Genomic DNA, 144,179 nt, shown 5'->3' on the forward strand with positions numbered 1-144,179 from the left:
GCAGCACACAAACCCCAGGTGTGGGCGAGTATTGACGATCGGGAGGGGCAGAGACGGGAGAGGACGCAGCGGTACCATACCTGCTGGGCTCCCACTGTACCAGCCTGAGGCGATGCCCCCGCCAACGAGGGTGGGGAATTCTCTCGGCAACTCGCTTTGCACAAACTACTTCCAAAGCTGTTTTAAATCATTTACCTGCTTCCTTATCCCAACTGCCCGCGTATTTTTCATCCCGTTCCCATCCCTACAGGCGATCTCCCCAATTCAGTAAATCCAATTTGTCATCACTCAGATATGTTTTCAGGCTCCGAACAACCATTTTTTATACAAACCAAATGGGATTACCTTCCATCAATTGTTGAACTGCAATCAGGACCTGTTCATAAACAATGTAAATATATTTACTCTCCTCCTTTACAGGACCAGGGAGTGTACAAGCAGCCAAGGAAGTGGAGTCGGAGGCAGCCCTTCCCCATGCTTTATGGGACTATTCATGAGTATGGATTGCTACGTCCCTTTAATTTGACCTTGGCTGGAGGGAGCCTTATTTTCCTAGGGATTTAGGTGAGCTCCCAGATGGTATGAATCAGGATCAATCTTCGTTTCCAGTTAAAAAATCACCCTCACATGCATTCCTGCCATTCGTCCTCCGAGCCCCTCATTCGGGCTCCCTCGCTAAAAATAAATGCCCATCCTTTGTGGAACTGGTTGGCTAATTCCCTGGGTCCTAGAAGGTACTTGCTGGGGACATGCAACAACCCCCCCCCCCCCGCCGCTCAAATTTCCTAAGTCATCTTGCATCATCCCTGAATGTTTCCGGGTGGCTCTAGCCGTTTCCGAGCTCTCCCCAGTGTGCGCGGTCTGCTTTTCTTGTGAAACGGAAGCAGGGCTCTATTTTAGGGGGTTTAGGTGGACCGTGGGCTTGATTTCCCTCGTCTACGACTTGAGCGTTTCGTGGTTCTGGTTCATGGAGTGTCCCCTATTGATCAAGCGTGGTCCTCGGCACTAGGGATCCGTTCATGAACTAACGCACCTGATTCCTACCCTCGGGGTCCCTGCGTTCTAGTGGATCGAGACACACAGAGGGAGTAAATCTGAAAAAGGGGGTGAAGCATGTGGTTTGTGGGAAGGCGGTAGGCGCGAATGGGAGCCGGAAGTAAAAAGAGAGGATGGGTCCCTTGCCGGGTTCCTGACTCGGCACGGGGAATCTTCAGGCTCGACGTCTAGTTTGGCAGAGGGCATTGCATCGGGGACCCTGCCTGCTCTGCTCCTGTCCCAGCCTGTCCATCTCCTGCACGCCTTCACCTGGGCTCCAGGCGTGGCTTTCTCTGCCCCTGCGCCCTCCCCATGCCCCTCACTGCCCTGGCAACCCTGGCTCTTCCCCTTTTGTTCTCTGATCTCTGAACCCCCCCGGGAGGTCCCCTTCCTGATGGTCCTTTGATCGATGGCCTCTTGGATTTTAGACTCTCTTTTGCCCAACAAGCGGAAAGTCTTCAGGTACGTCCTGAATAAGCCCGACGGCAAAGTGCCGCTGTCCTTCTCTTACCAGAAAAACCCATCTTCCCTGAAGCAGGAGAGGGGAAACTGGAATACAACATTAGGAACATGGAAAAGGATTGGTTTTAGAAAGAATATTAACAAAGGCATCATAGCAAATCATACAGAAAAAAAGAAAAAAAATCTATTTTTATGGAAGTCAGAAATTTGAACAGGTTTTGTTAGTACTGTTCTTTAGTGGGGTTAAGGACCCCCATTTTGCTCAGCATAGCCATGCCTTAATTTATAGATTTCTGTACACAGAAAATTACAGCAACACTTGCCATTTTGCAAAGAAAGATGCGTTTTCCTCAGGAGCCCATCAGCATTTTGCAATTTCTTATTTAAGATGTGTTGCTAGATTTCCGCAGACACTTTAAAGCCGGATTGGAAAGTGCATTTGGACGGGGAATTCATTCCATCCGCCCGGTCTTTCTGGGCCCCTCTCTGGGTGCAGCTCAGTTTCCTCTGCTCTTCCAGCCCCCGTTGCTGCCTCCCCACAATCCTTCGCCGGCCCACCCCTCCTGCCTGTCTTTATGCCCCATGAATCCCGGGCATCCTGCCATCCCATTACAGCCTCCTTCCGCAGCCCCCCCCTCCCCTGACCTCTCAGGCAGCTCCTGGCACCCCTCCAGGACCCCCTACCTTTGGCTGTTAGAGTTTCGGAGCACAGCAGCTGTGACCGGCTTCTCTGCTGGGCCCTGACACTGGGCTGAAGGAAGCCTCGAATGCTCCAGCTTGCGCCGCCCTGGGGACCCCCGGTGCGCGTGCAGGCTCTGTGAGCTCTCGGGCCAGAGCCCGGGCTCCGGCGCCCAGCTGCCCCCACCCGGAGGGAGCTGTCCTGGATGCAGACGCGGGAAGCCTGCCTCCGTGCCCCCCTCAGTAAAGTCACCCCTGCTCCCGAAGACCGAGGTCCCAGCACGTGGTGCTGAAGGTTAAGTGGCTCGCAGGTCGTTTTTTCCCCTCGGATGGACTTTTCCAAGTTGTAACCTTCGAGGCGTGCTGTAGCCGAGGGTGCTGGGATGTGTGCTGGCCAAGGCCAGACCCTTGTCCTTGCTCCTGGAGGAGGGGCGGTGAAAGAGGGGCGGGTGGGGAAACGCCCTCGCTCCAGCTCCGTTTGAAAACAAAAGAGCCTAAATCAAACGATTGTCTACCCACTGGAATAAGCCGGGGATCAGGGGAGGTGGGGGGACCGTGAAAAAAAATGAGGCGTGTTCAAAGCACGTTGAGCTGGAAGGTGGCAGGAATAGCCCCGGAACCTGGTGGGCTCTGGAGGCCTCTGCTGGAGGAGGGCCCACTGCCCCGACAGCCCCGAATTAGACCCACAGGGCCCTCTCGCTGCTGCAGACAGAACATAGTCAGGGGGCTTCAAACTTATTTCTGGTTTCAACTCTGTAATTCTTCTCCTTTCACTTATTATTATTATTTTTTAAATAAAGCCAAGGAGGAGTGGGCTCTGAGCAACACGATCGCCCTGAGGTCGGAAGCAGGAGACAGGGGATCTTTGTCTCCATTCCCTGCAGCCCGAGGACGGATGCTGATGCCAGAAGGCGACAACAATGCGGTCCTTCTCCTGCCTCATTTGCATTTCAGCCTGTCTGCATCCTGACCTGTGTAGAGGAATGCAGCCTCCTGCAGGAAATGCACGATCAGAAACTCAGACATGCACCATGCCGTCAGGGAACAGATGCCCTGACGGCTCCCTCCATCCAACGTTCAAAGTTTCCAGCTATGGTCCCCCCAAAAAACCTTCTGAGCCTCTGCCCCTCATCTCCGCCTGGTTGTGTTTCTTTCTCTTGCTCTTTTATTTATTTATTTGCTTTTTAGGGCTGCACCCACAGCGTATAGAAGTTCCCAGGCTAGGGGTTGAATCAAAGAAAGCTGCAGCTGCTGGCCTACATCACAGTCACAGCATCCCCTGATCTGAGCCAGGTCTGCGACCTATACCACAGCTCACGGCAACGCCAGATCCTGGACCCACTGAGTGAGGCCAGGGATGGAACCTGCGAGCTGCAGAAGTACCGATCATTCTGATTTGCGACAACTTACTCCTGAACTTCAATGTTTAAGAACTAATGCTTGACTAGAGATATCTTGCAGAAATGCTTGCAAGATTTTTTCCCCTTATTTTGATTGCTTTTCTTGTCAAATTATCCTGTTGCTTTAAATATTATTTTAGCTATGTTTTATCATTTTCTCCTTTGGGGGCATCCTCATTGTTTTGGCGCTGTTTCTCCCTTTGAGAATATAATGTCTGCAATGCAGGGAAAACAGGCCACCTTCTCCAGAAATTCAAGGGACATAAAACCTCAGAAATGAATGAGCATCCTGATACCATGGTACCCGGATCCCAGCTATCCTCATGATTGGAGATAAAAGTTAAAATCGATGTTTGGAAGGAACTTTCTAAGGGCCTGTTAGCGCTCTTGGTTTCCAGGCAGATAGCTGCCACCGACCAGGAAACAGTCAGCTGGTCCAGGCGGGGTGAGCCCAGGCCAGGCCATCGTCTTCCAGGTGGACCATGCCTGTCCCCAGAAGTGATGACAATGCTTCCCAAAGAGGGGGTGGATGTGACAAACGCCTGGCTTGGCCACACTTGGAGACAGAGAAAAAAGTCGCTCTTTACATCTTACTTAAGGTGACCCCAGAGCGCCTGGGCTGGTAAAACACTACCTCAAATTAAAAACCACACGATGAAGTGACTGGGTGGAGACGGTGGCAGTCCAGGCCAGGTAGGGGGGCCCAGGGCCCTCCTCTGCGCCTCTTTTCCCGGGAATCCTCCTCCTTCATTTTATCCCCCGTGGGAACGGTTGGGTCTTGAACCCTTTGTGAAATCTTCAAACACGTAATAAGAATTAATCACCATTAGTTCTCTATTTTAACAGCTGTCTGCTACCTCCGTAGCCTCTGCAGCTGCCGACACCCCCCCTCTGCTGACATCATAATCCCATTACAGCTGGAAACTCACACACATAAAATGCAGATTTAGGCTGATTTCGAAACAACTTATACTTGTTAATTGCGCCAATCTATAGCACCAGCATAAAATTGCAGCTTTCACTTGGCAGTGCTGCTCCTCCTTGCCAGAGGCAGGAGCCCCTGTGTCGTCTTTCTCGGGTTAAGAGTGGACCCCCACGCACAGCCGTACCCGGGAGCTTTCAAGGCACTGACACACTTGTGGACCAAATTCATCCAGAAGTGGCATCTGTCCATCTGCTCCTTGCTCATCTCTCTCCCCAGATGGACTTGCTAGCGGCTGATCAAACGTCTTGAAACCAGACGAGCCTGGAGAGGCAGGAGGGTCCCCGCAGCAGCCACGGTTTGGGCGCTCCTGTTTCCACCAGGAAATCTGAGCCCCTTTCCTGACCTGCCGAGTCAAGAGGGAAAGACCTTGATGCTTGGTTCGGTTTGTGCCCGTTTCCAACACGGCACTGGCTTGACTGATTTCCTCTCGAGCCTTTGCATTTCTGCCTTGTTTTCACATCTGTCTGTGAATGGCCAGCACCTGGACACATGAATTTCTTCAGCCGGCAACGGTGCAGGCTATGAAATCTAATGAAAAATGATGGTGTAACGAATTCGCGGGTGTGAACGCACGCCTACCTGCGGTGTGTGCGGTGTGTGCGTGAGCGTAGGGATGGGTGGTACCTGACTGACCCTGGTTTGGAGATATTGAGGGATGGGGGCGCGGTGATTAAAGCCGGTATAGAGCTTTGTTTTCTCTTCCAGCAACTTGAAATGCAACTCGATGCAGGAAGCCCAGGAGCGGGAGTTCCAAATCTACCATGTTTATCAAAGTAAGCGACTTATCAGGCACGAGGGTGTCTGAGGTCCTCTGCCGGGGCGTTCCAGCAGGAACCGGGACTCACTTACATTTTAAATCACAAAGAAGAGCCCTATTTGTATTTTGAAATGGTTCCGGGTGAATTGGTGTTTAGGCTAAAAGCTTCTTTTCTTCCCCCACGTCTTTAATCCGGTGACTTTTGTAGCCCCACCTGCTGTTCATTAGTGGAAGTGTAAAGGATTCTGAAAAGCCTGCCATTCTTCTTCTCCCTTTATTCCAGCAGCGTTTCGGATTTATTCGGCAGAGATTCACACCCAGAGAAACCAGGGGCTGTGCTTTCTGATGACTAAACTAGAGGCAAATATGATGGGAGAGCTGCTTTTAGGAAGGAGGAACTCAGAGGCGCCCAGGCTGCCAAACATTCGTTATCACTCAACACAAATGTGAGGCCTCCTAGGTTTCAGGCTACGGCTCCATCGGCAGGCAATTCGTTTTCCCAGAGGCCGTGACATAAGAGTGGATTCCCGAGTCTGCAAAGACTTCCTTGTTCTGGGTTCATCTTAGAGGTCCTTCGGATAGAGAAACCATGCTTGTCCCCGCCCCTCGCCGCCCCCCACGATCGTGGGCTTCGGCAGGCTTGCTCTTACAGAGGGTACCAGGCTCTCGGTTGAGTATTTGGACTCTCCCCAGGGTGGGGAGCTCTGCAGGTGAACCCCAGAAAACCTCCTCGGACTCCCCTCCTTTGGCACCCTCCAAGACCACCTGCCGTGGTCACGCAGGAGTTCTTCCAAGAGTGTGATGGATGGACAGGCCGGTCATGCCTCTGATTAAAGAACGCAGTGCGCCCGTTTGGCCAACGACGGAGGCAGGGTTATTCCGCATGGACGGTCAAGGGCCTCCTGCTCCGGCAACGCTGAAAGGGACCTTAGTGGAGATGGACATCCTTTGGACGGCCTTCCTCCCGACTCACCTCGTTCTGTTCTCCCGCTGGGCTGCACTTCACCAAGCAGATGACTTTCCCTGGACATCATAGAGCCTCGTGATTTTGTGCTCTTGTGGCAGAGCTGTGATTCTGCTTTCTAAAATCAGCTGGGGTGTGATAGCAGTTCCTGAGCTGGAAGGCAGCTGATCTAGCCCATGCTACATGCATAAACATTGGGTCTCCCTCATGAAGAGAAAACCCAGCACTCAATTTGCTCTTTTCTTGTCCAATAACCGCTGTTATCATAAGGACTAATGCCATTTCAGAGAAAATCTTAGCTGGAACTCTGCCTGCCCTGAGTCTCATGTCTTAAAAGGATTCTCTTTTTTTTAAAAAAATTTTTTTTTAAATTAAACTATCATTGTTTTGCAATGTTGTGCCAATTTCTGCTGTACAGTAATATGACCCAGTCATACATATATGCACATTCTTTTTCTCATATTATCCTCCATTGTGTTCTTTCCCAAGAGATTGGATAGAGTTCCCTGTGCTGGACAGTTAGGGTCTCTTTGCTGATCCATTCTTTTTTTTTTTTTGGTCTGTTTTGCCATTTCTTGGGCTGCTTCCCACGGCATATGGAGGTTCCCAGGCTAGGGGTCCAATCGGAGCTGTAGCCACCAGCCTACACCACAGCCACAGCAACGCGGGATCTGAGCCACATCTGCGACCTACGGATCCTTAACCCACTGAGCAAGGCCAGCGATCGAAGCTGCAACCTCATGGTTCCTTGTTGGATTTGTTAACCACTGCGCCACGACGGGAGCGCCTCATTGCTTCTCCATTCTGAAGGTCAGAGTTTGCATCTACTCACCCCAAACGCCCAGTCCATCCCCCACCCCTCCCCCACCCCTTGGCAACCACGCATCTGTTCTCCATGTTGGTGCGTCTGTTTGGGTTCTGCCGATAGGTTCATCTGTGCCATCTTCTTAAAGCCGTTCTCTTCATGCTTACAACGGGGGGATATTTTGGAGAAGGACTCCAAGAGCAGGAATGCCTACAGCTCTGGGAGGAATTAGTTCGTCATTTCTGTGTCAACTGATTGCTCAAGAACGATAAACCGAGCCTTCAAACACAGACACAAATGTATGTTTATGAAGGCTTCTGGATCTGCCCTAAATGAACCACTGTGTAACAGCCAACCCTTACTGCACTGTTTGAACAGTTATGAAACCTAATAATGACTTTGTTTTCTTTTCTTAATTAAATGTCACCTTACGTATCCAGATCGGCATTCCATTTGAAAGTCGGGTTTGTTTCTGAGTTGGGGGCAAGAGGAGCTTCTCCCTTGTCTTGTCCAGGGTGGGGTGAACAGCGACAGTGCAGGTGTGTGGGTGTTGGCACCGGGGCTGCGAGCCCTCCCTTTGGCCGGAGCCCAGGGTGAGTCTGGACAAAGAGTCGCCGTGGTGGCTGGGTTGTGGCTTTATCCTGCATCTCTGCAGCTTCCTTGAGATTGCAGAAGCTTTGGGGTAATTGGATCCTTGGAATTCATACACCTGGACCATTTGCCGTGGTTTGTATTTTGTTCGTGTCTGTCACATTTCCCAGGTCCCTCCCGGTCCTGTGTTCCTAACCCTGCCGCGTGTTCTTTCAACCAGTTGGTAAACACGCAGTCCCTCCGGCTCCTGCACAAATGCCAGTGCATGGATTGGCCATTAAGAGAGCCTGTTATGGGAGCTGTCACCGGTCCTTCCGGGGAGGAAACACATCCCCAGTATGTTGTCCCCTGCTCCCCTACCCTAGAGCTGGGACTCTCCTGTGCCTCAGAAGCGGGTCTTCTGAGTTTAGTGGGTATGCTGGAGCCTCACCCATCGTGTTCACTGACTCGCCTTTCAGTCTCCATTAAGCGATTTCATTGCACACGAAAGCAAACAGGAATCCTTTGTGGGTCCACAAAAAGAAGCGGGCACACTTTGGGACTGTCACACTTTGGTAACTGGAGCGGCCTCAAAGGCGAGGCCAGGCAGGTGGTGAGCAGGTCCTGTCTGCCCGGAACTGCTCTGTTAGTGGGTCTGTGAGCTGGGGACCCACGCCTGCCGGGCCCATCACGAGGGGAGACAGACAACTCAGCAGCCCTCTGTGACACGTGGACAGTCCGGCCCTGCAGGGACCCTGCCTGACCACGAACTCGACACTAAAGTTTCCAGAAAACAGTTGTCTGGCTCCCAGGATAAGCTGTAGTTTCCAGGAAGAGGAATGAAGTCAGATAGACGGGAAGACAGATGAACCTCACAGCTGGCTTTGGGGACGGGGATGGTGGAAAAGATTGGGAGAGGGGAGGAAAGAAAGAGGGGAGGAAAAAGGAAGAAAGAACGTGGGAGCCAGGGGGGGCAAATGAGCGAAAAGAACTCCCTGGAGCTAAAGGAATTATTGTATATACAATGTAGCATAATTTATATATGGATATTGTATATATTATATATGCTAAATGTACATTTTCAGTAATAATCACTGTTTCTGAGGCTTGTGATCCTGCCTTAATTAAATTTGCAGTGGGGTTCATAGGAACAAACTGGGGTGAACTGGACGTGCCTTCCATTGTCTGAACGACACAGCCCTCAAGGGTGAGGGTGTCTAAACACACTTGATGCCAAGAGGGCAACCACAGATATTTCCTAATACCCAACCGCCTCTGTGTCGGGCAGCCAGGCAGTCAGTCTCACAAGTGCGGTCAGCACTCTTCCAGGCGAAGGCCTGCGTACCTGGACCCCCATCCTTTGAGGCTACTTAGCAACAGACGCTCGCCCCAGGCCTCTGATGGGCTCTTGGTTTTGCCTCTGCTGAGCATCCTCTCAAGGAAGAGGTGCCTTGGGTAAGTCCCTGGAATTCTCTGATCGTCAGTGTTTCCACCTGCAAATGACACCGTAAAAAAGGCCCAGTAAGCAGAATCCGTTTGGCCGGCCGTTACCATGTCCTGATGCTTTGCTCTTAAATATGGCCCAGCTTTAGTCATATGCAGTTTTTCACGTAGTTTTAATTGCTCTTATTTTTGTCTAGAACAAAATTAAGAAGACTTAAAATCATAGGCCATTCTTAATAATTTCCAAACAAGCTGAAGCTCTGTACGATTCTAGAAAAGTCCCAGATTATTAAAATGAGTTTAAGGATTTATTCTAAGAGATTGCTTCAAGAACATATAAATAAATGCATGAATTCATTTTGGCATGATGTTTTTCATGAAACAATGAATGTAATTAAAATATCCCTTGCCAGGGGTTCCCCTTGTAGCTCAGCGGTAATGAACCTGGCTAGTATCCATGAGGATGAGGGTTTGACCCTTGGCCCCCGCTCAGTGGGTGAAGCATCCAACATGGCCTCGAGCTGTGGTGTAGGTTGCAGACGTGGCTGGGACCCTGCACGGCTGTGGTTGTGGTGCAGGCCAGCAGCTGCAGCTCCGATGTGACCCCTAGTCTGGGACCTTCTGTATACCACAGGTGCAGCCCTAAAAAAAGCAAGAAAAAAGCATCCCTGGCCAAAAAGTTAGTTAAGATTTTGATGTTCTCCAACAAAGTAGGAAGAATCACTAGCAAAGCTGAAAATCTCTAACATAGCAAGAGACAAGGCATCTGTTTACAGTAAGAGAAATCTATAGTATGAGCTGTAATTCATGCTTTTCAGACAATATATTGCCAATCCTCAGAAACATCTTGATGCTGAAACTCTCAGCAGGCGCTATCAGAAGCGCAGACTCGGTTTCCACTGGCTGGTTTGGGAACCCATGGTACCTGGATGGTTGAATGCCGTAAAGCTGGATTCCAGCCTCATGATGCCTCACACACGTGGCTTTTTGTAATTTTCTTTTTCTTTTCTTAAAACCTGAGAGAGCCTCCTTGTCTGCTGCTTGCCTCTCTTACACGCCTCCTGTCTTAGTAAATCTATTTCTTGCCTATCAAAAAAATAAATAAATAAATAAACCCTGAGATGTAATTGACATAGAACATGACGTAAGTTTAAGGTGGACAATGTGCTGATTAATGCATTTACATATTGCCATCCACGGGGTTACCACCTTAACATCAGGACCACTTTTACCACCTCACGTAATTATATCTTTTGGGGTGGGTGTGTGTGGGGGTGTGAGACCATTTAAAAGCCAGTCTCTCAACACCTTTGAAGTAGATATAACAGCATTGCTGACTTTAATCACTAGTCTGTGCATTCGATCTCTGCACAGACTGTTCATCGTCTAACTCTGCAGTTTTATTTTGGCATGACTTTCTAGTACTTTGTGCAGAATGAAGCGTTTTATATCAGGAAAGCTCCGAGAAAACAGCATCTATCAAAGCTTGGATTCCAGATGACCCTGAGGCTTCTCAGACACAGGGAAACTTCATCCTTAATATCCTTTCACTCGCCAGGCATGTCAACCTACCCAGGTCATGGGCTGGCATAGGGCCAGGAGCTGGCATCTCTAAAGCGTGCAAGGAAACCCTCATGGAGCTGCTAGTTGGAATTGTCTTCACCTGAATACTAAGGAAAGACGAACAACGAGCGCTTTTTTACAACCCCCCCCCCATTCCTTCTAAAAGTACGGTAGAGACGCAATTGATAATAAAGTTACAGTAAAGCACCGAAACCGCGTGCCGTGATCAAGGATTCCGTCTCTCCCTGTCACACCTGCTCTGCCTTCTCGTTAAGCGATTCCAATAAGAATTGGAAGCTGCTGTAAATACCGTGTATGGGAAGGAATGTATCAGTGAGTAAAATTCAAAGCAAATTCAGAATAACCACCCTGTACCCACCTCACTAGCAAACAGACGGGTCTTAGGGAGTCTGCATAGAGGTTGGCTGAAGGTCTGACCTTGCCTTCTTCATGCTCGTGTTAGTTTCTGGAACAAACGAAAATGCAGATGCTCTCAGGGCTCAGCAGAGTTTATGGGCATGTCAGGTTTCATCTTTTGTTCTTGAGGTTAATTTTAAAAAGGAACTGCTAAGACTCTATCAGCCCCAAGGGCAGACAAATTTCGGGTCATGAGTATTTGGCAGGTTTCAGCCACTGTGTCTAGTCTATGGGTGCCCGTGAACATGCATCAGACATTTGTCACTAAACATCCCAGACCCCCGGGGCTCCTAGGAGTCTTTCCAGAGTAGGTATGAAACCTGGCTTGGCTGCCCTCTTTGGTAGGGAGTGTGCACTCAAGACTTTTTGGATTTTGTCTTATTTGCGGGCCATGCCCCTCTTTTCTTGTTTACTGAGTTGAAAGGGACCATCGTTTGGGACTCAGAAACTCGGAGATCTGAGCGGAAGTCTGTGAGTGCACCACACAGATAGCCAGCATGCTGATGTGTTTATTATTGGGAACTTAAAATAGTAGCGCCAGCCAGAGTTGCTGCCATCTTTTGGAAGTTGCACATCAGAGAAAAACCGGATGACGACAGACTGATTTTCTAATTCAGCAGTGACGTTTCACATTTCTGTGTCAACCAGATACCCTTTTGGGGGGCTGGGGGGGTCTTCTTTTGCCTTTCTTCAAACTGGGGCGTTTATGAATTTCTGCCATCAGTTCTCGTCCCAGGACACATAACCACAGCCTCTTCCTGATGGTCTCATTACAGCAAATGAAATACTTCCTGAGCAGACACACTTCTGCCCACGCGGCTGTGTATCAGTATATCTCTCCGTATGTGGACACACCTGGTTACACACACACATATATATATATGTGCACACGTACGTAAATAAATCAATAATACATGTGTGTACATTACACTTGAAGAGCCCATGGAAAGTCTACTTTCTCTTTAATATTTTTGAAGACTGCTTTATGATTCTGTTGACCTGCTATTAGTGAAAGCTTAGATTTCAGCAAAGGTAATTAAATTATAAAATGACTGCTACCATCATCAAACTACTCATAAAATAAGAAATGAAAAAAAAAAAAAAACCCTGAAATAAAAATCTTGCAGGCTTCTCTTCTGGTAATATTACTCCCTGATGTTAATTACATTTAAATGGGCGAGTACTATTTTGGTATCATTCCTACGCCTCCGAAAGTACTTTCCAGTTTATCATACCTGTCAACCCCGGTGCATCACAGGCTAATACTTTATTAAGAAAAAAATCATTAGGGAGCCGCTGATCCCATTTAAGTACATTGGGCAGAATGTAAGACTAATTAAAAAGCATATTTTTACATTATTAATTTCTGAGTTTCACACTTAATGAATGTGAAATGACAGGGCTACTCTTTTTACATTCAGGCACTCTGGGCTTCCCAGTCGGGGGAATTAAATTCTGGGGATTTTTGCAAAGATGTTGCTTGAGAGATATGTTTTCAAGGAAAGCTAAGCTTTTTAGCTCTGCCTTTTCCTGGGAAATTATACTAAAGCACATAACAGCCACTTAAAAAGAGTAGTTAAATAGATGTTATTTTTTTTCATCCCACTGCTATAAAAGTATTTTAGATGAGGTATAAAATATGGTTTTTAAATGATATTATGATTTGCAAACACTAAAAAATAATTGCAGTGCAGTTGAGAGAGAGAAAACATCTAATCTTTATTGTGTAAGACAATGTGATAAAATATTTTACAGCCAAAAGCTCATTTTGCATCTGGAAAATTGTGTAAACTGATGGGGAAAATCTCATTAGAACTAAAGGTTATTTTTTTAATATTCTCAGAACAAAGCAACACATTACCACGGCGTTTTTCTTTCTTTTTTCCTATTTATTAAATCAGACAGTCATACAAGGGCCTCACAGTCGATATAAATAAAGGCATAAAATGACAAGCCTATCCATGTAGACGGACAAAGATGAATTATGTCAGGATGCAAAGGATCCACGTTAAGAACAACGGTGGGTGTTCTGTGAGCTTGTTAGCTGTATTCAGTTGCAGGAATACGTTACTGAGTATTAGGTGTTACATTACTTAAAACTCCGCTGCCTGAGCGTCTGCACACACAGCCCATTTTTATAGGGCTGTGCAGGGAGGAGGAGAGGGGAAAAAAATCCTTTCTTTTTTCCTTTCTTTTTCCAATGTGCTTACAATTACCTCTCTGTATTTTTATTGTCTTTTTACAAACCACAAAACTCACACTGGAGGCAAAGCTTAACTGCTGAGGCTTTCCTCATGTAAATATTAGGAAATTACATTTGTACAAACTACGGGGCTTTGTAAATGGGGGCTGGAGAGCCTCCAACACAAATTAATCAGGATAAAGTTGCTCTGTGTTGAACATGACCAGAGTTTATTTTCTTAAAGTATTAATTTGTCAACAGCTTTCCTGCTCCGGCTTGGCTCGTTTGGAGGGCAGAGAAGGAAGACACGCTTGCAGTGTTCCCTGCGTTTTCACCTTGTGCTCGTAGGAACCGACTGCAGTTAATCAAAACAAGAGCGGGCTTAATTTTTCAGTATCCATTTTCATACAAACGTCTGATAGCCCAAGACAGAGATGTGAAGACATGCACAGAGGCTTCCAAAAGGCGTGTTTTCGGGGAGGAAAAAAAAAAGAAACCACTTTGGTTTGGTGCTGACTAATTGGCATTATGGCGTGCGTTGTTAAGGATTTCCAAGAGAAAGGCTTTCCGTCGTCATGTCTGATTTTCTGTTCCTCGTAAAATCCAGGCTGGGGGCCTCCGGATCTCAGGCACAGGAGACTCACACGAACCTCCGCACGCCTTCTCGGTCCTGAAGACACTGCAGTATTTTTAATTATATCTCGATTTTCTTAAAATATGTGTTCCCTGTTATGTTTCTGGGGGAAGCGCGTGTAATGACCTCTATTTTTCAGAGTTGCCAAAACAAATTAAGGGAAAGGTTCGGCTCTCCCCCTGCCAAATGTCTTAATGCTTTTCCATGAAAGCAAATCTTATTGGTAATGTATATTGGATCTGAAGTAAATAATGCATCCTGTCAGAGGCAAATGCTCTCCTGCAACAGTTATCAATTTGGCCTTTGATAAAAATAGATCGTATGAAAGGATCGTGGCATTTAAAGAACACACACACCTGGCAGGGTGTCCTTACAAACAGTCTGTGCAGAATCCAGCGTGCCCATCAGGACGTTCCACCCAGGCACAGCGAATTCATCTCCGTGAACCACCTACTTATCAGCTCTTACTTGTAAATGAAACAAAACAAAGCATAAAAACCTCAAGTATGATGTTGACCAGGTCTCAGAGCTAATTCAAATGAACTCCCCCAAATCCCTCTTTAATTTTTCCCACCTAAGATTAAGGTGTTATAATGATGGGCTAATTCCATGGTGATCCTACTGGTTTTTCTTTTTCTTGTTTTTTTTTTTTTTTTTTCCTCCCACCCTCTCTGCTCCACGCACAAGCACAGAAGCAACAGGCCCATGTCCAGAGCTGCCCAGGCTGGGGCGGGGCAGAGGGCCACTCCCCCCAACTCAAGCTCAAGGAAGGACCCCGGCCCTGGACCAAATGGCTGCTTTGCCACAGGCCCTGAAGACAGTGCGGAAGAGATGGGTCCCTCCGTCCGAATTACCGGGCTGTCCTGCCTCTTCGGTCTGCCTGGGCTGTCGACGTTAACACCCATCTTCAAATGTTATTGACACGCTCCGTGTTTTCTTAGTTTGCATTTACCTTGTTCACCATTTTATTATTCAAGTTTTCCGTCGTTGCCAAGTATTAATCAATGTATTATGCTGCTCCATCGGGCAAAAGCTGTACAGAACGGGGTGCCCCTGGGGTTAACACAGTCAAGAACGAGAAAAGTGTTTTCGACATGTACACAACATGTGGTGTACTATTATCATGAAATGAGGTGAACTGGGACTCTATACATATGGATTTTGAATTGCATAAATTTTGATTGATATCATTTGAAGACCAAGGCTCTGAAAGGCTAGATTTTGTGAAAGACGATACACAGACCAGCTATTACCACATACAATCATACCAGGAAAAGCATCTGAAATGAGCAAGGCAGCTGGCTTTTAAATAGCTAAAACATAACATCAATACTTATTTTGAATAATGGAAAAAAGAGGTAAAAGATGGTGACCCCAGCCTGACAGGAACACGCTCTGAAAGTAGGACTGGCCCCCTGGGGGCAGCCCCTGCTGCACGGTAGCTGCCAAGCCTGGCTCTTTCTCCCTCTTTCTGCCACTTTCCCTGTCCCCTCCCCCCATCTCCATCCTCTCCTCTTTTCTCTTTCCCTTGCAAAAAAAAAAAAAAAAAAGTAAATATTTTTGTGAGCATGAAGCCACTACAGACAAGCGGCTAGAAAAAGAATTTTCACAAATTCAGGAAACACTTGAGAGGTAAAACCAACATCCTGAGACAGAAGACAGGCCAGCTTCTGACACCAGGTTGGACCTGGGAGGCCAAAAACCTCCAGCCAGGAAGTGCTGGCCACCGGGTCAGGGCTCCAGAGGCCCCGCGCCGAGGCAGGAGGGAGCAGAACTTTCCATGCACCATCGACACCAACAGGCCTCTTCATGGGAAATTGGCTGAAAATGTGCTGACCGGCATAAAACTTTTATTAGAATCCAGGACAGGGGGCTGAACTTCCAGGGGACAATGGTTTCGGGACGGGGGGGGGGGGGCGGCGGTGGTTTGCAGCCAGGACGGGTGCTCAGCCGAGGTCCCTGCTCCATCTTCGGGGCTCAGCACAGGGGTCCCCGCCTGGCCCGCAAGGCGCCCACCACCTCCGCTCCCTCCGCGCGTGGCGCCCCCCCCCCGCGCCCGGCTGCGATGGGGGCTCTAAGCCCCGGATCCCCAAATCCAGGCGGCCCCGGGGTGGGGTGGGGGCGAGGGTGGATGCAATCTCCCCCCCCCACCCCCGCCCCCGCTGCCTTGAGCTGCCAGGGCAAAAGGGGTGGGGGGCGGTGCAGACTTTCTGGAGGGGGAAAGGGACATAAATCAGGGAATAAAAAAAAAAGTTTCTGCACATTTTCAAAACCCACGTTGCGCTCTCTGAGGTCCTTTTCATTTTAACCAAATCAGGGGGAACTTGTCCTCACAGCGGCGAGGCAGATGGAACAATAAATCACAGGCGCCGCTGACTGCCTGCAGTGCACTCTCCACAGCTGTCACTTTTTTGTCTCTTTGGTTTTAGCTGACACGGTTTGAGGTCCACTGTGAACCAATCTGGACTTTTTTTTTTTTTACAGTCATATCCATCAAAACGACCCGTGGCCATCAGCCCACCGCGCCATCGATCCGGTGGCCGCTGCCTCCGCGCGCCCCGCGCCACCCGGCTCCTAGGTGAGGCTGGGGAGCAGCACCTCGTTTTAGCGGATTTTTTTCCCTCCTCTTTTTTTTTTTTTTCTCTTTGCCTCCAGCTACAGCTGTGATTTTCTGAGCAGTCTTGGCTAACGTTATTAAAGTTGCATCAGGATAGATACAGAGCAAAGCGGATCCGGGCTCCGCGCTGGAGCTGAGAAGATCGGCCGCCTCGGTTCCCCGAGTTGTTGTTTTTTAAGTGAGCGGAGGCGCGGGCTGAAGCTCGCTCGGAGTTTCCAACTCCGTTGCTTATTTTGCAAAGTAAACAAGCAAATGTTATGTGCATAACCTTAGCTGTCTCGCTAAAGGTCAGCGCGCCCCTGCTCATTTCCCGGGCTGCCTTTTGGGGGCACTCTGACGCCGAGGATTTCCTCGGGTGTTGGGGAAACAAGACGTGCTCGCCTAACAAAGGCTCAATCTACAAAGGCTGCAAAACAAAACATTGATTACATTTGAACCGGGGTGCGGAAGTTTACTTCGCTGTAGAAAATACCAGCCCGATGAGCGCTAAAGAGCGAGCAGGCTGGGCTGGGGGCCAGGGTGCCTGGTCCTGGGTCCTCGGAGAGGGACAGTCCGGCTGGCAGGCGCCTACCGCCCAGAACAGGGTGCCCCCGAAAATGCAGGAGATGGGCGGCGAGGTGAAACTACATCCTTCAAAGTTTCCTTAAGTATTGCATTTTCTCCCCAGATGGCATCTTGCCTTAAAATCTTTTGAAAACACTTTCGTTTAAGCAGAAATAATCCTACATAGGTCCATAAGTTTGAACTCAAGAAAGAACCGGCCAAAAAAAAGGGGAAAAAAAAAAAAAGACTATTTATATGTGGGCATAGGGAGCTCACAGATATACAATTAAAAGAAAAATTGGCTGCTTAAAAATCCCCAGTTAGGTCAGGTTAAATTTATTATATTCTTTTATAGCTGAACTCTATGGTTTTGACTTGAGGTGACAGATGAAATGCAGCAGAAACCTTTGGAATTTCAGTACTATATATTTACTATAAGGAAGAAAATAAAGTTCTACCATTAGAAGGTAGGTGCTTGCCTTAAAATGTTCAAGAAAAAAAAAGATGTTAATTTTTTTCCTGCAATTCTTTTTTCTTTTTTTTTTTTTTAAAGGATGAAGTGAGTTACGTGAGCAGAACAGCCAGCTAAGCATAATATAAACACAGCTATGAAACGCTGCCCTTGCTGCAGATTGAGAAATGTTCAGGTTGCTAGAATGTGAAAGGGAAGGATGGCTCACATTTTTAAGTGAAATCACCTAATTTGGTTAATGTGCATTTTTGCCCATATGAAAAACATCTTCTGAGCAGGACTCCTTGAACCAGGTGTATGTGTGCTCTGAGCACCATCGACCAATGGTGTGGTCCACAAGGACAAAACATGAATCTTTCTATGCGGAGCTGCCCGTGGCTGTGCACAGTTCAATTCCAAGAGAAATACAGGGAAAGGATTTTTTGATTGTTTGTTTTTGGTATATGTTTCCCCCCAGAAAACCCCGTCCATTTTAAGAGGAATCCCTTCATAGAGTCAGTTCCGGTTTTAGCTTTCCTGTTAACGTCCCTGCTGACTTTAGAAAATAGATTAAATATGGAATCCATTCTTCAAACTCTATCTTTGTCCAGTGGCAAATGTCTCACCCTCTGTCAGGTGTCTGCAGTGGATCTTGTTCTTTCCAGGCAATCACAGTGAAAAGCATCCCTTAAAATACCAGGAAGTCCATCAGCAGATGCCTGGAACAAACTACCCCGACTGCTTTCTGAATGGAGGTCAGACGTTGCAAAGGGCACTGTCACAATGACATTGAAATACTCAGTGTTGCTGCAGTCTGCCTGCAGGTCACAGGTACTGTGCTCCATACCCTTGCATGGGTTTTGCTTTCCAAGGGTATAGCCAGCCCCTGGCCACACCGGCGGCTGTGTGGTTCAGCATAATGCAGTTTTATTTGGGTAAGAATGGGGAAAAAGAAAGACAAAACTTTAAACCAACAACAAAGACTCAAGTTCCCTTAAACTCTCTATTTCCCTGTGCTTCTTGATTTATATTCAAATGGAAATTTGAATACATGACCAGTTATCAAAATCCAGACGCAGGATCTTGCAGGGCCAGTGTCTCGAGCTGCAGTTTGTATGTGTATATATGCAAAGAATTAATTTTCTATTCCTGGGAAAGACGTGAGGACATGGCCTGTATTTTTCACTCTTGAGTATATTTGGTACAAAGAGTTGAAGAAAAGGACGGGATATCTCGAATTCTGCCCTAACTGCAGAGCCACAGAGCTTTCCAGCTGCACTCCCAGCAGAGAGGGCTGTGCTTGGTGGCCCTTAAGGAACCCTCCTGGTCTGCACACCACGGCTCTCAAATCGCACAAACCCTAAAAAAAAAAAAAAAAAAAAAAAAAAACACCTTTGCCGGCAGGCAGCGTTGTCTGTGCTTCCGCCTGCGTCCTTAAATCTGCATTCTAAGAACTAAATGACCGGAGTTGTCAGCTCAAGACCAGAGTGTATTTTTCGCCGTGGCCTGAAACACTCCCAGATGATGCAGCTGAGGGATAAAGCCTCCCTATGGCTGTGCTATTGTTTTATCTATTTTTCACTTGACACCAACCTCTAGTGCAAAAGTCCTGGGAAACCGAAGAGTCGCCGGGGCTTGATTTTTCTTGCACTTGCCGTCCTGAAGATAGGATCCTGCTTGCTCCTTTTACCAAATAGTTTAGTGCATGGTAGGGCTGCCGAGAAACTCCACAAAGGGGATTCTGTTTACCAACAATGCACTTTTAGACATTCAGTTGAATTCTGCAAGATCCCTTTTTCAGACGGCTTTTTTTTTTTTTTTTTTTTTGCCCTTGCCTTTCTCTTATGTGCTAAATTCACAACGGAAAAAAAGACATTATTTAAATGTCTGCACCTCTGTCTGTCAAGACGTAAGACATAAAGGACAGATTTTTCTTATTTTAGGTCTTCAAAGGAGCAAAAGAAAAAAAAATAACATGGATACTGTATTTCCTCAAGCTTTTTTTTTTTTTTTTTTTTTTTTTCTCATGCCACCTAAATCACTCACTGTGTATAAAATATAATTCCTGCCATGGGCTTCTAAGAGAAGGACCCAGGAATGGGGGAAAAAAAAAAAAAAAGGAATTTACAAATAAGTTTACTATGCAGGATGGGAGATTAAGTTTAGCTGCAGAACAAAGGCTGGATTATACTGATGTGTTTCGGGTGAGGTGCCCAGGTAACCAGCTGACCTGAGTACTCCATCCCCTTGCAGGAATCACAGACTGGCTCGGCCAACCCTGAGGGTGGCTGGTGGTGGCCTTTCAAAGTTATTTACCTCCTATCCTCTGTCGCTTTTAAACCAGTATGAGCAGCTGTGGTCAGTGATGGCCTGTGGTCAGGGGTTCTAGAGGTTTCCTGAAGGGCACATCAGAGGCATCCAGCCTGAACAAGGGTGGGCCACTGCGGGCCCAGCATTGTCCTCTGCAAACCTCCCTCCTGCAGGAAGTGGAGGGTCTCTAATTGCAAGGGGACTGACCTGAGCCCAGGGCTGGCCTCGCCCTCCCCCCCACAACCATTTGAATATCTTAGGTACAGCAGCGTTGCTGGGAGCAAAACAAAAACATGTCATGTGCCCAGGTGACATTTCGTAGCAAACAAGCAAATCACAATCCAGGAAGTGTTGCGTTTTATGCCAACAACATCCTGACAGTTTTCTCTGTAAAGAAAACATGACACTTTTCCAAATATCAGAGGAGGCGTCCTCTGCTCAAGGGACTCCTGTCCTGTCACTGAGCTGGAAGGTCGCAGGCTGGCTTCATGCTTTCCGTGGCTTCACAATGTGGCGGCGGAGGGGTTGCGAGCTAAATGCTGTAGGCGAAGGGAAGTCTTTTCCTTTATCTCTGAAAGAAGTGACAGGAGGAAAAAGGTTCTTGGTTGACAGTAGTGACCTCTAGGTGTCGAGGCTCTGCCCTAAGCAACGGGGGAAGTAGAATCGCCCATGTTAACGTGTGGCCGCCGATGCCCCAAATATGCAAGAGGCAGGGAGCCGGCGTGGACTTGACCTCACCCACGTGCCGCTGCTGCGGACCCCGGTGGGAGGAATTCTCCTCCTGTGCAAAAAACCCCGTTTCCATAACAGCCTGGGGACCTCGGCGACCTCCGCCTCCGCTCTGTGCTGGAGATGGCCTCCCTGGCAGGTGCTGGCCCTAGAAGCCACTCTGTCTGCAGCACCCCTGCCGCCCCCATCGCCTCCCCTGGGAGTGAAGAGCACAGCGCACCTGCAATGGCACGAAGACCACATTTCTAGAAACACCCGCGTCCTGCACACAGAGTTGGGGGAGGGGCACCCGGACGTTCAAGAGCCCTCCATCCTGGGACACCTTCTCTGGTGAACTGCTTTGAGGTGTCCTCAAGTGCTTGTGGTCGTTCTGTCATCTTCCAAAAGGTGCCCGCCAGGACAGAGGCTCCGTGGGCTGGGGGGCGGGCAGGGGGGCATGATGTGGTGGGAATCCAGCGAGCCTCCAGGGGAGGCGGCCGCGCTCATAAGAACAGGAGACTGACGATGGAGACGCAGTTTGCTCCCTTTCGCAGTCAGGAGACTCGACTTTGAACCCTGATAAACGCTGAGGCCGTTTTCATCTGGTCTCAGCTGTGCCGAGGAACGAAAGAATTCTTTCAACCAATTTCTTTTAAGAGTGGGGTTCCATTTTAATTAGTAGAATGGCAAAATGTCGCTTGCCATGTCAATACATAATTCTTTGAGTTAAAGTCAAGCAGTTGTTCTGCCCACAACTAGGAAGGAGGAAAATCCAGTCAATTCCCAGGCTTGAAAGCAGTTGAGCAGAATGAAAACCCATGGGCTGGCTCCCTGCTTCATCCCCCTTGCCCCCTGCTGGCACGCCCCACCCGCCCCGTCTCCCACCCCCACCTCCCCACACCTTCCACTGCTGGTTATATACTTCCTGTTGCCCCTTTTATAAGCAATAAGAATTTAATAACTGAGGGCAACTCTATAGCAATATTTATATGGGTCAAGTGGCTTAAAAGTATGCAATAAATGTAAAGTTATGAACCACATTGCCCCTTTTTAAATAATGCAATGAGCACGGAGATATTATGTTTCATATTCTGGAAAAAGGTGTTTCAGGCTAAGCTCCTGGCGTACAGCAGACATGAAAAGTTATACTGAGCCCATAACAAAGTCACTGCCTCCTTAATGCGGCGTGTTATGTCAGCTCCTCATCCTAATCTCAGCCCCCAGCAAGGAGGTCCCAGATGGCATCAACAAAACCTTAGCATTTCTCATTAGCAATCAGCAAATTCTCTTGGTGTCTGCGAGTTTCAAATCAAGGCAAGTGCCTCTGTACCCCTAGTGTGAAGCCCAGTAGGATAATCGCAATCAAGTTGCCTAATCAGTGGGGCTCTACCATTCATAACGGGCTGGAGTGAATTCTGTGGATTTGCATCCAGCAGCTTTCACAAGTTCCAGGGGCCCCAAGAACCCCCGGGCGCCATGGGCAGGGGCAAAGCTGAGGACACAGTGTCCCTGTTGTGGGACCTGGATGGCCCAGACACCCCGACACCCTCTTGGGCCATCCTGCGAGGGCAACCTCATTGTTCAGAAGTCTGCAGAAGTCAGATTTCCCGAGGTCCTTCCTCTTGCTGCCTGGGCTCGCGTCCCTGCGAGATTTGGGGGGCGGCGGGGGTGCAGGCGGTGATGACTTTGAGGCTGACTCTTGCTGGAGCTGGGATTCTGCCCTGGTGCCTGAGTCTGGCCGGCTCTGCCCCAGCTCCGTGAGGACTTGATAGAAGCCAGCAAAACAGGTGCTGGAATAATGTCGTCCTTTCTGTAGGTCAAGGGCACACTTGGTACATGGGCACTTTACCCCGAGGGTCTGTGCCTCTGCCTTCAGGTCTCCACTGCCACCCTCGGCTCCAGGGAGGCAGTGCTTGCCATAGTGAGACCTCTCCTTTTAGGGGAAAACCAAAAATCAAATCAAGTCACAGGCTTTACCAGGACAGGTGTCACATGGTCAGCCTTCAGGATGAATAGACCTTTTGAGAGCTGGACAGGCAGGCCTCCCCGCCAGCAGCCTGCACTCTCCCAGCACCCACCCACATCTGTGGACACCAGGACGGGAAGCAAGACAAGGAATCAGCTGAGGAGGTGGGCACGCACAGCTTTCCTCGGAGGGCCCCCTGGACCCAGTGGACAGGTCAAGGGGCAGTAGAGCAGGTGAGGAGCCCAGCTGCACTTTAGTTGCAAGGCTGGAGCTTTGCTTGTTTGCCAGCCTCCTGGTCCTGGCTGGCAAGGTGACAGCCCAGAGCCTCTGGCTTCTGTTTTGAGAATGGGCATCGCTTCCGGGGCCTGTGTGACTGCACCCCTGGGCACCTTCTCCATGGTCAGCACATGGCTGATCTGTACCCTGAATTAGACAGGTGATAGATTATCGATGAAAACACTCTTTGTTCCCAAAGGGCTCCCCTCCAATTCAGCCCTCAGTCAGCTACCCCAGCCTCTGCGTTAACAGAAAGGGAGCTCGTTGGAGAAGGAGTCTCAGCCTGGCAAAATGAGGAAGGTAGAGATGGTGGCAAAAAAGGCACGAGCTCAATGTTCAAGTCTACCATGCATGCCATTTTGTTATTCCTTGTTCCTGGGTCATGGGGGGCGGGGGAGCAAAGCTTCTCTCGTGCAAGTTGACTGCCTCCCTCTGTCCTTCCTGAGAATCACCTGTATTTTATTACTCCTGACTTCTTCAGAGCATGAAAAAAGGAAGGAGCGGGCTGGGCAGAAAGAGAGAAGGAAAGAGGAAAGGAGGGAAGGGAAGGTGGGGAAGTGACTTTGCTTCATAACGCGACTCCTCACCAATGTTTATTTCATGTACTTTGAAATGATTTCAGTTCTTTCTGAAGCAGCAGCTCTGTCCCAGCCTCCTTTTTTTTAAAAAAAAAACAACAGAAGTTTGCGATATAAAATGAAAATCTACTCTTTATTTTTTCTAGAACGACAATCTACAGTTTATTTTTTCTAAGTCCCACATTTTCTTTGAGTGGCAAAGGTGGGCAGCGCCCCGGGAGGTGCTGGCTCCAGGGGATGCTCGGTCTGTGGTACCCCCCCCCCCGCCCCCATCCCCTCTGAGTGAAGAGCACAGAGCTTCTGAGGGCACGAAGACTGCATTTTTGAAACACTCACATCCTTCAAAGAGAAAGGTTTAGCTTGAGTCCAGCTCCCGACCCAGCATCTTTGTCGTGTCATGAGTCATTTTTCAACTGCCCCACCCCCCCAGCACAAATCAGTGGAGACCCAAGATACAGTGCTTACCCTACAGGCATAGACTTTTTTAGGACATCAGGAGTGACACTCTGAGTCTTGTCTCACGGAACCCCTGAGAGTTTATTTCCGCCACGATATTACTGACCACGATGATCGGGAATCAGATTTAATCCCGAAGGGCAGCTTGGAGGAGGTGAGCTGGAAACAGCAGAGGAGGTTTCCACCCTGCAGATGCAACTGAGAAGATGTGAACCCTCTGGGAGGGAGCCCCTTGCTCTCAGCCTTCACAGCTGAACTGGACCCAGGGCACACAGAGGGCTCTGGATGCGCCTGGCCTGGCTCCGGTCCTACGTCTGCTGGTAACGCACCTTTAGAAACTCAGGCAGGTCACAGTTTTCTGCAGACCGTCAGTTCCTTCCTATGGGAGGTGGGGACAATGGTTGCTCCTACATCAGGGGTTATTAGAGGGGTTCGTTGAGCAACGGTTTGCAGAGGACTCAGCATCATTTCTGCACTTAGGAAATCCTTTCTATGTGCTCTTACTTTTTTTAAAATTCATTTTATTGAAATACAGTTGATTAACAATGTTGTGTTAGTGTCTGGGGTATAGGATAGTGATTTAGCCACACACACACATACACATGCATATTACTTTTCATATTCTTTTCTGTTATCGTTTATGATGGTACATTGAATATAGCTCCCTGTGCTATGCAGTAGGACTATACATCCTATACAGAACAGTTTTTTATCTGCTAGTCCCAAACTCCCAGTCTACCCCTCCCTGCTGCCCTCCCCCTTGGCAACCACAAGTTTGTTTCTGCTTTACAGGTAATTTCATTTGTGCCACATTTTAGATTCCACGTGTAAGTGATATCACATGGTATTTGTCTTTCTCTTTCTGATTTCCTTCACTCAGTATGGTAATTTCTGTGTCCATCCATGTTGCTGCAGACGACATTATTTTGTTCTTTTTTATGGCTGAGTAGTATTCCATTGTGTATATGTACCCCATCTTCTTTATTCAGTCATCTTTTGGTGGACAATTAGGTCGTTTCCATGTCTTGACTATAGTAAATACTGCCTCTCTGTACATGTTCAGCCTCATTTATTTAGTACCAGGGTCAAATATTTTTTCTGTAAAGGGCTGGAGAGTAAATAGTTTCAGTTTCATGAGCCACATGGTCTTTACCGCAGCCTTTGTAGTGTGAAAACAGCCAGACCATAGGTAAATAACTGGTGTGATTGTGTTTCAACAAAACTTTATTTACAAAAACAGGGAGCAGGCTGGAGTTGCCTGTAGGCTGTACTTTGCTGACTCCTGATTTAGTAAATTATTATTTCTGCCACCACCTACACCCCCTGGCTAGACACTTGCACTCTGTTTTCCAGTGGTCACAGGCTATTCTTGGTCAGCCAAAATCCTGCTGCCAGGAGAATTTTCATTGTCCCCAGAGATCAGTGCCCATTGATCTTAAACACTTTCATTTTGTGTCTTGCTCAGCTCAGCTTTAAAAGCACCATTGTGAAAGGAAAGAGTTTTATTACCACTAAAGATATTGATAGTGATACAATAATGTCACGAGCACTTAAGGTGACAGGCCAAGCTCTTGGCCTGCATGATCTCGTTGAAGTGGGTATTGAACCCTGGTGGTCATGCATACAATGAAGGGAAAGCCACAGTTCACATCTGGAGAAGTAACTGATCTAGAGGGTAATTTTCAGGGCATTCTAAGACTACAATCTGCCTAAAAGAATCATCCCATAATTTGTTTGTTTAAAATACTTTTAAAAGAATAATCTGTGCCTTCACGGATCAAATCAATAGGCTCTGAGTGAGTGTTCATTCCTCAGCTGAATTGAAGTGTTATTGTACGGATATTTCCAAGGGAAATTTCCAGGGAACTAATGTGCAGTGGTTTTATTCTGAGGCAAACACACCGTCCATGCCAGTCCCCATGCTGGATGGCAAAGGGACTTGAGACGTTCCGTGTCCAGGTCAATAGCAGTTGTTGAGACCACTGCCCTGTAGCCCTGAGTGAAAAAGGTGACCAAAGCATGGTGCGCTCGTCCAGGAAAGGATCAATGCCTGAAGATGTTCCCTAAGGCAGGACCAGGACGGGGGCAGCTCCGGGTCCCAGGAAGGGGCGTCAGGGGTAGCAATCTGATTTGAGGGGAGTAGGGGGCTCCCTGGATTGAAGATCTACCTGCAAGGCCAGGTGGTGACCTTCATGGACATGGTTCTGTAGAGCGGCTGGCACGGGGGAGAGGCTGACGGAGAAACACTGAGAATCTCCCAAAGCTGCAGGTCCCGTGGTAGCTTAGCAGGAATGAACCCAACTAGTATCCATGGGGATGTGGCTTCGATCCCTGGCCTTGCTCAGTGGGTTAAGGATCTGGCATTGCTGTAAGCTGTGGTGTAGGTTACAGACGTGGCTCAGATCCCACTTTGCTGTACGACACAGGCCAGCAGCTGCAGCTCTGGTTCTAGTCCTAGCCTGGGAACTTCCTTATGCTGAAAGTGCAACCCTAAAAGGCAAAAAAACCCACAAAGCAGCAACAACAACAAAACCACATCCTAATCCTACCTCCTCCGGTGCCCTGCATGTCTCCAACCCCATGGCCGTGGGGACGGAGAGGGTCACGTGTGCAGATTCGGCAGGGTGGCCCGGGACACCAGCCTGCCTTGGCGATGGCAGCCAGCAGCAGCAGACCTCGTTTGAATTTCCACGGCTGCCTTCATCCAACACTCGTTTATTAAGTCCATCATTAGGAGCTGAGCATGTGTTAATCCTTGAAGACAAAGACTCGGAGTGTGGCCCCTGGCTTCTCAGCCCGGGGAGAAGGAAGGATATCTGGTTGGTTTTGCAGTCAACAGATTTGCGTGGAGCACGCACCCTGTGCCAGGTGCAAGGTAGTACCTGGGAATCCAGCTGCAGACAACACACCTGCTCTCACAGCCTTTGTCACCTGGTGGGAGGGACCAGTCTTGAAAAGGAATGGATTTCATGGTCCTCCTTGACCCCTGTAGCCTTGGGACCTCATTCTTTGTGTGTGTGTGTGTCTTTTTAGGGCCACACCTGAGGCATATGGAGGTTCCCGGGTGAGGGGTCTAATTGGAGCTGTAGCTCCCGGTCTACACCACAGCCACAGCAATGCCAGATCTGAGCGGTGTCTGTGACCTACACCACAGCTCATGGCAATGCTGGATCCTTAACATACTGAGTGAGGCCAGGGATCAAACCTGTGTCCTCACGGATGCTAGTCAGATTCCTTTCCACTGAGCCTCGGTGGGAACTCTGGGCTTTAATTAAAGCTTCCATCCCTCTGTAGCTCAAAACCCCCACCTCCTATGCGTGGGGGCCAGGGGTTGGTCTGGGGCCTTGTGTCCCTGTGGTGTTGGTGATTTTATCACCACTGCTCCTGCTCATCACACTGAGCCCCAGGTTTTCTGTGGATGCCACTGAGCTGGCTGAGCACACTTGCCACTGAGGCTCTGGGACCCCGGAGAGTCCTTTGTTTTCCCAGCGTGCCTCTCGTAAGAGGCTGTTGCCTGTGAGCCTCTGCTGGACGTTTGGTGGTGGAAGAAGGTTCCCAGCAGGTGCATTGCTGGTTCATGGTCCGAGACATCCACTGGCTGTGCCAGCTGGTCCCCAGATGTGCCTCTACACAGCCAGTCTCTGGAAGGCCCTGGTGGAACTAACTTGGCTTCTCCCGGTTCCCCTAGCAGAGAAAGCAGCCAGAAGGTTCCAGATTGCCCCAAATGGGGGCACTGAGGCCCTTGGTTCTGGTCTGTCACCTCCTCCTCCTTGGTCAAGGCTTTGCATCTCTGAGCAATGGTCATCTATCAAGTTAGGACTGAGAGTCTGCCGTGCTCGAGGCGGCCCCAGCCCTCCCTTCCTCCTGCAGAGAAGGGGACAAAATGCTACTTGACGGAGACGGAGAGTCGTTTTCCTGCCTGTGTCGGCTCGAATGAGGGAGTCTGGTGTTGGGGCGTTAGGGGGCTGCCTCCTACCCCTCTGGTGTGAGTATTGATTCCTCCAGGGTCTGTGGGGCTGAGGACATCCTTGCAGGCGCCCATGTGCCGTGGGCCTGCTGCCTCCATACTGGGCTGTGAGAGCCTCCAGGGCAGGATGGGCTTAGCTCCGGGCCTGGCTGTGGGAAGCGTGCCTGGGTGCAGGGCATGCCTGGCTCTGTGTCACTCCTGCAACTGCATCGAACGTCCTTTGAAACCAGACAATGGGTGCGCAGAGGGAACCCAACAGCCAGCGCCACCACGGAAAGCCACCGCACCAAGAAACCTGCACTAACTGGATGGCCTTGTGACCGAGGGGCTCTGGGTACAGGTGACGGGGTGCTCGAGGCCCCCAACCCCAGCCCCCAATCCAGGCCCGGTTCTAGGCAGCAGAGCTGGAATGATTCCCTCACTTCCAGCCGTGGGCTCTGGGGCAGAGAAAGGCTACCCCCCGTCCCAGGTCCCAGGTGGCTGACTTCTGGTTTAGACCCTGCCTCCCGACTTCAGAACGCTCTCCTGTAAGGACCGCCGTGAACGCACTGCCTGAATCCATGGAACATCTCTGATTTTGCTCACAGCCCCAGCCCTGCTCATGGGAAGACCCAACTTCTCTTGAACGCTTCCTTCCTCTGAGGTGGGCGTGGTGTGCTCTGGAGCCGTGGCCAGACTTCCTCCCTCCGGTGTGTCGGCTGGGCCTGGAGAGCCCCAGCTCTGTGACTGTCCATCCGGCTCAGAGATGGTGCAGGACAGGTGGATTCCAGGGCCGGCCTTAGTTGTGCAGAAGATGAGGACATGGCTGCTGGCAAAGATTCAGGTGGTGCTGCCCGAGAAGGAGACAGTAGCAGGGCCTTCCCGGTACCCTCCTCGCCTCTTCTTCCGTCTGTGTCCACCTTGAATAACCACGAAGGGACCTCCTCGGACCAAGGGATGGACCTTTGTGGTTGCGGTGGTGGAGCTCCGCCCAGCCTGGGGCACCAGGAGTCAATCTTTGTGAAGACGTCACCATCTTGTCAAAAGCAAGAAGATAGAGCAGGAGCTTCCACTGTGGCACAGTGGGTTAAGAATCTGACTGCAGCAGCTAGGGCCACTGCGGAGACAGGAGTCGATACCCAACCCAGGATCTTCCATATGCCAAGAGTGTAGCCATTAAAAAAAAAAAAAAAAAAGCAAATACAGAAGACTTGGTCCAGTGGACACAGCCCACTGTGAGGACCAGACATGTGTGCTTTGAAATAGTTATCGTCCTTGGGAGTTCCCGTCATGGCTCAGCAGCTAATGGACCCGACTCGGATCCATGAGGATGTGGGTTCCATCTCTGGCTTTGCTCAGTGGGTTAAGGATCTGGCGTTGCCGTGAGCTGTGGTGTAGGTCGCAGACGCGGCTTGGATCCTGAGGTGCTGTGACTGTGGTGTAGGCCAGTGGCTGTAGCTCCAATTCAACCCCTAGCCTGGGAACTTCCATATGCCACAGGTGTGGCCCTAAAAAATGCAAAAAAAAAAAAGAAAGAAAAGAAAGAGTTATCCTCCTCATATCACAGGAACACTACAAATTTAAATGTTAATTAAATCTCCTCTTTCCTGTTCACTTGTTCCTTCTCTACAAACCTTTTGTCTCTAGATTTTATTTTTTGTAGCATCGTGATGGAGGATACCATTGGTTTATATCCTCAAAAAAATAGTCTGCCTCTGGGCTGTGCTTGGAACCTGAGCTTATGTGGGGTCAGACCTTTGTTGTCAAGGTGACACAGAGAGGAAGGGGCGTCAGGCTGTCAGACTGGTTTCCATCCAGGCTCTGCCGTCACCAGCCAAGCCGACCTGGGCACCGCACTGAAAGAATTCACTTATCTGTCTTCATCTTTCTGGGCCTTGGTTATATCTCCTGGAAGGTAGAAGATTCTACCTGTGTGAGGACAGGAAATGGCACCAGAAAATCCTCAGACACTTTTTCTTGCACGTGGTTCCACGAAAAGATGCATGTACAATATCTCAGCCGACCTTCCCTTAATTAAATCTAGAGAGCTCTTTCAACTTTCTCCTGCGAAACCGGGGTTATCGTTCTGACACAAAACAGACATAGATGAAGGAGGGTGTACCCCGTCCCTTGCACAGAACTCCAGGGATGCCGGAGAAACCCGAGAACAAACCTCGAAGAAGAGAATTTGGTCCGTTGAGGATTTGAGCCTGGGAGAGATGGAGCGAGGTTACAGACCAAGAGTTAGAGTGCTGGTTTTGAGGACAGAGGGATGCTAGCATGAATGCGGCTGGGGGGGCTGGTGTGCCCACCGCAGGACTGGAGAGCCCGGGGCCGAATCACCGACCCCATGGTTTATTTTGAAGTATTGTGGGAACCACAGAGAAGAGGCCACTGGGGACAGGAGGGTCTCCAGCGCCAGGTGGTGACCCTTGGCCGTGGTAGATGAGACATTTCGTTGAAAAAAAGATGAGGAGGGTGTTGGCAACTAGGACAAGAGACAACCATCACCAAGAGAAGGGCGATGAAGGTCCCTGCGACCCAGGAACCTGAGAGGCAAGTGGGGACCTGAGAAAGAGTTTTACAGTTGGGGAAAGAGCTACTTCAGAACCTGTCGATGGTTCCAGTCTGCGCATTTCTCAGCTTCTTAATTGTTTAAGGACAATGTAACAAAATGGTACCTGCACTTCAGAGCCTTTAAGAAATCAAAGTCCTGTTCTTGAGGCGCAGGATGCTGTCTGAACAAGGCACGTCTCACAGCTGAGCCTGAGACGCGGGCCGGCCCGAGCGCACGCCCGGTGTCCCGCACAAAGACACCGCCTTTGAGGCTGAAAATCTTCTGAGCCGCTCCTTTATTTTATTTTCTTTTTTCATCAAGCCTAAAATGTGATCATTAGTAACAGACTGATGTGTCCCTAAATTTCTTCTACTTCACAAGCCTCCTTCCCAACTCATTTAGAACAAAATGCCTCCAACATGTGCCCGTTGGTTCCCTGATGTCACAAAATGTCATTTTTGTCCACAGGAGCCTGCAAAACACCAAGAAGAGAGAGTGAAGCAAACTCAATTTCCGTAACGATGCTCCCTCTTAATCGCCAACCACGTTGCAGAGCAGGGCTGACGGAGCGCCCAGCCCAAGGGCCACGGAGAGCCAGCCAAGCCCCAGGAACCGGGTTATCTAGAGCCGGGGAGAGTGGCTCGGACCCAGGGCGGGGCTGCCGGGGGGGGCCCTGTCGCACCTGTGCACTCCGCAGTTGGAGCAGACAGCGGAGGCGTTTGGGAATCTCAAGAAGACATCTAGCCAAAGCCACTGCAGGGGATGGGGCTGGGCTGCTGCAGCAGCAGCAGAAGAAGCCCCAGACATCACAGACATTTTAAAGATGCTCATCATTCGTTCTGATGGGGCAACGTGGCAGCACGGATCAAAGGAAGAGGAAAGCCCAGGGCGATCTCTCTGTCCCAGTGATTTGGGATGGTGACGCTGCCCCAACGGCCTTGAAGCCTACCGTCTAGGACAAGTCAATCCTTAGCAAGCCCTGGAGAGCTGGAGGCGAAGCTGGGAGGCCCTTTGCTGCAGGAGCTGCAGGGCTCAGTGGCCTGGCTGGGTGTCCTGCGCAGTGAGCATGGGATGCTCAGGGCACCATAGGCCAGAGGAATGCTCCCGACTGGACACACGTCCCTGGACAAAGAGACCCATCAGGCAGGGGACACGGGGCCCGGGTTTGTCTCCTTCTCCCAGAGCCTTTCCCTTCCAAGCTGAAGTCAGCCATTAGGCTAATTCATGAGGTTTGGACCCTTTGAGTCCAAAAGCAGACAAAACAACGTCTTTGGTGTAATGATAGGATGATAAAGGTTCCCGAATAAAAGTGTGCAGGCCCCTCATCACGTGGCCCGTAAGTGCCAGCTGTCACTCTCCACCCAGCCGGCCGTCTTAAAACTAACCTTTCTGTCACCTCGGCTTGTCTCCCGCCCTTGTCCTATTATGCAGAACCGCGCTGAGTCATTGTTTCAAGCAGGGGGTGACATGGTAATAGCTTAATAATAGTATAATCTCACAAATAATAATATGCTGTCACCCTGTCTGAAGCACAATGTTTACAGGGGACGTGGTAATGTATGATGACAGTAATTTGAATAAAAATGAATTTACTGCTCTTGTCTCATTTGCAGTAAATTTTCGCATCTTTCATGCACAACTGGTGCTCCCTGACCTCGCTCGTCACTGTGTTGGAGGAGGCGGCAGCTGGCTTTCAAGTGAAAGGCGGGCACTGGAGACAGAAGCCTGCAGCTAAGAACGGGCTTCCAGAGGAGTTCGCACGGTGGCTTCTAGAAGTATCTTTCTTCACCTGTTTACCAAGATAAGGGAGGGGGCGTTGACCAGATGGTTTCATGTGTGCAAAGCTGACTGGGGAGCAGACGTGGGTGGATATGCTTTGGGGCCGCAATTGATGGAACTGTGGAGGGGTGCTTGGTGATGTCTCAGATGTGGCCCGTTTGGAGGAAAGGCCCCATCAGTTAGATCATGCAAAGCACCTCGTTCCCCCCAGGGGACCTCCCTTTCTGGCTGCTACAGCTTCATATGCACACTCTTCAGGAGGCTCCTCCCGACCCACAAAACTTCATGAGGAGAAACCGGACGCTCAGTCTCGGCGGCACGGTCTCTCCATGGCCACCCCGACCTGCCACGGGAGGTCGCTGGGAGGCCCAGGGTGGCCTCATTCTTAGTGCAGAAAAATTAAGGTGTGAGCACTCGGCCTCCGGTGAAGCTGTGAGCAAGTTACGGTGATGTAGAGAGAAGGAGGTGGTCCCCGGACCTACTTGCACTGGATACAAATTTGTCAGAATGAGGACCACAGGTGGGAATCCGCTGGGTCTTAGAGTGACCAGGAAGTGTTTCCCCAAATGTCCTGAGCTTCAGGCCTACCCCGTGGAAGTGCTGAGAAAAGGGGGAGATTTCGGGCCAGGGGTAAACACGGGCTGTGGCACTGGGTGTTGTGGGGACAGCAGCTGCCCTGCCCCCGCCCCCAGCAATCCTGCCCTCACCGGCCCCTGTTAGGTGAGCAGATGAATGTGCTGCTATGAACACTGTGCTCCATTTGCCAGAAGAACTTAACCCAGCTGCTCAGAGAGGATGTCACAGGGAGCAGGGCTGGAGCGGATGGATGGGTGGTTGCTTTGGGGCTTCCGGGATGGCATGGGACCTAAGCACTGTGCCATTCGAGACCCCTAGAACATGCTGGCGAGATGCTAAGCCTTATTTTGTAAATGGGTGAAAAGAAGCTTGCTCTTAAAGCTGGGTGGGTGGAGAGACAATTTATTCACAGATTAACCTTAAAGGCCATAGGAAGCCTTTCAAAAATTGCCTCGACAAGCAGCTTGGCCGTATCCTACCCCTGGGATGAGTGCAAAGCCAGCAGAGACTCTCTGCAAAGGATCTCACTGTCACCCGCCCCCCACGCATACACCTGCCCCAAATCATGCCTTTGCCTTAGAAACACATGATGGGACATCAGATGCAAAGGAATTAATTCCTAGTACAAATAGGACGATTTGTGCTGGTGTTCTGTCCTGCGTGATAACGGTTGCTCTGTTTACACGGACAGGGGAATAGCCGCAGAAAAAAATTATTTTAAATGCCGCTGAACATGTCCCATTAATGTCAGGTAGTCACAAATACCCGTGACTCCGCGATTATCAATAGTTTCCAGGTTTTCTCTTGTTACCTGTTTCTACTTGGAAATTTCATTGATGTCACTGGCGCTTTGCTCACTCTCATAGGTCAGCGGATCATAATATCAGTATCTGCTCATAAAAATGAGAAAGGAGTAAATATCTGAGCGAGTGGGGTCTGCCCGCTTTGGCAGCAGGCAAAGCTGAGGTTCCCGACTCATCGCTGTGTCAGCCCGATGCCAAAAAAAGCTGGCGATCTGACTTCTGAAATGATTCCTTTAAAGACCAAATGCCACACGCGGGGGCCCCTGTCGTCCCTGGAGGGACATTGTCCTTGGCGTGCCAGTCATCCTCGGCTTGGCCCGTCCTGCGCCTCTGCTTCCCGAAGCATCTGTTTCCCCGACACCTTTTGCCACCTGCCCCCTGGGCTCCCGGTTCCTGGACCCCCAGCCCCGCCCCTCTGGGGTTCTCACCTCTTCTTATCCAGGGGACCTGTCATGGGAATCACCCCAATAACTGCATTCACCCCTTTGTGTCTGCCAGGCAAGTGTCAGCCTTTTGGGAAGGCCTGCACTGCCGGGGGGCTCTGTTCTCTCTTCTCCTCTCTTCACTGGCTCTGTCTGCCACCCAGGTGCTCACCAGTGTTCCCTGAAAAGGCCCCTTCCTTTCCCCGCACCCCGAGCTCCTCCCCTCCTCCCCCGAGGCTCTCATCCCTACGCCCCCAAACTGGAACCCTCATTGGGTTTTGGCATCGTCAGAAGCCGCCTCTGTTTGACGTTTTGGTTTTGTTTTCATTTTTGTTTGGTACTTTCCAGCATTGAAAAAGGTTAATATCTCTAGCATAAGAAACCATAAGCCATGTCTTGTCATAACCTATAATGGAAGAGAGCGTAGAAAAGACTAGATCTGAGTTATGTAGGTGTAGCTACACACACATGCATATGCAACTGCACCAGTTTACCATACACCTGAAACTAACCAAACATTGTAAATCAACTCTATTTCCACAACAAAAAAAACATTTTGAAGTTTAATACCGGAGGTCCCGTTGTGGCACAGCGGAAACAAATCCAACTCGTAACCATGAAGTCACAGGTTCCATCCCTGGCCTCGATCAGTGGGTTAAGGATCTGGCGTTGCCTGTGAGCTGTGGTGTAGGCCGCAGACAGGGCTCAGATCACCCCGAGCCTGGGAACGTCCATGTGCTGCAAGTGTGGTCCTAAAAAAAAAAAGTTTAATACCTTAATTCTTTAAAAACAACAGCAAAAACCACATTGTTCCCAATTATAAAGGTCTTTTATATATATATAGTTTTTGGAAAGTGCAGAAAATAGAAAGAAGAGAAAAAAAATCACTGATATTTTCGGCCACAGATGAACCCTTATTATGTTTTTTCTTGTCTTTAAGGGTTAGAATTTTAAAAAACACAAATTTTTATATACAGTCTGATGCCAATCATTTTCTATCAAAGGTTGTGTTTCTTTTTCCTTTTAACAATTATTAGAATGTCCCCACATCATTAACTCCCTATAAATATTGCTTTTAGTGGCTTCACGTCATTCCACTGGGTAGATATTCCAACTTTATGAATCCTTCCCTCATGGTCGAACAGTTCGGCTGATTCCAAATTTTTGCTTTTATAAATAACTCTGCAATGAATCAGTTTGAACACAAACCTTTTCTTGAATTTTAGATTATTGCCTTAGGATAGATTCCCAGAAATGGAATTGTAAAGGTTAAAGGAAAAAAATATTCTAAGTCTATAGATACATACTGCCAAAATGCTTTTGAAAAATATATATGCCAGCCTCATAATGCAGAATATGACTTAATAGCCTTTTGTATCTGAAATATTTATTTTTCCGAATCCTCTGTGTTCTAGGAGTTAGGAATGTTCTTTTTTCACCACCACACCTTTTTTTGAGAGGTTATCTTTGCTTTATTGACATCATTTAGATGCCAAAGAACTTCATTTTGAGACATATATATGTATATCATATATATTACTTTTAACATGATAACATTTTCAGGCACAGAAAGGTTGCAGGAATAGCACAAATAATTCCCTCATTCCCCCCGCCCCATTAGCCTTGCTCCTTGAATTGGGTCTTTTAGGGCCAAAAGTTCTGGGCTGCATCCTGGGGTCATGTTGTGTGGGCTCCTTCAATCTTGAACATTTGTGTGATGTTTCACCTTCACGACCTTCACAATTTAGGAGATTATGGGCCAGTCGTGTTGTGCAGTCGCCTTCGCTGTGTGTTTATTTAATGTTTTCTCGTGATTCGACCCATGTTTGGTTCTGTTTTGTTTTGCTGGAATATCCCAGCAGCCCTGCTGTTTTCTTGTCAGCAGGGCACAGGGTTTGTTTGTGTCATTTCTAATGGTGGTCACTCTGGTGCCTACACTGAGGTGGCCTCTGCAGGTGTCTCCTCTGAACAGGTGCCCCGCCCCCCAAGGGTCAGGACCACGGAAGGAGAGGTTTGAGGCTTTGTGGAGCATGTGCCTCATCCTAGTTTTACTCGCTCAGCCTCCTTGTGTGTTTCTGGCCCGTATGAATCATTCCGATGATATTTCCCAAAGGATGGTTTTCTGCCTCCATCATTCCTTCGACCCTTCTCTGTTGACATTCTAATGGGAGGAACCATTGTCTTTTCCCCTGATGTACTTGTTTGTTGGCTTATGTCCGTGTGGGTTCGTTGATCCATCTTCTTCCATGGTTGCAGTTTATTATTTTTATTTATTTTGCAGCTCAGAATGTCTCAGATTCAGCCATTAGGTGCCCCTGGAGTTGCTCCTTTGACGTTTAGATATGCCTTCCTCATTCTATACGTTCTTCTTTATATCTGGCACTTTTAAGAGATATTCCAGGACAATCTTTCCCCCCCACAAACCCATCCGTTGCTCCAAGAAGAAAGAAGTCTAGGCTCCATCTGGCAAAGACGGGTGTTGAGAAACCCAGATCTGGCACTGGGTGTGCTCATTGTCAGCGAGGCTCTGCTGTGGACAGAGCCAGGAAACACGCGTGTGTAGATGCACGTGTGTGCACATAGACGCACGTGCATTCACAGCTGTGTTTATTTTTATGCCTATGTATGAAATCCACCGACTCCTCCAACTCCAATCCAGCCACAGGATATCCTCTAGTTTCCCTATTTTTTACAACAGTTTGGTCCTTTTTAGGCTGTGGAAACCTGACTCCCATATCTTTCATGTATTTTTGTGTGAGCTCAGTTCTCTCTATGGCAGCTAATAGATTTGCCTTGCCAGGATGTTGCCCCACTTGCATTCCCTCCTAGATTGGCCCCTGGGTGGTACTGGTTACCACCTACTCCCTCCCGCTTCACCTGCGATGCTCTTCTCCCTCCTTCAAGCCATCCTATCTGTTCTTCAGGAGTCAGTAAGCTGCCCTCCAGACTTCCGGACCCCAAGCTGGATGGCCTTCCACCAAGAGCACTAAATTCTTGCCGCAACCACAGCTTCCAAATCCCACCTCCCTTCTCCCCACCCCGTCACAACAGGGAAAAAATTAATTGAATTGTAAATGGCTGCTGAGGCTCTGTCCTACAAGTCGCCGTTGTTTATGAAGACTTACCTGCCAAGCTAAGAACAACTGATCTTTGACGGAGACCTTTTAGTCGGGGGGACTTTGGGGCATCTTTCAAATGATAGGACATAGGAGACAAAGCAAAATATCAGGGAGCCCAGATGTCCTAGGGTTGCCACCTGTTATACACTGAAGTGTGTCTGCTCCCAAAATTCGTTATGTTGAAGCCGTAAACTTTAGTACCCAGAATGTGGCTGTATTTGGACCTAGAGCCTTTGAAGACCTTTAAAGAGATAACTAAGGCTAAATGAGGTCTTTAGGATGTGCCCTAATCCATATCAGTTGTGTCTTTGTAAAAAGAGGACAGGATACAGACACATGCAGAGCAAAGAGCACAGGAAGACCCAGGGAGATCCTGGGAGAAGGTGGCCGTGGACAAGGCAAGGAGAGAGGCCTCAGAAGAAACCAACCCTGTCCTCACCTTGGTCTCAGACTTCTGGTCTCCAGAACCGTGAGGACATACATTTCTGTTCTCTAAGCAACTCACGTCTAGGGTACTTGGTGAAGGCATTTTAAGCAACCCAATACCCCACCGACTCCCGTGTGCCCTGGAGGGACTTGATCAACATCTTGGAGGCTCAGAGATGTTCTGAGGGCAAGGAGGAGTTTAGGACCCTCTGGCTCACACAGCTTATGCTTCGGAGGGTCTATTCGAAGGAGCACGTAAGCACGTCTATAAGAAGAATGCCAGGAAAATAACCTAGTCATTGTCACTAGAGGAAGGGAACCCAGTCATCAGAGCGTCCCGACTTGTCTCAAGCTCTTAGACTCCAGCTGCACAGCGACTCCTTGGAACAGGGGAAGAATTTAGCTACCATGCTCTAAGAATGCGCTTTTCTTCACTTATTCCTTAATTTCTAGTTCTAGCACCCTGACTCGTTCGCAATCATCATCTTTCCATCCTTTGGTTTATTTTTAGCCAGTGTTTGCGGATGTGTGTGTTACACACATGTTCAGCTACCAGTTTTCACGGTACAGACATGTTAGCACACAAAGCTCATGGAGGCTGCTGATGCAGTGGCTGGGGGTGACTGGGTATTTCGGGTGCTAGTTAGTGCTTGTTCTAATCCCCTTGTTCTCTAAAGGAAATAGATACTAAACAGGAACCATCTGGTAATGCATTCTGTACCTCTTAATTACAATGTTTTGAATGGCACCTAAATAAATTTCATTTACAAGCACAAGACTGCTTGTCAAAACTCTGTTGATAATTTTATTATTGTAATATACTTTCTTCCTTAATTACTTAGTTCCAGTAAAGTCGGGAATATTAATTTTTATGGAAATTACCTGCACAAACAAAGCTAAGCCACAAACCTGTTTTTATTTATGTCTCTATCTTTAGGAATGAATTTTAATACATCTGCCCATAACCCGTCACAATGGATTCCTATGGGCCGTTCAAAACTTTTGCTCATCCTGACTTTTTACGTGAAAACTAGAATGGAGTCAAGCACGTCCCAATGATTTGGGAGTTTGCCAGCAAGTATTTGGAGGTGGGATCTTTCCCCTCTGCTCCGTGGTTACAAAGCAGCCCTGGGGGCAGCTCGCTGGTTCCGTCTGGGCCCTCCAGCACCTTCTCCATGGAGACCCGGAAGTATTCACATGAACTGTTTTTTTCCCCCTTTTTTGGCCACACCCGCTGCGTACGGAAGTTCCCAGGCCAGGGAGCGAATCCAAGCCGCATCTGTGACCTACACCAGAGCTGAAGCAACCCGCTGGATCCTCAACCCACTTGGCTGGGCCAGGGATTGAACCGGCAATGCCACAGAGACAAGATCGATCATTGACCCACTGCGCCACAGCAGGAACTCAGTTTGAAGGATGGAATAACTGTGCCAGTGTAGACTCATGTCTCACGTTTAGTGTTCATGAGATTTGCCTGCAGCAGGAAAGGGAGGCTGCACGGAACGCGGGCTGCTGTGATGGATGGCACGTGGCTGTCAAGTGGTTTGGTGGTTTAGCTTCAGCACCGGCTCTGACCACACCTGTTTATCCACTCTGATCACAAACCAGTGAGAGCGGCGTGGTTGGAGTCCGGCCTTTGGGGAGGGTTCATTCATATGCTATAAAATGCGGCAAAAGTAATAGCCCCGCTCTTCCCTGGCGGCCTCTCCCACACCTGAGCATCTCCCTGAGGCCGAGCGAAAGCCAAGTGCATCCCAGCTCCGTCCCTCGCAGGAGAGGTTTCTTACCCCCTTGCGGTAGCTTTTTGCTGCAGAAACCTAATGGAGTGGGGCTCATATATATGCAAAGTAGAGCATGTCCTCAGGGCCCCGCCAGAAACCAGGGCTGGGGCACGTGCACGGTGCATGCGCACACTCACACACACTCACACACAGGCAGGAGGCACACACACTGCTACACTTCTCCTACCTGGGCAAACACGCTGCCAAGTCCTAGAGCCGGAGTTGCCCTCCTGGCTTGCCCTCTACCCTGTGTGGTTCCGCGTCCTTCTGGTACCTCGAGGCCAGTCCAGTGGAGGGAGCTGAGTGAGGTGTGATAACGAGGGAGGAAAGAGCTGAAAACTCAGACACTTGCTCATTGTCTGGCCAAGCACGCGCTGTGCCGTCATCTCTGGGATGCCGGACTAAAGCCACCTGCGCCCCCAGGCCATTGCCTGTATTCCAATACTGGCAGCTTCGAGGCTGATCCCCTGACTCGCTCTTTGGGCTGCTGGAGGAACATGAGGCTTGGCGTGTGGGGGCTCGCCCTGGATCGTGCCCGGACACCGGGAGGCTGCTGGAGGCCCTGGGGTACCTAGCCTGTCCCGGTAGCTCCTGTCCCGTGCGGCAGGCCCAGTGCCCGGGGACCGTGGGCCTGAGATGGCAAAGCCAATCGGAGCTGAGCCTCTGCAGCTGAGACTCACTCAGCGCCTCAGAGATTAAAGGCAAAATCCTCCTTTAAAAATAAAGCCATGCTGTGTTTTGCACCTTTTGACACTTATTAACTTAGGTCATTAAAAAGGAGGCTAATTAAAAATGGAGTCAAACAAAAGAGTCATTTGTGTGGTGAGAAGCCGGCTCTTCCTGCACCCCAGCCCTGGGGATGGGCAACCCCGCTTCCTGGCCGCCCAGCCTGCGGGAGCCTGGCTCTGCCGAGGCCGTGGGCTGCCTCATCACGCACCTCGTAAAGGAGAGAAAGCGACGTCCCCCAAATTAGCCGAGGCCGGACTTGACGTTCCCTGGAAATTTTGGTTTCCTCATTGTCCTTGGAGACATTTAGCAGCTGCAGTTAAAGAAAGTGCATTTTGAGAAAGGCTTAGGGCTTCATTAAGACGTTCCTGAGCAAACTCTGTTCCCTCTCAGTGATGTTTGAGTGTCACGCATGAAGGTGGCTCCGTCCTGCAAGTTCAGCCCTGTCCCAAGGAAGGAGCGTCTCGAGGGGCCGACTTGCCGATTAAGATCAGGAAAGACAAATTTAACACTTTACACCACAACGGTGTGAGTTCCCACTGTGGCACAGCAGGTGAAGGGTCCGGCGTAAGTCACAGCTGCAGCTCAGCTGGGGTTTGATCCTTGGCCTGGGAACTTCCATACGCTGTGGGTGCAGCCAAAAAGAAAAGGCAGAAAGGTGACAGTCCAGCGGGGAAAGGGTGGTTTCGCCAAAGGACCGTGACCAGGGTGCCTCCACCTTGGCGGTTGTGTAGTTTCTGGAGCCTGGGCGAGATGGCCTTTCCGGGGACTCTTAGAAACCCTGAAATGCTCCCAGTGCTGTCCTGTCACTAATTGCCTCCTGTGGTCATTCCTCTCCATCTCCCCGGCTTGCAGGGGTGGCCATGCCCTGCTCTGGCCTCTCTCTAGCATTCCCAGCCTCTCCTTAGCAAGCGCAGCCTGAGTCTGGAGGGTTCCGGCATCTGCAGGTCTCTCCCCACGCCCCAGTTTGGAGGCTCTTGGGAAGCTGCCTATCAGCCCGGGGAGAACCATGCCCGGCGCTTTGCTGGCTGTGCCCAGGGTCTGGCGCAGGGAGGACCGGCTGTGGGCAATTGCTGATAGAGACTCTCCGGGAAAGAAAACATACAGATCCCATTTTCATCAAAAGCACGTATCATCACATGAAAAATAAGGCAGCCTAGTAGGGCCAGGGAGGGACATTGAAGGGGAGTGAGAGGCCCAGGAGGACCTGCCCCATGGCCAGGGGCTGGGGGCCTTCGCACCAGTGTCTGTGGCTCCGAGCTTCTGGAAGCCAGAGGAGAACAGAGCTGCCAAGCCGGCCCCGGAGCAGAGAGCAGGAGAGCAGGCGAGCTTTGGACAAAGGAGTTCATCTTGGCGACAAACAAAGCAACTGTTGCTGGTGACGTTTGGTTTCGAGCCGGAGCTGGCTGCCCCCCCAGCATCCTGCAGGAAGCAGCCGCTTCCAGCAGATCCATTTTGGGTTCGGGAATGCAATGAACACCTCAGGTCAGGCTGTGTCCTGCCAGAGGCGTGTCTCTCCCATTCTCTCTTCCCAGAGGGTTCAGACCCGGCCAGGAGGCCAGGCGCCCGTGACCGCTCTGCCAGAGTAGCCCCTAGAAGCAGCAGCGGCTGTTTATACCTGTTTGTGCATATTCATGGCAATGAAAAATAACAACCACAGTACGATTGCTGTGAAAGGCTTCCGGCACCGCGGGGCTGCCAGGGAGTCACCATTTACAGAAGACTCCGTTGCCCTTCCTTCCCGAAACCTCCAAGACGCGTGGAGGCAGAGGCCACGTTTTGTCTTCTCCGCCTGCGTGCTCCCTCTAAAGCCGTAGAGGCGCCGCGATGAAATCTTACTCCTCGAAGAGACCCCATTATGCCACGTTGCCCTTCCGCTGCCGAGACAACACCACCTCTTACAGGTGGCAGAGAGACTGCGGCAACCCCCCCACGTCTCAAGTCACAGCCATCAGCTTCAACTCCCAAATTGTCCTGGAAGGAGAATGGCATCGGATTTGTCTTAGGCTGTTTGGCCAAACCGGGGCACAGATGGGACAATGACTTTTACAAACAGCATTTTGATGAGAGGAGGGGAGAAGGAATCATATGTAAAATGCACAAAGGCTGCATAAACACACTGATGCCTGCAGCTGGAACAAACTAAAAAGATGTTTAATAATTTAGAACCAAGCAGGCAGGGCGTGTGCAGCTGTTGTGTGCAAGGGACCATGAAAGTCTTGCATTTGACAGCTGGCCCCATCTTTCCCCAGTTGCTACGTGGAGAAGAGAATGCAGACCTGGGATTAGCCAATCCCCGTTCCTCTTGCCCATCTGCCACCAAGACCCCCAGCCCTGCCTCCCCTCGCCCAGGCGCGCACATAAAGAAGGCCAGCCTTCCCAAGCATATGCATGCGTCGCTATTAGCCGACAGGGCCGCCGCTCCCAGGATCAGTTGACATGCCGCCAGTACATGGCTGCTGTCGTTTTTTGCTGGAGGGTACATTTTGCATTTCACACATTTGCAGAAATACAAAATGCTGTTGGATGCAAACAATTCAGGGCCTAATTGGCTGAATTACTTCAATGTTACCTTGTGTCCCCACCTGATTAACATAGCCCAGCAGGGGGGGCTGGGGGAGGAGGAGGAGAGAGGGCCTTGGAGGGCAGGTGAAGCTGTGTTTGCCCAGGAAAACGAGATCCTTAGCGAAGTCCCAGCTGAGTGCGGCCTGTGCCAAGCAGATAGCTGAGCGCGGGAGGGGCCGAGGCCGCTGCATTCTTCCGCAGGAGGCCGGGTGGACGGGGCCCGGTGAGGAACGAAACCATTTCGGGGCACAGAGGAGGCGGGCTGATGAGGAGGAGCGGGGGCAGTGTCCCTTTTGGGAGCCGTCCAGGGTGGTGCCCCCCCGCCCCCACCGCCGCCGCTGTCCCCCAGGTGGGCACCGCAGGAAGCAGCCAGCCGGGTCCGCCAGAGCCGGTGCCAGGAGCCTGTGCTGCAGGCACAAAGACCACAGTAGGATTGCCCACCTCGTCGCCCTGCCCGCTCCCCTCACCCCTGCAATGCTGGAGCCGCTCCCTTGCTTGGATTGAAACACATTTTTTGTTTGTTTTCAAACTTGTGTGGCTTATTTAAAAATTGAAAAGCCCTGCTAACCCCAATCCCATATTAATATCCGAGTGACGAAAACCTCAGAGGAGCGAATGATCATTATTAGAGAATATTCTGCAATTGCATCCGATTATTATTAATGAGGCAGATTAGCATTTTTTTTTTTTTTTGTATTTAAAAGAACTCGGGGAGCTTGGGAAAGATGTAAAAATGACGAAACCGAAATAGATTTTTTTTTTTCTTCCCAAAGACAAACATTCTACAGTGAGTAATAGTGTTTGCATTCTTTTCAATAAATTATTTGACATCGTGGAGTGTGCCCATCCCAACCCGTGCAGGGAAATATCTTGATCAAACTTTCCACTGATCGTTTCTTTTCAAGGAAGACGTCTTTTTCGAGCTCCGGGAAACCACTTTCAATCAATGTTTTAAGTCCTCCTTTTACTTGATGTGAACGTTTCAGAGAAAATTTTATCTCCATTCCAAGCTGCTGATGCCCTGGGACCCAGCCGGGTTGTTTCTGGATGTTGCCCTTGTTGCTGCCTCTGTGGGCTGTTCCCCCGGACACGCCCACCCGATGCCCACCCAGCACCCACCCAGCACCCACCAGGATGCCTCTGAGCCTCCGGGGGAGGCGGGGGAGATTTGTGTGCTGTTAGCCAGAAATAGGCCAACCCCATGAATCTGTGACCTGCTGAAGACCCCATAACGACCCACGCTCTCTGCACCTTCCTCTGTCTTTGTGGAGGAATTCCTGCTTTGCTGCTTCGGCCTCGTACCATCTGGAGGCAAGTGGCCCAGAGCAGAGCAGAGCCGCAGTCTCCAGGAGAAGTGGGTGCCGTGGTGAGGACGCGCCAAGCCCAGCCAAGGAAAGCCAGCTTTCAGAACGTGGGTGCGCGGGACGCCCAGGCCCAGGTCCTCTCTCTGGCTCCGAGGAACGGAGTTTGCTGAGGCACGTGCTGCATAGGTGGAGCACAGAGGTGGGAGACGGGGAGATGCTCAGAGCGTGTCCTTCAGGTCCTCTGTCGCCTCTGGTCCCGAGAGTCTGGAAGAAGGAAGAACGAGAGCGCCCACCGACCTTACTCAGAGGGGGTGACGTGTGGCGAGAAACTCGAGAAGCATCAAGTGCTTACAAACAGGGCTCTCGGGGCAGCAGAGTATTGGACGTGCTGGGATGAACAACAAAGAGTGATCCAGAAGGCTGGCACCAGACTCTGTCTTTACTAGGCACACAGGAATGCAGGCAGGCAGCGCTTCTTCTGGAAGGTTCTGGTTTTGCCCACCTTCGGGTCTCTGCCGCCGCTGCACCTCCTGTCCGCAGCCACCGGAAATGAAGCCTTTGTGTAACACGCTTGGTTTTCCCGCGATCAAAGAGCAGCAGGACTGTCACCACCCGGGGGGCGCTGCAGGGAGACGCCAGGGTTCCCCTCTTGGGAGAGTTTGGTGGGATTCGCTCTTCTGGTTGGAGCACCAGTATTTCTGGGGATTCCTTCTTTGCCTGATTTTGGGGAAGCCTTCTCTTTTAGCAGCATGAGGACATTTCTGTCCCCGGGGGGAAATTCTGCTTTAAGGACGGAAATATCCTGCTTCAACTCGAAAGATCCTCTGGGGCTGACCCTAAAATCTGTGCTCAGATGGCTTTTGGGGTCTGGACAGCTGACGCCAGAGGCTGGGGTTTGGGGAACGCTTCCTTTAGCTTTCAGACAAGCCTCTCTCCTAAGAGGGCTTCTGATCTCCTATGAGCTGATCTGGCTGCAATTTTTATTCCTTTCCTCAGCTTGCCCCTCCCAGGGGGGTTCACAATCAGGTTCCAGAAGCAACTAAGGCTGCTAAGACTGTGGCTCAGACAAGATCAAGGGCGTTGTGTTGAAGTCAAGGGGGGATCTGCCCTTAACTCAAGGTCTGCTTCCTCTCTGCTGCTGCCTTTGGGGGTGAAGGGCAGGCTGCTGCTACCTCCTGGGCCTCCACGCCCCCCACTGGCTGAGCCTCAATCTGGGAAGAACCCGGCTTGACCCCACCTTCATTCCATGAAAATGTCATGAACTTATAAGAGGCAGCACAGAAGTGAGTTCCAAAGAGACTTTCAGGAGAACAGAAGGGGAAGGAAAAGAAACAAATGACTATTTGCGTTTGTCATGCAAGTAGGAAAATTAACATAAAGTCGTGGCGAAGTCCTGGCATTAAATCCAGTCTGACAGCTTTACAGGCAGATGTTCAGTCCCTCTTTTATTCATTCATTCAAGAAATATTTATTTAGCCATTTAGCATGTGCCATATACATACATACACACATGCACATATATTCAGTACATACAATGGCAATTACTGTATGCACAGTGGTTCTCTGAGTTTCCCAGTGAGCGTGTATGGCACGTTTAGGTGTGGATGTAGTTCACTGCCCCACGTCTGTCATTTTCACGTGTGAACAAAGGCATGTTTAGATATTGAGTCTGGGATCTCACTGTAACAGCTTTAGCTTTCTTTTTAAAAGTCCCAAATATTTCACCCCTGCCAGGGGACTTGTGCTTGATCCCCCAGTTGCTTCCAGTCTGGGGATCTGGCTTCCCACACCTGTTGGTTTCTCTCTCTTGTGGCCGGAGGTTCTTGGGAAGGCCGGGCTGCAGCACCACCCCCTCCCTCTGGCTGTGCCGAAGGAGACCCCCGGGGCCAGGCCGTGCCCTGGGGGAATTGCTCTTCGGAGGGTCTCCTGGGGGTGGCACTCTGCAGCCCCAGGGGTAGCCGAAGTCCTGCAGTGCCAGTCCTTCAGAGCGCGTTGTCCAGGTGGCCACTGTGGGATGGGGTTAGGGCGTCAGCCCAGCGGCAGAGGCCGTGTGGGAGTGGATGTGACTCTGGGCGCTTCCTCTTTGAAGCCGGGGTGACCCTGCTGTTCTGCCCCTTCCCAGGCCCTGTCCAAGGGGCCCACGAAGCACCGCATAGGCTAGGTTTTAGTGTCTGCGCTGCTTGACTCTGGAAGAGGCCACCTAGGCATGTTAGCGTGGATGGGGTTTCCAGAGAGACGGCTGCTGCCAGGTGGGACCGTTGGGGCCCGGCCTGGTGGGCTGGGGCCCCGAAGGCACAGAAGCTGCCCCTCAGCCTCCCGCCCCTCCTTCCAGGCCTGCCCCGCCCGCTCCTCTGCCTCCCGGCTGGCCAGCTTCTCGTCCCCTCTTGATTATTGTCACAGCAGCTCCACGATGGGGGCTGGCGCAGGCGTGGCCTCCGTCCCCGGGGAGGGCTCCACAAGCGTGTCATGGGATCGCCATCTGTCCCTCCAACAGGGCAGGGAGTGGGGGCGGGGAGTGGGGCTGCTCCTCACAGCTCAGGCAGTGCCCTGGGGGCGGCTGCTCACCTCCCACAGCTGCTGGGCCTGTGCTGGGGGCCTGGCGCTTTGCTGGGCTCCTTCCTGCTTCCACCTGCCCCCTGGGCAGGGGCAGTGGCATGGGGGAGCCTGGCCAGCCCACCTCCCAGGAAGGCCAGCTCCTAGGTTCAGTCCCCCAGCATCTCTGGGCCTGGGAGCCCGTGTATCCTCCCCAGACTATACACTTGGTCAAGGCCAACAGGTATTTCAGGCCAGGCTGCAAGACAAACAGAGGAGAGAAGAGACATTTTCCGAGGAAGTATGAAATGAGACGAGGGATTAATGGGGTGGAGACACAGGCGGGTTCCAGATGGCTGGAGAGGCATCTGTGCCTCGGAAGGGAGAGGTGGTGGGGTCCCGAGGTGGCTGGGACAGGGGGCTGGCAGGGCTCTGCTGTGGCTGGAGAAGCCGCCTCCAGATCCTGCAGGCCAAGCGGCTAGAGCTCGGGCAGCCAGGATGTCGCTGGGTTGCTGCTTGGCGCCTTGTTTACTGCGTTTCAACCCACAGGAAAACCCCCCAGCCAGGCAGCGCGAACGCCTGGCACACGGACCCAGGCGCAGTGTGGAGCCTGGCGTTGCCAGAGCCTTGCACTTGGAGGTTCAGGGAATGGCTGCACGTTGCATAGAAAGCTGACCTTGACCCTGTGCAGGCCTTGCTGCCCTGGAGATGGCTGCAAGTCAGGACGCCTCCCAGCCCCGTGCAAAAGGGGACAGTGTCACTGCCTGGCTGGGTAACTTTCTCCTGGCCTCAGCTCACTTGAGGAATATTTTTAAATATTTAAATATTTTGAACCTTAGCAGCAGCGTGCAGATGATGGCGATGCTTCCTGATCTCAGGCGGGCTGGGTCCCTCTAAGGCCACCTGCAGCGTGGCGGGGGGGGGGGACCCCCAGAGGCCCCTCAGCCCCCAGGGAGGAGAGAGAACACAGCCTTCCCATCTGTCCCTGTGGTTCTGCTGACGTTCAAGTTCAGCCCGATCTCCGTCTAGGTTGGCGCGCCTCCCTTCTGGGGAAATGTTTTCTAAACTCGGGAAGTGGGCATTTAATAAAGACCAGGGGAGCTGACTTGCCCGGCGGAATATTTATTTTACGATCTTCCCATTTGCCCATCGCGAGGGGAGGGGGCGGCCAATGCGCGTGAACCGGGCCAGCTTCTGTCAACCTCATCTTCCCCACCACTATTTTAATTGTTTATTGATGCTAATCATTTCCGCAACAATAGGAATTCCCCCGATCTGATCTGCATCAATCTGAACAAAATGCATCCGGGGAAGCCAGGGCAGGGCTGGAGAAAGAGTTCATGCTTTACTGACCCAAGTGAGCTGGGTGATGGCTTTTTTTTCTTGGGCTACAGAAGGTTTTAAAAAGGAGGAAAAAAGAGAAGAGACAGGCCTCTAAATTTTCACAACGAGTTCCTTCCTCCTCTGCAATTACGCTACGTATAAATGAAAAAAACATGATTGTGAGTCTGTGGGTATTTATACAGTACATGTAAATAGATTTTATATGCATGCATATAAAGAGTGAGAGAATGAGCGAGTGCTAGGGGTGTATTAAAAAAATTCCCAAATGCTTCCTGCATGTCATATATAACAGTTACATTTTTTCCCAGGGTTTGGAGGGGGGAAAAAAAATCTTGAGAGAAAATGAAATCCAGATTTGTAATTCCTAACAGGAGAAATATGATCCTTTTCAATGTTTAAGTAATATTTCCTGTAAAACCTACGAGGCCATCTGCAAAGCCGTTTCCAGACACATTCTGAAGCGGCAGGGGCCGAGAAGGAGCCGGTCGGCCGCAGCCCACCTCGGGAAGGCAGCCGGCAAAGGCTTGGGGAGGCTGGCACTGCCGCTTGGCAAAGGCTTTCCACTCCTGCCTCGTTCGTAATCGGTTTCATTTACCTCCTTTCTACGGAGGGGGAGGAGGCCTGAGAGAGTCAGTGTAGACCCCAAGACAGTGGTGCAGGGGCCCGAACATCAGCTCCTCCATCCAGACCGCGACACGATTTGTGGTGGCGACCGCTGGCATTTCAGCCTTAAAGGGACTGGGGTCCGAGGCCATCCTGGGAGACAGCCCTGAAACAGAAAGCTCCCACAACCACCGGGAAGCTGTTTGGCCAGGCAGCGTGGACGCCGCCGCTTTCTGCCTGTTTAAGCCCATTATAAAATTGTGTTTTCCTCTGGATCTCCGGGGTCACCTTATGAATTCGTGTTAGTAAAATGTTACGGCCCTGGTATAATAATCACTTTGTGAAAGGTCCTATTTTCCCCCAAATCTCATCGCGTCTTGAAGAGCCAGGAAATAAGCATCCCTCCTCTAGGAATTTCTGTTTAGTTTTGATTATTTTTGAGAGTATTAATCTTTATCTCTGACATTGAATTCTAATTTTAATACCAGCATTGATGAATTCCCTTCCTAGAGAGTTACATTTTCATGTTGGTACAGATGGCTTTAAGTGAATGCTGTATGTATTCTACAGATCATATCAAGGCATGAGGAAGTTTTTTTTTTTTTTTGGTTTTTTTTCCTGGGGTCTCAAGTAAAGTTTTGCCAGACCTGATATGGGTACCGATCAGCAGCTGGCTGTGATTTATTTTTTAATGAACAGCAGGGTGTTATTTAGATGTGCACATTTGCATTTTTAAAATAGAACCTTAGACATGGTGCTATCTTGAAAATATTCTCCCGAGTGGACACACCAAGAAAAAAAAAAAAAATCTTTGATTCCTAGATGGGGCTTCTTATTTGAAAATGGTAGAATAAATAACATTACTTTGACTTAAAACGATTTCTTGAAGACAGCACTGAACTCTTTTTCCCGGGGCTCCCAACTTCCCTTGTTGATGTATTCTTCCATTTCTTTCTCGCCCCTCCTTTTGGCCTCTCGTCTGAATTTCGATGATGTTTTTCTGCTCTGCTCTCAGAGTTGGTATGAGGGTGAGTCACTAAATTGAATATAAGCACAGCCGTGGAGTAATTTATTCCAGGATCGTGAATACATCCTTCTTTGCAACAGAATCTCTTCTTAGCGCACCCGACTGATAAACACAGGACGCTTTCTCAGCCGCTGATGCCACGTTTTGGAGTGCCCGTGTCAGGTTTTTACCTTCTGCCCTAGAGCATATCTTTAATAGCCGGGAAGTGTGAAAATGAGAAGGCTTGATGCTGATAGAAAGCCAGTGCAAATTAACTGGCGGCCCCACTCACGACAGACACAGTTGTCTCACACTTTCTGGCTGTAAAAAGGGTGACACTTTACTGTTCAGAGAAGCGCCCTCTGACACGCTGCCCTCAGATGCCTGATTTCAGATGCGCAGAAGCAAAGGCTCCTGCTGCGGGTCTGTGATGGTTGGTGTGGGGTCTGAGGACAGACGCCCCCAGGTCCCCGCCCACCCAGCTCTCCCTCCAAGGCTGAGCGGGCATGTGGGTGCGGGGGGCGGGGGGCCCTGGGAAGGCCTAGGAGGAGACTGGTCCCTTCCCTTCAATCCTGCATTTTGCAAATCCATCGGCCCACGGGGGGGCCCTCTCTTTGCAAAGGGGAGCTTGTGGATCAGCCTTTACTGGGGAAGAAAACCTCAGCTCAGAGAGGCTCCCAACGTCGGAGCATGAACTCCTGTTGTCAGTGGGGCTGGTGGCGGGTCGTTTTCAATGAAAGGCCTTAAAATTATGAAAAATGAAAATTCACCCAGCATTGGGCTCATCTTTCCCCGAGAGGATGGGGCTTGACCTCTGCCGCCGACATCCAGGAAACCTCCTGTAAGCCGCGGCGATAAGGCTGGATGGCCTTTTTTTTTTTTCCCCCTTCAGAGTAGGATTCAAAGTAGAATCCTTCAGATTTCAAATGAAAAATAGGCTTGAAATGACTCCCCCAAAGAGCCTTTTTTTAGACCAGAACTATGAGGTCCGGAAGTCATTTTTGCTTTCGTTTTGTCATCGAAGGAATGTTCCATTCCAGACACGAGGGAGATTTTCTCGGTACTGATGGGCAGGCTCCCCTCCCGGAGCAGGAGGACGGCTGGAGAGCCCGCCCGGAGGACCTGGCCTTCGGGGCCGCCTAGTGGCTCCTCCCTGGAGGGGTGAATTGACCAACAAAGCAAGTCGCCCTGGCACTGTCCCTCATGGCCCTTCCTCCCTTTCCGAGGCAACCCCGCTGTGTTTTCACCTCTGAAGGACTCTCTTCAGAAAAACCACCGGGAGAATTTACCGGGAGAATTAAAACTTGAGAGGTATCCCCGCCTTTTCCGAACTTCTACGGAAACGCCTGGAATGCTCGCTCTCCTTTGTCTCTCTGAAGCCTCCTTCCTGCCTTGGGGTCGCTGTTGCAAATGGGAAGCCGCCATCTGGCTTGGCTCCTTGGAGTTCATTCCATCCTGTCCTTGGGGAAGGAGCCCTTGCAGCCTCGGATCTGAGGTTTGCTAGGAGGGCCGATCTCACCTTCCCCCGCAGACCTGGCGGGGGTCCCCCAGGGCGGGGGTGGGGGCAGTGGGCCGGCACCCCGCGTGTCCCTCGGTAAGCCCCACCCACTCAGCTCATGTCAGCCGAGGTCAACAACAGTTTTAAGTCAGGTGCAGAGTCAACAGATGTAACTGTTACATGCAGTGATTTATGACCGACTTTCATTAAGTTCTTCCTCAGGAGGTGAGCATTTTAAGGGACACTGGGGACCCTTGAATGGGTCAGATGTAGTTTTAAAATAAGACGTGTTATAGCCCTTTTCTCACACATCCAGCTTCACGATACAGAGCCCAGCAGAAAACCTACTTGGCTTGGAAAGTGTCACCTAACTTCATGGGGGGCCCTTCCCCAGGGCGGGAAGGGCTCAGGTGCTTCCAAGCTGAGAGAGGTCATGCAGGTGCTGACCGGCCACGGACCCCGGGGGGCCTTGGGGGCTTGCCTGCCCGGATTCTCCCTGTGCACTTGCAGGAAATCCATTCATGCACCCGTCTTTATTGAGAAACTGTCCTCATTTGCTTTGAGAACTGGGGTCTCCGACGCAGAATTACACGAAGCTCCGCGACACCCACTGAAGGACTCGCCCGTCAGACAGTTGCCTGGTATCCAGAGAAGATTTTCTCCAGCCAGGAGCTGGAGATCAGGCTTGGGGGACACCTGCTGCGGGCAGCCTCACGTCTTCTCCATGTCTGGCCGTCCACTGCCCGGCGGGCGGTCGCTGCTCGGTGGCTCTGTCTGGAGGCTTGGATGATGCATGACTCAAAGGTCCCACTGTGGTCCTATCGAGATGCACATTTCTGAGAACTGCCTCCTTCCTCCGTCCCGCTGGACCCCAGCCAGGCTTTGAGGTGGGGAGTCTTTGTACACCTTTTTGCCCCGTGTTGGTCCTGGACCGCCCCTTCCTCAGGGGCCCCAAGTGCTCCTGGACCCTGGGCTTCATTCTCTTTCTCCCGTCTTCCCCCACTCGCGCCCATGACGGCCGCCCTCTCAGCTACCTTCCCTCCCTCTCTTTGACCCGAAAACTCTGGAAGGAGACATGCGTGCCCAGGATTCACAGAGACAGGAAGGAGATTGGAGGCTGCCAGGGGCTGGGGGGTGGGGGTGGTGGAGGGAACCAGGGATTATTTCTTAACCCTTACAGTTTCTGTTTGGGAGAGTGGAAATATTTCGGCGATTAATGATGGTGATGGTTGCCCAACACTGAGCCTGTAATTAATGCCATGCATTGAACGCTGGAAATGGTTAATTTGGCCTACACCACAGCCACAGCAACGCCAGATCCAAACCACGTCTGTGACCTACACCACGGCTCACGGCAACACCAGATCCTTTCCTGGTAGTGCAGGAGATTAAGGATCTGGCATTGCCACTGCTGTGCCTTGGGTTTCATCCCTGCCCTGGGCACCTCAGGGGAGGCCCAAAAAAAGGTTAATTTGGCAAGTTTTATGTTATACTTATTTTTATTAAATGTAAAACAAAAGGAATCTTGCCCAGGATGATCTCTGAGGTCCAGTCTAGGAAGACCCTGACATTGTGAAGCTGCTCCAAGCCTCTCCTGGTGGGGAGGTGCCTCCTGGGAACACAGCCAGCCTCTGTCCCGTCTCAGAGAAGCCGGCCTCTTCCGGATCAGCCAGCCTGCCAGCTTCTGCAAGGTCAATGGCAGGCCGGAGCTCAGCCAGACGGGGCAAGGCCATCTGAGGCCTGTGAACCCGTCTTCTGGAGGACAGGCATCTGCCCTCCGTGCTGGCCCAGCAGGTAAGTGCCCCTGGGCTGCCAGGGACCTTGTCCATGAAGATGCCAGTGGATGCCAGCTTCCAAAATAACATCAGAGGAATAAGTCCTGCCCAGGTTTGGAATGTAAGACTTCTGCGAGGTTGAGCTCATCAAATTACAGGTGCTTGAAAGAACACCTGCCGAGTCATGAAGTTTACTCAGCTTTGGATCTTGTTTTTGTTTTTGTTTTGTCTCTTGAGGCCCAAACCCTCGGCATATGGAGGTTTCCAGGTAGGAGTCTCATCGGAGCTGTAGCCGCCAGCCTACACCGCAGCCACAGCAATGCCAGATCCAAGCCACATCTGCGACCTACACCACAGCTCACAGCAACACCGGATCCTTAACCCACCGAGCAAGGCCAGGGATCGAACCTGCAACCTCATGGTTTCTAGTTGGATTTGTTTCTGCTGCACCAAGACGGGAACTCTTAGATCTCGTTATTTTTTTTCACCTATTATTTACTTACTACTCTGCATTATTTTTACCTATTAGGTAAAATAACGAGACTAAGGCAGCCTTGGAAAGGCTTGATCTCAAGGGCCTCGCCCGGAGTCCCAGGAAAATACTCATGTGCAATGATGGTCAGACATCCAGGGTGAGCCGCCCGGGGGCCGAGGGCTCTGGTCATCCTAGGTTTTGTTCCCTTTCTCCCCCTCTGGTCCAGTGGCTTTCTCCCTGATTTGCCAGGCTGCATGCTTACTAAAGGCCTCCAGGGTGGGGCTTGGACTGAACCAGACCCAGGCAGGTGTATAAGGGCAGATGCAAAATCCTAAGAAATGCAAATGTGCACTTCCATTTTCATCAAGGAGTAAAGTAGGAAGAAAAAAAAAGAGAGAGAGCGAGAGAGGTTACAGTATATTTGAATAAAGCAATCTGGACTTAGCCAGCAACCAAGCAGTCAGAAAATGTGGCGTGAGATTAGATTTCCCTAATTTAAATGCCTAATAGGTACCAAAATGAGTTAAAATTTAGCAATATCTGTTTTTTTTTTAGTAGTTTGCCTTCCGGATTCCTGGTCCAGAAGCTTGTTTTAGGAATTGTTTTTGGTCCCCCAAGTCAGCCAGCCTCTCAAATGAGATTAAAATCTTTGGGTTTGGTAAAGTTTGCATAAATATTTTACGCGGATCCATCTTTAATTAGGTTATAACATTATAAAGTGCCACGCAGCGTTCTCTTTCCTCAAATTAGACCTGAGCCCCACAAACAAATTAATTTCTGTCTCAGGGTTTTGACTGGCCTCTTGGCTACGCTCGCTTTTCTCACAAGGACTCCTGACCTGCTGGATTTCAAATGCCTGAGGGTAAAAAGCAATTATAAAAGCATGACTCCCCCAGATCAGCTTTCGCCTCTGCCTTGTCTGTGTTTTATTGATGGGAGATTGAAAAGGAAGATTCAAATCAGCCATCCTTCAATTCCTCACCAGCAGCAAAATGCAGAAATCATTAGCTTTTCCCGTGGAAAAAGACTTCGTCCTGCCTTATTATTCAAAACCCCTTGCTTGTATGACTCAAAAAGGGCATGTTGAATATTTATTTCTAATTTTCAGCACTGGTAAATATTATATCGCTTTGTTCCCAGTGTTCTTTTTATTTTGCAAATTTTACAGCAATTAATTAATGCAGCGCTGTTATTAGCAATATCGCCCCAGTTTTCACTGCCTGCATTTAAGATGATATCGCTCATCAGGACTTGCTGAGTGAGATTTCACAGCCGGAGTGTGTTTGAATTATAAGATCAGTTCTAGGTGAATAGGAACTTGTTCTCAGTGGAGAGATCTTGTCTTGCTCCTGGAACACTCTATCGCAAAGCCCACCTTGTACCAACACAGCTAATTTTCTTTAATGATAGCTCCCTCCCAACCCCCCACCCCCCCAAAGACGAAACTTAATATAAAAATAGCCAGTTGTCTGACTGCAAACAAAGCGTGAGTAAGGATGCAGAGGCCAACAAAGCACAAGGAACGTTGATGCTGCCACCAGGGCTGGCCAAAGGAGAGCAGAAAAGTAAAAATAATTTTCGCCCTTTGGCCATGAGGCTAATTTTAAATGATGCTATTCCAACTGTACTGGGGAGGCGGTTTTCTAGCTCATAGAAGGCTGCATGCTATTCATCGATACAAAAGTAATACGTGGTTGTGAGTAGAATGGATATAGTGTTCATTTAGCCCGTCGATTGGATCAATAGCCGTAGCTAAACGCCATACTTGAGGCAAAATAGATCTTTTATTTAAAAATGCATCATAAAACGGTCTCCATCGTCCTTTATTAATTCACTGGGAAAAGGATAAATTCAGAGACTTTGCAGAGTGACGGACCAGAGCACCAGGAGGTGGTGGGCTGTGGGGATGGGGGGGCGGGAGGGCTTCAGGAGGTTTGGTGATGAAGGCAAGTCTGGAGCCCAGAGGGGACTCAGCTCCCCCGGGGAAGGTGTTTGAGCTGGGGGAGCTAAGAGTGTGCATCAGAAGAGGAAAAGGAGAGGGGACTGGGGGGCAGTGGGCCAGGCCAGGGCAGGCAGCAAACCAGGTCAGCTGATGGAGGATGGAAGCTTCCGGGATGCAGGAGAACAGGAAGGAGTTGGGAGCTTGCCTGAATCCTGTGGCTCTTGCACTTCTTTGGGCATAACTGCCTCCTCTCCCAGCATCCCCAGAAGCCTGTACTATCAGGCTTCCCGTTTGTGGTTCCCGCATCCTGGACCAAGCACATGTGCCGAGCGGTGAGCTCACAGGGGTCCTGGGGGGCACGCATTGCGTGAAGGACCACTTTAAGGCTCGGAACTGAGAGCATCCTGCCTCTGATACCCACACGGACCCATGGCCCAGGCAGGGGCTGTCCGGAGCCCCGATCCCCAAGAGGCAACTTGGGCTACACTGGAAGGTGCCCCTTCTACCCCAGGCTCAAGGACGCCTGGGGGTGAGAGAGCAGGGCAGGGTCCTGAGGGGTGAGCTGGGGCATCGAGTGACTGGGGAGGAAGAAGGAGACTTCAGGGTCCACTGGAGCCCCGAAGAGGCTGGGAGGGGACAGCCTTGCAGGCACTTCAGCCCCAGTCTCTTGGGCTGGATCCGGAGCAATTTTGTCAAGCTGCAATTTTAAATAGCCAGCGCTGTATTTTTGGAATCCCAGAATGTGAGCCGGGTTTAATGAACCTAAAGCTATAATGTTTTACTTCTCCTTTGATAAAAATTTGTATTTCATATTTTAAAAATTGCACTCATTCTGCCAGTTGGTGTTACCAGCCAAGCATGACCCATCCGAGCAGCGTTCACAAACTGTACAATTTCTTGGTCACAATGTCTTTGTAATAGTTTCGCCATATGCTGAAAAATCAGAGTGAGGTTGGATTAATGTCCAGGTGGCACTCCCATGAATTAGGGGGGTAGGTCACTCTGGATTTCCTGAGTACACCCAAGATCTTGCCTGCTCCTTGCACATCCACCCACGTGTTCGGAATGATAAATGAAAAGGAAGCCGTGCTCTCCACAGACCCCGCTCCTCAGTTACACGGGGGAAGGAGCGTCGCTTTCTTTGCATCGCGAAGCTCTTTTCTTTAACACTGGCCGGGTTTTGACACAACATCTGTAAGAAGAAAACATTTGGCCATCACTGAAGCGAGATAAACTTATATTGTGTTTTTCTATGCAAATGCGCTTTTCCATTCTAAAACGTAAATATATGACATAACTGCCTGTAGCTCTTGTCTCGTAATAGATCTTGAAGCTCTCTCTCAGCGCCGTTATTTAAGCCATCCCCGTGTTATTGATCATTTAAGGCTTTTTCTTCACCAGAACATTTTTGTTCTTATAAATATGCCTGTGAGGAGCATCACTTTAGCTAAATCTCTGTGTCTGTGATTATTTGCTTGGGGTAAATTGACAGGAGTGAAATTGCTTTTTATTTTTCTTGCCAAAATGTCTCCCAGAAAAATTGTATCAATTCACCCTGCCGGTGGCAGCGCTGAGATTGTTTTTTCTTCGCACCCTTATCCTCACCAGGAAGGATCTGTCCTTCTAAGTACCTTGAATATTCTCTACTCTGTGGGCGACGGTGCTGGATGCTCGCTGTGCTGGATCTCGCATCTTTGAGTACGAGGGGTGCATTAGGAACCTGTGTTTCATGGTGATGAATGCCTTGTTGCTTTGGTCATCTCTCCTTGGAGGCTTTTATTTTTGGGTGTCAATTTGTGAAGACGCTGCCTTCATGCTTTAGCATCCACATTTTTCTCCACTTATTTTTAGCATTTTCATTCTTCGATGTTACTTTCTGACCACCCGTAGTGTAACGATTTTAAACAGTTACATGTATCACTATTGTCTTTTTATCCTTTTGCTTGTGGTGTCATTCTCAGACAGCTGTTCTCATTCTCATATGGTATAACTATTTTTAATTTTTTTCTATTTTGTGATTTTATGAGAAATTTAAATCCCTTTAAAATTTATCTGAGGCCTGAATCTATTTTTTTCCCCCTAAGTGAACAGTCATTTCCTCCAATACCATTTGTTTCACCCTGATTTGAAATGTCACTCTCATATTCTTGGGTCTGTTTCAAGATGTTCTATTCTGTTTTTTGTATCTGTCTGCCTCTGCAGCAGTAAAACATCGGTTTTTAATGTTCACTGAGGTTTTCTGAGGCAGGTCCCCCCATTTATCTTTTAACTCTAACTTGATTATTGTTTCAAGTGAACTTTAGGATTCTTTTATCACTTACAAAAATTTGCGTTGGGAATTTTATTGAAATTATGTTCAACTTGTAGATTAACTTGGAGGAAGGCTTGAGATGCTTTAATATTATGGGGCATTCGCACAGCAACATAGTTCGAACAGGTTTTTACAGATTTTAACTGATTTTTAGTTATTTTACATCTTTGGTTGTTCACAGCCCCTGTTGACACTCCTCTCCAACTCATGGGATGAGAAAAAAAGCTCATGCTTTCGTTCCCTTCTTGTTTTCTACCCTCCTCTCAGGTTTTATGAACATAATTGGATTTTTCATACAGATAATTGTTTCTATTTTTTATCACTTTGCTTTGCATTGTTTTGTGGCCGCTGAGAATTTTTGACCTTTGCAATTAGTGTCATCGTCACGTTAAAACTATTTAGGCACTAACTTTTGAAGTTTTGTAGTTTTTTTCCTCTACTTTCCATTTTCTACACTATGAATTCCTTGTTCCTGAAATGATTATTTTGATTTATTTTTCAGCTTCCTGGAGTTTATCTTTGAGTGACTTTCCTTTAGGACAGATATGGGGCTGCAATTTATGAATCATAAATATGACAGTTTGGGCACCAATGTAATTTCCCTCTAAACTCGGTCAATGACGTTCTTTTGTCTTCCAGCACTGAGGATATTTGAGGACAAGATTGGTTCATTATTAGACATTATAGAAGTATAAGCATCTTTCTTATCCTGCCTATATTACAGAAATATTTAAGTTTTTTATGATAGTATGTCTACGTAGACCATGTATTGTTATTCTAATTATTATATCTATGCAGGGGTGTTCATTTTTCCTAAAAACTTACAGTTAAAGTGAAGAAGACTTTCTTTAGCAAATAAATTATCTTTTTATTGATAGTTGTCCTCTGTATGTTTTTTATGAGATTCCTAATATACAAATGTTGCATTTCCCGAAACTTCTTCCATGTGCGTCTACTTTCCTTTTATCACATTCCTCTCTTTATTACTTAACTTTCAAATCTGGGAACACAAAGACAATAAATCATAGAAGCTTTTTTGATTCTCCAGTATGATCTTAGCTAGTTCCTTTATTAGCCCTTCCACACGCACCTGTCACAGAGGTGCTTTTCTTTCTTTCTTTTTCTTTCTTTCTCTCTTTCTCTCCTTCCTTCCTTCCTTCCTTCCTTCCTTCCTTCCTTCCTTCCTTCCTTCTTTCCTTCTCTTTTCTTTTTCGGGCTGCACCTATGGGGTATGGAAGTTCCCAGGCTAGGGGTCGAATCAGAGCTGCAGCTGCCGGCCTACACCACAGCCACCGCAACACGGGAACTGAGCCGCATTCTGTGACCTACCCCACAGGGCACAGCAATGCCGAACCTTTAACCCACTGAGTGAGGCCAGGGATTGAACCAGCATCCCCATTGAGACTAGTCGGGTTCTTAACTTGCTGAGCCACAATGGGAACCCCAGAGCTGCTTTTTTAATTCTCTTTGCATAGGTGCATGTTCTCTGTAGTGTTAAGAGAGCGAATAGACATTGCGTTGACAGGCCCCAGGGAGGACCTGTGTTCGGGTCCTGTGGAATCCCTTTGAGTGTGGACAGAAACTTAAACTTGCTTTAAACTACAGAACATGGCAAAGGGGATTAGATTAGATTAGGTGGTAAAGAGGAGGGTGTTACCAAAGCAAGGGTATGCACGTGACACACAGCGAGGCCAAGCAAACAGAAACGTCACAGTTTGGAGCACAGACAGGTGGATTACAGGGCGAGGCACAGAGACGACTGGCCATGCCAACCTCCAAACTCCTGGAAGAATTTCAGCAAAGCATTTCTGAAGGCAAAGTGAGAGAGGGCGCTGTTGGCTCCTGCAAACTTCTTGGCGTTGGTATCCTTGGTTCTTGCAGCTGTCTACACAGGTCAGGGCCCGATGGTCCTGTAAACCTCCAAGAAGACAAATGTTATTCTCTGTTCTGCATCTTTGTATCTTTATATACCCTTAAATGTCTGAGCCTTGAGTAGGGGTGATCCTGTAAATTTCAGTCTACAGGGAACATTCTTAACTTGTAGTCACAGCAATAGAATATTAAAGTCAAAGGTTAAAAGCTTAAAGTGAAAGAAGATCAGATCCAGTATGAAGTTAGATTTGTTCTTCCTTATTTCAAGGGGATGCTAGGCACAAGATTGTGTCTGAGTCTGTGTGTGTCTGTGTGAGTTGCATGTGCATGTTTGTCTTGCTGACACACACTTTGGCAATTTTCATCTCTGGTTCTGAAGGAGCAGGCAGCCACGCTAGGAAGAGTTTATGGGGGGGGCTGCAGAGAAAGAAACTTGCCAGCCTCCAGGACCTGAGGGTGGCTTTGGCCCAATAGCTAGAAAGCAGCTGAATCCCTCAATTTAGAGAAGGAAATTAGTTCTGTCAATATTGCTAGTGAGATTGGAAGCAGATTCTACACCAGTCAAACCTCAGGATGAGAGCACATCCTGGCCAGTAGCTTGTCTGCAGCCCCCTGAGACCATGAGCAGAGGACCCAGCCTCTCTGTGGTCAGGCTCCTGACCCACAGACACTGTGAGATAATAAACGTGCACTGTTTTATGCACGTTTGTGGTGCAATTTGTGGTGAGGTGTTCGACAGCCAGAGGAAAGTCGTACTTTCTGTACACTTCCCTGCTGTTTCTTGAGTATCTTGGCTTTCCAGACAAACATTTATCATGATTTTTCAGATTGGCCTGTCTCTTTTGAAATTCTTCATCTTTCCATAAACCCAGTGATTACTTGCATCTTAGTCTACAGAGCATTCTAGAGTCTATTAAAATCCTCCAGGTTCAGATAAGCAATGATGAGAATATCTTAGACTTTTACCTTAGTCCAACGTTGCCAGATTGAGGGACCAAATCGTTGCTCACCTGGAGGCTGTCAGTCCAGCATCTCTTCTCCTCACTCTTCCCAAAGACCTTTTTTTTGCATGTTTCTGGGGTAGCCTGGAGGTAGCAACGGGGACTGCTGCCCAGCCAACGCGCACAGTGTCCCTGATCAGGAATGTGGCAGCAGTGACCTACACAGGATTCTGACTCTCTCATCCTCCCGTGGTCGCCCCCAGGGACCCTGTGGATTATGAAAGCCTGGAAACCCCCTGTATCTTACGTCTCCAGGGCCCTGGAGCCCTGCGTGAGCCCAGAGCATGGTGGAGGGTGCAGCTGGGGGAGTGGTACCCACTGCTTTTCCCCAGGCGCTCAACCCTATCCCATGGACATTCCCCCAAGGGTCTAGTGTTTGGAGGGTGCCCTTTCCTCTTTTTAAAAATGCCCTCCCATTTTTATATCGCTGTCAACCTCCGCCCATGAAAGGCATGAGTTCAATCCAGTCCTTCAGCAGAGAGTCTCTAAGCACTAGTACGTGAAAAGGACTTCGCCAGCTCGCGTTTAATTATCTACAAGCTTTGATGGGCTTTCGCAAGTAGAAATGGCTTCTCTTTCATGATGAAATGCACTAACATGTTAGTTTTAGCACATTAATTTGTCTTCCTTGTCTAAATATCAAGTCCTGCTTAAATCTCATCTATGATATTAATGGATAATCTAATCCTGGTCTTACCTCCCCTTTAAAAGAAATTTTTCTACGGCTGCACCCAGTGCATATGGAAGTTCCTCGACCGGGGATTAAATTCGAGCTGCAGCTGCAACCTACACCACAGCCCCAGCAACACTGGGTCCTTTAACCCACTGCGCCAGGCTGGGATTGAGCCAACCTCCACAGCCACCTGAGCCACTCCAGTCCGAGTCTTAACCCACTCCATCACAGTGACTCTTTGACTCATACAGGGCTATTGACTTTAATAATGAAAAGTGGTTTTATCATTTTTTTATACCTGTGGCTTTTAAATTTCTTTCCAGTAATTTGTTTTTATTTTACTCTATAGGAGTCCCTTCCCCACAGAGAGCTTGAGAACGGTGTTCAGAAAACAAAACTTTTCGGTTCTCCCTGAGGGGTGGGAGGCCAAGGGTGAGGGACCCCAAATCCCATCGAGTTCTTTCTGGGTCTAAAGCGTGAAAAGGTAACCACGACCTGAAACATCTGGGTCTGATGACAAAGCATCCTGTTGGCCGATCCGCTCGTATCAAAATTGAAAAGGAACAACTATTGGGAAAGCTACCAGGAACAAAAGGATGTCAACGTGAGTATTTCCAGTTCTGCAAGGGAGTGCTGGGGGACCCACAGCAGCTCTGCTTCCCTGAAGCAAGTGATACTCTTCACAACCTGATGGCGTTCTCTCACTACATCCTCATCTGAACCACACGAATCATATTTCTGGAACACTATTTTTGCATCTTGGCATGACATGGAATGGAGTCAATAAATATATATCTTGGCAATGCCTTTGGTTAAATCAGGCTTTTCTTATAGCTTCAATTTCCAAAAACTAAGACCCTTCTCTCCTAGGAGATCAGTTATAAAAATAATTTAAAACGTACAAAAAATTCCACTCATCATGACAATTGGACTGCATGATTGACAGCTTTCAAAGAGAGAGCCCGAGTTCCTGTCATGGCGCAGTGGTTAACAAATCCGACTAGGAACCATGAGGTTGTGGGTTCGATCCCTGGCCTTGCTCAGTGGGTTAAGGATCCGGCGTTGCGGTGAGCTGTGGTTTAAGTTGCAGATGCAGCTTGAATCTGGCATTGCTGTGGCTCTGGCATTGTAGACGCTTAATTCCTCAAGCAGCTTCTCCTTGAGGAATAGTCTTGTCTGACCTTGGCCTTGACTACACGGGGATATGGGGAAGCTGCTTTGGTCTCCCCAGCACAGTCATAGTTGAAGGAAAGTGAGTTCTCCAGAGGACAGGCCCCCTCTCCCTAGAGCTCACAGCCGGCGCCTGTCGGAGGTACCGGAGTCTCCCCTTGGCTCCGTTGCCGACATTCCCAACTAGGAAGAAATCAGCAAGGTTTTCCGGACAGGACATGCTCACAAGGCTCGGAGAAAACAAAAGAAAGCAAACCAATGTCAGGCTTCAGTTACGCACCCCACACGCCGTTCACATCTAGTATTTCAACGTGGAGCTTCCCTTAGGGGGTGCAAAGCTTAGCCTGTCGTCAGGAGACAGTGGGGGTAATTCTCAAGTGCTTTTCTAACCTTCACGATCCCAGGAGCCCATGGATCTGCTCCCCTCCCTCCGGTTCAGCAGGAGCAGGTTTCTGAATTCTTATGTGCCTTCTTACTTAGCTGGTAGCCCTCCTGAGGTCGGTCGTGGTGGCTCCAAGCAGGTGATACCCTCCCAGTAACACACATGGGGACTATAGAGGCTCACGTTGGCGCTTTTTAATCTGGGACGTTTCCTTCTTCTGTCTGAAAATATGCAGTAATGGCAGCCGTGGTCGGTGTACTTGCACTTCTGACCTGCCTGCTGCCTGGCCTTAGGTACCTAAACTTCTAGGCTTGTGGATGCAACGCCAGATCGACTCTGCCTAGGACCGAGCTTGAAAGTCACCTCACAGGGGTTAACAGTGGGTGACAACTGGAAGGATCTCTGTGCCGATGGATTTATCAGGATAAGGGGTTTAACCTTTGGCCAGATGAGATGACGTTTTTATAGCATGGAAGGTCTGACACATGTACAGTGTTCTGTTGATTTCAAATCCTTTCGTGTCTGCCCAAGCAGAAGAGACACTCAGTAGAAAGAAATCTTATCAGACTTCAAGTTAGTTACTTTCAGTTCCAATAATTGTAGATTTCAGAGTATCAATTTCTGGTGCTCTAAAGCATGTCCACCTTTTTGCTTCTACAAATTGATTAAGCTTTTTATTTGATATCACAGGAGCCTCTGGAGAGTTCTAACCTGTATTTCAACCTTTGAAGAAATTCATACCCACAAGATAGTTCTGCTGGACCATCTTTAAGATCATTAATATAATGCTTAGAAATTTTCAGCTGAAGGTGGATTTAGTCAGTCTTTCTCTATGTGTCTCCTCGTAGCATGATTCAAAAAGGGTTTTGCCTTTTAAGTTCCTTCGAAAGTCAGCCTTTGTTATATTTCCTTTGCACCTTTTAATGCAGAGAGCCAAAGGGATTGTACCGCCAAGTATAAAAATGCTACAGTAAAATCATGACATAAACTAATCCAAAAGGGTACACATTGTAAATGTTGGCGGAACAAAGTTGAAGAAATATTTTCAGTGTTTTAATGGTGCTATCCACAAATATATTCCAGAAACTTGGATGGAAATTTAAATATATGTATATATTTGTGTTTGTATGTTTATATGTATGTATTTCATGCGGAAGCCGTTGGAGGACGAGGATGGCAAAGCCGAGCGTTTGCAAGCATCTAGCCCCCCGTGTGTCACAGCACAGGATTCAGCACCAGGTCAGCTTTTCATAGCAGAGGATGCAGTAATAAATAGGCTTGCCTCCGTGCTCAGGGGCAGTTTATCAGTTAAAAATGACCTCAGAAACCATGAAAGATAAAGAGTTAAACGTGAGCCTTGGAAACGAAAGGTCCTGTTTTAATGGCCCGGACTGTTCTCATTTCCGAGAGTAACGCCCTGCAAAACAGCTGCCTCCCCATCGGCTGGGGTGAGGCTGTGAAGGGAAGCGTGGCTGGGAGGAGGCGCTGCCTGGCGCTGCCTGGAGAAATGGCACTATCCTGTCCCACGGAGTACTTCGAGGCACTTTGTTTGTCACTGAAATGTCCCGCCCACCCTTCTGTAGACACATTCAGGTGAAGACGGACGATACTTGGAGGAAAATCATTCATCCAAAGCCGTGTTGGGAGGCGTAGTCTGAGCCCATGAATGAAGCCACCCTCCATGGCAAGTCCCGGGGCCCCAGCTGCAGACCCTTCGTGAGGAAGTGCCCCGGACAAAGGCACTGCAGGAGATGTAAGTATAAGGTGTGAAAACAGGAAAGGACACAAGTACAGTGACAGGGCTTGGTTTCCTTTAAATGGAAAGAATTTAGTGACATGTGATCTGTGATTATGAATGGGATTTTTCTATTTCTTCCTTTAGTTCTGTCGTTTTTTTCCATAAATTTTGGTGTTTTGTTATTCGTTGAGACATATTTAGGATTTTTTTTTTTTTTGTCTTCTAGGTGAAAAACGGGGACTCTTTTTCCTTTTGTCCGTACTCTTTGCATTGAAATCTACTTTGATTTTAACACTCATGAAGCCTCCTTACGCTTCACTCTCACCCTGGTGTAAGTTTTCCATCCTTTCACTTTCATCCAATCTAGGGCTTTAGGTTTAAAATGAATATATTTGTGGATGGCACCATTAAAACACTGAAAATATTTCTTCAACTTTGTTCTACCAACATTCACAATGTGTACCCTTTGGATTAGTTTATGTCATGATTTCTCTTTTTTTTTTTTTTTTTTTGGTCTTTTGTCCTTTTAGGGCTGCACCCACAACACATGGAGGTTCCCAGGCTAGGGGCTTAATCCGAGCTATAGCTGCCAGCCTACACCACAGCCACAGCAACACCAGATCTGAGCCGTGTCTGCGACCTACAGCGAAGCTCACAGCAATGCCAGCTCCTTAACCCACTAAGCAAGGCCAGGGATTGAACCCGAAACCTCATGGTTCCTAGTCAGATTTGTTTCTGCTGCGCCACAACAGGAACTCCCAGTCACTCTTTTTAAGCCCATTATAACTTCTGCCTTTTAATTAGGGGTTTTTAGTCATTCAATTTTAATAGAATTACTGCTGTGGTGTGAAGTCTGTCATCTTGCTTTGCTTTCTTTCTTGCTTTTCTTTTGCTCCTTTTCTGCCTTCTTTTGTATGAATCACCTGTTCTTTTAGTGTTCTCTTGTACTTCTTTTATGAGCATCCTGGCTACATGGCTTTATTTTTTCAGTGTTACTAACAATACTGATTCATCTGCTTAGGATATATTGACTGTGTTTCTTCATGTATCACAGTTCCTCCTTCACTTCTGAAACTCACAGTTCTTACTTTACACTTTTATCTTTTCCATGAGACTCTCAAGGCTTCCCACTGCCCACTACAAACTTCACACTTTACGGCTTAAAATGTCACAGACACACCCTGGTATAATTCTGTTCTACCCTCACACTTTGTAAAGTTGCTGTCGTATCATATTTATACGTACACAGTAAACCTCATCTTATAATGTTTTTATTTGGGGTTTAAATGTTTAGTTTTCCTTAAGCAAATTGTAAGAAATAAGAAAGCACATTTCTTAAATATTTACTGTTTTGGGTCTTCTTGTTTCTTTCCAACTTCTCACACGGTTCCTTTAGCCTGAAGAATACCCTTGCGTGTTTCTTGGGGCAAAGACTACTATAAGGAGATCTCTCAGCTTTTGTTTATCTGAAAACATCTTCATTTTATTTATAGTTTTGACATAGATTTTCAATGGATAAAGTCGAGATGAGCAGTGTTTTCCTCTCAGTTCTTAAAACCATTTTATCTCATTGTGTTTTGGGCGCTGTTGTTTCGGGTGAGAAATCAATAATTTTTCTTATCTTTGTTCTCTGTATATAATCTATCTTTTTTCTCTGGTTGCTTTCAATATTTTTTGTTTGTTTTCAGTTTTCAGCAGTATAACTGCTAGTTGTCTAGTTGTAGTTTTCTCTACAAGTATTTTGATACTTGAAGTTCACTTAATTTCCTGAATCTGTAAATCAGTGTTTTCTTCATTAAATTTCTCCCATATTTGATCATTATTTCTCCGAATGATTTTTCTGCCCCAATCGTATGCCTTCTTTTTCTAGTATACCAAGAATATCCGACAGTTTTCTATAGATCCCCAAGAGTCTGATTATTGTTACTAAACCCATTTTCTTTTTCTATTCTTCATATTGGATAATTTCTACTGCTATGACTCTATCCTCACTATCTCTCTCTGCTGTGATTTCCAATCTCCTGTTAGGCCCAGATATTGAGTTTTGAATTTTAGTATTTGCTTTTCATGCTCAGAACTTCCCTTTGGTTCCTTTTTATACTTTCTATTAATCTCCTTAGATTCCTTATCTGTTCAATCATGATGATAAATTTTTAAAATGATTTGATTTTTCTCCTTTGGCTCATTGACTATATATTTAGACTAGCTGCTTTAAAGACTTTGCCCCCTAAAATCCACATCTAGGCCATCTCACTTTCTGTTGACTGAATTCAAATTTTCCTATTTTTTTGATTGAACACTGAACATTGGAAATAACCTGTTATAACAACTCTGGTTTCCGTTACCTGTCTCTGAGCAGAACGGACTCTTGTTCAAGCAGACCGTTCAGTTACAAGGCTGATCTGCTGACATGGGTAGGCTTGGTTTTATGCTTTAATTGTGCAGGTCGATGGAATGCCTGGAGTGTGTCTGTCCTGAGCTGGTCTAACTTGTCAGATTTCAATATCCAAACACCGTCTTCCTTCGGGTAATGCCTTGCCTTTGGTTGTACACATGGTTGGGGTGACCTCGAATGCTCTCCCTGTAGGACATAGTCTTTCCTCCTAAGGTGAGGTCTGTGTAGGTTCTCAGGTGCACACCTGTGGCACCAAGGAAGTGTCTATGAGGTCTCTCCACTCTGGCAGGACCAAAACTCCAGTGTTCCTGGTACTGACTTTCTCCCCTCACTGCCTGACCTCTCATGTCTCTGTGCTACATCCAGTCCTATTTCCTTTGCTATCTGGTACACTTCAAGTGCTCTTGCCCTGTGAATGCACAGCCCAGCTCTCAGCCTCAGAGTTGCAAGGGTTTCCCTCTTTGCACCCCTTTTCCCCCTACCCTACATATTTGAGCCACTTTCGCTGCCCTGAACTCAGATGTCTGCCCCTAAATTCACTGGGATAGCTGCGCTCTGCACCATAATTGACAATTTTCCCTTGGAAGTAGCCCAGGCATCCCGTCTCTCAGGGATGCTGATCTGATGTGGTCCTTGTTCAATGCCTCAAAACAATCGCCTCCTCTATTTTTGTCCAAGCTTATGGCTGTTTATGGCTATAGGGTTAGTTTGGTCCCAGTTGCTTCAATACGGCTGGCAGCAAATTGTCTTCAATATCTTTTAATAAGTTTCTTATTTTATACTCATGAAAATTTGACAAATATAATTATAGATAAATCGTGAATGGCAATTATAGTTCCAGGACAGAGTGTAATTATTGAAAATATTGACAATGTGTCCAAAATAATTTAGCAAATTTCAGAGGTTGGGATAAAGAGGAACAGAAAAAAGTGATTATATTCTAATTTCTGGATTTTCCTGGCAATGGAGTTCAATAGACCCCATCTAAAGTTAAGCTTCCAGCACTTGGATATATTATTAAAGCTACACGTGTATGCTCTAGAAAAGCCAGCTGGAGTAGAAAGGAAGAGAAGGTGGATAAAACGAAGGTAAAAGCTCAATTTGTAATTTTACACAACGTGATGTCAGTGGATACTGTATCAAACAGGGACATGGAGAAATAAGAGTATAACTACCGTTTATGAAGTTGTAGTGGTAAATTCCAGAAGAACCAAAAGCATTGAGACTATTGAAAGGGGCTACTTCTGAGCCATGGGAGTAAGGCGAGAGAAGGTAGAATGATTTTAGTTTTGATTTTATTTCTATCATTTGAAATTTCATTATTCACTTCCTTATTTATTTCACTACTAGAATATTTATTCACGGCCTTCTCTGTTTTACTGTGGACAGCCTAATAGGTACGTGAGTATATAGTTTAATTTAAAAATATAAAAGAAAAAAATCAAACTGAGACCTAGTCTGAATTCAAACATCCCATTTGCGGACTGGGTCATTGTACCTCTCCATCCGCCTGTGTGTATCCCTGTGTTGCAAATTGCTGTGATGTCAACACAGCAGATCTATGGAAAACCCCACACATCAGCTGAAAACCTAGACAGTTTTTCCTACGGGTTGTCAAACATTTAGATTTTGAGAAACAGATTTTTTTTTTTTCTTTTTCTTTTCAGGGCTATACCTTCGGCATATGGAGATTCTCAGGCTAGGGGTTGAATTGGCGCTGCAGCTGCTGGCTACCACCACAGCCACAGCTACACAGGGTCTGAGCTGAGTCTGCAACCCACACCACAGCTCACAGCAACACCAGATCCTTAACCCACTGAGCAAGGCCAGGAATCGAACCTGCATCATTACACAGAGCCATGTACCAGTCAGGCTCATTGCACTGAGCCATAATGGGAACGCTGAGAAATGGAAAAATTCTTTAAAGGAATTCGTCACTTTTCAACCAGATATTTGAAGACTCAGAGTGTGGAGACATAATTTTGTCTTTGTAGCTGCTTTTCTTTCTTCTTACACAGCACCTGATTCCTTGCTTTTCCTGGAGCCTCTGAAATAATAATAAAAAAGGAATGAAGACTCAATTAAAAATGCCTTTGACTGTGTGTCTGTCCTTGGCAGGGGTAACACAGGACTCTGTGCTTTAATGGAAATTTTAGAAAGGCTGTTCAGGTTTAAAGGCCAAATTAAATTTTGTGAAAGGCTCACTCTTTGGCCACGTGTTGAAGGCACGTCGCATTTAAGATGGCATCAGTAGTTTACGGTTTGAAACTTGGGTTGGAAGTGCAGGCTGTTGTTGGACTAAAATAGATGTCTTCCCAGCCTTTGTCAGGGAGCCATTTTAGGGTCTGTCATTCTTTTCACCTTGACATTTATGCTAAAATTTAGAGTGCTTGATCTTTCTCACTCTAGTTCCTTTTTTTTTTTTTTTTTTTTTTGGTACTAAATGGGGAAAACAATGAAATCCTTGCAATGGTTGTAAAGAGGGGAAAAAGCAAAAAGCAGCTTCAGAGCTGCTTCCCAATAGCCCACTGCAGGAGAAATGCAATTTTTGGCAACTGCAAAATGCATGTGGGGTAGGTAAAAATGACACTGGAGAACTCAAATCCCATAATTTTGATAACGACCTTAAAAATAATTATTCTGTGCGCATTTCAAACTAAGCCCATGTATATACTTACCTTTAGTCTAATAAAGAGGCGTGCAACGATTCTGCTGGTTTTGTTGGGAAAACATGATTGTAATTATAGGTGGTCACGCATCCATCAATCATTTCAGTATCTGGAGAGTGAGTTTTGTTTGACCGCCCATGTCTACTGATGTGCTATTACCCGAACCTAATTAATGATTCTTGGACAATGAGCTCTGGATTATTTGTACATTTATTACCACCTATAAAGGCCCTGAAGAGAAAGCAAGACACTCTGCTTATGGGAGCTGCAGAATCACTTTGCAGAAAAGTCAGTGAAAATGGACTTTTGGGAGTTCCTGTCATGGCTCAGCAGTTAGTGAACCCAACAAACATCCATGAGGATGCGTGTGTTCGATTCCTGGCCTTGCTCAGTGGGTTAAGGATCTGGCTTTGCCGTGAGCTGTGGTGTAGGTCACAGTCGAGGCTCAGATCCCAAGTGGCTGTGGCTCTGGTGTAGGCCGGTGGCTACAGCTCCGATTAGACCCCTAGCCTGGGAACCTCCATATGCCATGGGCACGGCTCTAAAAAGACAAAAAAACAAAAACAAAAACAAAAACAAAGAAAGAAAAGAAAAGAAAATTGACTTTGGGATGTTCTTTTTATTTTGTTTATTTTATTTTATTTTTATTTTTAAGGCCACACCTGCAGCATATGTAAATTCTCAGGCTAGGGGTCGAATTGGAGATACGGCTTCAGGCCTACACCGCAGTCACAGCAACACGCAACTCGGGATCTGAGCCGCACAGCTTGCAGCAATCCCAGGTCCTTCGCCCACTGAGCAAGGCCAGGGATTGACCCTGCATCCTCAGATACACTACGTCGGGTTCTTAACCCACTGAGCCACAACAGGAACACCTAGGTTTTATTTTATTTTGTTTTTTTGTTTTTGAGTGTTCTTTTTACAAAGACTTAATAACAAATAGGACTTAATAACACATGACCAAATGGTCTTCATAGCTGACAGCCTTTCCACCTTGGGGCCAAGCCTGAATGAAAACCAACGATGCTCAGTTATGAGAAAATGCGGATATCAAATACAAAATAAAAACAGTAGTAAAGCATAAAACACAAACCTGACATGTATGCTGTCATAAATGTCGCCTCCTCCTGTATTGCCTAATTGAGCGTTCTTGGGTCAGTTCATCAAAGAGCTGTCTCCGTCTGTCTGTCTCTCTGTCTGGACAGATTCGTCTGAGTTTGGGGTAAGCCAGCACCAGCTGCGGGTTCATGTCAATAAACTGGGGGCAGAAATGGTCAAGTGAGATCAGACATTTCCCAGAGACAGTGCGTCTCTGGAAACACTGATAAGCTTGGGAAGGCAGAGCGGGGAGACCCTGGTTGAGGGTCCCGGCTGAAGCCTCCTCGCCGGGCCTCCTCCTGTTGTGTGGATGGCGTCTCTATCTGAAGAGAATCAGGAAATGGAGTATAATCTATGGCAGGGGCCTCAGACGGAAGCATGCAGTATGTCCACTTCGAGGTGCAGATAGATAAAGAAAGACATTGGAAAATAGGAATCAGAGCCGAACAGGAAACGCTCAAGGGTTAGGAGCCAAAGTATGCTTTTAATTAGAGAAATGGCATCCCCAGGATCACTTTTTCCCTAAGGCTTTAATAAATCCATCTTTTTAAAATTCCTTCTCCTCATTTTAGAACTGTTTCATTACTATTTGATATTATAAAAGTAATGCATGCACCTGGTTAAAAGTCAAACGGAACCAAAAAAAAAAAAATTGAAAGATTCCTTCTGTCTTGATATCTCTCGTGCAGCATGTAGTCATTATTATTTTGTTTTTTGAGGAAATTCTCAGAAAGTTTATTTTCTCACACATACACACACGTGCGCGTGAGCACACACGCACACACACACACACACACACGCATGCTCACACAGGTTCTTTTGGGTCTTTTCTGGAGAAATTAAAACACACTATCACACCACAGTGTCCCTGGAAATGTGCTTTCTTATCTGACATCAAAACCTGGGGAACTCTGCCCCCAGGTACCAGGCTTCCTCTCTTTTTTAAAGGCTGCAGAGAGAGGAGTGGATGCATTTATGTCACACTCAGCATTCAGGCTTTTTCTAATTTTTGCTGCCTGGCACATCCATGTCTATATGTCTTTGTGAACTTTATCCGTAGAATAAATTCCCTGAAGTGGAACTGGTGGGTTAATTTCATTTGAGAATAATAATCCTATTTGATGATCCCATCCTTATAATCCTATCAGCGAGGCCATTTGAGAGCAGCCTCTTCTCAGCCCCCTGGCCTTGATAGCTAACCATTGTCCACTAAATACGGCTTCTAAGGTTTGCATTGCCTTAATTATAAATTGAGTCTTGTTAGATTTTGCTGGCCATGTGTATTTATTTACTTTTCTATGCACAGCCTCATTCTTCTAATGAATTATCTTCCCTTTTTTCTGGTAATTTCTATAGAACTTTATCATTCACATTACAAAGTATGTCTTTTTTCTTTTGGCCTCACTTGCAGCCTATGGGTGTTCCCGGGCCAGGGATTGGACCTACGGACCTACACTATGGCGACCTGAGCCGCGGCAGGGACAGTACCAGATCCTTAGACCCATGCGCAACAAGGGAACACCTACAAAATATCCCTTTCTTTCTTTCTTTCTTTCTTTCTTCCTTTCTTTCTTTCTTTCTTTCTTTCCTTCTTTCTATTTATTTATTTTTTTGTCTCTTTTGGGCTGCACTTATGGCATATGGAGGTTCCCAGGCTAGGAGTCGAATTGGAGCTGCGACTGCCGGCCTACACCACAGCCATAGCAACGTAGGATCCGAGCTGCATCTGTGACCTACACCACAGCTCATGGCAACACTGGATCCTTAACCCACTGAGCGAGGTCAGGGATCGAACCTGCATCCTCAGGGATACCAGTCAGATTCATTTCCATTGAGCTACCACGGGAACTCCCAAAAGATTTCTTAATTGAATATCTTTCCTTCAGATTTTTTAAAAAATTTGATTTATGATACAATATTTCAAAATTTATATTATTAAATATGTGGTTAAATGGATCAAACTTGTCCTTCTTGGATTTTGGATTTTGGATTTTGCTAAGCCCTTGCCCACATCGAGATGTTATTAACGTGAAAATGCTCTCGTTTTTTTCTTCTAATAGTTTTATGCTTTCATGATTACATTTAAAACTGTGATTTATCTGGAAATAATTTTGGTGAAAAAAGAGAGGTAGGAATTCCAAATGTCTGCTCTTTGATCTTTTCCTTATGGACTTGAAATGGCACCTTTATCACATTTAAAATTCCCCATGGTAGTTTGTTTATACTTGGCCTTCTAAAATCTCTCCTAACCCCACTGCCTATTTCTCAGTCAGTACCTAACTGCTTTAATCTTTTACAGTTTTCAAATGCATATTATGACCCAGGAGGGTTCCTATGCAGTAAAATTTGTGTGTGTGTGAATTTCTCTAATCCTCCTTGAATTTTGGTCTTTTAAAATGTGCAATAGGATAATTCATCATCTTTCTCTCAAAAATCTCATTGGTGCCTCGACCAGGCTTACAATGCAGGTCTAGATTAAATTGGAGAGAAGAGATGTCTTTACAACATTGAATCTCTCTCGCTAAGCACACACCATGTTTATTATTATATTAAATATGTAAGATTTTTTTACATCTTTCAGTTAATGTTTTCTTTGTTTGTTCTTAACTTTCTTGCTAATATAAAGAGTATGATTTCCCCTCATTTGATTTCCTATGTGATTATTCCTCACATATAGGGAAGCTATGGTTCTTCTATGTCCATTTACACCAGTTCTGAGCTAAATCCTCTTAGTGCTCCTATTGGTTTTAATAGTTGCCTTTCTTTGCTTTTCCGGGGCCATAACATCCTGTGCAAGTAACAATAACTTTACTCTTCCTTTCTGTTTTTTGCCTTTTATCTCTCTACTGTATTTGATATTTTCAGACCAATGTGACATGGCTCTTATTTTGATATTAGCAGCAGGAGAAAGTTTATGAAAAGCTAAAGGGTCTCAGTGCTTGGTACCTTGGCCCAGAGGTGGCACTCGTTCAGCGCACGAAGAACATATTAGTAAGGCCAGCCTCACTAACAATGGAAGAAACTAACATCTCCAGCCACACATTAGTACTGAGCACCTACTGCATACCTGGCACTGTTCTGAGAGCCGGAACCCAGCAGTGGCAAGACAGAATCTCTTTCCTGCCTACGCTGATGTAGACATGACTCATGCAACATTGCAGCCACTGCAGGAAGAGGACACTACTGTTCTTTCTAGTTTATTGATGAAGAAACTGGACAAGCCACTTAACTTCTTTCAGGGTGTTGAAGAGAAACTGCAAAAGAAGCACTCTTTATCAAGTCAATGCCAAGACGAGAATGCAGAGTAGCATCTTGGGCTCAAGTGTTGATTTTCCTAGAGGATTTTAGTTGACTCTTTGGCATTCTGTTCTTCACTTATTATAAATCTGTATTTTCATATCTGGAAAGGCTGTGGAATTTTATCAAATTTTTCATTCTGGTTCCAGTGAGATGAAAAAAAAAAATATATATATATATATATATTCTGTAATTCATTTGTGAGGAGAATAACATTAATAGTTTTGATAAAATTCAATCATCCTCATATTTCTGGGGTAAACCATACCTTGCTAAGACATTTTTTCAAGTACTTCATAGTATTTATGGGTTAATAACACACTTAGGAGTTCCAGTCTGTGTTGACAAACAGTGCAGTTCCATTTTCTTCCCTTCATGAGTTGCTTGTTAATGTGGTGTCAAGATTATTCTAAACCCATGAATGAGTTGTAGAGCTTTCTTTCTAGTTCTATTTTCTATAATAGTTTATGTAAGGTATGAACTACTTACCCTTAAGGTCTGAAGAACTTTAAAAGTGAAACTTTGTCATTTTGAGTGATGTGATGACTTTTTGTGGCTACTGCCTTTTTTTTTTTTTTTAAAGGGCCACACCCCTGGCATATGGAAGTTCCCAGGCTAAGGGTCAGATCACAGCTACAGCTGCCGGCCTATACCACAGACACAGCAATGCCAGATCTGAGCCACATCTGCAACCTACACCACAACTCACAGTCATGCCGGATCCTTAACCCACTGAGCAAGGCAGGGATCAAACCTGCGTCCTCACGGTTGTTAGTCAGATTCATTTCCACTGAGCCACGATGGGAACTCTGCTACTGCTTATTTTCTAATGGTCATTGACCAACTCTTTTATGACATCTGGATAGAAAAGTATTTCACAAAGAAGATACAAAAGGCTCTAACAATGAACAAAAATGGATAAATATGGGTATATTAAAAGTAACCATTTCTGTTGGACACAAGATTTCACAAACAAATTAAAACGTAAGCCATAATTTGGTAGAAGACACAGAGTTATGTGTTGAATTACGTCACCTCCAAAAAAGATTTGTTGAAGTTCTAACCCTTAGAACCTGAGACTGTGACTTAATTTGGGGCCAGGGTAGCCGTAGATATGAGTTAAGCTGTGGTCATACTGGATTCGGGTGAGCCTTTAATCCAAAATGACGGGTGTCCTTGTTCAAAGAAGGGAGTTTGAACACAGACATGGATCCACAGGGAGAAGGCCATGTGGAGAAGGAGGCAGAGATGGGAATGGTGTGTCCACAAGCCAGGAAACACCTGGAACCCCAAGAAGCTGGAAGAGGCAGGAAGGAGGCTCCCTTAGAAGCGCTGGAGAGAGCTCAGCCTGCAGACCCTCTGACCGCAGACTTGTGTCCTCTATAACTGTTAGAATAATCGGCTGCTGTTTTAAACCATCCGGGTTGTGGTGTTTAAGGCAGCCCTAGGAAATTGCCTATAACTTCCAAAGGTTCCATTTCCAGAAGATTCTAAGAAATCCTACACATTGATAAGAAAAAAAGACAAACCACCCAGTAGAAAAATGGGCAAAGTGTATAAACTAGGCCATTGCAACCTGACCTCGTCACAAGTTTGGGGGAGTAAGAACACGGACGTTTTTAGGAAGCCATTATTCTGTCCACCACAGAGGGAAAAGTGTCACATACACTTCAGAGAGGAATTTGCTAAGAATTGGGGAAGTTGGGATACTCGCCCCGTCCTGCGCAGCCATTCTGCTTCCAGGCATCTTTCTCGAGGAGACGTCATCGTATGTCCAAGTGGACATCTTTTTAGATCTGTTTTGTACCGCCGTCCACATCGGCAACAAAGTCCTAGAGGACAGGCTGGCTCGCAACAACAGAGGGTCAAAACAAGCAAACCAGAGTGTGTTCATAAAAGGAGGACCATCCATCAGGTAAAAATTAATGAACCGGATTCACATGCTTCTGTGTGGACAAAGAAGTCACAAGGTCAAGTGAAAAGTTTTTAATGATTTTTTAAATCGCAAATGACAATACTTATGTAAGATTGTAAAGACTCCCCCAGTGTACACATAACTTATGGGACAATACCTAAGTGGTAACAGCAGAAAAACACATGGGAGAATGACTCCCGTGTCAGAGCAGTGATGAGGCTGGGCTACCTCTGAGCTCTAACAATTTTTTTCTAAAATGTCTTAATACAAATGGAGTGTTAAATTTGTGTTAAGTGTGGATAATCCATATTAAACTGGGCAGCTGACTCTGTGGATATTCAAATGGTGTGTTTTCTTTTGTGTTTGAAATAGTTCATCACTAAAAATTATGAAAAATTCTCAAAATGAAAAGCAATCTGTACCTTGGAAAATAAGTGATTCTTCACAAATGATACGTGATGGTCATAGGAATTTTAGAACTGCACACACCTGGGAGGAAGAAAACACACATACACATGCACATGAACAAACAGCTTTGTGGGTCTGTCTCCATAAAAAAATTGGGATTACAGTCCACACACCTTGAGCACAGTTCAAGTTTACTATCATATTAGGGACACAATTATATTAAAAACATAAAAATGGTTTTGAAACCATGGTGGTGAATGGCTGCCTCGTATTCCAGTTAACAGAAATAGCAATGGTTTCCCAACTTGTTGAATGTAGGTTGTTTCTCGCTTTTTAACCCTAGAAATGAGGCTGTTACAAATATCTTTACGCAAAAACCTGGTCCACACTTGTTATTATTTCTGTAAGATTCCTAGAGATTGGATAACTTATTGGATCAAAAGATAAGAAGGACTTTCAAGGACCTTCTAGGCGTTGCCTCTTTGCTTCCAGCAAGGCTTTCCTCTTCGGCAACCTCTCCAATACTGGTTTCCGTGCTGTGTTTAACTCTAAGTCTTGAACGGCTCTCTGAATCGTCACTGAACGGTGCACTTATGTTTAGTACCGGTTTACTGCAAGGTGCAAGTCGTTGTCATAGCTTTCCACCTCCTCATACATGAGTGGCATCCAAGGTCACTCACGTCCTAACTAGAATTCGTCACATTCTTAAATGTCTCTTATTCACTGATGCTGGAAGCTGATCAATCCACACGACTTTCTGCCTATAGGTCACCCTTAACATTTACTTTTTTCAGTGTAAACTCTTTCTCAAAAAACCGGAAAAGGCAATTCACACGTTGGTAATGATGATAGCAGTGACGACGACTTGCCTCCAAATCATGACTGTTCAATTCTCATCCCGAGTTTCTGAGACCCCGGTAGCTGGTGGGCAGTGATGGGCAAGAGTTGGAAGAGGTTGCCTCCAGCCTCCGCTTCCTTCATCCCTCGTCAAATTCGCACCTGGACGCACGCTTGATGCAGAAGCTCCCCGCACACCTGCAGGAATGTCGGGATCTTTCGCCACCTCGGCCAGAGTTTCTGACATGCGTGGCTGGTTGGATAGGGAGTGGGTGAGGGAACAGGAGGCCGTGGGGGCCTCGTGTCACGGTCCTGGCTTCTTCCCAGGCTCGGTCACTGCCTCTCGGGTGAGCCCTGTGTCTCCTTGCTGTCTGCTCTGCGTTTCAGTCCAGAGTATCTGGCCCCAGACATCCAAGCACAGCTCCAACCAGTCATTCCCCATTGCCAATGGCAAGGAAGGAAAAGGCAGAGGTGAACGTCTGATGCAAAGCAATCCATAATTTTGTCCATTTCCAGGCAGGCCTCCTGTTCCCTGCTCCCTCGGTTTCAGAGAAGCTGCCAGGCCACCTCTGCTTCCTGCTTCCGAGCCTCACACCTCATCTGCCGCCCCCCGGGCTCACCCCCAGGTCACAGACGCCTTTCCAGAGAGGCAACGCAGTCTGCAGGGCTGTCAGGAGCCATCGCACCCGCCAGCCCCTGCAGGAAATTGGAGGAACAGAAGCCAATTTCCTTGTGCTTTTCCCATTGTGCGGCTCTCTGTGTAGACGCCTTTCTCCCAGGGAACGGACTGGCGTGTCAAACGCAGGTGCTCTGTGCCAGGAGGAGGGGCCGGCACAGCCCTCAGTCCGTAATCAGTTTCATGTAAATTGCCTGGCGGCAGGTGAGGGCAGCCCGCCTCCAGGTGGCTCCCCCGCCACTCCATTCACACAGCTGGAAACGGAGTCGGATCCGGAGGAGAGAACACTCCCCCTCTGCTGAGGGATGTACGCGGATTCCCAGACGACGCGGTGGGAGGTTCGCGGCTGCATCTCTGTCTCATGTTCACAAAACACCCCTTCCTCTCATCTGTGTGGACAGGCCCTGCCTCTCACTAAGTGCACCATTTCATGATTAAGTGCGCTACGTCTAGTGGGGCGCGGGGCGAGGACCTAGCCCGCGCTCCACCCGGCTTGGTCTGAGGTAATTTCCCGCTCTTCTGCGGCATCGCATATTCTCTTTGAAGCGTCTAATGGACCAGTGTTCAAAGGTATTTGGATAATTTATGTCAGGCTTTCAGGCCGTCGTGACAAGCCTGGAATCTAGATGATTCTCATTGAGACGTGTGCGGTGGGTGAAGGCGGCCCGGGACTCGGATCCAATTGGAAAGACGCCCTCGTTTCCTGCTCTGCGACCGAGACCCACCTTCCCAGAAGGCGCCAAGGCCACCGGCCACGTTTCCCCTCATGTCCCCTCCGCTTGGCCGCTTAGCGGTCATTCTTCCCCAGAAAGAAAACATCCCTTGAACCCATAAGCTCTCGCACGACTAAATTGTCCGCTCTAATCTGCCGTTTGATTTTTGTCAGATACATTCATACCTCAAATGTAGATTTTTACCTTAGGCGACTCTTTTGATTCTCCTAGCCGACTGCGAGTTTAGCAAAATGCGGGGTGCGCGAGGCCTGCTGGTAATTACGGGTTCATCTCTTTCTTCCTCTTCCCCGTTAGGACCCGGCTGGCAAGTTTCCTGCTCTCCTGGGTTTGGAGGAGGTGAGACGTAAACTCCGTTCTGTGCGGAGCTCTTGGGTAAGACAATGTCCTCAGGGCTGTGGGGTTTGTTAACTGCCTTCCAGATCCTTCTCTGCGCTGGTGGGCACGGGGGGCGTAACTCTCCCTCTCCCGCCCCGTCCTGCTCAGAGCTTCACGCTGAGGTTATGTGAAGGTTACCTTCTGGGTATCTTCGGGATGCAGAGACGAGGGGCCGGCTTCTCCCCCTCCCAGGGAACACCCGGCTGGGGTCTTGCCCGTTTCTCGCCCGCTCAGGATGCTGGGAGTCCCTGTGGGTGGGTGGGGGGCTGGGCGGGCACTTGGGATCCCCCTGCCTTTGGGGGTCCCTCCCGCTGGGGGGTCTCAGCTGTCAGTGACAGTTCTTCCCGCTTCGCTCCGTGGCTGCCCCCAGAAGTGTCAAGTTTCTCGTGAACCCTGTCTTTGCGATTGGGATTTGGAGGAAGAGTGAGATAGATTTAGGGGTGGGAAGTGTTTCTAGAGAAGAAGTGAAGGACTGATGGCTCCTGGTGCAAATCACAGGAGTGCTGGGCTCCAGGACCACAGCCCATGGCTGCAGAACCACATGTGGGCTCCCCTCGTGTCTCTAAGCCCCCCCCGCCGCCCCAGCTTCACAGAGGAAGGGACACAATGAATGGCTGCCCAGTGCGGCCGTGCTCTCCCCACGCCCGTGTCTGCAAATAAGGTTTTTTGGAGGCTCACCTCTGCCAGCTGATCTTTCCAGGAACTGAGCAGGGCGTGGGCTCAGGATCGAGCTGCCTTCTATTCTCCCTTGACTGTGGCCAAGGACGGCCCCTGGCCTGGGGTGGCAGCAGCAAGGCCAGACCCAGCAGGCCATCTGCCATGAGGCGCTGTGCCAAGTTTCTCATGGATTCATCCAAGAGATACTCCTGACCCCTCTAAGAGTCTCCCCTCCACCTCACACATGGGGAACTTGTCTCAGAGGAGGTGAGAGCCTCACCTGTGGTCCCCAAGAGTAACAGCACAGTTAGGGCACAGGTGGCCTTCAGGCCCCGCCCCAGACCCCGCAGGTCCACCTGAGCCAGGCCCCTTGCCTGCCTGTAGGGTCAAGTCCAAACTATAGCCTGCAAGGCCCGAGTTTCTGCCCAAGGTCCCACCACCTCTGTGGGGGTACCAAGCCTGCTCAGGATGCTGGGGGTCCTTGCAGGTCTCCTTGAAGGCTGATGCCTCTAGCCTGCACCTGCAGTGGACATGTCCAGCTTCCACCTCCCAACCACATGGAGACTGGTACGCCCCCCTTGACCCAGTTCCCTGCAGGGAACCTACACCAGGCCCCCAGCCAGACCCCATGGAGGGCTGGGCCGCTCTCATGGTGTCCGAGCCCCGAGTGTGGCCCCATGGAAAGAGGTGCTGGTAGCCTGATGGGATCACCTGCCCTCTAAGGGGCTGGTCCGGGTGGGAGGGAGCCTCCCACTAGAATCTTTTTCTTTCCTTGCACCTGAACTTGCCAGTGGCCTGTCGGTTTCTTAACAGCACCGTGATTTGAAGGTCGCTGGCTGGGCTGGAAACGGAATGGAGGGTCCCCTGGGGAGGAGCTTGGCTGGCATGGACATGGCTGTGGTCTCCAGGACCGTCTGAGGGCACAGAAGGAGCCAGTGTTGGGTGACGCTCCCCGATGTAGTGCATATGCCAACACATGAATGCACGTGTGCGAACACACAGGCATGCACCTGTGCACACAGGCAAGTTCACACGCGCATGCAGGGTGCACATTTGTATACTCACAGCACGTGTACACATGTGTACCTTGGCAGGTTCACACACATGGCCTTGCACATGCATGTACATGCAGACACACACACGCACACTGAAGCGTGGAGGAGCCTCCAGCCCCACTCTCAGCCTTTTCCTACCAAACTCCCAGAGCTCTGAGGAGGGGGGGGCTTCTTTCAAACAACCAGCCAGGAAGGGGAACCATGATTTACCAGACCCCACACATCCCAGGCATTGGCCAGACCCTCTCCAAGGGCTGCATGTGGCCGCCTTTAAATCCAAATATTTGGCTGTCGCTATAGAAACCAGGCCTTTGCCGGGTGCACCGAGGGGGGAGGCCGCTGTTGTCTGCGCCCCCTTCTCACTGCTTCTACAGCCACAGGCCTCCCCAGACCAACCCTCATCCTGCAAAGAGAGGCCCAGGTGGGGGGAAGACTTGCTGGGACGTAGGGAGTGGGAATGGAGGGGGGCCATGGCCACAGCGGGGGCCGCCCCGTCCCCTGTGCCCTCAGCCGAGAGCCAGGCCACCCTCCCTGCCCCCCGCCTGTGCCGAAGGCCCTTCCTCTTGCTGTGTTCGCTAGGATCAATTTGTTCCCTGGTTACGGAAAAAATCAGTCTATGCTGTTTTAACATCTGAACGGTGGCTCCAAACGAGACTTCCCGGTTACATCTGAAAATGTAATAAAATAATTCTTGGTGCCGACAGCCGCCGTGGGGGCCGTTTGGCAAACGTCAAAGGGTGAGTGGGAAACGTTCACTCCTCGTGCCCGGTGTGCAGAGCGGGCCCGTTACGCCGCCTCGCCTCTGGCACGACTTGCTCTCGGCAGTGCCGGAGCTGGCGGAGGACCGACAGCGCTGCCACCTCTGTGACCACGTCCAGGGCGAAGGGCCAGCCTGCGGTCACGGCGTGGCTCTCCTGGGCGGCCCACTGCTGGCTCCATGCAGAGGCTCGCGGGCGAGGCCTTCCTGCACCCACCCGCCCCCCACCCTGAGCTGCAGGTGTCTGAGGCAGGAGATCTAAAGGGTTACTTGGGGCTCCCCTTCCCAGTTTGGGCGTGACTGTCCTTTCCTGACCCCCTGCCCATTTTTGGCGTGAGCATAGGAACTTCCTGTGGTCGTGAATTTACTTTGAGTCTGACCTGGGACAGATTGGAGGCAAAACAGGTGAATTTCATTTCTTTTTCTTTTTTCTTTTTTTGGCTGTGCCAGCAGCATGCAAAAGCTCCTGGGCTAGGGATCGAACCTGTGCCGCAGCAGTGACAATGCTGGATCCTTAACCATCATCAAACCCCTCTGTATCTTAAGCGCCCCTGGAGGCCTTCTGCTTCCTCTGCCTCTCCCATCCTGTCTTGTTTACTGGCTCCTGACCAGAATGCCACGCCACCAAGAGCCCATGCGGGAAGCCACCCCGCCCGCACTCCCCAGCAGGTCCCTAAGCCGGAGGCAACCTCTACTCTGGTGGCTGAACTACAGCAGAACAGAGATGCTGGAAATTAGAGGTGCATCCATGAGAAAAGCGATGGCAAGAGCAGGCATTGTTGAGGCAGACAGCAAGAAACAGTGACGACGAGGCTTGGGGGGAAAGAGAAGATGCAATGGAATACAGACCTGTGGTCGTTGAAGGCTTAGACTGTCTCATCAGAGCCACGGTATGTGTCCTGGGTCTCAGAAACAACCCGAGTCTGTTCTCACCCTTGCCACTGCTCTGCCTTCTGCTTGCAGGTGGAAAGTGCTGCCTGGTGGACAGAGCTGTCTGGCTGGTCCTTCCTGGGTGCAGATCCCAACCGACAGGCACCCCACTACCGCATGGAACCGCGAGAGGGCCCTGCAGGTGATGAAATCCACGAACGCGCCTCTCCCTGCTGCTCCCCTGGCGGGGAAGGGGTGTCCTCTGAAAGCATGGGCCGACAGCTCTTCAAGGGCCTGTGTAGTCCTGGCTGCGGGGAAGCCCACCCTGCTCAGAGACCCCCCCCCTTTTGGAAAAATCTGGAAGATATGAATTATTTCTGGAGCCTGGGCAGTCCAGCCCTGAGGTCTGCCCACCTGGAGCTTTCCTCGCAGGCCGTGCCACTTCCAAACCATTGCGGGATGGAAAGAAAATGGGTGCTGCAGCCAGGGTTCCGATGGCAGAAGCAACAGGGGGTGAGCGGGACTCCAGTTGCCCAGTGGACACTGCCATCTGCCCTGTAGCAGAGCCAAGCGCCCTCCAGTCTCCTGCTGTGGGCCCTGGCCTGTCCCTGCATCCCCTCTCGAATCAGTCTCTTACGCACATGTCTAAGTCTTCTTTCTCCAAGCCAAGACGGGGCGTACCCTGAAGGCAGCCATGGTTCTAGAACTTTCTCTTATGCCTTCTACTGGCTTAAGGCAGGGTAGACCCCCGGCTCTCACATAAAGTTGTCCCCTGCGGGGTCTCAGGGGCCTGGGAAGCCCTCTTTGGAGCTGGGGGCTCACCACCCCTGGGTTCCGGCCTGGGCTGACCTGCATGAGCTCTGGTGACCTCAGCACTCACGTGAGCGAGTGGCGGAGAGTAGTTTTTGGAGAGCAGCGCGTGGGGAGGCGGCTGGACATTCCTCTGCCTCCTGGAACAATGACCACAAACGCAGTGGCTCCAGCCACCTCGCATTTACTCTTCCTGCTCTGAAGGTCAGACGTTTGCTATCGGTTTCAGGGAGCCAGAGCCAGGGTGTGGGCAGGGAGCGTTCTTTCCAGAAGCTGTTGGGGAGAATCCTTTCCCTCGCCTTTTTCAGCTCCTAGAAGCCACCAGCATCCCCTGGCCAGGGAGGAGGGGGCGGGGGGCGGGGCACGTCCCTTCCGGCCTCACATCTCTCACTCTGACCGCCGGCCTCTGTCATTTCCAAGGACCCTTGTGGTTATGCTGGGCTCACCCAGCTCACCCAGAACTCACCCCATCACAGCCCCTGTCACCATCACATCTCCAATGCCCCTTCCTCTGGACTCTGTGAAGTAGCAGGTTTTAGGGACTGGGGGGTGGGGGGCGGCGGTGTTCTTGTGTCCATGAAAAAGGCACAGAAAATATGAAGGCTGAGCTGGGGGTGGGGAGGGGGACATGAGCTGAGGATAAGCCCTGTTGCAGGGGCGTCCAGCGGCTGGACGCGGTGAAATATCTATTTGCTGGGACGGCGCTCCCACCCTTGTCATCATGGTGCTTGCTGTTCCTCTGCCGGGGTAACGCCTTTTGTTTTTCAAAGTTTGAATTCTCTCTCTCTCTCATAGACACGCTCACACACACACACACACATACACGGAGCAGAGCATGCTGGTTCCTTCTGCTTTTTTTTTTTTTTTTTGCTTTCTTTTTAATTTGGCATTTATTGAAGCTGATGGAGTGAACTGGATAGAAGTACCCCAGAGTAACTGATGTGCCACTTAAAATATTGAACATCCATTTAGAAAAAAAAAAAATGTACGGAACATTCGGTCCCATCACAGCACGCGTGGCTCTGTGTCCCCAGGACCCTGGGGTCTCGGCCGGAGAGCGAATTCCCCCAACTCCAGCCTCAGAGAACCAGGCCTGCTTCTCGGCTGGAGAAATGGGAAGTTCCAGAGAACGAGGTCATTAAGCAACGTTAGCGACAGTGAGAGCAAAGGGAAAGTGACAGCAGCCAGCCGGGCCCAGGGAGAGGCTGGCCTCAAAGGCCTCCGAGGAAGCAGGGGCCCAGGGAGAGGCTGTGGACGTGCCCGGGGTGGGGGCTCCCAGCTACGGGACGTTTTTGCAAGGGCTCCTTCCTCGTTTCCCATTAAAATCTTATGCTATGTGAAGTGTGTTGCGTAACTTGGCGATGGCAGAGAAGGTTACCACGTCTTTTTTATAATTGAGAGCATTTTGGGAGGACTTAAAGGCTGTTTCTTGGGCAGCGAGGCGAGCCAGGCCTTCCTAAGAGGGCGATTTGGGGCCTCTCGCCTCGATATTTTGTAATAAAGAGTAAAACCGGTGCCTGTCACTCCGTGGAAAGGCCTGGTGAAGGCAGCTGTTTTGGGGGCAAGCCTGCCTCGGGATTTCAGGATCGACCTGGTGTTTCCGAAACGCCCAGGACTTTGATGCTGCTACAGGGCTTGTACCTAATCCTTGGAAGTCCGACTCTTGACTTGAATTTCACAGCACATGAAACTAGGCTTCTCGTGAAAACCCAGAACTTCCTTCTCTGGCCTGGCTGGAAGCATATCAAAGGCAGCCTGCAGCTGCTGGCAGTTCGCTCACGTTCCCAGCTCTAGCTGCAAAACGCAGACCTGCCCTGCGCCGCTGGCCTGCAGAGCAGGAGGATGCGGTCAGGCCGGGGAAGGCGGAGGCGAGGACTGGACCGTGGGCAGAAAATCAGGCCAGCAGCTCTCATTTCACTGCAATGAGATTTCCTGCTGCTGTTGTGGCTGAGAGGAACACGGGTCTATGACAGAGACCAACCAGTAGTTGGTGTGAGATGATGGCTTCTAGAATGGTCCTTGGCCATACCTGGGAGGACGAGGAGGCAGCAGGGCCTCGGGCCTGAGAGGCAGTGTGTTCTGGCCGGGAAACCTCTGGACCTTGAGGACTCAGCCCTGCAGAGTGTAGGAGACTTGGATGCACTGTGTCTGACAGAGACCCTTGAGCTGTGTCCTCTGACCTTCACGTTGGTTGGGGGTTGACTATGTCTTCGGCTCTGTTGTGTTTGTGCTTTTGTTTTTGGCTTTGCCCACGGCATGTGGAAGTTCCCAGGCCAGGGATCGAACCCGAGCCACAGCAGCAACCTGAGCTGCTGCAGTGACAACACGGGATCCTTAACCTGCTGAGCCGCAAGAGGACGCCCTGTCTTGGGTTCTTAAGGACCTCAGGCCTCCAGATCCAGACTCTGTTTAGACCTGTTGTAGGGTCATCAGGTTGTGAGGGACTTTATACTCCAAGATTCTGTCCGAGCTAAATAGTGGCTCATGGTCTTGTCGCCTAACAGGTGACCAGAGCCAGCGGAATCAGGTTGTTTTAGCAGATTTTAATCTTCAGTAGTAAAACGTGAAGGCATCGTTTTATTTGGAAACTCAGTCAATAACATCTTTCTTCTTGAACGCTGTGCTAAATGAGTCCAGGGTTAAACTCATGAGGCAGGAACGTGAATGACAGGTAGAAAGTTCCAGAAGGGGAGTTCCCTTCATGGCTCAGTGCTTAGCCAACCCAACTAGGATCCATGAGGATGCGGGTTCGATCCCTGGCCTCGTTCAGTGGGTCAAGGATCTGGTGTTGCCGTGAGCCGTGGTGTAGGTCACAGACGTGGTTTGGATCCCCTGTTGCTGTGGCTCTGGTGTAGGCCGGCAGCTGCAGCTCTGATTTAACCCCTAGCCTGCAGGTGCGGCCCTTAAAAAAAAAAAAAATAAAGGGAATTGATGAGGAAAATATACACTCAGAAATGCCCCAAAAGTTTTGGTTAGACCAGTAGTGAAAAAGAAAAAGACCGTCACCAACAATTGCAACTTACCTGCGGTCTTATTTCCTGCCTCAGTGTAGGTGGACAGGCCTGGTTTCCTACCATCTGGACGTTGCACCTCATGGGTAGTGGGTCACACACAAAACATGCCCAGGTGACCCTGGGGAGACTCACTAAGGTATCCAAGACTTCTTTATTTTATTTTTTAAACATTTTTATTATAGGTGATTTACAGTGTACTGTCACTTTCTGCTGTACAGCAAAGTGACCCAGTCATACATCTATATCCATACCTTTCCCCATATTATCTTCTATCGTGTTCTCTCACCATCACATAGTTTAGGGATTTCTTTAAATACAGGATTCTGTGCCCTTTACCCCCTGGGGGCTTTTTGGGACCACCTTTAGGGATTAGATAGGATCTCTTTGCAACCTTATGTGTTTATGAGCAGGCAGGAGCCACTCAAGGGCTTCACCAGTCCCCCCATTTCCCCGGGGCTGAATTCCCATCTGCCCTGGCTTGGCCATAGTCCTTCACTCTCCACGGTCCAAGGAAGGCTGAAGGCGAACCTCAGACCAGGTCAGGGGAATTAGCCCACACCCAGGGACACCAAAGCCCAGGGGCCTCCAGCCCCAAGGACCTCCATTCTCAATTACAAGGGCATCCATTCAGGGAAGGAGCTGCACAGCAGCTCCTAGACTTTCGGCTCCGGATGGTCTTGGAGGTGGCCTGCCAGAGGGCAGCTGACCTGCCTTCTCCAGCCTGGGGGTGGGCGTCTTAGCCACTGATTTTCTCTGTCCAAGCTCAGCATCTCTGTCTCTAACCTGGAGTGGACAGCAAGGACCTTCTGGGGTTGCTGTGAGGCTGCAATGTGGCGATGTCCACAGGAATTGTGATGCCTCCCTGTTGGCCCTTAAACGGCATCCCCAGGGCTCGGTCCTCCCATCTGCTCCATCAATGCCACTGACCTGACCTTATTCCACTCCTCTCAGGATTTGGAAAATCAGGTCTCTCCTGTAGCACGTACACACGAGCACCTTTCTTCCCTGGGTCCTTGTCCAGCTGAGGTCATTGTGTAAATCTGCTCAGCAAGCCCCACCAGGCAAGAGAGCCTACCCTGGGCTGGGGTGGGGTCACTCTCCTTGACTCCAGCTCTTCCAGTGCTCTGGGTACTCGGTGTATTTGTTTCCTGTGGCTGCCATGACAAACGACCATAAACTTGGTGGCTTAAAACAATACAAGTTTATCCTCCCCCAGGTCTGGAGGCTAGAAGTCTGCGATGAGGGTTGGTTCTTCCTGGAGCCTTGGAGGAAAAATCCTTTCCACGCCTCGCTTCTGGTGGCTTCCGATTGTCCTTGGCGTCGCTCGGTTCAAAGCTGCATCATCTCTGCTTCCATCCTGTGTCTTTGTGCCTCTGCGTCCAAAATCCCCATCTCTGTCCTCTCATGGGGACATTTGTCATTGGATTTAGGGCTTTTACATAAATCCAGGATGAGCTCCAGATTCTTGATGTGGTCATAGCTACAAAGACCCTGCCTCTAGATAAAGCATCAGTCACAGGTCCCGGGGCACCCCGACCCTTCTGTCCTTCCTGGTTACTTGTGTGATAGAGGCGACAGCAAGGGAAACCCATCCTCAGCAAGAGCCTCCTGGAAGCTGGAATGAGCTTGGCAGAAGGGACCTTACCTGGGCTCTGCCTCACCAGCAGGGCCGCAGGCAGGTGGAGGAGGTGGGGCTTCACTTGCTCCCTCCTTTGTCAGGTCCTGCTGCTCTCCCAAGCTCCTCCTGTGTGACGGGCCCCCCATCGCTCAACGCCACACACCTGTTGGCTCATAGCTGTTATCTGTCCTCAGAGCTTTGCCCAAAGATGCCTTTCAGGATAATCTTCCAAATTCTCATGGGGCAGGGCTGCACTTCTTTTTGCAGCAAAACCACAAATGATCTCATTGGGATGGTGTTTTCTCCCCACTTTGATTCTGATGATGACCCTGAGCTAGGGGAGGCTGTGTATCGAATGCGACATTCCTGCGTTTTGATGATCCGTGCAGCATTTCACCACGGCCGCACCTCCACACCCAGAGAAGAGTGCAGGGGAATCGTGTTCAAGTCATCTTCCTTCCAGATTTTTAACTGGCCAGGTAGAGCTCTAACTGCCTTTTCCATTTCAAAAGCAGTTTTGCACGACTGGGTCACTGTGCCGTGCAGCAGAAATCAGCACAACACTGTAAAGCAAGCCCACTTTAATAAAAAAGGAAAGTAAAAATAAAACCAGGTTTGGAATGCAGCTAATTCCTGAAGGACCGTTCTTAAAAGCTGTGAGCACCTATTCGCCATGGAGCCAGCAGGCTTTTCCCTTGCATTTCCTCTGGGACGCTTGGGGGTTTGAGACTGCGCTTGAGTTTTTAATCCATGCCCAGTCTCAGCCAGTCCTTGAAAAGGTGAAAGGAACAAGAGAGACTTTTCAGGTGGAAATGGATCTTACACTATTTTAGCAAAAAGTTAAGGTGGGATTAGCAATTTTACTTGAGGGAACATTTTAAGAGCACTGCTTATTTCGATAATCAGCTCAAATCCTTAAAAAACAATGACTAAGAAAAGGGTGCAATTTCCCACTCAGCCAGCTAATTAATAAATAAATACAGAAGCGAGTGCTGCTGCAGCTCCCGCCCCCAAGAGAACTTCGGTAAAATAATAAGCTCTTTGAGGAGATGGAGCACTACATCAATGAAAGGGGCAGGGTGTGAGTGTGTGTGTGTGTGTGTGTGTGCGCAGAGCATGTCAAAACTAGGAGGCTGAAAATTGTGTGTGTGTATAGCAAGAAACGCGAGTTAGGTTTTGCAACCAGAGTTCAGAACAGATGAAAACAATTGATGGTAAATGCAGGGTGCACAGCACGGTTGCTAAACTTAGAGATCGGAGGGCCCAGGGTGACATGCTGCCTGACGTTGTGCCCTCAGAGTGTCCCCGGCTGTCCCTAGGGCCCTTGCAAAGCCATTGGACCGGCATCCTTGGCCACTGTGCACAGACAGGGTTCCAAGGGCAGAGCAGCCAAGCGACTCCCCCCAGGTCCCCCAGGCAGGTGACGTCCCCTGCCTTTCTGTCCTCTGCTCCTCCTACGACGAAACTCAGATCTTATCAAAGATGAACCAGTTTCATGTAAATTGCTCAGTGGCCATCAGTCACAGAATCAATCATATCGAGGGCAAAGCAAAAGATGTAAAGACTGAAATGAGACAATAAAAATGAACGAACTACTGATTCGTGACAACGTGTGGCTGAATCTCAAAATACTCTGTTGAGGGAAGAGAGCCAGAAACCAAATGATATACACGGTATCGTTCCCTCCAGAGGCAGCTTCAACTCAGGCAAAGGGTCTACGGTATTGACATCAGAAGAGTGGCTCTTGCGGGGGTGTAGCCGTGGCCTGGAAGGAGTGGGAAATTTCTTGGGTGCTCGAATGTTCCAGATCTTGATCAGGGCTGTGGTTATGTAGACGTACCCAAGGAGGAACGTCCACTGCCTTCTGCAGTTAGGACCTGCTCACTTTCTGGCAGTTTCACCCGCGCAACATAAACATGACTGTATCCTGCTCGCGGGCCGATCAAACAGAGTAAACACCTGGGACCATGTCATTTCTCCCATTTTTGCAAAACATCCTCATAAATTGGCACACTGGTGGAGATGTTTTTCTAAAGCATGCTTTAAAAAACCCAGAATAACGAGATTTAGTTAGTTTTGAGTTGCACATTTTAAGAAAAAGACAGCTGTGTTTTTTTTTTTTAATGGAATCAGTGAAGTTTCACAGAGAATGGGTGTTCACTGTAAATAAATAAATCATTCTTCCATCCCTTCAATGAAATTAATCTCACATTCCTATTATTGCCTGCAATTCGATAACTGCTAATGCTAGTCCAGCAAATATCATCGCTAATGAATGCAATCATTACTGTTGCTTTCATTTTACAGTAAGCTATTATTATTACCTTCTTTCATCTGAATGGATATAAAGTTGTAATAACTTGGGTTTCCGTCCCTATGGAATCCGACCATCAATTCAGCTCCTGACATTCAGCTCCCCAGCCCAGACATGCTTCTCCCCAGAGACAAACATCTGGGCAAAGTTATTCAGAAAAGCTGTTTTATTCTTCCCAAGCTGGTCCCTTAGCAGAAAACTTTGAGAGTTAGACATCAACAACCCACCGCATTAAAATTATTATTAGGTGATTTCTAAATGTCCAACAAATTGTGAACTCTATCTTTCAGTGGGTTTCCAGAAATAACCTTTACCCAGCTCCAACAATGGTTGGGGGGGCCCTGTGTTTTCATTTTTGTTGCCAACAAACTCAGCCTAGCGGACTGCTGGCTCCTGGCTTTTATTGTAGCAATGGGGCTGCCCGCTGCCCTGCAGCCCTGGCATCTTGTTGGGACACGTGATGGAGACTTCTGTCTCCTGCCCCCCAACTTCCTGCAGCCATTGGAACATGTGTGTCCAGAGAAAACCTCCAAAGCAAGAAGCACGTGGTTCTCATGGGCTTTCAGGCAGGCGGGCACTGCCTGGCCTTGCACAGATTAGGCTTGTGGTTTGAAACCTTCCCTGGGGTGAGGGGCGACCGTGCGACCACAAGGGGCCAGTGTCCCCAAAGCCACCCACAGGATCAGCCTTTACCTTCCGGCTGCACCTTGGCCTGGGTACACTGCTTCCTGACTCGTCTGGGACCCCTGTCCAGGCCGAGATGGCTGTGGCTCCTCGTCAGCTCAGAGGGGCCCCCAGGCTCCCTCCTGTCATACGTGATTGAGCGGCGCCAGGGACCCGGTCCCTCACCCAGAGACTCACCCCCCCAAGACCAAGACTGGCATTTGTAGCAAAGTGGTTAACTCCCCTGGCAGGGGTGGAAGCACTCTACAGAACAAAGCCGGCGATTGCCGATAGGTCAGAGCCATCCTCATCAAAGACAAGCGGGAAGTTCACGGCCAGGATGCAGAGGCGGTGTTTTTGAAGGGAACACGAATGGCGGGGGGAGCCAGGCAGCCCGCAGAAACATGACTCACGTAGCCCAGAGGCCTCTGGAAAGCTTTCTGTCATTCGGGCGACTCCAGATCAGACGGCCTCTGATTTTCCCAGTTACGGTCACAGAAGAAGAAAACGCATAAACTAAACCTGAAGGACGGGCTTTGCTTTTTGCCTCTAATTGGTGGGCTAATTAATTAGGCTTCCTGGGCAGAAGCAGCTCTGCAGCTGACAGCGCCCCCCGCCCCACGTGGAGATCCCAGGGGGTGGGGGGGGCCGAGGCCTGGGCCCCAAAGCACCTCCGGGAGCGGGGGATGGAAGGGCCAAAGATTTAATGGGACTGATGTTTTGTGACCATCAAGCAGGCGTGTGACCCTGCAGCCAAGGCAGTGGGGTTCTGTGGTGGCTGGACTGGGCAAGACACATGCTCTGACCCCAATCGGGGTGGATCCAGAGGGTCACTGAGTGCCCTCCAATGAAAGGGGAAGGGACGGTGGGAGCCAGGAGGCAGACCCAACAGGCGAGCATGGTGGCAACGTCTCAGAGGGAGGAGAGAGTGGCGTAGGGCCACAAGTCAGCAGGGCTGGTACCCTCCAGCATCATCCCAGCCAAGATCCTGGTACTTAGCTGTCCCAGGAGGATGCTCCCTCGCGTGGCGCTTCGCAGGTACAGCTTTCCCTTGGGGACGGGAACGCCAGCAAGGGAAGGGCTCACAGGTTGGTGGTGAGCAGCAAGGGATGCCACCGAGGTCCCCATAGATCCAGATCTACTTCCCGGTGGTCGAAGCCACATCCGCCCTGTTCACAAAGGGCTGGTTTCGTTAACCACCTGCTCACTTACCCACCCGGCCAGGCTGACGCGAGCTGCAAAACCAGGTATGGAAATGTCTTTTCCTTATCAACGAGCTCCCACGACAACAAGCCAACACAGGTGAAAAAAAGGAAGGAGGAAAAAAGAGCCTACCTCCGGATACTTAGCAGATGAAGACTCTTTTTAGTTTAGCTTTCTGCATTCTGAGAATCAAAGAGCCTGGCTGAGCAGGCTTCTCTGAGACAAGCCACTGCTGGCAGCCAAGCAGAGGCCGTACAGGAGGCTGCAGACGGCATTTGCAGACCTCCTGGGCTTTTGCTTTGTTGAAAGGGACAAGTGACTGTGTCTGGTTTAAGCCCCTCTGGCTTAGAACTTTGCAAACACCAACTCCTTTCTGGAAGACCCTGCCTTTCCACCGAGGCCATCCCACCAGGCCTTGGTCATATTTTAGAGGAATTAAAAAAAAAAAAAATCCTTCCTCAAAGGAGGCAGAGCTGCTGCTCCTTGTTGTCAAAGGCTCTTCTGCGGGTGTGACACCATACAAACGCCTTTTTTACTGAAGTCAATCTGCTGCAAAGTTTCCTGCTACATGTGATACTGCCGAAAAAAATTCATGTAACTTCACTTGTTTCGAAGAAAATCGATGCGATCAGAAACAATTACATTACTCCACAGTCTTCAGGGGTAAACATCACCAAAAATCATTTAAATAACAAATAGGAAATCAAGCAACCTGTCAAATGCCGCTTGCTGTTCCTCCGCGATGTAAACTCGAGGGCTTCAAGCATGTGTGTGTTTAGCAAAGACCCAGTTCTTGGTCTTAGAGACACAGAAGCATTTTTACTTGCTTCTTTTCTTCCTAACATGTACTGTTTTCAGTGTCCTCCTAATGCTGGAAAGTTCCTTGCTTCTTGGGGCCTCTTGAATGCTAACATGGCCTGGGCCGTGCTCATCCTTCCATGAGAATGAGCTCATGTCAGAGACGTCAGCTGTCAGCTTCTGGGCTCTGTCTGTGCAGCTGGGCTGGCGGGACACTTGTGCAGAACTCCTGGCTCTTCGCACATCCGGGTGGCCTCAACGCTGACTTTCCAGAGGCAGAAAACTAGGGCAGAAATCTTTTGATGCTGTTCATCTGGACTCAGAACCCACAGCCCAGCCTTGTTTTTGTGGTAGTTCTAGATGCTTCTGGGCATTGAGGCGCTCCTATTGCTCTGTCTCCCTCCCCCTCCCCCTTTCTCTGGTTAATCTTTGCTACGAGCTCCCCATGTGCTGGGTCATGGGTCCCAGATTCAGCACAGACGAAGAGCCCCAACGCCCTTGGGAAGGAAAGCTGCGACACTTTGCCAGATGCAAGAGACGACGCCAGACGTGACTCAATAGCACCCTCGCCATGTGATGGCGATAATATTTTAAAATGTTTTGAGCTGTATTTTCATAACCTATAAATCGTCTTGTTTTCACCTATGGAAACAGTGGGCGTTCGTGCTCCGAGGGGAGGGCAGGCGCACCAGCCAGGAAAACAAAGTCATTTTTCAGTTTTGACTGGCAAAGAGGATTTGTGCGTCCCCAGCAAGCCACAGTTTTGACATCCAGGCTTTGCTGAAAGGAAGAAGGATTGACTGAATTCCTGTGGTTGCCACACAAGGGGTCAGGTGCTGGGTGAGAGCGCAGACGTCTAGGAGGGCCTTGGGTTCGAGTCATCTCGTGGTGTGGAGAACAGGAAGTGGCTGTCACCCACAGCGGAAGGAAATGGCTCTGTTCTGGGCTGGGGGGTGTGGAAGGAGAAGGCGGGTCCCGGCGGGGGAGGCAGCCGGGTGCCGGGCATGGCCTCAGCTTTCTGCCCTGGCATGGCCGTAGCATCCGGGTTGAAGACTTCCAGAACAGAGGGACCAGGTGGAGCTCGAGAACATGGGGGCAGTGTGGCATTCTAGACCATGGGGGTGGCACTCTGGACCATGGGGACAGGGACGGCACTCTAGGACGTGGGGCATGAGGCATCACTCTAGATCATGAGGATGGGACATCACTCTAGATCATGGGGACAGGGGTGGCACTCTAGAATGTGGGGAGAGGGATGGAACTCTAAATGGCATCACTCTAGAACATGAAGGCCTGGGTGGCCTTCTAGATCATGGGGACGTGGTGGCATTCCAGAACTCAGGGATACGGGCATCAATCTAGATCACGGGGACAGGGGCAGCAACTCTAGAACTCAAGGACATCACTCTAGAACGTGGGGACAAGAGCAGAATTCTAGAACATGGGGACAAGGGTGGACCTTGCTGGCCATCCCTGAGGAAAGATTAAGGCCGCTACAGAAGCTTGACACCCTGGCCCAGAGCCTCATGTCACATGGTACATGGAAGTGTCCCAGCAGGGTGGGACAAGGCGCCTAGAGGCGGGATGCAGAGGCAGGTGCCCTGAGTCCCATCTACCTGGCCTGCTGTGTGGTGCACAGGGAACCCCAAAGTTCCCATGGGATAGTGTCTGGAGATCACCTGAGGATCCCCTCGGAAAAGTTCAGAAAACAGTACATTTCCAGGTAGAAAAAATGGACAGGCTTCTGTCCTAGCAGGAACCTGAAGTTTCCAGAAATTTCTTGCTGCCCAGTCCTAACTCCCAGCAGGACCTTCTTCCTGACTTTTGCTTTCCCCGTTTCCCCAGGCTGAGCTCTGCCGTAGCTACGGGGACAGCGGCCTCCCTAGTGGAGAAAATAAAAGTCTGACTCTATGGGGTCTAATCAGAAAAGGCCCCACCAAGATTACCATAGAATTCTCATCCCATTTTAAGGCAGAAATAGGCCACCTGCAATACCCCTCTCCCTAGCCCCAGATGATCTGCAAGGCTGCAGGAAGCAGCTTCCCAGGGGGCCTGGGAGAGAGGGGACAGACCTCCCACAGAGTGGCTGCAAGTCTTCCAGGTGGATCCGCCGGGCCAAGCAGCACAGCCAACCCTTGGAGTGGCGGCTCCAAGAACCTGGGGAAATCTTATGGCCTCCGTGATGGGAGATGCAGGGCCCTTGGCCCGACACCTGCACCTCTGTCAACACCTGGGCCCTGCACGTGTCCTCGGGCCAGTGTGAACTCCCCGGGCTGCTGTGCGCTTCCCTGTCCTGAGTCGTTAACAGTTTGGGTTTTCCCTGCTTCTCCTTCCGGGTCATCGGCATATACACTTGGTAAAGGCATCCCGACATTGACCTCAGATCAGCGCGCTGTAGCAGACAAAGAGGAGCATGGCCTTTCAAGCTTGATTTCCACCACCGTCTCTTTGCCCCTGCTGCCCTGCCCCACCTCCCTCCAAGTGAGCATCTCTACGTCCTGTGAAGCACGTAAAATAGGTCATGCTCTGTGGTCGTCTCTGGTTCAAAGGCTCTGAATCCAGCACAGGTTCCAGCTTTTTCATGGGAATTATGACTCTGAGGAAGCCTTGCTGTCTATACCCTGAGGCCAGGCTGTCGAGAGTCCTTAGACTGGACACCAAGTTTCAAGCTCCCCTATCAGCATGTTCCACGGTCAGCAATGCTTCACTCCTAGGCTGGCCAGTGGGCATCTCAGGCCACCCCCAGAGATGGACACCAGTGTCGTCCCTGGTGATGTGAAGTCCTAGAGGCAATAGTAAGAAAGAAAATGTTAATAGATCTAAGAGGGAAGATTCATACTTTTGTTTTCATTTACAATGTTTGTCGAATTTTTTAAAAAAATCATAAATCCCATGCTGTAAATTTCTGCCGTACAGCTGGCATCAAATCGAAAGGCTATCATGGGAATCCACCTACAACCCTCCTTTTGGAAAAAGCAGAGCAGTGTGGTGTGAAGTAAGTGGAGAGAGTTATTAAAAACCCTACTTCCAGTTTACAAGGACGGCGACTGGTAACACTGGAGGCTGAGGAAAACATAGGAGAATTCCCTCCTTGGTTTTTTTTTTTTTTTTTTTTTTAATTGTTGATTAATAAATATTCTAGGTTATTTGGAATTCAAGAGCTATTAGAGGGCACTATTTTTGTCTTCTCTGATCTTGTTAATTCTGTGAGAGGTGAGAAATAATCTAGAAGTGACTTGATCAGGGGTCAGCAACCCCAACAAAGATGGTTGGGAAGTTTCATGAAATTACAGCAAAAATAATAACCACAGCAACAAAATCGCCTGGACAGAAAACTTCTTTCTAATGTCAGTTTTCACCAAAAAGGCAGGATTTACCTCCAGACAGAGTCATAACCACAAAGGAACATCCCCTGGTCATAGAAGGATGAGCCTCAAGTTGGAAAACTTGATTCCACGTGCAGGGTGGTTAGTGAATTTACGAGGACAGTGTCGAGACCAGAGGTGTTAACCACAGCCGAGGTCCCGTCCCCAGCTCTCAGGCAGCAGAGAGGCCACGAGTAATAGAACCAGGGTTAAAAGGCTAGAATTGATGTTTTATTAGGGATGGATTAAAGCAGTACCTTGGTGAATGGAAAGGGTTTCAGGGAATATCAGCACATTAGATATGCATTAAGAATACAGCCAAAGAAACCACTCTTATTCAAAGATGACTATATAGCAATAAAATAACACAAAGCCCATCTAAAACCTCTGCAATGAACAAGGAGTCAAGGATGTAACGTAAATTGGAAAGATAAAGAATACACTTCAAAAGAAAGCATAGTTCCATAAATAGAGGGGAAATTGGGGGGTATTTACAGCTTCACCTTCTCAAGGATACTCATGAGACATTGACCTTGTGTGCAGAGATGAAAGTAAGATAATATGACAAGAAAAGAGAATGGGTGGCTGCTTGATCCAGTAAGAAAACCTAAGAAGAATTAAATATTATGGCATAAATTGGAAGCTTAATATAAGCATCCAGGAGCAGAATCAATAATGCAGAAAGGCAAATTAATAAAGCAAATGACAAGCTAAGAAATGTCATGCCGTTGCCGAAAGAGGACCGAGAGATGGCATTGATTTAGATCAAGTGTAAACATGGACGATGACAAGGACGCGGGTCATGAATAATTGGTGTATCTAAACAAAGAGAGCAAGGGAACTAACTTCGCTGGTTGAAGATGCTCCTTTGGGTGGAGTGGGAGAGGTTGGAAGACTCAAGGACTCAGAGACATCATCCAGTCAACAAAGTTGAAGTATAAGAGAAACATTCAATGCCTCAAGAGAGAAGAGTCAGGTCACCTACAAAAGAGACAACAGAATGAAAACCACCCCCAAATAAAGCACCAAAGAAGCAGGCTGGCCTCACACCTCTCATCCTAATTAGATGCCAGTGGACTGTGGAGGGAGGTACTCAGGGACAGCAGGAAGAATGGCCCGTGGTCCCCACACATTCAGCACAGTGTGTATAGTTGTTTACGTATGCAAAAAGGGGAAAAACCCTTAAATACATATGACCTCATGAGGTAGGTAAATTAATTATTGAGTCAATAAATATTTACAGAGTCAATGATTCTGAAAACATGACCGGAAGAGGCAATTTTATTCAATGAACAAATGGAGTTAGCCAAAGGGAAAAGGGGCCCGTGAGAGCAACTGAGTCTCTAAAATACAAAAATCAAAGTTGCATGTACGTAACTCCTGTCCCTAGATTGATATTTAGGTTATTAGGTATTGAGATCCGAGAGAGGAAAGCTACATGGTATACGCACATGATGATGCAGCTACCAAACTTAGGCACCACCCCCAGATTATCCTGAGGATCCAACAGTGTGATGATGCAAACTGTCCCCCACTGGTGGGGAAGGAGAACAGGATAAACGGGGACCCCTCTGCAAAGCCAGCCAGCAAACAAGCTGGGGGTCGGGGAGGGGGGAGCCTGGTGTTCCCGCTGCAGACCCTCCCTCCTGGAGCCCGAGGAGGGCCTTTCCACCCTTATTGGAGGTGAATGAACGGTGACCAGTTTCGTTTGCTGGGAAGACCTACAATGACCACCAAGCCCAGCGGCCAAATAAAAATATATGCGGAAAGGATTTCCGGAAGAAAAACCTACCCTGCACTTTCGGAAGGGATTGAACAGACCTGGCCTTTACCGCTGAGAGAGCGCCTCTCTGTGCCTTTCATGGCACCTCGTAAACTAGGACGTGGGATCGGAGATGCCCTGAACGTGGCCGGTAGATGACTTTAGAGCCGGAATGGTGTTCTCCGGGAAAACGGAATAGTTGGTGCAAAACCAGATGAACCTCGCCCAGGCAAACGGGATAGAAGCTGGCCCCTCTGGCTCAACTGAGCTCTGGGGTACCTGTCACGTGCGGTTTATTGCCATTTCTCTCGTTTATTGCCATTTCTCTCGTCCGCCAGTCTCCGAATGCAGGGGAATTCTATTTCCCTTGTTTGGACCTGCCTTTTTAGCAGCTGATTTTAAATTGGTAATACTCATCTGTTTTTTAGGGGCTAAAAGGAGATGGGGATGCCAAAAAGGTAATAAACTCCTTAGCCTGAGATACCCCCGGGCATGTCAGGGCCTGAACCAGCTCCTCCAAGAGGAAGCGGCACACCGGTGCCTCCCAGGGAGACGTGCTGAGTCCACTCCCGAGTCCGGCAGCTTTGGGAACACTTGGCTGTGGGCGTGGACATCCGCGGTACACAGGACCTCGGGCTGGCCTGGCCCCGCCCACTCTGCACAGGTCCCACCAGCGGTCATTCTAGATGTCACCAACACCTGCAGGGCCTGGGCCCGAAACCCTGGTCCCGGGGCCTGGGACAGGCCTGTGAGGCTGAGGCTGATTTCCTGTTTCCCTTCAGTGACATGGGCTCAGCTTTGTCCCTTCTTGTCCTGGTGAGCCTGGGATGAGGGTGGGGTGGGGTGGGGTGGGGGCCCACAGACTCTGGGGACTTCCTTACATTAACCACCAAGTGTTGACATGCAAGGACGAATAACTTCAGTATTAATGTAATTTGGGACTCTCTTCTACTGAGCTTTAGAACAGAGAGAGCCTCTCTCTGGAGATGAAAGTGTGCATTTAGGCAAATGGACAAACTCTTTCTATGTGTCCTGCGTCTGCACAGGAGCTACAAGGCTGATGTTTTTATTTATTAAAACGGTCGTCATGTGGCATGTCACCTTCGCAGACCTCAAAGGCAACGCTGAGCTGAGGGGCGCCACCCCCACCCCGGGCGGGGGGGGGAGCTGGTCCTAGGCCTGGGCTCAGAGCAGCTGCCCCCACGGGGCCGGGGGCCAGGGGGCTCCCTGCACAGTATTTAGCTCTAATTCACGTAGGATCTGGATGTGTGGAACGCTCCTTCATACTGCTTCATCCACAAGAAAAAAGAAGCCCTAATTTTTTAAGCCGAAGAGTCCATGTGTTTATGTATTTAGCACCTCTGGACAGCAGGAAATAATTAGCAGTTTGAGAACATGTGAACAAAACCAAGAGCTCTTTCAACTCTCGGACCCATAATATATGTATCTGCAAAATAACGAGGGCTCCCGAAGGAACAATACTCTTTTGTGACCAAGAGGGTTCTTGGCACCCACCTTCTAAGCCCATGCGGTGGCCCCAGCTGGGACTTCCTGCCTCCCCAGGGTGGGGGCCCTTCCTAGGACAGCTCATTTCATTAAAATGCCCACGATAACTGGGTGCATTTCTCCGAGCTCGGCAGCTGGGAGGGATTCCCACAAAACACCACTTTATTTAATTCGAACTGATTTTCTGGCAGGCTTTCCCTCTCATTTGGAACCAAATATTTAAACAACCATTGCTTGCCAGTCCTAAAATACAGGCTGGTATACAAATTTTCAGGTGATGACAAGAGCAGAGCAGGTCTGCAAAGAGACAAGAAGTTTAGTTCTGGGTTGCCGCCAGTGAATGGCTCACTTCTAGTTATTTATCGACTCTGCGTTTGTCCCCAGGTTCAACGAGGCTGTGGTGACAACTGACTTTTCTATGACATCCCCCATTCTTTCATTCCTCGTTGTCAAGTTAGGAGGAGTCAAATACACCCCTATTAAAACTCTTTTCTTTTGCCCAGTGAATTTAGGAGACTAAGAGTAAAAATGTGCAGGATGATTTTAATCTCTTTGCCAAAAAAACAAAAAACAAAAAAAGCCCCTTTAGCATTGCCGTTGAACTTGGAAGTTGTGGCCTGAGAGTCTGGAAGGGAGGGGCGTGCTGGTTCATTATTCATCTGCCAGGGGAAGGGGTTGCTGGATGCCGTGATGAAGAGATTTTGTTTTTAAAAAGTCACATGAAAATGCTCTGGATGGTTTTGATAGATGAGCAAATATTTTGCAGGACATTTATCTGTTTACGTGGCATTAACCACGAACTGCCTGTAGGGGGAGTTTTCTTATTACTCTTTTTTGAGTAACTAAATACAGAGAGTAACTTCAGGATTTTCCCCGGTTTCCCGGTTGAGGTGTTTTCGCCGGGCTGTGTACAGGGATTCAGATGCTTTGGCACTGACGTATCGCCTCCCAATATAAAGGCTGATTTCAGTGCCTCTGAGACGGTAGAGAATGACAATAAGAAGCAGAAGATCCGCAACATTGGTGGGCATCCAAGGATTTCGGGAAGTACAGGAGAGAAATGAGGAGTGATTTTTAACAATATCTGGGACTACCAGCAAGGGGAGTGGGTGCCTGCTGCCACTTTGTGTCCTCTGGACTCTCTCGCCACCCCCACCCCCATTCCTCAGTCCCCGCTCTGGGAACCAGGCATCAACACTGGGGGCTTGAGTCCAGCTGCTGGTCCCAGGGGTGCTGCAGCCAAGAGGAGGAAAGCTGATGCGAGGTGGGCACTGTTGGTTCTGAGGCTCTGCAGCCTGTGCTGGTGCGGGGCCTGCAGGAAGGGAAAGGGTGGAAAAAAGTGGAGCGAGCTGGAGGGGATTCCTCTTTCCGCTTAATAAACTAGGACCTGTGACCTCAGGGTCCTCTCTGCTGTTGAGGACCAAATAAATTCTGCAGCCTGATATCAGACTACGAGAAAGAGAGAGGTGGGCTGCAGGATGAGTCTGTTCAAGTAGAAGAATAAGGAGATAGGGTGAAGTCTGCTTTTAAATAAGGTGCCTGTGAGGAAGCAGAGTAGTCCCAGGGCCTTGGGACTCTGCCTAAAACAGGAGTCACCAACCTGGCAGAAATGGCAGCTACTGGTATAGGGGCTCTCCTTGACTTTGGACATGTCAACACAGCTCTTCAGCAACACGTGCAGTGGTCTGGAGCCTTCTGACCTGGAGAGGCAGGGCCAGAAAGAAGCCCACTGCTATTATGGCTTGAGCAAGAGCAAGTCCATGGCCAAACCCAAAGTCAGTGGTGGCGGTGCCTCCCCTCCCCAGTGGGAGGGAAGGCAAGGTCACGTGACAAAGGGCTCGCTCTAGAGAAGGTACAGCATCGAGGCCATTGATGCAAGGGATCGCATCAGTGGCGGCACACGTGTGGAAAAATAAGGACTCTTACATTCTGTAGGTGAGAAGAAGCCCTGCAGGCATGGCTTTGGCAGCAGGTGGGCAATATCTATCAACACTTAAAAATGCCTGGCCATTGTGAAGAATTTGTCCTATAGACATATTTACCAAAACACCAAGAGGTGTGGAAAAGAAAGTTAATGCCAGGATAGTGTGCAGAAGGAAAAAAAAAAGTCCAAATCAAGAAGCCATCTGAAATTGATAAGGGACTGTTTAAAATCAAAATATGATAGACAGATGAAATAGAACATGAGTGACCACGGGGAGAAATGAGACAGATGTCCAGGTTGGTGACATGGGGAGATCTTCATGATATTTTATTACCTGAAAACGAGCTAAAGAACAGGGGGCTTAGTATGATTTTATTTCTATAAAAATAAAGGATATGCTTATAGGTAAAAAACACACTCTTGACAGCGGTTGTCTCTGGAAAATGAGACTCAAGTTGGAGAGTGGATTATGTTTTCATTTTACACGTTTCTATATTTCTTGATTTTTTAAAAAAAATCATGTACCCGTAATACTTTTCCAGTTAAAAACAATCATTGTGAGGCATTCCCGTTGTGGCTCAGCAATAACAAACCTGACTAGTATCCGTGAGGACAGGTGCTCGATCCCTGGCCTTGCTCAGTGGGTTAAGGATCCGGTGTTTCCGTGAACTGTGGTGTAGGTCACAGATGTGGCTCGGATCCCACGTTGCTATGGCTCTGGTGTAGGCTGGCAGCTGCAGCTCTGATATTCGACCCCTAGCCTGGGAACCTCCATATGCCACAGGTGTGGCCCTATTAAAAAAAAAAAATCTCTTTGAAATGGTTCTGTATTTATTACTAGGCCTCAGAAATTCAGAAGACAACACGTCTTGGAGGGTTGGCATGTTCAATTTAGAAAGTCACACCTTGCTCTGTACTTATTCTGTGGCATGGGGAACTGAATTCCGTCCTTCTACCTTGGAAGGAATGACTTGATGATTAGTAAGCACAGAAATGACTGCAAATTCTTTAAATTCCTCATGTCTAGGTGTTCCGTTTATCCAGTTTGCAGGTAGATGCTTCTCTCCAGCTATAAAACCAAGACTACAATTAAAAGGAGTTCCCTTGTGGCTCAACAGGTTAAGGATCCGGTGCCTTACTGCTATGGCTCAGGTCACTACTGTGGCAAGGGTTTGATCCCTGGTCTGGGAACTTCTGCATGCCTCGGACATGGCAAAAAAAAAAAATAGATTAAAGAAAAAATACAATGAGAAAGAGTAAGAGGAGGGCCAAGCCGCTCCTGTTTGCACTTTTCCTTGCGGCTTCTCCCTGTGCACCCGTATCCCTGCACAGCAGACAGGGTACAGAGGTGGTTATGCACCTCCCGGCCTGCTTACCTCTGCCTCCTCCTCAGCCACTCCAGACACGCAGCCCTTCCATCTCTCACTAAATCGGCTTTTTCCTGGTCCTCTCACCCAAGTCAGCGCCAATTTCTTCTTCTCATCTGACCAGACTGCAGCAATCAACGTGGTCATGGCTTATTCTTCCTTGGGGGATTTTCTTTTTGTTTTCTGGACACCGATTCTCTCTTTTTCTCCTGCTTTGTTAGTTTCTCATTCTTATTCTCTTTGGCTGCCTGCCTCTTGTCGACCAAACTTCTCTAAGGTCGCTGCTCCTCTTTTTTGTTCTTTTTCTCTGGTTGATCTCCTCCAGGCTAAGGGCCTTAAGCATCACAGATGCGCTGATGTTTTGTAAAGGTGGTTTTGTTTTCTCTGACCTACACCTATCCTCTGAGACCAGATTTCTTTCTTCAGTTTACCACCCATCATCTCCATTTAAAAGGCATCTCCAACTTAGCATCGTCCAAACATAATATGGATTTCCTCAAGCTACTTTTTCCTCCCCCCGTTTTCCCTGTCTCAGTGAGTATCACCACCATTCACTCAACTTCTCAGGTCACAACCCCCCCAAATATCCTTGATTTCTCATTCTTCTTAACACCCACATATATACATTTTTAAAAAATTTGTTTTTGCGAAGTATAGTCAGTTTACAAGGTTGTGTTAATTTCTGTTGTACAGCAAAGTGCTTCAGTTTTACAAATGTATGCATTCTTGTTTATATTCTTTTCCATTGTGGTTCATCATAGAATGGTGCATATCGTTTGCTGTGCTCTACAGCAAGATCCTACTGATGATCTACTTTTCGCATAGTAGTTTGTATCTGCTAATTCCAAATGCGTGATTTATCCCTCCCCCAACCCTCTCCCCTTTGGCACCCACAAGTCTGTTCTCTATGTCTATGAGTCTATTTCTGTTTCATAGATAAGTTCGTTTGTGTCAAATTTTAGATTCCACATATAAATGATACCATATGATATTTGGTTTTTTTTTTGTCTGACTTACTTCACTTGGTGTGATAATCTCTCATTCTATCCATGGTGCTGCAAATGGCCTTATTTTGCTCTTTTTCATGGCTGAGTTTTATCCCATTGTGTGTATGTACCACATCTTTATGCATGCCTCTGTTGGTAGACATTTAGGTTGTTTCCATGTCTTGGCTCTTGTCAGTAGTGCTGCTGTAAACATAGGGGTGCGTGTATCTTTTTGAATTATCGTTTTGTCTGGATATGTGCCCAGGAGTGGGGTTGCTGGATCCTATGGCAACTCTGTTGATACTTTGAGGACCCTCCATACTGTTCTCCACAGTGACCGCATCAACGGACGTTCCCACCAACAGTGTACAAGGGTTTTCTTTTCTCCACACCCTCTACCCATGGGTACTCTTGAGCCTTCTTATTTGATTTCGCAAACCTGTCCCAATTCCAGTCATAGCTAAGTCTCCACTGTGGTATACTGAGTCTTGGTCACCTGTCAACTGCAACAGTGTCCCAGCTGTCTCACCATCTTCAACTTTTGCTCCCTGGCCTCATTCTCCTTACAAAAACCAGGAACTACGTATATAATAGTTTCATCTGTGTGTGTGTGTGTGTGTGTGTGTGTGTGTGTGTATACACAACTATGTAACTGTGTATATAGTGGCTTAAGATTCAGCTGAGATGGAATAAGCACCCTCTACCCTATACATCACATTGATTACAACGGAAAAATCCAATAAAAATAAATAAAACAACTCTCTGAGGAATCTAAACATTTTTAATAAATCAAGCAGATCAGGAGAAAAATACTAGAAGTGACTGATATGATCATGAAGTTGCTGTTGTGTTGTTTTCGTTATTCTCAACGATATGTTGTCTATAAGGAATCTTTAGCTATAATTCTGTCGATAAGTTAAAAATCAAATGTTGGAAAAAGATTTACCAGTCAGATATAGATCAAAGGAAAGCTGGAGTGGTTTAATTAACAGCATGCAAAATAGAGTCTGGAAAAAGGAAAAATTACTGGAAATAAAAAAGAGCATAGAGTTCCTGTCATGGCTCAGTGGTTGGTAAGTCCAACTGGGAACCAACAGGACTGCAGGTTTGATCCCTGGCGTTGCTCAGTGGGTTAAGGATACAGCGTTGCCGAGAGCTGTGGTGCAGGTCACAGATGCGGCTTGGATCCCACGTTGCTGTGGCTGTGGCATAGGCCGGTGGCTATAGCTCTGATTCAACCCTAGCCTGGGAACCTCCATATGCTGTGGGTGTGGCCCTAGAAAAAGGCAAAAAGACCAAAAAAAGAAAAAAAAGGAGCAATGCATAACGATAAAAGAGTCAATTCCCAAATGAGATGTAATCGTGCTAAAAATGCACGTACCTAACATGAAAAAATCTGATGTAAATGGAAAGACAACTAGAGAAATCCACAGTTATAGTGAAAGAAATCAACACTCCTTTCTCAGTAATCAATAGAAAAAGTAGGCAGTAAGTTGACAAAGGATAGAGAAGACTTGCACAGCACTGTCAATCAACCTGACCACATTAAAACTGCTAACACATTGCATCCGGCAACAGCAGTGTATACCTTCTTTTCCAGGGCACATGAACTATTCTCCAAGAAAGACCACGTTCTGGTCACAAGAGAAATGATAACAAATGTAAAAGAACTAAAATCACACAAAATATACTCTCTGACCACAGCGGAATCTTATTGGAAAACAATGACAGAAAAAGATTAGGAAAATGTTCAGATATTTGGAAAATAGACAATACGTTATGAAAATTCCATGGCTCAAAGAGGTCTCAAGGATAATCTGAAAATACTTTGAATGGAATGAAAATATAAACGCAACATAACAACTTGTGGGGTGCAGCTAAAGCAATGCTTAGAGGAACATACATAGCACTGTTATTATATTAGAGAATAAGAAAGGTCTCAAATTAATGATTCAATTTTCTACCTTAAAAATTTTAAAAGAAGAAAAAACTAATTCAAAGCAAGCAGAAGGAAGGAAATAATAAAAGAAAAAAACAGATGGACCCTTTGCTAAAACCGACCTCTTTTCAGGCCATCATTCTAGTCTGAGAAAATTTCAAAGGATTGTAATCAGATGATATTCTCTAAACAGAGTTTAATTACATGAGACACTGAAAACACATAGACACCTAGAAAACTCCTTAATTTTGGAATATTTTTTTATAGTCACTTCAAAACAATTCATAATCAAAGAAAAAAAATTTAAAAGGAAATTAGAATATGTTTAGAACAAAATAAATATACTACTTAAACAAAACTTATGAGGTACATCAGGAAAAATTTAAATCCTCTGATGCATATATGAGTTGATGCATACATTAAAAATAACAAAAGACATAAAATTAATAAGCTACATACTTAAAGTCCTAGAAAAACAATAGGGGAATTAACAATTAATAAAGGGTGAGAAGGCACAAGAAAAACATTTGGGAATGAAAATGGTACATAGCTCTAGTTACTACAGAAATTATATAAATAATAAAAATAATATTAAAACTTTACGTTAAAAATTGATAAAATAGATAAAATGGATGCATTTCTAGAAATATACAGCTTTTCAAAACACACACACACACACACATGCACGCACACATGTGTGTAAACCTAAATAGTCCTATGATCATTAAGGAAATTAAACCAATGTGTTAAAATTTCCCCAAATGGAAAATACCAAGCCCACATATCTGTCTGGATGAGGTGTTTTTTTTTTTTTTTTTTTGTCTTTTTGCCTTTTCTAGGGCCGCACCCGCGGCATATGGAGGTTCCCAGGCTAGGGGTCTAATCGGATGTAGCCGCCAGCCTACACCAGATCCACAGCAACGCAGGATCGTGGTCAAGCCTCATCTGCAACCTACACCACAGCTCATGGCAACTCTGGATCCTTAACCCACTGAGCAAGGCCAGGGATCGAACCCGCAACCTCATGGCTCCTAGTTGTATTCGCTAACCACTGCACCATGATGGGAACTCCAGTCTGGATGAGTTTTAACAAGTGAAGGGAAAGAAAATTTTGTTTTATCCGTAAAACTTCAAAGAGGAAGAAGGAGGAAAAGGAGGAGGAGGAGAAAGGGAAAAAACCAATTTTCCACAGTTTATGACACATTGATATAGAACCAGACAAAAATAATACCAGAAAGGAAAATTAAATATCCTCTTTCATGAACATGAACACAAAATGTTACACAAAAATATAAGCAAATAGGATCTAACAATACAAGGTAATACATTGTAAACAAGGTAGCTGTGTATAGGAAATGCAATTTTGATTTAACAGGAGACAATCAAATGACTCCATAAATGTAGAGATTCCCAAGGATGGAAGAGGTTTTAAAAATGCTTTAATAAATTACCAATGTATCAATATTGATATTAATATAATATTATTTATATATAAAACAATATTATTTATGCATAAAATTTATGATATATTTATATTATATATTATTTACATAATATTAATAACAACTTATTAATATTGATAATTATAAATATTAATGTCTGTTATAAAATGTTATTAAACTAGGTAAAGAGATATTTTTATCTTTGCCTGGTAAAAGGCATACAACATTTACAGTACACATAGGAGTTCCCATTGTGGCACAGCCTCCATGTATCCCAGAGGATGTGAGTTTGATCCCTGGCCTCACTCAGTGGGTCCAGAATCTGGTGTTGCCATGAGCTGTGGTGTAGGTTGCAGACACACCTTGGATCTGGTGTTGCTGTGTCTGTGGTGCAGGCCCGCACCTGAAGCTCTAATTTGATCCCTAGCCTGGGAACTTGCCTATGCTGCGGGTGCAGACCTGAAAAGCAAAACAAACAAACAAAGTTAATCATAAACATAATAGAAGTTTGAAATGATTGTCTTCAATACTAAGAATAAGAGAAGGATGCTTGCTCCTCAATGTCGCACTGCGGGTTCTGACTATTACACTATGTATGACAGGTAAAGGAGATAAAGGGGACATCACTGGAAAGAAAGAAATGATACTGTTATTAGCTGCTAATGAAATAATTATCCATATAGAAAATCCATTTTATGTATATAGAGGCAGGCGTGTGTGTGTGTGTATATATATATATATATATAATATCTATGAACTATATACATGTGTATATATATATATATACACATGTATATACGTATATATAGTTATATGTAAATCACATGTATGTATGTATATTATTTAACATATATGTATGTTATACAACAGAAACAATCAATTAGGAAATATAACTTTTAAAATATTTTCTGTAGCAAAAAATTAGATAAAGCTACTTTTATGGGCATAATTTTAAATCATTGCACATGACATCCAAAAACTTAAATGGAAAATTAGGAGTTCCCATCGTGGCTTGGTGGTAAGGAACCTGACTAGTATCCATGAGAACATGGGTTCAATTCCTGCTCTAGCTGAGTAGGTTAAGGATCTGGCATTGCTGTGAGCTGTGGTGTAGGTCCCAGGCACATCTCAGATTCCACATTGCTGTGGTTCTGGTGTAGGCCAGCAGCTACAGCTCTGATTCAACTCCTAGCCTGGGAACTTGTCTATGCTCCTGGTGTGGCATTAAAAAGCGAAAAAGTAAAATAAAATAAATGGAAAATTATAGCAGGCGCCTTTATGGAAAGACTCAACCAGACGAATATAAAAATTGTTCTTCTTAGAGCAATTCCCCCAAAATGGTAATAGTTTTTTTTTTAATAGAACTTGAAAAGTATAAACATACAACAAAAAAATAATATCTATGAAGTTCTGAAGAAGGACAATGTGAGTGTCGGTGAGGGGAGATTTGCCCTTTGAGATTTCTATCTGAAAGTAAGATGCTGTGATACTGTCGTGAGCCTAGACAAACAGCCAAAATAGATAAAAGAGACTCAGAAAAGGACACCCAGAAATATGGAGTCTGGACTCTTGACAGGGTGGGCATGATACATCAATGGGGAAAGGAGGGATCGTGAAGTGAAACAATCCTACCAGGTGTCGTTGTCATGGAAAAGAATGGCACTTGATCCCTGCCTCACAGCCTACTCGAAAATCAATTCCAGGTGCCTTTAAGACTTGATGACAATCCCTTTGTCTTCTACAAGTTGCTTTAGTTCTTACATTTATGATCTAGGCATAGATAAGGATTTAAAAAATATTAAAGGCATGAAATGCATATGCCATAAAGGAAAAGACACATGTGACTATATTTTATGAGAAAACTTTAATGCATCAAAATGCAAGAAATAACATGAAAATTCAAGCCATAAGCTACAAAAATATACAACACATATAGGTGAACAAGGATCTCTACAGAGGATTCCTACAAATCAATAAGGCAAAGACAGCTGACCCAAAAGGAAACAGTGCAAAAAACATGAGGCGTTTTCCTGAAAAGGAAACACACCAATGGCAGCCAAACATGTGAAATAAAGTCAACTTCATTAGAAGCAAAAAAATGCAGATGCGAACGTCTCACTGAGGTATTATTTTCCATCGACTTGTTGGGCAAAAATTTGGAAGTTTGATAATACTCAGTGTTGAGAGAGCTATGACTCAATAGGATAGGAGTTTTTCTCTGTTGCTGGACCAAGTATAATTCGTAGCCACTCCTTTGGTGTAAGTTTATGAAAATGAATATTTGATAGAGTAATTTCATACTTAGATATGCAACAGGACATTTTACATGTGTATGCTGGGAAGCAAGTAGGGGAATATTCATTGAAGTATTGTTCATACAAGCAAAAACAGAAATCACCCTAAATTCATCAAAGAGAAAATAGATAAAAACTTGTCTTAAATTGGACCAACTGTCTTCAGAAGGACAATTAGAAAGCAATGGAAAAACAACTACACACAACAGTATGAATATGTCCTAGAAATGTAATATGTAAAAAAAAAAAAGAGAACAATATGATTCCATATTGTAATATGATTCCATAAGGCTCAGGAACAAAATTAAACAGTATGTTGCATATGCATAAGACATATATGATACAGCTGAATAAACAAAAGGTAGGGAAAAGGAGTAGTAGATAGAAGCCGACTGTAATTTCTAGGGAAAGGAAATTGGGATAGAGAAGGCAGAGAGCAGGAATAAAAATTTCAGTTTAATTTTGGTGTGCCTCTTGTGTCTAAAGTTTATTACTATGCTTCATATTTTACATATTTTCATTACTATTTGGCACACATTACCAATGGTCTACTTGTCAAGTGTTGCGTATAAAATTTTAAAAAGAAAGGCAGGCAATGTCATTCCGGATTATTATTAGGAATGTACTGTGCATTCAGTACTCAGCTTCCTTGTGGCCAAGGCAAAGAAGTAAATAAGCTCAGTTCATGAGCAACTTTGTGACCCTAAAATTATGCCAGTTATTCAGGAGAAACAATGTACCAGTCAGTGACGATTGAGCAATTGTTGAATGAATGTATTTTCTCTCAAAAGAAAACACAGCTTTGTAGGAAAAGTTCACAAAAAGCCCTCACAGTCTTTCCCCACACCCTCTACTTAACTTTATCCAAGGTCGCTGACAACGGGCAGTGAATCCAGAATGTGCCATGAGCTCTGGGCACATCTGGCTGCCTCGCTTTATTTTCACAGTTGTCAGTCACTGAATGCCATCTCCCAATTATTGCCTGGTTTCTGCTAATATTTGCCACACACACACAAAAAAATGTTTGTTTGAACGTATCTTATCAAAGTAATGTTTGTATTCTGGATTAGTCATTGCTTGGTTAAAGATTCATATAATCAGCTTATTTTAAGATTAATTCATGAAAAAAACCCTCCACCAATTCCTATTATCACTTAATTTGTATAAAGATATTTACTATATTTTAACAGTGCAATTAAGATTAATATGGGCTCTAAAACCATAAGGTCAAGTAAACATGAGTTGGATGACACGCTAAACATTCATTTCTGATCCTCAGATATAATTATGCAGCCCAGCCCTTGTGGGTTTGCAGAATAGCAAAAAGGTCAGAAGTGAAAGGAAATGAAGATTCTCCATCTGTCCCAGGTGGACGGAGTCCCTGCTCGTTCAATCACTCTGGTGTGCGGCCGTCAGCGGACCTGTGCTGGAGGAGGATGGATGGAGCCCTGGGGGAGAGCCTCCGCAGGCAGACGTCAAAACCAACTCAGAAAGGAGCTGGGGTGCATCCCCCTGGCCCAGGCGCCCTTTCCTCCAGGGTTCTCCTCTTCTGAGGCCCTGGGAGTGAGGGGACATTGCCCTTTGGGGACACTCCAAGCTGCCATCAGCTGTCCTCTCCATGGTCACTCTTTCTGAACCAATAATACCTGGCCTGGGCTTTCCCAATACTTTGATGAAACTGAACACTAGTTAACTTCTTACACGAAACATGAAGTAACACAGTACCCCACAACAAGTCAGGTGAGGGCCCCCCCAAATATATGACTATGTGGAAACCTGACACCTTGGAATGTGGCCTTATTTAGGAAATGGGCCTTTGCAGGTGTGATTAAATTAAGGCTCTAGAGATGAGATTTCCCTGGATTATTCCAGGGGGCCCTAAAGACAATGACAAGTGTCTTTATAAGAGACAGAAGAGGAGGAAGCCATGCAGACAGAAACGGAAATTAGAGAGATGGGGCCACGAGCCAAGAACACCTGGAGCCTCCAGAAGCTGGAAGGGGCAGGAAGGATGCTTGCTCTCCAAGAGCCTTCAGAGGGAGCTCAGCCCTCCCCACACCTGGATGTGGGTTGCCTGCATCCAGGACTGTGACAGAATAAATTTCTGTTGTTGTAAGCTGTCCTGTTTGTGCTAATTTGTAACAGCAGGACTAGCAAATTAATACGATGCCCCCTATAGTTTTCTTTTAAATTTTACGTATAAATCCTTTTTTTTTTTTAGGGCTGCACCTGTGGCATATGGATGTTCCCAGGCTAGGGGTCTAATCAGAGCTACAGCTGCCAACCTACACCACAGCCACAGCAACGTGGGATCTGAGCTGCATCTGTGACCTGCGCTACAGCTCCCAACAACTCTGGACCCCCGACTCGCTGAGCGGGGTCAGGACTCAAACCTGCATCCTCATGGATACAAGTCATATTTGTTTCCATTGCGCCACAACGGGAACTCCCTATAAATACAGTTTCAATGAAAATCACATACTCTGTGCGTCTGGGTTCTAAATCCCACCTGGCAGATCCTATCATTTCTAGCTCCCTCTCTGACTGTGTGTGGCCTTAACTCAGGCAAGTTCCTTCAGCAGGCTGTTCACGTGGCCTGACATTTAGCAAAACCTTTAAAAAGTGTGTAAGTTTGATCTAGCTTATTACCCAAAGTTCCCATTTGACCTCATTCTCACTCTAAGTGCTTTTGTTTTCTCGATGCCATTCCACTGGGGTGGGGGCGGCGGCGGGGCGGGGGGGAGCATCAGAATCCTCCCTCTGGTTCTCACTGACTGATGATCCTGTGCACGCACAGGAAAGAGGGGCCCAGTTGAATCCCCCTTTTTTTCCAACCTGGAGGGGAGACAGGCAGACATTTGCATATCTCACATGATGGGGGTTTAGCGCTACAGTGAAGGCTTGGACAAAACGTCATGCTGGCATGCGGATGGGCCATGCTGTGTGTGGACAGACCTTCGGCAGTGATAGGGAGCTCTCTCTGCTCTGTCCAGGGCCAACCCTCCCAGAGCCCCTCCACGTGCGGTTGTTGAACACTTGAGGCTCGTGCCATGAGGAACTGCATTTTTCATTTATTTAATTTTCATTCACTTAAATTTAGACACCTATATGTGGAGAGGATTTTTGGTTTTTGAGTTTTTTTGGCTGTTTGGGGGGTGGGGGCTCACTTGCTGCATATGGAAGTTCCTGTACTAGGGGTTGAATCAGAGCTGCAGGTGCAGGTCTACACCACAGCCACAGCAACACCAGATCAGAGCCACACCTGTGACCTATACTGCAGCTTGAGGCAATGCCAGATCCTTTAACCCACTGAGCCAGGGATCGAACCTGAATCCTCATGAATACTAGTCTGGTTCTTACCCACCATGGGAACTCCTAGAGAGGATTTTGGGGGAGGACATTGCTGCTCATACTTAAACCCAGCACTTCAGTTGTCCAGGGGTTGCCTAGGTCATTGCTGGGTCACATATCTGATGCTACTTATTGGAAATGAGGAGGTCACATTCAAAATCCATCCGCAAGTCTCAGGGATGGAGGAAAATTAATGGTAATCTTTCATCACCAGGCCATGTGGTCTTCTTAAGGTCACAGGAACATGCATGCCAGGAAATTCTAGTTAAATCACACTTTCTGTAGTTTCCAGATACTCATGTCCTTTCCTGTGCACCTGAGGTGTGGATTGTCAAGCCACCATGTCCCAGTGGGGCACTGGTCGTCCCCATACCTGACCCAGGAGCAGAAGGGGCCTCAGCCGTCTGAAAGAGAGTTGGCTCAGAGGCCCACTGCAGCCCTGCACCTGCCAAAAAGAATGTGAGGCCTCACCTTAACATGTCTTCATACGAAACCGGATGTCAGGACCCCCAGGACAAAAGGCTGGGTGGGAATTCAGGGAAAAGTGTGTGAAAGTGGCCAACAACATCCAAAACCTGTTTCAGACACAAGTTCTTCCGAAGGGAAAGCAAACTGAAGAACAAATTGTAACACAATCAATAACGGCCTTAGTGGTGCTTCACATAATGAAATCATAGGGAGGAGAAAACTCCCTATTCTCAAGCAATTTATATGAGCTGTTTTGAAGTCACAGGAGGGTCAACTCAATTTAGAAATTACACGTGGAGTCGCGGCGTTAGAAACTTGAATATGACTTTCTATCCCTCCTCTTAACTCCACGCTGCCCAGCTTTCCCTCAGAGCGTGTGATCCCAGGGCCCAAGGGCAGCTGTGGGATTTCGGGTTGGTGGAACAATGTGGGACTTCCAGTTTCTGAGGTTCGCAGGAGTCTGGACTCTCCTGTTAGAATTCTAAGAGGCAAATTCAATAAGAATTCAACAAGATTCTCTCGTTCTCCTGGAGCAAGAGAACCCTGGAAAGAGCTTGGTCCATGTGACATCACGCGATCTTTGGAGGAATGTCTGGATCAGCGCTGATTCGTTGGTGCCTTGCATGCGTTAGTCCAAAGAGATGCTGGGAGGTGGGAAGGCTGGGGCCTCTGCGCCCGAGTCTGGGAGAGTGAAAGGAGAGACAAGGGAGCAGAGAGCCCTCCTCTTCCATCTCTCAGAGGAGGGGAATGGAGACCCGCCTTGCCAGCTCACTTCCCTTCCCCACCGAGATCCTGTAGCCCATGAAAGGTGACCACAGTGAGAATGACAGAGCAAATGGCACCCCCCCCTTGAGGAAAGGGAGGGGCACCAGGACACTGGCCGCAGAGCATGTGCTCAGCTGGGCTCACAGTCTAGAGAAGAGCATCTCCACCCACCTGGAAGTTTGAGGCCCCTGCCCCAGCCCCTTCCTGTGCTGTTTTCTCATTGCAGTATCACTCTAGGCGTCCTCCGTCTCTGATCCTCTGCCCCGGGAAGGCCCCGCTATGGCAGGCAAGATGTCCCATGCTCTCAGCCTCTCCCCTTTCCGCCTTGACCAAAACACGTTCCTTCTTTTCCTCGGATGTCGCGTCTCCCTTGACGTCCTTAAAAAGGGTCTTTGTGATGCTTAATGTCCTACCCTGCAAGTATGTTGTGTGCAGGAGCTAGAATGGTTACTCCCTTCTCTCTCAGTGTGGTTGGCAGGAGACAGTTTCAGTATGAAGACAGAAATGCTGAAAGTGAAATAACAGACCAAAGACAGACCACAGAAATACTAGCCAATAAGACTTGTGTGACAATCTCAGATGGACTTCAAGGTAAGAAATGTTATCAGTGAAAAAAGCGATATTTAGTGTAAATATAAAAGGGTCCATTCAACAGGAAGGTATAAGAACCCTAATGCAAATTTACACATCAAAATAGCTTCAGGATATAGAAATCAAAAGTTAGGTTTTTAGATGCAAACTGCTACCTTTGGAACAGAAGGGCAACGGGGCCCTAATTTATAGCGCAGGGAACTGTGTGTAATAGGGTCACTTTGCTGTACAACAGAAATTAAAGAAACATTGTAAATCAACTATACTTTAATTTTAAAAAAAGAGAGAATAGAGAGCAATGCAGAAAAAAAAAAAAGTTGTCAGACCTAAAAAGGATAGAAAAAAGCCATGGTGATATCTGGATAATTTTTAACACTCCTCTCATTGACTAAAAGAATATTAGGTAAAAAACCAGTAAGGGTATAGAAAAATTTGAAAACACAATTAACAACTTTGGCCGAATAAAAATATAGAATACTATAGCTCACATTTTTTAGTTCCTATTTAGTAAAATAGGCCATAACCTAGGCCATAAAGGAAGTTTCAACAAATTCCCAAAGACTGAGATTTTAGAGTGTGTATTTTCTGGCTACTAGGCAGTTATATTAAACTCAATGACAGAAAAAAAAGAAGAAAATCTTCAAATGCATAGAAAATTTTAAAAGCATAGTAATAAATAATCTATGACTATACAAAGAAATTACAATAGCAACCAGAAAATGCAACTATGTGGATGCATGTATGTACATTTTACATATACATATGTGGATGTATGTATATATGTGTCTACTTATGTCTATATTTCATATATCCATAAAGCTGCATGAGTTGAAGGTCAATGCTCCAAGATTCCAGTTCAGAAAGTTAGAAGAGGCACAGCAAATTAGACCTGAATAAAGCAAAAGAAATAAACAATAATTAGAAGAGCAGAAATTAAAAAAATATAAAGTAGATGAGAGACATGAGTAAACTTGATGATTCTTTTGAAGAAGTAATTAAATTCATAAATATTTAGTAAGACATAAATTAAAAGAGAAAGAAACATAATCCACTCATATCAGGAATGAAAACAAGAACAGATCCTACAGAGGTTGAAATAATTTAAAATTTATTGAAAACTTTATGCCATGAAGCTTGAAAATTTAGATCAAATGGATATATATATTTTTTTAATTTGGAGAAAGGGACATTCAAAAAGGTAGAAAATCTCAGTAGTGTTCCATCTGTTAGAGAGCATATCACCAAGAAAAATTTTCCCCACAAAAAGAATTCCAAGCCCATGTGGATTTACTTCTGAATTCTACCAAATATTTAAGAAAAAAATCGATCATATTATACACTGGATCGTATTAATGATGGCCATTCCGACCGGTGTGAGGTGATACCTCATAGCAGTTTTGATTTGCATTTTCTCTAGAAATCTGTGACATCGAGCCCCCCACTGTACAGTAGAAAACTGACGGAACACTGTAAATCAGCTATAATGGAAAAAATAAAAATCATTGTAAAAATAATAAAATAAAATAAAATACAGATATGCCTAGAAAAAAATAAACAAAGAGCTTGGAACGCCAAATAAATAAATAAAGAGCTTGGAACTCCAAAAAATAAAAAAACAAAATCTTGCAGACAATTGTTGGATGAGATCAGTATAAATTTGACACCAAACCTGACAAGGAATGCAAAAAAATTAGAAGATGATACATATCATACACACACACACAAATGACAACAATCCTAAACAAATATTAGCAAATAAAATCCAACAATATAGAAAAGAGTAATATATTATAACCAGTGGGATTATCCCCCTGCATTCAATCAAATATAAAACAAAATTTCTTAACATCAGTAATCACTGTAATTTACTACATTAACAGAAAAAAATTTGATCATATCAGTAAAGCAGAAAGAGAATTTTATAATATTAAGCATTTATTCATGATAAAATACGTAAGCAAATTAAAAATAGAAGGAAACATTCTTAATGTGGTAAAGAGCTCAAACAAAACAAAATAGGGAACAAACATATAGCAAATGCTATACTTGCTGATAAAATATTAAATGCTTCCCCCCAAAGTCAAAAATACGACAGGGATGTACAATATCGCAACTTCCGTTCGATGTTGGGCTAAACAAAGAGCCTGATTCCATGAGACAGGGAAAATTTTTTTTTTTTTTTTTTTTTGCTTTTTGGGGCCACACCCACGGCATATGGAGGTTTCCAGGCTAGGGGTCAAATCGGAGCTGTAGCCTCCAGTCTACACCACAGCCACCGCAACAATGGGATCCAAGCCGAGTGTGTGACCTACACCAGAGCTCACAGCAACGCCGGATCCTTAACCCACTGAGCGAGGCCAGGAATCAAACCCACGTCCCCATGGAGTCTAGTCAGATTCAGTTCCACTGTGCCACGACGGGAATGCCCAAGAAAAAATTTTTAAGTCTTAATTAAATAGTAAAAGAAAAACTCAAGTTAGTGAACAGATCACATGATTGTGTGTACATTGCTTTTGAAAAATCTGCCAAGAAATTATTGGCAACAACGAGTAAATGTACTGAAGCTGCCGAATGCAAGAGCTATATGCAACACGAATTGTGTCTCTAGAAACAAATGAATGAAAAATGAGAATTTGAATAATACCATTCAAAATAGGATTGAAAATACAAATACCTGAAAATAATTTTTGAAAGATACGCAATTATGAAAGATACGTCACACAGACAACTATAAAACATTATTGAAACAAATAAATCTTGTGGTTTTTTTTGTCTTTTTTTTTGCTATTTCTTGGGCCGCTCCTGCGGCATATGGAGGTTCCCAGGCTAGGGGTCCAATCAGAGCTGTAACCGCTGGCCTACGCCAGAGCCACAGCAACGTGGGATCCGAGCCGCGTCTGCAACTTACACCACAGCTCAAGGCAACGCCGGATCCTTAACCCACTGAGCAAGGGCAGGGACCGAACCCGCAACCTCATGGTTCCTAGTCAGATGGGTTAACCACTGTGCCACGACAGGAACTCTGAAACAAATAAATCTTAAAGGAAGAGATAAGTTGCATTTCTAGATGAAATGACTTAATTTTGTTATGTTCAATTTTCCCCCAAAGAATATGTAATTTCCATGAAAGTTTGGTCAAAACAGCGGTGGGTTGTTTTTTTAATGTATGTGAAAATTGGTAAGCGAAAATTTTAATAGATAAAGGCAGACATAAAATATATATACATATAGATAAGAGAAAATTTACATAAAATATTTACAGAAAAGCAAAGGGCCAAGGGTAATCAAGGCAGCAGAAAGAAGACGGCAGCTGGTGGAGTCACAGTATGAAATATCAAGACTTTGTTTACAGTTGCAGTGATGAAAATAGTGTGGTATTTGTGCAAGGACAGACAAATGGACCAACTTGTCACCTCATTGACGACAGAGTCCCTGCTGTAGTCGAGGGGTGGAAAGCAGAATCCTTTTCGATCCATGTGCTGGCTTGAAACAACCGTGACCACTACCTGACATGATTCACAAAAATTAATCTGCAGGGAATAAGAGATTAAATGCCAAAGCTAAAATGCTTAAGCTTTTGGAAGAAACCATGAGGTCATATTTCCAAGACTGGGGGCAAAGATGAAAAAAAAGGCACTAACTGTTACGGGTTGAGCTCCATCCCCTGAAAGAGAGATGCTGACGTCCTAACCCCCCGTATTTCACAACATGCCCTTTTTGGGGGAAATAGGCTCTGTATAGAGGTAATCAAGTTAAAATACTGTAATTAAAGTGAGTCCTTATCCAACAAGACTGGGGTCTTTATAAAAAAGGGAAACTTGGACACAGAGACAGACATGCACAGAGGGCAGGACTGCGAAGAGACACGGGGAAGATACCAAGAGAAGATGGAGGCAGAGACCAGAATTCTGCTGCCACAAACCGAGGGGCCTCTGGGACTCCCAGGATTTGGAAGAGGCCAGAAAAGGTCCTCTCTTACAGGCTTAGAGGGAGCAAGGTACTTCCGACACTTTGATCTGGGATTCCAGTCTCCAACAGCAAATTTCTATTCGTCTATATCATGCTGCGTGTGATACTTTGTAATAGCAACTCAAGGAAACCCATACGCAGTAAAAGCAAAGACCAATTCCTTGAACTTGGTTAAAGTAAGAACTTCTGCCCATCAAACAATACCGTCAAGAGTTCAAAGACAGGCCGCAGAAGAGCAGCTGATATTTGCAATAAGAATATCTTTCAAAGGACGCCATCCCAAAATATTTAATGAGCTCTTACATTTTTATTTTAAAAAGGAGAACAAACTTGAAAAGAGGCAAAAGACGCGCATAGACCCTTCTCCAAGGTAGACGTCTGAATGGCCAATCGACTTGTAAATGATGCAGCACATCATTAGTCTTCAGAGAAACACACGTTTAAAGTGAAACATAACCACACACTCATTAGAATGGCTGAAATCATTAGAATGGCTGAAATGGGGAGTTCCTGTGGTGGCTCAGTGGGAACGAGCCTGACTAGTGTCCATGAGGATTCAGGTTCAATCCCTGGCTTCGCTCAGTGAGTTAAGCTTTCCTGCGACCTGTGGTATAGGTTTCAGACATGTCTCGGATCCCACGTTGCTGTGGCTGTGGTGTAGGCCAGTGGCTGCAGCTCCGATTGGACCCCCAGCCTGGGAACCTCCATATGCCCTTCATGCAGCCCTGGGCAGGGAAAGAATGGCTGGAATGAAAGACACCACGTTAATGTTTGTTGATGGGGAGGCTGCGGAGCAAGAAAATCTGTTACGTTTCTGGTGAAAGTGTCGCTGGTACCATTTTGGACACAATGTGGTAGGAGCCACCACAGTTGGGTCTACACAGACATCCGCCAACCTCCCCGACCCGGCGATTCTAGATGCACAACTGACTGAAATGACGGAGGAGGGTGACCAAAAGGTACATCAACTGGAGGACGTCTCAGGACAGCTTTCTCTGTAAGATCCCCAAACTGGACCCGACCCAAAGGTCCATCCAAAGAAGAATGAGCGATTAAGCTGTAGAATCTCTATACGATGGACTGAAAAAGGGGTGACACGTAAATGAATCTCACACATGCGATGTCGCACGAGGGGAGTCTGACACAAACGACTACGTACGCCGTGATTTTGTTAATACGAAGTTCAGGACAGGCCACGCGGGTCCATGACGGAGGTTATCCTGGGGGTCACTCCTTAGGGATGTTTGCCAGCCTCATCTGGGTGGAGGTTATTGACTGAATACAGATGTCAACATTTATCAGTGTGATAGCGTAAATTAACAGGCCATAGCCAATGTAACTTAAACCTCCAAAAATGCAGAAAAGGAGGGGAAAAAAAGAATAAATGATCATATGAGAGCCAAGAAAAGTTTGAAAATGGGAAATTATGAGGAGGAAATACCTGTTCAGCTTTCAGAAGGGATTATAAAATAGCTGTATTTGAATCGCTTTGGGAGGGCCAGAGAGGAAGAGAAAATTAAAATTGGAACTCATTAGATAATCCAATAATAAAAGGTTCATAAGGTTTAAGCAGTAGATGTGTTAATATTTTTAAGTACTTAGAAAAGTATCTACGTTTACTAAGCACTAGGTAAGTGCTAGTTAATCAATTCAATAAGTAAATTAGACTCGATGTCTATATATGTTAATTTAATACAGTGCAAAAATTATTTCAATTGGGAGAAATAAATGCATTATTTGGTAAGCGGATCTGCCTCAATTGCCTATGCTTTTGAAATAAACAGATATAAAGTTAATATACTTGAATGTATAATAAATTTATAATATATACCATATTTTATTTTTATATACATTTATTATATGACATTATATAATGACTATTAACCTTATTTATTATCCTGCATAGCAAAATTTTACCAAATATTTTTCCTTTGATGAGTTCTCTTTCATTATAAAGATATTTGGCATGATCTATATTCTCTTTTAAAACTGCTGAGCTTCTTGTGGAAGTAGTCTCCTTTGCTCCTAAATTGCTTGTAATTTCTTAGATTTTTTTTTTGGTAGGGGTTTTCTTGTTTTGGTTTTAACACACAATGGAAATAGATGACTCACTTAATATGTTTACACATATTATAACATATATTACGTACATAATATGTGGTAACATACATATCACATCTCACATGTGTAAAGAGACCTTAACATTTGACTAGAAAAAGACAAACAGCCAGATAACAATATGAGCAAAAAGTGTTCAGATTCACTAGAAGTCAGGGAAGGGCACATCATAGCAATAAAGACATCTGGACTCTTATCTCTATGATCTGCAAAGGGGAGGAGCTATATTAACCATCGCAGGTAGAAATACGGTGAACGGATGCTTGAATTAGAACAGTCTTCCTTTTCATACAGTAAAATTGAGGAGGGGCTCTCTCTTCAACCCCACTGGTCGTTTATTCCTGGGACTCCTCACTGGCGCAGCAGTGAGGTGCCAGCAGTTTACAAGGATCTGGTACAGGGATTCTCCCCTGTGCAGCTCACAAGGGCAGGTCCTGGCAGCCAGGCTGGTGCCTGGTGATGGCAGAAGGGAAGTGTAGGTGAAAATAAAAGGAGCCATGAAAAGAGTGAGTCAGTTATACAAAATGCCTCTGAGCTGAGCAGTGACCAAAGTGAGCAGAAAGTGTAGGATTCTATGACTGCAGCTTTAGAAAGTAAGACCTCAAAACCTTATGTATTACGAACAATTTTGTTTGTATGTGCATCCAGGACCTGGGGGAAAAACATAGAGAGTTGGGTATTATTGTCTCCTTCATGTGTTGGGGATGATATGGGAGAAGGAGGAGAGGGAGCAAGAAGTCAAGTAAAAATTAAAATACACATATATGTGTGTGTGTGTGTTTTGTATCGTCTCATGTGTGCACTTTCGTAAGAGCATGTCATCGTGTGAATGTGACTGCTGTCCAAAGGCCTGGGGTGTCAAGTTCCCCTTGCCCTGCACAGAGGCAGGAGTGCTGGGGGCTCCCTCCGTCCTGTTCCCAGCCCCTAGAGGTGTGCACACAGAGCCCCCCTCCACTGGCTTCCTGCTGGAAGCCCAGAAACGGAGGAGGCCCTCGCAGTCCTGAGCCAGTCCCAAGTTGACCAGCTGTCCCCTCCCCTTCGGCCATCAGGGGATAGGTCAGGTCAAGGACAGGTCAGGGGTGGCTTGGTGCAGCTGGACAAAAGAGCAGATGTGGAGAGGGATGGAGGTCCTTTCTCTGTCCCCCCAAAGGGGACTTAGATGGGTTAACTTAAGACGGCCCCAAACTCCTCCTAAATGACTTTCCCTTCAGAGACCACGTGTCAGAGAAAAAAGCAAATCATAAAAAATAAGCATATACAGAATACACCAGAATAACAGCAGCCACAAAAACAGAAGGCATTACGAATTTAGCTTCTTACTATTCATTAAAAAGTAAAGGAACAAGCACCCTTTGCGGAGTAATTTGTTTATTTTTGCTGTAAATTTTTAAAAAGTTGAAAGATAGTGGATTTATAAGCAGGGTAATTTAGACAACACAAAACTGTGTAAATAAAAAGGTACAAGTGCCAGCCCCCACAGCCTAGAAATAACAACTATAACGGGTAGATATGCAGCCTTCCAGACTTTATATACGTTTTCTGTGTACATGTGCATGACACACACACACACACACACACACACACGTGTGCATATAGGTGTATATGGACGTTTATGTAGACGTATCCATATTCTAAAAAAATGAAATCATGCCAATACACATTATTGTGCAACGTGTTTTTGTGTTTGCTTTTTAACATTTAATAAACACTCTGGAAATCGCTCCCAGTCAAGCAAGGTAGAGCTGCCTCACTTTTTTAAAAGAGCTCCCTGAATTGCGTTCCTTCCTAGAATGTTCTGTAACTTTGCATCCATATAGTCCTGAGGTGTCTAAAATTTAAGTTCTTCGGGACATTTGCTTTTCCATGTGTGATTGCCGTGATATCCTGTCCCCGTGTACACACAGATCCACGCTCACATTTCTTTAGGAGAGTGACCCACAGGCGTGTGATTAGAAACTCCAGCCTCCCTCGGTATCTGCAGGGGGTTGGTTCCAACTCCCCCACGGACACCAGAACCGCAGCTTGTCGAGACCTAGGGGTGAACTTTGGCATCCGCGGTTTCCAGCTTTGAGGATTCAACAAACTGCAGATCAAAATCGAAGCAGAACCTACAGGTACCAAGAGCGGGCTGTGCTCACTCCCAAACAGTCACACAGACATTTTGCCCCAGCAGCAGAAAATCCCGTTTCCCCACTCACACACCCTACCTTTACAAAGGGTGTCCGTGAGAGACAAAGACCTTGGGATTCACAGAGGTTACTTTTCTTCCCTCTGCATTCACCAGGGAGCTAGGTTTCTCCATGTGTTCCTGGGGGACAGAGGACAGCCAGCTGGCCCAGGGACTCACATCTATTTATACCTGGCACAAGAAGAAGACCAGGAAAACAGCTCCGTGTAAATTAATAGTAAAATATCTCATTAAAATTAGTATTAGTATCAACTGATAAATTTTAGACTTTGTAGGTTGTCAAATAGTCAGAGCTTTATCCTTTTCTTCCTAACATTTACTTGGCTTGTCCTTGTCCTTATCTCAGTTGGTTGTTAGGGTCCCAAGCGGAAAGACACTGTGACTGAACACGGCTCTTGGGCCCCCGTTCCTTGGGGCTCTGACTGTGAGTGTTCTGGGGTTAAGCGCAATGTTTGCCGTTAGTTTCTCCTATTGTAGTTAATTATTTTGCTGTGGGCATCTCTGCCCTGCATCCGAAGGGCCTCCCATTGTCAGAATTAGCAGTGTTCTGAACACCTAAGGCTGCCCGCAAGTTTCAGTTATGATGGGTTCAATTCAAATACTAGCAGTCAGGTGTCTGTACCTGGCAGGCTCTGGGGACACGGCAGGGAAGACTGTGGCAGTGGTGTCTGTCCCCACTGCAACGACTCGGAATTCAAAGTGCAGCGTGCACCCCAAGGCAGCTGTGATGGGGTGATGCGGGGGCGGCGGGGGACCCGGGCCTTGCACTCCAGGGCTCAGGCAAAAGGGGCCATTAGCGTTTTAGGAAGATGCTGACAGTGAGAGCTAAACGGAGGGTCTTCATCCAAAAATCAGTCCTCCCGTTAACTGACCGGCAGGAAGTCGGGTTCACGGGGCCCAGTTTCCCACGACAATGTTTCTCCCTCTCATGGCTTCACATCTTCAGAAAACTGCTGTTTGCCACCTGCCAAGCCAGGCCATCATCTAAGGGCTGCACGTGCCAAGCCAGGCCATGGTTCAAGGGCCAGGCTGTTTCTGCCCGGGGCTGGGACCTTGCTCTGAAGCCCTGTGGGCTGACTGAGACAGGGTCAGCTCTGAGTCCTCATCTGATGGCGACCCCTGCCCGCCCTGTATGCCTCTCATTCCCCAGTGACCCTCGGGCCCTCCTAACCCATCTCTGCTGGGCTTTGCAGAGACGCTGGCCTGTAGGGAAACTCGGGCCTTACAGCCACTGGATCTGCTGCTTTGCTGTCCAGTCTTGGCTTCCATGGACAAGGCACAGAGTCAAATGGATCCTTGGGTCCCCTTGCTGGGATAACCCCCCCACACATGCACTCCTCCCCTGTAACCCATGCACCTTCTGCCCACCTGTCTCAGCTCATTCCTGGAGTGGCCGGGCCTCCTGGAACACTGGTGGGATCTGCAGAGGACACGTGCTGGCTGACTGGCTGCTCTCTCCTGCAGGCGTATCCGGGGCCCCCTGGGGAGCCTGAGGCCCAGGCCCAGGAGGATCTGGGAGAAGAGGGGCCGCCGGCCAGCGGGGGACAACCCGGACCCTGGGAGTGTTTGCCTTGTAACCAAATCACAGAGGGCGCGCTAGTAAAACGCCTGTTTTATTACAACAAGTCGAGTGTGTCTTTTCTTTTGGCACCTTGCAAACACCTCAAGTGCCCCAGAAGTCACGAGGGAGCAGCCGGGCCTCTTGGCTGCGAATGAATGGGAGCTTTCAGACCGCCTGTTCCTGGGAAAGGCTTGGCGACTGAGTCCTGGAGGCCCTCTCTGCCCGCTCGGCCCCGTCGGCTTTACTGGGGCTGAGACAGACGAGCTGAGAGCTTGAAACGCTTTCTCCTTGAGACCTATGAACAGTCAAAGAGATGTTATAAGAAAAATGAACCTTAATATCCCAACTTTGCCATTGAGGCATGTGTGTGCCTTGTGTCCGAGGCCCAGGAATGTGTGTGTGGCTTTGGAAAAGTGCGGGCCAAGGCAGGCCCTGAGCCAGCTCCTGAGTTCAAAAGCATTGTCCCTGCCCTAGACCCGGGAGCAGATCAGAGTTTTTGGCGGCGTGACGTGTATACAGTTGGGGTGGGGTTCTTTAAAGAAAAGAACACAAAATTACGAATAAATATAGATGCTTACCCGAAATAAGATCAGAAATCATCATACATGGCTGGAGATTTGGGCAGGCAGCTAGGGAGGAGGCATGCCCACAGCGGGTCAGGTCCACGGGGGTGCTGCGGGCTGACCCTCCTGGGAGGAACTGGTTATTGAAGCCTGGCCACCTGCAGCAGGGCCTTAGTCCAGGTAGACATAGACCTAGCCTCCCTCTGCCTGGGGGCCAAGTGGTGGGAGCCAGCTGTGTCCTGGCAGGGCCTCGGCATCCATCCCCTGAAAGCGGACATCTCCCAACCCCATGACGTCATCTGTGTTTGCCCGAAGCAGGGTTTCGAGCCCCTGGCATGTCCCGGGCAAATGAGGACAAGCTGATCACCCTATCAGGCTCACACGTGTGACAGAGACCCCGCCATCCATCTCACAATTGGTAGAAACAGCTCAGCTGTGGAGTTCCCGTCGTGACACAGTGGTTAATGAATCCGACTAGGAACCATGAGGTTTTGGGTTCGATCCATGGCCTTGCTCAGTGGGTTAAGGATCTGGCGTTGCTGAGAGCTGTGGTGTTAGGCCGGCGGCTACAGCTCTGATTTGACCCCTAGCCTGGGAACTTCCATATGCTGCAAGTGGGGCCCAAGAAATAGCAAAAAGACGGAAAAAAAAAAAAGAAAGAAAAAGAAAGAGGTCAGTTGTCATGTGGGGTCCAGGTCTGCGTCCTTGTCGCTCACCGTGTGCCTCCCTCCCCGGTGCTGGCTGGCACGTGCTGGCTGGAGCTACGCAGGCTCTTGCAGCGGCAGCATCCTCCGTCCTTGGGATGTGCCACTTGCTGTGGTGCAGGTCCTGTGCCGCGGAGGACGGCAGGCAGAGAACGAAGCAGTGACGACCTCGACTGAACCAGCTTTCATCAACCGTCTTTACCAGTACTTGGGATGTGCCACTTGCTGTGGTGCAGGTCCTGTGCCGCGGAGGACGGCAGGCAGGGAACGAAGCAGTGACGACCTCGACTGAACCAGCTTTCATCAACCGTCTTTACCAGTACTTGGGATGTGCCACTTGCTGTGGTGCAGGTCCTGCGCCGCGGAGGACGGCAGGCAGAGAACGAAGCAGTGACGACCTCGACTGAACCAGGCTGTCATCAACCGTCTTTACCAGTACTTGGGATGTGCCACTTGCTGTGGTGCAGGTCCTGCGCCGCGGAGGACGGCAGGCAGAGAACGAAGCAGTGACGACCTCGACTGAACCAGCTTTCATCAACCGTCTTTACCAGTACTTGGGATGTGCCACTTGCTGTGGTGCAGGTCCTGTGCCGCGGAGGACGGCAGGCAGGGAACGAAGCAGTGACGACCTCGACTGAACCAGCTTTCATCAACCGTCTTTACCAGTACTTGGGATGTGCCACTTGCTGTGGTGCAGGTCCTGCGCCGCGGAGGACGGCAGGCAGAGAACGAAGCAGTGACGACCTCGACTGAACCAGGCTGTCATCAACCGTCTTTACCAGTACTTGGGATGTGCCACTTGCTGTGGTGCAGGTCCTGCGCCGCGGAGGACGGCAGGCAGAGAACGAAGCAGTGACGACCTCGACTGAACCAGCTTTCATCAACCGTCTTTACCAGTACTTGGGATGTGCCACTTGCTGTGGTGCAGGTCCTGCGCCGCGGAGGACGGCAGGCAGAGAACGAAGCAGTGACGACCTCGACTGAACCAGGCTGTCATCAACCGTCTTTACCAGTACTTGGGATGTGCCACTTGCTGTGGTGCAGGTCCTGTGCCGCGGAGGACGGCAGGCAGGGAACGAAGCAGTGACGACCTCGACTGAACCAGCTTTCATCAACCGTCTTTACCAGTACTTGGGATGTGCCACTTGCTGTGGTGCAGGTCCTGCGCCGCGGAGGACGGCAGGCAGGGAACGAAGCAGTGACGACCTCGACTGAACCAGGCTTTCATCAACCGTCTTTACCAGTCCCCGCCAAGGACACCAGGGCCTCTGGTCAGACGGGTCTCCGACACCACTTTCTCAGTGACGATGACATCACTTTGAGGGACATACGAGCAAGGGCATCCCGGTTTTAGGCAGACTGCCTGGGGCTGGAGGGCCCACGGGGGCTCCCTCCCACACAGGGTTCTCGGTGCTGAGTCCACGTGGGGCTGCGACAACCCCTCCAGGAGGAAGCTCGGATCACCACCCTGGACCCAGTTGTGTTTTGACTTGGGTGGAACGAATTTTGACAGGTCGGAGACAGTCAACCAACGGGCGGTTCTCTAGGTCACTGTTCTAGAAAACACACAAGCCTCTTAATGAATTCATTTACATTAAAATGCCAAAATTATTCAATAAAGTTTTTTTTCTCCTACTCATTAGATGACATAATTTTGATTTTTCCCCCCTCTGTTTCGTATTATTACAATTTAAAATGAGGAAAGCTATGTAGCCATTTCAGGTTAATTTGTTGTTATATTTGCCAGCTTATTTCACTGCATTATTAAAACATTTAGTACTGTGTGTCATTAGTATTCCAAAAATGTAATTAGCATATTTAATCAAAAACAATTAAGAACAAACACTTCTTCCCTTTTTAAGTAGTAAAATATTTACTACTGTAAAAACAAATGGAAACCAAAACATACTTTGAAGTGTTGATTTCTGAAGAAAGAAAGAAAGAAGGAAGGAAGGAAAGAAAGAAAGAAAGATAGAAAGAAAGAAGGAAGGAAGGAAAGAAAGAAAAAAAGAAAGAGAAAGAAAGAAAAGAAAAGCAAGGAAAAGAAAAGAAAGAGAGAGAGAGAAAGAAGGAGAGAAAGCAGAGATAAGGAGAGAAAGCAGAGATAAGGAGAGAAAGGACTCTAAGGAAACTTGTCAACTCTAAGGCCAGTGCTGGTTTCATTACCCTTTTTTTCCCTCTGAGGAATTTTGATTTCCGTAAGTCAAGTGCAAAGAAATCAAGTTTCATTACTGCTCCTCAAAACAACAACAAATGACAGCTCATGAACCAAGAAAAGTTAGGTAATTCCCTGACTAGGAATTTGATTTCTCAACTGAAAATCTCTTTCTGTAAAACAAGTTTAAATGCCTTGAGATGTCAGGAGCAACAAGAACAGAAAGAGAAATCTGAAAAATCGGTAGACTCAGCATTTGGGGGAAGCTGTGAGGGGTTCCCCACGCAGTTCTCTGCCAGATGTTGGGTCTTTGTGCCATTCTTATTGCCAGACGCTGCCCATGCCTCCCCTCCACCTGCCTCTACCTGCACCTTCCCGTCACGGGCGTCGTGTGCATCTGTGTTCTACTCCCCCGACCTGGACCCCGGGAGTCTCCAGGCCCATCACACACCAGCTACATGTGTTTCTCCTCATTGAGACCCTGAGACCTCAGATCTTTTGACTTTCTCCTGACTCTTCACAGCTCCTTCGTCGTGTCCTCAGTCCCTTCTCTCAACAGCTTGCACCTCTCAGCCTGTTTTTACATCCTTCTCTTGCAAAGGACTCCATGTACCATCCACTGTTGCCCCATCACCCTTTCTCAGAAAATCTCCAAACTTCAGTCAAACCAGCTCCCAGCTTCTCAGTATTTACACTTGGGCCGTTGGGAATTGCCAGGGGAGATGACCTAAGGATGTCATTTGTGTCACCCACATTAGCATTAACTGTATTTTAAAGACCTTGTGTCTTTGGAGTCAACCTTTTGTCCACACTAGAAGTTTGAAGTTCGACTCTCTTCTCAAACTCCAGTTCCTCTGTTCCATCCTCATTCCTCTACTTGGGTTTCCTCACAAGGCAGAGCCGGAGATGAAAGCTTATGTTCAAATTGTTCCTTGGGGAATTTGATTCTAGGAAACAGAAGTATGAAATAGGGAGCAAAAAATGAAAAAGGAGGAAATGGATATAAGGATCAGTCATCAAGTCAAATAGCTATAAACCTAATTAAATCCTTGCTATAAAGCTACAGCATTAATTCAGCTCGTAAATAAGAAGGTACTAAATACAATGTAACAATGGAAGTTATTGGAAGTGACACAGTTAAAAGTCCTTTGTTTGCTGAGAATAACTCAGATTATGATGTTTTAGATGTCACCTGTAATTACGTATATTAACTATTTAAAGTTAACCCTGAAAATAATAAATAAAAAAATCTTTAGAGGTTCTTAAATTAGTAAACAGGAAAATCGAAACTATCGAAAATTATAAACCCAATGCAAGGTAATAAAAGAGGGAAACCCATAAATAAATATAAAAACATATAAAATATGGTAGAAAATTTTCAAATATGTACTTGAGTATAATACATATTATTGGGATCTTGGAGGATGCTCAATACATAGGCCCTTTTTCAGAAACCAGAGGATCAGGAAGACATAATCCTTCTAGTAAATTTAAATGAGTGGTCTCTGATAAACAACAGAAATTTACGGGATTAGATTAGCGAAATCTAGCTAATTGTTACTTTTCGGAGACCTAGCTAAACCGTAATAACATAGTAAGACTGAAGATGAAGTGATGAGGAAAGGTGTCCTAGGAAAATACTAACTAAGAGAGAGCTAATTCAATGATATCAAAGAGAATCATTTTTATGTAAAACTACTACTAAGTATAAACAAGGTTGTAATGAGTGATAGTAACGAAAAGTCTCCAGGATAAAGTAACAGTAACATAGACTCCACATGTGAGGGGCTTCTGTGACCTGTGTTGCATCCAGAGAAATCCCATCAGATGGTAGGAACTTAACAAGGAGTTGTGTAAGGAAAAGTTAGCACTCTTAGACATAAATGGTCCTGATGCACTATCTGTAAATACACAGTAGACAAATGACAGAATTAGAAGGGAAACCTGACAAATCGATAAGCACATCGGATTCTCGTAGAATTGGTAGATCAATCAGGTAAAAAAAATACTAAGGCTCTAGAAGGTTTGACCATCACAATGACTAACCTTTGTTTAATAAACTGATCTAGATGACTGCATGAAACTATAAGAGATTATATATTATTTTAAAAACACATGGAACATTTACCAAAACATTATATACAAACGCATGTCATTTACTGTAGTAAGATAGTTGCTTTGCTCTCTCAAATATCAATATTTATCACAAAGCCATAGTAAATAAGACATAATCTTTTTTCTATTTTTTAAAATTAAAAAAAATTATTTTTTTTCTGATTTTATTTTTTCTATTATGGTTGATATACAATGTTCTATCCATTTCTGCTATACAGCAAAGTGACCCAGCTATACATCCGCATACATTTGGTTTTTTAGCATTATCATCCATCATGTTCCATCCCAAGTGAAGACGTATAATTCCTTGTGCTATCCAGCAGAATCTCATTGCTTATCCATTCCAAATGCAATAGTTTGCATCTACTAACCCCAAACTCCCAGTCCCTCCCATTTCCTCCCACTCCCTCCCACTCCCTCCCCCTCCCTCTGTTCTCCATGTCCATGGGTTTGTTTCTTTTCTGTAGAAAGGTTCATTTATGCTGTATATTAGATTCCAGATATGTGATATCATGTGGTATTTGTCTTTATCCTCCTGACTTACTTCAATTAGTATGAGAGTCTCAAGTTCCATCCATATTACTGCAAATGGCATTATTTTGTTCTACTTTATGGCTGAGTAATATTCCACTGTGTATATGTACAACATCTTAATCCATCCATCTATCATTGGACATTTAGGTTGTTTCCATGTCTTGGGTATTGTGAATAGTGCCGCATGAACATAGAGGTGCATGTATGTTTTTCAATAAAAGCTTTGTCTGGAGGTATGCCCAGGAGTAGGATTGCTAGATCATATGGTAGTTCTATATTTAGCTTTCTGAAGTAACTCTGTACTGTTTTCCATAGTGGTTGTACCAATTTATATCCCCACCAACAGTGTTGGATAGTTGCTTTTTCTCCACACCTTCTCCAGCACTTGTTATTTGTAGACTTACTAATAAAGGCCATCTGACTGGTGTGAGGTGGTACCTCAATGTAAATTTAATTTGCAGTTCTCTAATAGTCAGTGACGTTGAGCATTTTTTCACTTATTGGAACAGGGAAAGACAACTTGACCAAACAATAAAAGGAGTGAGTAACCTGGAACCAGATCAGTGTACATATAGCTACTATCAGAAGTGACCCAGGAGAACGGAGGGCAATGGACATCTTTTCTGTGAGTGATGCCAAGCCAACTAGGTACCTGTGTTTTAAAAATTAAGTGGTACTAAAACATTATGCCCTGCACATAAATCCATTTCAAATGTGAATTGCGTAAGGCAAACCATAAAGCTTTTAGATAATAATATTTTTAAAGTCAGAATCTCCAGATAGGTAAGATGTACCAAACTGGACGCAAAAAGCACTAACCCAAATCAAATCTGTATAATTTTTAACATTAAAAGTATGAGTTCCTCAACAGTTATCATAAAGGACTACAAGAAAGGATCAGTAGGTGGAGCAGAGAAAATTTTTAAGGCAGTGAAAAATATTGTGATACCACAATGATGCCCCAGCAGTGCCACAATGATGCATACATATCACTACGTATTCACCCAGTCTCATAGGCTGCACAACGCCACAGTGAACAGTAATGTGAACTCTGGACTTCGGGTGATTGTGATGTGTCAGCGTAGGTTCGTCAGTTGTAACCGTACCATCTGGGGGGATGCGATGGAAGGGGCCCTATGCACGTGGAGGGGCAAGACATAGAGACTTTCCCCTCAGTTTTGCTGGGAACATAAAATGCTTTAAAAAAACAAAGACTTTTTTTTTTTTTTAAAGCTACCATAAAGAAAATGAGGAAGTTCTCATTGCGGCACAGCAGATATTAACCTGACTAGTATCCATGAAGATGTAGGTTCAATCCCTGGCCTTGCTCAGTGGGTTAAGGATCTGGTGTTGCTGTGACCTGAGGTGTAGGTTGCAGGCGTGGCTTGGATCCCAAGTTGCTGTGGCTGTGGCTGTGGCTGTGGCTGTGGCCGGCAGCTGCAACTCTGATTCGACCCCAGCCTGGGCACTTCCATATGCCACAGGTGCGGCCTTAAAAAGCAAAAAAATAAAGAAGAAAGAAAGAAAGAAAGAAAGAAAGAAAGAAAGAAAGAAAGAAAGAAAGAAAGAAAGAAAGAAAGAAAATGAAAAGACCAATCACAGAATGTAGATGATGTTTGTAACACAAATAAGTTCTAGTGTCTCTAATGCATAAGGAACTCCCACCAACAATAAAGAAGAAATAATAAAAAAAACAACCCACACAAATTGGGGCAAAACGCTTGGATAGATATTTCACAAAAGAAGATCCCCAAAGGGCCAATGAAATATGTAACATTAGCAAATTTTGTTAGTAATTTTGGAAACACAAGTTAAAAATCATAATTAGATTTTTGTTCACAGGCATCAGCGCGACAGGAGGTAAGATGTCTATAACACCGGGTTGTATGAAGCCATGAGGTGCATGGCACTGTTGGTGGGACTGCGACCAGTACAACTGCTTTGAAAGACCTAATCTAGATGGAGCTATGCATTTCCTAATAGCCACACTGTGATTTTAGGACCTTAGGGCTGCAGATGTTTGCAAGACTGTTTATAACTAAAGTATTAGTAATTGGCCATCACCTGATATAATCCAAATACTCATCAGTAGTAAAATGGATAAATAAATTGTGATACATGCACACAATGGCCTGTGTACACCTCACTGAAAATTTACAAATTACGGATATACACATGAATTGAGATGACTTTTCTAAACAACGTTGAGTAAAGGAAGACACGAAAGGATACATAATAAGGCCCATTCCATTTGTTAAAGTTCAAAATCAAACAAATCTTCACTATATGTATATTTATCAGTATGTTTGTAAGTTATGAAACCAGAACGAAAAGCAAGGAAATGATTTTCATGATATAATCCAAATGATGGTTACCTTTCGAGGAAAATACTGTGGTTAAGGAGGCATAATTGGGAGCTCTGGAGAGCAGAAAATATTTTATTTTCTTAATATTTGGTGATAGGTACAAGGCGTTTTAATAGCTTCATCCTTACATTGTACCAATTTTCTGCACTTATGTATGACCATGAAAACCAAAGTGATTATTCTGGAAACTTTATATCAATACATTAGGAAACTGCAATAAAGTGGATATTCTGTAGGAACCTTAAAATTTTCAAAATTGACACAAAGATGAACAGAAACGCTGAAGAATCTATAATCTTTAAGGAAATTAAACGAAATATTAAAAATCTACCCCTAAGCCATCATCAGGCCTAGGCTGTTTTGCAGGTGCATTCGAATTTTACCAAAAACTTCAAGGAAAATTTCATTCACTGCCTCAGATAACATCAGGGTGGAATCTCTGATAACAACTGGAAGAGGAATTCTCATAACACAAGCATTAGGCTGATACCAAAAATAAGGCAAGAATTCAACAATAAAAGTTTCGACCTTGCTTGCTCATAAATATGGATTTTAAAATACTAAAAAAAAAAAAGCAAAAGAAAGTAAAAGAATATCCAGAACTGCTTCTTAAAAGCTCATTTTGATCTAGTAAGTGTTTAATTCCACATGTGTAGAGATGACTTAAGACGAGAAAAATCTATTAGTGTAGTTGATAAATTAACAGGTTAAGGGGAAAAAACTACAATCAACTCTTTGCAATAAAAAAAATACATATTATCAATGTATTAATCAATACATATTTTTATCAAAAGTCTTGGCAAAGTATAAAAAGAAGATAAGTTTCCTAACCTGACTACCAAAAAATTCTACAGCAAATATCACATCTAAGAGTAAGGCACATTGGAAGCAGTAAATCTTTCTAGCTAAGGAAATCAAAAACAGCATATGAGGCCATCTATCATCACTTTTATTAAGCAATAAAGACCTTAGCCAGTGTACAGACATTACGAGAACTAATAGGAGATTCTGGAAGTTTATAGGATCAAATTTTATCTCCAAAATTAACATTCCCATATTCCTGCAACAACAAGTAATTGTAAATAAAATTTCTTTTACAATAGCCACAGTATTTATGAATTACCTAAACTTAAATCTAAGATGTGTAGGACATTTATGGACAAGACATAAAACTACATTGAAGAATTTGGTTCTAAGTCAGTGAACAGATAGAAAGTTCATAGCACTAAAGACTCAGTACCAGAAAGATAGTAATTTCACACTTAATCAAAAAACTGAGTTAATGAAAAAAATTAAATTTTAATAAAAACCCCATGAGTAGTTTTCCCTGGAAACTTGCTGTCCATAAAAATTTTTGGCTAGTGTGGGTCAGTGGTCAAGAAAATTTTGAAAAAGCATTTGGGGACATCTGTAAGATACCAGGGCTTACTAATTGTACAGAAGTGGAAAAATAGGTTAATGGAATAAGAAAGTCCCTAAGAGTATCCATATGGGACTACTATTTAATATATAATATATGACAATGATAGCATTAAGACTGAGGAGTTCCCGCTGTGGCACAACAGGACTGGTGATGTCTCTGCAGTGCTGGGATGCAGGTTCAGTCCACAGGTTAAGGATCTGGCAGCTGCAGCCTGCAGCGTAGGTGGCAACTACCATGGCTTGCACCTGATCCCGGGACCAGGGCAGACAAAAAAAAAAAAAAAAAAGAAAGAAGGAAGGAAGGAAAGGAAAGGAAAAAAAAGAAACTGAGGGGAAATATTAGAAAAAAAATAAATGGTGCTAGACCTAATGATTATTCTCATAGAAAAAAATAGTTTGATGCCTACCTTGTGTCTTAAGTACGTCTAACTTCCAGATGGAGTCAAGACCAGTGCAGAACATGCCAAGGCCTTGGAGATTTCCTTCTGTTGTCATCTTTTAGGTGCTCAACGCAACACACCAGAAAATCCCAGCCTATAAATATATCTCCATGGACGGCGAAAAGATACCCCACAGACTAGAAAGTATCTTCAACTTTGATAAATAAGGAACACCCAACATCGATAGAAAACCTTACAAAATCCAGAAGAAAAGGGCTGAACCCTAAGAGAAAAGCAGATGGAGATGAACCTACAGTTCTCACAAGAGGGCCCTTGCCCAGGTGCCGTTTCAAAAATCTCATGGTCACCCTTGACGCCTCTGCTCCACGTCCCACATGGAATTGACAGCAAATCCCATCAGTTCAGCATCTAAAATACAACCCCGACAGGACGAGGTCTCCCAAGGTGACTTTCTCCCCTACAGGAACCGTGGTCCTCAGACCCACGCCCCCTCCAGGATGCAGGAAATTCCTAACCCAGCCTCCCTCTGTCCTCCCATGCCCACAGCGCGGTAAACATCTACGTATGGTGCAGCTCGTGTCTCTGTTTAAAGCTCTCCAATTTTTCTCATCACCCTCAGGGGGGAAAAGAAACCATTTCTCACCGTGACTGAGAAGCTCCAGGACCCGGCCTCTGGCTTCCGCTCCAAAATCACTTCCCACCCTTCTCCTTGGACACAAAAAGCCCTTTGGGGCCCTGGAACCCTAAACCGTCTTCCCAAGACTTTGGCTTCACTCAGTCTTCCCCAGAGAGGCTGTCCCAGTGGCCAGAAACTCTCCAAGGACACCTCCAGCTCCATCGCCTCTTCCCCCTTAGGCAGCACTACTTGGCTTTAGATGAGTTTACCACTGCCTGGAATCAGAAAACAACGGAGAAAGAGCAGAGTATAAACTCTGCCTGCGCCCCGGTAGTGTGTGAGCTTCCACTGCTTCCTCCCCGACTCCCAGCACAGAGGATGGGACTGGGCACTTAACGAGTGGATAGTAATTAAGGCCTCCAGGACCCCCTAAATCCCATAGCTCCCCACCCTGTTCTGGCTCAGACAGTCTATGAACCCGGATGTCACCCCTGCCTTTGCCACGTCAAATACAGACATCAGCAAAGCTGAATGACTTCTGGGTTCATTTTATAAGACTAGAATAAACTCCAATACCCAAATCCAAAAGGATGACACACAAACACACCCAAGTAAAACTACTGACTACTTCTGCTTCTGATCATAGGAATAAACATCCTAAAAAATTAAGTATACCAAGAGAATAATAGTACTACCCTAATATATAATTTTTAATACTGCACTAGTAGAATACAGTAATATCCTCCTAGAAGAGACTGAGTGAGGACTGAGTTAGTACGGTCACAGAACTCACTGGCATAATTTATCATACCAACAAGTCAAGGAAAATGAACAAAATCATTATTATTTTAGTTAGATATCTAAGAAAACACCAGTGGAAACAATCAGCCTCTAATTCCAACATCAAGGCAGAATGGGAGGACTGAGGGCACAATTCTTCATCATTTAAGAACATCTGAGGGAGTTCCCATGGTGGCGCAGTGGTTAACGAATCCGACTAGGAACCATGAGGTTGCGGGTTCGGTCCCTGCCCTTGCTCAGTGGGTTAACGATCTGGCATTGCCGTGAGCTGTGGTGCAGGTTGCAGACGCAGCTCAGATCCCACGTTGCTGTGGCTCTGGCGTAGGCCGGTGGCTACAGCTCCGATTGGACCCCTAGCCTGGGAACCTCCATATGCCGTGGGAGCGGCCCAGGAAATAGCAAAAAGACAAAAAACAAAAAATAAAAACAAACAAACAAACAAAAAAGAACATCTGAGGTCTGTAATTGGCCAAGTATGTAGTATGGAAGATTAGAGGCCATTCCATCCAAATTAAGAATATGTTAAGAAAATATATTTAATATATACCTAATATGTTTAGGAAAATATGTTAATATATATTAATAACATATATTAGTATATATTAATGAGTATTAAAATTAGTATATATTAATATGTATTGAGAAAAATAATATGTATATGTTTCTCCCCTTAAATTTGACACTTTCAGCAAATTCTAGTCATTGCCACAGACTCAGGTGTAAGAGTTGACCTGAGTGACAAAAGGACCATTCTAGGCACCTGCCACTGTTGCTTGCTAACAGTCCACTTCCTGGCAAAAAAGAATCTCCTGGGGAAATTTTGGAACTAAGTAGGGTGTTCAGTAAGGTGATTGATTACAACATAAACACTTAAAAGCCACCGGCTTCAGCAAACGTACCCGTATCAAGAACAAACTTGTGGTTCCCAGTGTTGTGGGGCGGGGGGGACCATGCAGGGAGAGAGGAGAAAGAAGTACAAACTATTAGGGACAAAATAAGCTACGAGGACACTGTACCCCATAGGAATATAGTCAGTATTTATAATAACTATAAATGAAGTATAACCTTTTAAAAAAGCATTCAGAAAATGTTGTAATAAAAGGCATTTAACCCATTCACGGAATTCCACTATCAAGGCAGAATGGGAGGACTGCCTTGATATTGATATCAAGGCAATGGCGTCAGGTTAAAATTGAAGTGGTGAGATTTTCTTTTTTTTAAAATAAGGAGAATGTGTATGCTATAATTTTTTTTTCTTGTAGGGCCACCCCTGCCGAAGTTCCCAGGCTAGGGGTCGAACCGGAACTACAGCTGTGGGCCTACGCCACAGCCACAGCAGCCTGGGATCCCAGCTGAATCTGTGACCTACACCACAGCTCACGGCAACCCTGGATCCCCAACCCACGGAGCGAGGCCAGGGATTGAACCCACATCCTCACGGATACTCATCGGATTCATTTCTGCTGTGCCACAAGGGGAACTCCCATATGTTGTACCATTTTTGAATAATTCAAATGCACTTTCTCATGTACCTGCAATAACGGGTAGAAAATACAATGATAAAAGGCATCTATTTACAATTAGAAAAATAAATCTAGTCCTATAAAATCAAGTTAATAAGAAAGGAGTAGGGCCCCTGTCTAGAAACGCTGAACCCATTACTGTAAATGAAGGCAGGAGCAGGTAGAGATCCAGGAGGAAGCTCTCACGGGGGTAAACTCTCTGTCGCATGGCCAGTAGTTCTCCTTACTTGATGTTTGTCTAGGTCCTCCATCACTTACTAAGGTATGAGGCACAGCTGAACAGTCAGTAAAGCACGTGTATTTAAAGTGTACGAGGTGAGGCGGTTTCACACGCGGGCACATCACAGCCAACCTGATGCCCGTTTTCAATGTCCTCCAAGTTTCCTGGTGTCCCTTGTTAATCTCTTTCTCCCCACGACACCCCTTCCCCAGGCAAACATTGTCTGCTTTCTCTCTCTATTGGTTGGCATTTCTTGAATTTTATGTAAATGGAATCATATAGCATGGACTGGTCTGTTTTTTCATTTTGTTTTGGGTCTGCCTTCCTTCAAGAAGAATAATTACTTTGAGATTTATCCATATTGTTGTGTCATCAACATCAATATTTTATTTTATTTTTTATTGTTGAGTAATATTCTTTTTTTTTTTTTTTTTTTTGGTGCTTTTGCCTTTTCTAGGGCCGCTCCCATGGCACATGGAGGTTCCCAGGCTAGGGGTCCAATGGGAGCTGTAGCCTCAGGCCTACACCAGAGCCACAGCCACAGCAACGTGGGATCTGAGCCGTGTCTGCAGCCTACACCACAGCTCACGGCAACGCCGGATCCTTAACCCACGGAGCGAGGCCAGGGATTGAACCTGTAACCTCATGGTTCCTAGTTGGACTTGTTAACCACTGAGCCACGATGGGAGCTCCCTATTGTTGAGTAATATTCTTTTCTAGGAAAGTTATTTTGACGGGGAGTGGGGAGCTATGCAACATTATTCTAAAATTCACCTGGTAGAACAGACATAAAAGAACCATATAAGAACATTTTTAAAGAGAAGAAACATTACTGGAGAGTATTCCAAGCTATTATTAAGATGCGACCATTAACTATGATTAACCAGGCTAGAAGCAAATGTGTGTAAAACAAATGTGTGTGAAAGGGATTTTTAAATCACAGGGGAAGAACAGTTGCTTTGACAAATGCTATCTGAAAACTAGTTAAGATTAACACATATATAATAATATACATATATAATCTTACCAACAGAAAAACTATAAAAGTAAGAAATATTTTCATAATGTTGAGGCATCTGAGAACTATGTGAATATTTAGCTAATGGCAGAATCCAGATAGTAATAGAGTAAGTACAACCACATAAAAATTAGAAAACTCTTTGGGAGGTCCCTTTGTGGCTCAGCAGTTAACAAACCCAACTAGGATCCATGAGGATGCGGGTTCGATCCCTGGCCTCGCTCCATGGGTTAAGGATCCAGCCTTTCTGTGAACTGTGGTGTGGGTCACAGACTTGGCTCAGATCCTGTGTTGCTGTGGCTGTGGTACAGGGCGGCAGCTGCAGCTCTGATTCAACGCGTAGCCTGGGAACTTCCATATGCCACAGGTCCGGCCCTAAAAAAAAATAAAAAAATAAAAAAATAAAAAAATAAAAAAATAAAAACTCTTTGACACTCTGGAAAGGCCAAGGGCAGATGACAAGAAGGACTAACATAATCCATATGTAACAAGCTCTTTAAAATTATTTCCCATGCTCGAATTTCCAAGTTGAAAAATGGTCCTCATATACAGATTTAAATACACAGCAGAAGAAATGCAAATGCGTTAAATAGGAAGAAGAAAAGATGTTCAGATTCTCTGTTGATGAAATAACTTTTGGAGCGAGGATAAGGCATTCGGGTTTCCCTGTGAGAGTGACTCGGGGCTGTTACGGGACTTAGCAGGGGATGGGGGCATCGCAGTGGCCAGCTTGGGCAAGAATGGAAGCGGGAAGCTGCTTGGGGCTGGGGCTTCTTGACATAATCGTGTCCAGACAGAGAGAGTGGGAGAGGCGGCTGAGCCTGGGCGATGGCAACTAGGACAGATAAAAATGGGGGGGTTCAGACCGGATCCGGAGAGTGAGTCGGAGGATTTTCCATGATGGGCCTTCGCCTAGGAGAAGGCCGTAACCCCGGCCTCAGTTTGTCTAACAAAGGAGGCTCTGGTGGTCTCTGCACTGCCTAGCCTGAGGCCAGGGACCTTGTCCTCCGGGGTGTCCCCCTCCCTGGACAGCTGCCCTGACTGGCAGAGAGGACCCTGGTCTGTGAATACCGACTGGAGGAGCTATTCTGATCGCCCTAAAACATTCAGATCTAAAGTGGGGAAATCTGCGGGACATTTGACCAGACTTATTCCACAATAAAGTGTCCACACATCAGAAAATGTAATGTCCCTTGATTTATCTTCCTCCATAGGGAGCCTTTGTGGAGGCGCCAGGCACGGCTCAATACTGTATAAAAAAATATGCACACAGTGAACGTCCCTGCCTTCCAGAACCTTCTGGACAAGAGAAACATGCCCTTGAGATCTGTAACAAAATTGTGCAGGGGAGGAAGTGCCCAACGGCCTGGGGGCATCTAGGCGGGCTCCTGAGGGTGTGGCAGAGGAGTCGTCAGTGGGACCTTCGAGAAGTTACCCCCCCGGACTGTGGACGCTGTGCGGAACCCCTCACTTTATCCTCACAACCAGAGGGCAGACATGCCCTCATGAGCACGATTCAGATGAGATGAAGCCTCAGGAATGTCCAAGCTCCCAAGAGTGAGTTTTAGAGCTGGAGGTCACTCCCAGGCCTACCCTGGAGCCCGCTCTCTTAGCCACGCATCTACACCAGGTTTCACCCTTGAAATGGATGAGAGTTCTCAAGATGGGCCAGAGGGGAGTGTTCCAGACCGAAGGGCCACGGTGGAGGAGCCAGGTGAGCCACGAGCTCTGTGCATGGGGAGCAGGTGAGAAGTATGGCTGGGCAAGGAGAAGACCAGTGCTGATGGCTCTGGAGACATTTTGGGGTGTGGCCTCCTGCACAGAGACCTGGGAATGCTGCTGGCCCGAGTTGGGGAGGTCATCCATGGACTCAGCTCTCGTGGGACATGGCCTTGGTGGCAAGGACGAGTTCAGACTGGAGGAGAGGGCATGCTAATGGGGCTGGGGGTGGGATGGTCCAGAGCCTGCAGAGGACCTGGCCAGGCAGGAACCCAGGGGACTCCACAGCCCCTGGTGGTGGTGGTGGGGGTTCCTGCACCTGTGTGGTGTCCAGGCCTCAAAACATGGAGAAAAGGGATAAAAGACAGGACAGACCACACCTTCCACCCTTGAGCTGAAGCAGGGAGAGAAGGCAGGTGGGAGGGGAGGAAGGAAACTTCCCGAATGTGGCCAACATTTGCTTAATCCTCTATGGAGGAAAGAAAAAAGCCAGACCAATTGAGCGTATAATATTGACGCTCGTCCCTTGGGCAAAAGTCACACCTAAGCCCATATGTTTTAACAAATTAAGAGGTAAATAATTTGCTGAAGGTAGCGTGAACCGCATCTGAGCCCCTCCGTCAATGAGCGAGCTCTCCCTCCGTCATGGACGTCCTCGGAAAGCGCCTCTTTCGCCTCCCTGGGCAAAAAAAGAGCTCTCTGCTTGGAATTTTCAGGGTGCGGACTGGCAGCCTCCTGCTGATGCTCCGGACCCTCTGCAAGGACAGAAGCATCGCTGGGCTCCTGGCGCTGCCTTAAAATCCACCAGCCACCTCCTGGGGCTGCTAAGACAGAGCTTTGTCAGCAGGAGAAATTCACCCAGGACTGCCGTATGCATAAAAAGAGACATGCAAAGGCTACATCGTGCATGCGAAAGGCCTGTTCATAGTTCTGCCCCAAAAAACAGTAGTTTATGTAAAGGAGCCTGGCTCAGCCCCCAAATGGTTAAATTTCCCCACGTCGCGTTTCCTGTTCGTTAGTCGCGAATCCATCTCCATGTACAGAGGCCATCAAATCTGGTCACCGGAGACTCCGCGTGGACTTACGCCGGGGTCCCGGGGATTGCTCCTGTTCTTATGGAAAAGATCTCCGAAATCCCTGAGCTGAGCATTTTGAGCTCCTCGGCGGTGAGAGCGCGGCGGCGAAGGCTGGAGAGCGCCGAGAACACTTGCCTCGCATAATTTCATTTGTCAGGAGAATCTTGAGGCTGACGTTGGAAGAGTGATTTAATTGATTTTAATCATACACCTGAGAGTGGGAAATTGAGCCCTCTGTCCTGAAAAATAATTCTAGGCTTCCACCGGAATATCTAATTTGCAGCTAAGAGGCTTTTTCTTTCTTTCTTTTTTTTTTTTTTTCTTGAAGTTTTGTTGTGAAGTTTGGAAAACACAGATCAAGGGTGAATGTCAGCTGGCGAACCGCAGCCCAGAGGGCCTAGAGCCCCCAGGTGCGCCCTGCAACTTGTCATGTGGCGATGGGACACGGGGCTGCATGCCCGAGGTGGACACCGCCTGCAGGACCTTTGGGAGCTGAGGGCAGTGGCTCTGGGTGGGCCAATGCCACCCGTGTCCCCCGAGATTTCATCAGAGTCTGTCCTGGCCTCGACTGAAACCTGCGAGGGCCACGTGTGACCGAGTTTTCTTCCAAGGAAGGCTTTCGCCCACGATGGATGAATGTGAAAAATAAATGAGGGTTGCTTTCATCTCCTTAAATTTAATCCACGGTAAGGAAATGTTACTGCACAAAAAGAGCTTCTGGGTTGGAAGGAGTTTGTCTACATGAGAGACGTCAGATTGGCTTTGCAGGGCACAGAGCCAGAGCAGTTTACATCTGCTTCCCAAGAAAGCCTCCGTGACCTTCTGGTACTATTACCAGCTATGGTTCCGATGGGACCACGGTGAGCAGAAGCGAGCATCCCTCGAAATGCACGGGCACCGACGTGGTGCAGCAGCAAGCGGAGGTGGGTCTCATCAGTGTGAACCCTCGTGGGTAAAACCTACGGAGCCCCCAGCAGTAGGGGTTCATAAATACCCACAGGATGTTCACCCGAGAGACTCCTATTTCCCAGCTCAGTGGAATACTCGGTTTCCATGAAACCTAAAGACACACGTGCTCATGTCCAAGGGACCAGACCCTCGGGGCTCAGGTCCTCACAAGGAGCTGACACAGTCCGTGTTGCCTGCAACCCCCCTCCCCCCGCACCAACCAGAATGTTATAGTGTTAATTTACAAAAGCAGCGGAGACTTTATTGTGTGTCTCCAGCTCATCACCATGGCAGTGCTCACAAGAACAAAAGCCAGAAAAGCAGAAAGAGACCGTGTTTGTTATTTGCATCCAGAAGCCTGAGATACGCTGTATTTTGTAATGTATAATTTGTAATATCATGGGGAGTTTTCAACTTCTCCGAAAATGTACTCCATGCGTGGACTTCAAGGGGAAAAAAAACCAAGGGCAGTGAGCAGAGAGCCAAAAGCCCTCTCTCTCCTCTCGGCTCTGGAAGTCTCTAAAGCCCTCTCGGGTCCTCTTGCCTGGGTCAGCGGGTCCTGCAGCCTGGGTCACGGCTTCGGGCAATTTCCCCGGTGACCTTGAACAAGTCGTCTTTTCAAAGCTTTATTTCTCTCGTTTTTTAAGTGGGCTGGGCGCATGCCCTACGTATGCCTATGGAGGTCATTTCATGCATTAATGTAAATAATGTGCATTATTCATCATGATGTCCTAGACGTCAACCTGGAGTCTCTTGAAAATAATGGGCACTTAACTACGTAGCTTGCTTCGGAGATGGTGGACATGACCATTCATTTACGGTTTGGGTGTCCAGGAGCCTTCTGTCTACAGACAGATCAGTGTCTGTGGATGACATTCACAAGGTGCCAAAACCACTGGTGTCCTAGATATGGACGAGGGCATGGAGGTAGAACTCTTGGCTTTTAATGTCGGCACGACGGTCTACTGATTCGGCCACGTCAGGCACGGTCTTGGTCCCTCTGAGCCTTAGTCTTCCCATCTGTCAAGTGGGAGAAGCCTCATCATGTTACCGTCCAGCAGCCTAGGAGAGAGGGAGAGATAAAGGCTATGAGTGCTGGCCAAACGTGGGCTGTCACCCCATCAGAGGGGACCCCTGACGTCTCCCCAGACAGCTGGCTCTCCCCAAGGACATGGGCAATGCCGCCAGCACTGTGGATGAGGTGAGGCCTCATCTGTCCACCCAGGCCCGGCATTGTGCCCTTGACCTCAGCACCCATGAGCTGAGGTTGCCAGATCGATGGAGATGACCAGGCAACTGCGAATCCCCCAAAGCAAACCTGGTGATTCCTACAGGACGGCTTCCCGCGGGCTCTGCTGGCCGCAGGAGAAACAGCCTGGAGAGCTGTGCCACCACCCGGAAATTGACAATGAGACTGGTCCACAGAATAGGCGACAATCCACCAGTGGCCGGCCCATCACGCTAACATGCTGGGAAGAGAGAACTTGGCTTTGGAGCTGTGCCACTCCGATGCTCTGCCTTCTTGGACCTAAAACAAAGCCCTGAGTGCTTAAAAGGGCTGCCCTTTAGAAAGTTCTCAGTTTTCCAAGAGTATCAGCCACAGAAGCCCTCACATATGGGCAAAGCTTTAGAGTTTACAAAGTCCTTTTCTAAACATCACCACATTTAAATTTCACAAAGATCTTCAAACTCAATATTTAATATGCTAACATGGGCTTATTGGATCTCGGTAAATTTAAATTCCGGACAGAATTGGGTAAATTAGAAATAGGGGAGACGTCATTAATCTGCTTCTTAAACACACGTATATGTCCTGCAATATGTGCTTTATGTGGTTACTTTGCATCTTTTTGACATTATTCCTTGGGGCACGTGTGTGCGCATGCGCGCACACACACACACACTCCTAATTAAACAATTTCATAAAACACCACTTCTCTCTAGTATAAGCCAAGGTCTTTAATATTTTCTGTTTTAGTCACTTTAGTCAATTTAATCTCTCTTTTTTTTTTAAAGTGCTGATTGCAGCTAAAAGACAACGTAAGTGGGTCATAACCAGCAGTGAAAGATTTTGAGTCTGCAGCCACAACATTTTCAAAATATCCATATATTT

The sequence above is a fragment of the Sus scrofa genome, chromosome 14, assembly GCF_000003025.6.
Source record: "Sus scrofa isolate TJ Tabasco breed Duroc chromosome 14, Sscrofa11.1, whole genome shotgun sequence".
NCBI lineage: Eukaryota > Metazoa > Chordata > Mammalia > Artiodactyla > Suidae > Sus > Sus scrofa.